A 144179-nucleotide genomic window follows, 5' to 3' on the forward strand; every position below is an offset into this window, starting at 1 on the left:
TTTAACTTCAAAAACGTTTTGTTTCTAACCAGTTTGTTTATGCTCTGTATCTGTTGTATTGGTACAGTTACCAATATGTTTCTTTTTCCTACTTATTCCTTAAAACAAATCTAACTTAAGCAGCTATCACATGTGCCTGGAGGGCTGAAACCAGGCCTGGCTCACGTGGTTTGCCTAGTGCCTGGGACAGAGCAGAGAGAAGAGCAAAGAGAAGAGAAAAGCATTCCATTAATACTGTCTAATATTTGTGGACTTACAGTAAATGTTAATTTAATATTTTCTAATGCATTTATTCTTTGCAACAAACTCTAGCCCTCGGCAGATCTTCCTGAGGTGGGTCAGAATTATTGTCCTAATATTTAACCAAGGAAACCAAGCAGGAAGAGCTGGGAAGACTTATGCAAAGCTACACAGTCTGGTGGTAAAAGACACTGGTAACTGGAGTTTCTGCCTTCTGTCCCAAAAAGCACAGTGACGGGGCAGTTCAGTGGCACGGAGCAAAGCCAAACCTGGAATCTAATCTAGGCTCTGCTGCTTGAATCTTTTATGAATGTAAACCTCTCCAAGCCTCAGTTCTATCATCTTTAAAATCATATAATGATACTTGAGAGGGATTGCTTAGGATTAAAGGAGGTAACAGAAGCATCTGGAAGGATTCTTGCTAAATAGTAGGCTCTCACCAAGTACTAGTTCTCTTTTCTTCCTGGGCCTTGTGAGAAATTCCAGAGACCAATTCCATTTTTGATCCAATTCCACATAGGAGAAAAGAGATCAAAAATGGAAGATGGTGCCATGTGAGAGCCCCTGGGAGCCTGTGAGCAGAGCAGAAGCCACGCTATGACCACTTAGAGGAAACCCGGAGCTGATTCTAGAACCAGAATCACGGCTCCTGGTCCTGGGCCTTGACACTGCTCATGATATACCGCTGGAGTCATTTTCTTTTCTCTCCACTGGATCCTTGATCAATGACAGATGTGGAGAAAGACAGTGGACACCAGCAGTAACCCAGAAGAACGATGCTTTCTAAACGGTAAAAAATCCACTGAAGATCGGTCCCCTCTGTGTGCGTCCCATGCCTCTCGGCTGCCCCATGCTCCTCGCGCTGTATAGACAGCGTCCCGAGCACAGCACACCGACTCACATGGTGGGCACGTCTAAGGCTCCACAACTTAATTTGACAGCAAGCCGCCAAAGGCACACTTATTGCATCATGCTATGCCTGCCACCAGAAGCCAGCGACTCACCACATCCTGCTTTCTTCAATGGAAGCATACTATTTCCTGCCTCTCCCTACTGGTGGCTAATAACAAAAGACAAGGAGGCTTCAGAGGTAACCCATTATATCAAAAGCATCTAAGCCTAAATTAGATGTTTGCAAGCCCTCTCTTCTCAGCTTATGCCCTGCTGCTCTTTTCTCTGGCAGAGCTAGTGAAGTCATAAACACAGAGGGATTTCCCAGGCTCTAAGTATGGATATTAGCAACACAAATGTTGCCTTTTGCACTGTCTTCAAGTTCCTGTGAATCAAGCTCACCTTCTCTGAAAAAAGAGTATTCAGCCAGTCACAGAAAAGACAGTGGAATACAAGCCACAGAACGAAAAGTCCTTTAGTAATGTGTCTTGGAGAACTCCAAGTCTAACTCAGAGTTTTGCTTATTTTGACCAGAGATGGGGGCTAGCAATTATCACTTCATCCATTGTACTCTGCATAGGTTCCAAAGAAAATAAAGCAAAAATTCAGTACAATGATTTTTTTTCTTCAATCTAGTCTTCTGTGAAAAATAAATAGCATGGTATCACAATAGGAATGAGTGTTTCTGGAGATTTTGATTATTTTGGATCCATGGTCTGAAATCTTTACATTCCACAGGAAGGCTCTCTTAGACTGTGAAATCTTTTAATTTGGTGTGACAGAATCATGTACAGGGAAACCTATTGAGGAACATTATCTGGCTTCTTGACTTACTTCAAATACGCAGATAATGCATTCCTTCTCCCCAGTTTTCCTCATTCCTTGGGTTGATCTCTTTTAACTGCCTCAAAATCCATCCAGCAGCTTACCAAATTCTCTCCAAAAAAACTAGACAAAAAACAAAACACGATTATCTTAGCTGAACAGCCTCAAATATCTAAAGGTGCTGGGTGCCCTAACAATCCCCTCCAGTGATGCTCACAAAGTAAGACTCGGATTCCTTCCCCTTAGCCACAAGCCTAGCCCTAGGGAAAAATGATACTTTTATATGGCTCCCCTCCTAAACCAACCCACGGTCATCACCGAAGTTCAAGCCCTCTTCATCTCTCACCTAATCTCTTGCTCTAGACTCTCATTTGGAAGATTCACATCTCATTTCTCCCTACTCTAATCTCACCTCCACCACTTTTTGGTTACCTTTTTAAACTCAGCTTTGATTGTGTCATTGGATTGCACAGAACCCTCCCTGGACCCACTCCCTACTGAACTATAGATTCCTCAATAGCCATCTGAGGTCCCACGTGATCTAACCCTAAAACATCTCCCTCTGCCTCCTAAGAGGTACCTCCAGCCAATGCAGACTTCCCACAGTTTCCTGACACAGTGTCAGTAAGTATGCTTTTGTGACTATTTATATGTTCAGAGTTCCAACTCAGATCATGCCAAACCAATAAAAGCTAGATATGACCTAAGAAATACTATTGGGTTGGCGAGAAAATTTGTTCAGGTTTTTTTGTACAATGCTATGAAAAATGAATGAACTTTTGGCCAATCCAATATATTCCATTAGGTTCTTCACTCTGGCCCATTCTTCGCTTTAAAATCATCCTGACAGTCCATTCTTCCTTTATGGTTGCTTGTTAATTCCTCTGCATTTGACAATTCTGCTTCCCAGTCTAATCTTTGAACTGCCATCTTGGATCAAATAGGTTATGAGTTAAATTTTGTCTCCCCCAAAAAAGATACACCTAAGTTCTACCTCTCAGAACCTTAGAATGCAATTTTATTTGGAAATAGGATCTTTACGGAGGCAATGAAGTTAAAGTGAGGTCATTGCGAGGGGCAGGGGATCTTAATCCAGTGTGGTTGATGTTCTTCTAGAAAGGTGAAATTTGGACAGAGACAGGATAGCTAGAGGGAGGATGATGTGAAGAAAGGCAGCAAGAGACAGCCATGTGAATGGAGTGATACATCTATAAGCCCCGGAACACTAAGCATTCCCAGAAAACACCAGAGACTAGAAAAGGCAAGGAAGCATTCTGCCTTGGAGCCATCAGAGAGAACCAGTCCCTGGCCACAACTTGAGTTCAGCCTTCCAGCCTCTCACTTGCTATGAGACAGTAAGTTTTCGTTGTTTTAAGCCACCCAATTTTGGGTGCTTTGTTAAAACGTCTACAGGAGACCAATGCAGAGGTTCCCTCTACTTTCCCCTTAGGGCTCCTGACTACTCACTGCCTCTTCTCCTTATATTGTCACTCTTTCCACACCAGAAACTGGCTACCCCCAGGCTTTATATTCCTCATGCTCATTTTACCGTAACTTTACAATGTATATTTAAAAACTACTCCAAAATTTTCCCCTATGTGGTTTAAAGAAACATTTAAGTTATCCTCAACATCCTAACTCAGACAATACTGGCCCGCCCCTGGTGGGAGCCTCTCCTCTACATCCCGAGTTACCTTTCGAGAGAAAGAGAGAGGGCAGCTCGTCTGCACCTGCACCCGGAGGGTGACTAATCCAGAGGATTCTCTGGAAAATTCCAAGTAATTCCAAGATCTCCAGGCAAAACAAACTCACAGTGAGCCCTGGTTTTGTCTAAACTTTCCACACTTAGTATCTTCTGCCTTTTCCAGGGTTGCCTCTTGTAACTAGTAATATCCCAGGATTACTCCCTGGTGGCTCAGAAGGGAAAGAATCTGCCTCCCATACAGGACACTCCGGTTCAATCCCTGGGTTGGGAAGATCCCCTGGGGAAGGGAATGGCAACCCACCCCAGTATTCTTGCCTGGAGAATTCCATGGACAGAGGAGCCTGGAGGGTTACAGTCCATGGTGTCGCAGAGTCAGACACAACTGAGCAACTAACACACATAAACCTAGTGGTCTATCTATTTAGCAGACATATGCACTAAGTGCCCACTATGAACAAAGCACTATGCTAGACAATAAGAGGGAAAAGATCAGAGGTTGATTAACAAGATGCAAGCAGTCTGTAAAGTTGCATTGGTGAAAGAAAGACACACACAAAATACCACAATGGTTGCAGAGAAACTGTTAGGGCAGAAGCAGTCCTTCTCCAGATCCAAAACAGGACCCCAGAGCAGAGTTGCTTTCAAGTCCCACACTGGAGGCATGTGTGGTAAACAGAATAATGTCCCCCTGAAAGAGGTCTACATCCTAATCCCCAAAACCTGTGAATGTGTTACCTTACACAGTAAAGTGGACTTGGAGGTTGTGATTAAGTTAAGGATATAGAGCTGGGAGGTGGAGAAGGCAATGGCACTCCACTCCAGTACTCTTACCTGGAAAATGTCATGGATGGAGAAGCCCGGTAGGCTGCAGTCCATGGGGTTGCTAAGAGTCGGACACAACTGAAGTAACTTAGCAGCAGCAGCAGCAGCAGCATAGAGCTGGGAAGATTATCCTGAATTATCTACATGGGCCCAAAGAAATCACAGGGGTATATATAAGGCAGAAGGAGGCAGAAGAGCTCAAGTCAGAAGAGGAAACTGTGATGATGGAAGAAAAGTCAGAGGAAAAGAGGTCAGAAAATGCCACCCTGGTGGCTTTGAACATGGAGGAAGAGGCCACAAGCCATGGGTTGCAGATGGCCTCTAGAAGTTGGAAAAAAGCAAGGAAACAGATTCTTCCTTAAAGCCTCCAAAGAAATGTAGTCCTGCTGACCCATTTTGGATTTCTGACCTCCAAAATTATAGAGTGATAAATCTGTGCTGCTTTAAGCCACTAAGTGTATGGCAGTTTATTACAGCAGCAATAGGAAACTGATGCACATGGTTTTCCAGGGGACAGGATGGTGGGCTGAATGACAGGTACATTTTTCAACCTGTCCAACTACAGATACATCTGGCCCTTGGACCTAAACACCAGAGCATCTCTAAGAGCTCTCCAACAGCCTCAGGTCATAAGGAATGGGACAGGGTGCCCCTGTGAACAGCTCATGACAGTCAGCGTTTGTTCTAATCCCTGCAGTGCCAATATCGGAACACAAGTCCTGGACTGAAGGATGCTGATAAGAGAAGTGAAGTGAAAGTCGCTTCGTCATGTCTGACTCTTTGCGACCCCATGGACTATCCATGGAATTCTCCAGGCCAGAATACTGGAGTGGGTAGCCTGTCCCTTCTCTAGGGGATCTTCCCAACCCAGGGATTGAACCCAGATCTCCTGCATTGCAGGCAGATTCTTTACCAGCTGAGCCACTAGGGAAGCCCAAGAATACTGGACTGGGTAGCCTAACCCTTCTTCAGCAGATCTTCCCAACCCAGGAATCAAACTGGGGTCTCCTCAATTGCAGGCAGATTCTTTACCAGTTGAGCTATCAGGGAAGCCCAATAATAGAAAGATGATAATAGATAATATAAAGAGCTATAATATATTGAGCATGCATCACATGGTGGGTATTCTGCTATGCCCACCATATATACTCTAATTTTCCCAACTACTCTACAGAGTGAGTAGTCATATTTCCATTTTTTAAAAAACTGGGTATTAAAGAGACAATATGAGTTGCCCTAAGTTGCACAGATTTGAGCCCTAGTTGATCTGACTCTAAAGTTGGTTCCTTTCTGCCTCTAACCTAATGTCTCAGAGGGGCCTAAAACGATAATCCTCTATGTTTGTGTCCTTCCAGTTCCTCGGGCTTCACTAGCTTGTGGTAACTCAGTTTCACCAGCTTCTGTTCCCACCTGAATGGCACAAGCCCTCCAGCCTCCTGTCAGTCTCCGTATCAGACCAGTTACGTCTGATAGAACCCAGGGCAAGTCTCCTGAGTGCTCACTAATAGCTCTCATATCTTCCTCCCAAAGCCCCAGCATGTTCACTTCTGGAAGGCCCTGGGAAGACAGCAACTCCAGTCTGATGCATTCGCTAGTGCCAATGACCTCTGACAAAGCTATGACAAATGTAGACAGTGTATGAAAAAGGAGAAACATCATTTTGCTGACAAAGGTCCATATAGTCAAAGCTCTTGCTTTTCCAGTAGTCATGTATGGATGTGACAGTTGGTCCATAAAGAAGGCTGAGCACCGAGGAACTGATGCTTTTGAACTGTGGTGTTGGAGAAGTCTCTTAAGAATCCCTTGGACTGCAAGGAGATCAAACCAGCCAATCTTAAAAGAAATCTACCCTGAATATTTATTGGTAGTACTGATGCAAAGGACTAGCCACCTGATGTGAAGAGCTTACTCACTAGAAAAGACCCTGATGCTAGAAAAGATTGAGGGCTGGAGAAGGGGCCAACAGAGGATGAGATAGTTAGATAGTATCACCAACTCAAGGGACATGAGTTTGAGCAAACTCCAGGAGATAGTGAAGGACAGGGAAGCCAACAAGCTACAGTCCATGGGGTCACAAAGAGTCGGACACAACTTAGCGACTGAACAACAACAAGGCCCTCTGACAGCATGATGCCTGAGGCAGGGCTGCCCTGTCTTCCTGGCAGCCCTCACCATGCTATAGCCACACTGAGTTCTCTGCAGGGGCTCAGAGAAGAGCTTTCTCTCTGCTCTGTGCTTCAAGCCCCAAGCCGACACCGAATGAGACTCTATGTCTCACAGAGTCCCTCCCAAAACAAGCCCATCATCTGCCTGTAGCCCTCCCTCTATTGAATTTGCTTTCGTTTGCTCATCACATTCCTTACAGAAACCCCCTTTCCATATCCATCAGCTGACCCAAATCCCTGCCAATGGGTTGTCAGAGCCACAGTGGCATAAGGAACACAGACATGTATGTCATCTACACCCTGAATCAGAGCAAACTGGAATAAACCCAAGCTGCGTATACAGTGTGTGCAACTTACATGCCTTTCACATCTACTGTCACACTTGGCCTTCACAGTAGTTCTCAGAGCAAGTAATATCCTTTTGTTATAGAAGAAAAATGTAAGACTTGAAAACTGAAGGGGCTTGTCCAGTGATGCTGATACATGGAGAAGCCAGGACTGAATCCAGGACTGTTATTCCTTAGTGCTGGTTCCGCTCCACCGCCCGCAGAAAAGGCAGGGGCCCTGGGACAGCAAGCGTTGTGGAAAGCCTTGAGATCCGACACCACCCTTGGGCTTGAGCAGACTGCTGGGGGCTTCAGAGCAGTAAGGACTCTTCGAGAGAAAGGCTGTAACTCAACCCTTTCCCCCTCCAAGAACAATAAGCGTGCCTGTCTCCCCAGGACAAGCAGGCATTCAAGGAGAGAGACAGATGCCCAGCCAAGCAAAACCTGCTGTGCATGTGGAAGGAATATGAGGAGTGGAACTTTTCCCACTTTACAGGAGACCAGCCTCAGGGGTCATCTATCTCCTCCAAAGTGTAAACTAGACAAGGCAGAAAGGGCCCAGAACCCAACTGAGCAAAGAAACTTAAGAAAAAAAGGAAAAGAAACAATCAAGATTGTGGGCTGGGTCTTTTATATGTTAAAAAAAATTTTTTTTTGGCTCTCCATTCAGGCTAAAGTCTTGTTTTCTATGTTCACTAAAATAGACCATGGAAAGATAATAAATATGTAAAGAATAAAATGCTTTATCTGGAGTCTGCAAGCTTCCTCTAAATTAAACTCAGTGTGGTGAAGTATAAAGAGCCCTTTGTACAAACTATTGCAGTTTAAGTTTCTCCAAGAAAATCATTTGCCAAGTCTGCCTGATACTGTTCTCTTGTAGCCACAGAGACAAGATGAGGTCCCAGAAGTGCCAGATGGAAGAGGGGAAGGAGGAGGCTTTCTCAGCCTCAGGTGGAAGCAAGAGGTGAGGGCAACCCAGGCTCTTGTCAGCTCCCCTCTGGAAAAACCAAGGGGTGTGCAAACACCACCTTCTCAAGCAGGGGCTGTGTGACTGAATTTGAACTTCAGCCCAAAATGCGCAGTTCCAGAGAAGAGCTGGCATTTTCTTCAGCGTGGCCTCCACCACGCCTATGGGATTATCACAGACCACCCATGCGCCCCCAGAACACCCCACTGTGATCCTCCCCTTGGGTCCGTGGGCTGAGGAAGTGGGTTCTAAATTGGACATTCCATGAGTGCTTTATTGACTGCTGTGTACCCAAGACTTAGAGGACCCATGGCAAGACTGTAGGTTCTCAATAAATAAATATTGAAAGTATGGATGACTACAGATCTCAGCAAATGCCACCTCAAGCCCCTGTGCTCCCTTCCCTCTGCTTCCCAATAATCCAAGAGGCAGTCAGAGCTAACGGAGGATCCCATACAGATAACAGTTGAGAGGATCTTTTCTGAAATTGAAACCTATGCATGCTCAGTCACTTCAGTCATGTCTGACTCTGCAACCCCAAGGACTGTATCCCGCCAGGCTCCTCTGTCCAAGGGATTCTCCGGGTAAGAATACCAGAGTGGGTTGCCATTTCCTCCTCCAGGGGATCTTCCCGACCCAGGGACCCAGCCCTTAGTCTACCTACATTGGCAGGTGGGTTCTTTACCACTAGTGCCCTGGGAAGCCCTAAATTGAAAGACAGTTGATTAAAATATATTGTGTTGGTTTCCTATCATTTATTGGAAATACTGACATACTTCACGTAGTAAGATAACCTCTAAGTCCATCCATGTTGCTACAAATGGCAACATTTCTTTCCTCTTAATGGCCGAGTAGTATTCTGCCATGTATGTACCACATCTTCTTTAGCCATTCATCTGTTGATGGACATTAGACGGCTTCCATGTCTTGGCTATCATACAGAATGCTGCTTTGAACATTAGGGTGCATGCATCTTTTGAATTAGAGTTTTCTCCGGATATATGCCCAGGAGTGGGACTGCAAGATCATATGGTAGCTCTACGTTTAGTTTCTTATGGAATTTCCATACTGTTCTCCCTAGTAGCTATACCAATTTACATTCCCACCAACAAGGTATGAGGGTTCCCTTTTCTCTCACACCCCCTCCAGCATTTGTTATTTGCAGATTTTTTGATGATGGCCATTCTGACTTGTGTGAGGTAATACTTCATTGTAGTTCTGATCTACATTTCTCTAACAATTAACAATGTTGAGCATCTTTTCATGTGCCTGCCAGCTGTCTGTCTTGTTGTTCAGTGGCTCAGTCATGTCCAACTCTTTGTAACCCCATGGACTGCAGCACACCAGGTTTCCCTGTCCAGTACCATCTCCTGGAGCTTGCTCAAACTCATGTGCATTGAATCAGTGATGCCATCCAACCATCTCATCCTCTGTCGTCCCCTTCTCCTACCACCTTCAATCTTTCCCAGCATCAGGGTTTTTTCCAGTGAGTCAGTTCTTCATATCAGGTGGCCAAAGTATTGGAGTTTCAGCTTCCAACATTAGGCCTTCCAATGAATATTCAGGACTAATTTCCTTGAAGATGGACTGGTTGGATCTCCTTGCAGTCCAAGGGACTCACAAGAGTCTTCTCCAACATCACAGTTCAAAAGCATCAATTTTTCAGTGCTCAGCCTTCTTTATGACCCAAATCTCACATCCATACATGACTACTGGAAAAATCATAGCTTTGACTAGACAGATCTTTGTTAGCAAAGTAATGTGTCTGCTTTTTAATATTCTATCTAGGTTAGTCATAGCTTTTCTTCCAAGAAGCAGTTCAGTTCAGTCACTCAGTCGTGTCCCACTCTTTGTGACCCTATGAACTGCAGGACACTAGGCTTCCCTGTCCATCACCAACTCCTGGAGCTTACTCAAACTCACGTCCCTAAAATCAGTGATGCTATCCAACCATCTCATCCTCTGTCGTCCCCTTCTCCTACCACCTTCAATCTTTCCCAGCATCAGGGTCTTTTCCAATGAGTCAGTTCTTCACATCAGGTGGCCAAAGTATTGGAGTTTCAGCTTCAGCATCAGTCCTTCCAGTGAATATTCAGGACTGATTTCCTTGAGGATGGACTGGTTGGATCTCCTTGCAGTTCAAGGGACTCTCAAGAATCTTCTCCAACACCACAGTTCAAAAGCATCAGTTCCTCAGTGCTCAGATTTCTTTATAGTCCAACTCTCACATCCGTATATGACTACTAGAAAAACCATAGCTTTGACTAGATGGACCTTTTTTGGCAATGTCTTTGCTTTTTAATATGCTGTCTAGGTTGATCATAGCTTTTCTTCCAAGGAGCAAGCATCTTTTAATTTCATGGCTGCAGTCACCATCCAGAGAAGGCAATGACAACCCAGTCCAGTACTCTTGCCTGGAAAATCCCATGGACGGAGGAGCCTGGTAGGCTTCAATCCATGGGGTCGCTAAGAGTCTGACATGAATGAGCAACTTCACTTTCATTTTTCACTTTCATGCATTGGAGAAGGAAATAGCACCCCACTCCAGTGTTCTTGCCTGGAGAATCCCAGGGATGGGGGAGCCTGGTGGGCTGCCGTCTATGGGGTTACACAGAGTCAGACATGACCGAAGCGACTTAGCAGCAGCAGCAGCAGCAGTCACCATCTGCAGTGATTTTGGAGCCTCCCAAAATAAAGTCTGTCACTGTTTCCATTGTTTCCCCATTTATTTGCCATGAAGTGATGGGACTGTATGCTATGATCTTAGTTTTCTGAATGTTGAGTTTTAAGCCAACTTTTCAATCTTCTTTTCCACTTTCATCAAGAGGCTCTTCAGTTCTTCACTTTCTGCCATAAGGGTGGTGTCATCTGCATATCTGAGGTTGTTGATATTTCTCCAAGCAATCTTGATTCCAGCTTGTGCTTCATCCAGTCTGGCATTTCACATGATGTACTCTGCATATAAGTTAAATAAGCAGGGTGATAATATGCAGCCTTGGCGTACTCCTTTCCCGATTTGGAAGTCTGTTGTCCCATGTACAGTTCTAACTGTACATTTACAACTGCATTTGTGGCATAAGGTGGCAGAGTAGAAGGATGTGCACTCATCTTCTCCTGTGAGAACTCCACAATTACAACCCACTGCTGAACACCCGTCTACTGGAGAATGTTGGATCCCGCCAAAAAAAGATACCCCACATCCAAGGGCAAAGGAGCAGTCAGTAGGAGGGGTGAAATCATGTTTAGAATCAAACCCCTTACCCACTAGAGATCCACAGAGGGCTCAGACAAACTTTGTGCACACTAGGACCCAGAGACCCCACAGACACTGAGCCAGAACTGTGTTTGAGTGTCTCCTGCGAAGGTATGGGTCAGCAGTGGCCTGCTGCAGGGACAGGGGCTCTGGGTGCAGCAGACCTGGGTATGGCATAAGCCCTCTTGGAGGAGGTCACCATTAACCCCACCATAGGGCCACCAGAACTTACACAGGACTGGGGAAACAGACTCTCGGAGGGCACAAACAGAACCTTGTGCAAAAGGACCCAGGAGAAAGGAGCAGTGACCCCACCAGAGACTGACCCAGACTTGCCCGTGAGTGTCCAGGAGTCTCTGGCAGAGGTGCGGGTCGACAGTAGCCTGCTGCAGAGTCAGGAGCACTTAGTGTGGCAGTGTGTGCACGGGACTTTGATTTGGGCTTTCATAGTTCATGAAACATTGATTCAAATGTCAGGTTATGAGTTCAGTTTGTTTCAATACTTGGTTGCTTTTTTATTTGGTTTGTTTGTTTGTTTTTGGTGCTTAAAATCTTGATGCCACATTAATGCCACTGTTTTGTCTTAGACCAAATGTGATTAAACCAAGCTGGCTGGCTTTCCTTTGTATTGCCTCTCATTCATTCTGACATTTGTGATACCTTTCCAACTGATCTGGCTGTTCTCTGGACACTCCTTCCACCTACCTAAGCTATCCCTGATGAATTTATGTTCAAAGGAAGAAAATCTAAGCTCTACTATCTCTCAAACTTATCTACTGACTATTCACATGCAGAGACCCTGCTGTGGTCATCATAGACATTTGGGTTGTCCCCAAACATGCCAGGTACATTTCCACACATGTCAGGTACATTTCAGCCTACGCTACTCACCCTGCCATGACTGCCCCCTCACTTTCTCTTTACTTGTTGAGATCATATATGTGGTGAAACTGGAAAAAGAACTTGAAGTCATATACCAGCTGTGTGGTCTTAGGAAGTTTAATCAATTGTGCCAAGCATCAGTTTCCTTGGCTGTAAAACTAGAATAGTCAAAATCATAATATTTTGCAGGATTGTTGCAGGGCTTAAACAAAGCCCTGCTGTAAATTCTGTGTACAGTGTCTGTCACTCAGTAGGATATACAAGTTCATCTCATTCTGCTCCTCTGATCCTTTGCTTCCTTATCCATAAAATGAGGACACTAACATCCTCCTTGTAGGATTTTGTAGTGATCAGATAGGACGTTGTTATCACGTTTTCTCCCCAACCTGACTCACAGCCAGATACCTTCCTGAGGTGCCTCTGTGGCCTCTCCTGCTGCCTGGGCCACTCCACAGGGATTCATTCAGCACAGACTGTCTTGAGACTTGGGACTGTAGTCGTGTCAGGCTTTGTTTTAGCTTTCTTGTGTATTCTTACCTTTCTCATCTGACCGCAAGCCCCCGAGCCAGGAATGATGTCCTCTAGCAGCTCAGGTTCCCTGGAGCTTCATACACAGTAGAGTCAATCATTATTGCCCACAGTTGCTGCTGCTGAGCTGGGCATGGTGAGGGTGGGAACACCAGGGACACCAGCTCTGGCTAAGTGTCCATCTAGCTCAGAGGCCCAGCAATCTGTTGGAGACTGCTTTTCCTTTTCACTCATGAAGTGGGAGCCATTTTGCCAGATACCGCCGAGAAATGAGATCAGCAGAAAGCAGCAAGGGAAGAATCTGTTCGTTGCTCTGCTCTTCCATCAGTACCTTCCAAACACGTGTGGTAAACCGTTTCTTCTTCGCTGGAGAAGGAAAGTGCAGGAGGAGATATGGGTCCTGACTCTGCAGAGCTGCTTCATGTTTGAAGGCAGTGCATGTCCTTGAGGGCTGCCGCTGCTTTGAAACTAAATGAGGGCTTTAACGACCCCTCAGAATGATAATTGCATAGTTCCCACAGAGCTCTCATTTCACTGGTCACACAGAATTGAGCTCTCCCCACTTACACTGTTTTCACATCTGCCTGGTACAACTTTTTGCTCACTCCCTACTCGGCAGGCCAAGCAGGATTTTTTTGTCCAAAAGCTGCAGCCTCTCTCTCAAACACCCTGGATTTAAATTTAACAACATTCTCCCCACATCCAATTTCTTCAGAACTGGCTCTTCTTTGACATTGAGGAGAACCAGTTGAGAGTCAGTTTGCTAAACTCTAATGTCTATGTCCATCTTTCCACACCACTCGCCTTCACCTCCTCCCTCAGAGTGGAATGAACAAGAAACTGATGATAGCTTTCAGACAATAAAAGATCCAAGAGCAAAAACATCCACGTGTATACACTGAAAGTCAATTAAGTTGTTCTCAGTGTTTCCTTTATCAAATAAGTAGGATTAGAGAAGTCCTACAAACTTGTGTGAACAGATTTTATCTACTAATGAGCTGGGACTAAGAAGCATATAGAGAAGTTTGCAGAAGACAAGAAACCTGAGGCCTGCTCTCATAAATAAAATTGGATGGGCAAACTTGGGCAAGTCTCAGTTGCTTCTCTCTCCTCATCTTCATCAGTTTACCTCATGCACTAAGTGCAAAGAGAAACATCTTCCTTACCTGAGAGAAGGAGGCTGGCCAGTTGCTCTAGGACAGAGGTAACACCCATGGCTGCCAACTCATGCCCGTAGGTGAACTCTGGTTGCAGAAAACTGGCAACGGATGTAGCAACTTCTGCAACACAGAACAGAAATGAATTTTCCTCACTGTGATGCTCCAGGATGCCAGGTTCCTCCAGCGTCTCCCCAATCCACTAGATCCCTATAAGCATCATCTCAAAGCACCAGCCCCTGAGCTGAACACATGGGAAAATGTACCAAACTGCAACCAGGAGGATGCGACAGGACCCAAGCAAACAGCCATCATTTTTAGAGTAACTGCTGTGCTAGAATAGCTCTCTTCTCATTCAAGGATGAGCAGGCAGAAAACAAAACCAAAAAACACGGGGACCGACTGTGAAAGAAAGAGGCAGAAGAAAGCAATGTGGGACAATGATTTACTATTTAGAAAAAGAATTTAGATAGCAATTGCTTTCTTTGTTAATAAAAACCGGATTTTAGGAAATAAAAAGATAAAAGGATTAGACATAAAAATAGGTTAAAAAGAAACCTGCAGAGCCAAGGAAAGGATGAAATAAAAATGTTGCAGTAGAATTTAAGTCTTTAAAACAGCAGCATTAAGAATGCTGAAAATTAAATCATATGTAGAAGATAAACACAAGAGTTTCACCTAGAAGCAGAGCATAATGACAAAGAGAAGAAAAATATTGAGAAGGGAAAGAATCTATATGGATAACAAAATATATGAGGGATTGGTGCTCTTTCAGATGAGACTAGAACAAGTAAATTAGAATATTATTTAAAGAGTGTCAAAGAAGAAAGTTTCCAGAATTGAATAAGGATTATCTTCACCAAAAGAGCATGGTGCTGGCACATGAGGCCAGGTCATAAAAATGCCACGTGTTTCTGCCTTGTTGATTGGGAAGCTCACTCTTGAAACCCAGCCACCACTCTGAGAGAAAGGCAAGCTGCCACATGGGGAAGCCACGTGTAGGTGTTTTGGCTGATTGCTCCAACTTAACACCCCAGCCTCAGGCAATGTCAAATGCCAGCCACATGAGTGAGCCTTCAGAGTGTTCCAGCCCCCAGCCAGCAGGTCACCCCCAGCTTTAAATGCCCCCGAGTGACGCTGTGAACGGGAAGACAAGCTGTCCCTGCCAAGCTGCAAGTTCATGAGCAAACTCAGTGATGATTGTTCTTGTGAACTGCTCTGTTTGGGGGGAGGGGGGGGATTATTACAAAACAATAGATAACTTACACCAATCAATAGCTTTCTAACTGAGAGGAGTTCAAACAGATATTAGGCATAGTGGCTCCCACACAGTAATATGTTCTGGCTGCCTCAGAACTGAGATGTGGACAGTGTGGGGAGCAGGGGTTTCATCTGGGCCTTCAGGTTCATGTCCTGCCCCCTCCCCACCCCATATCATGGAAGAGGCTGCGTTGCGCTGCTCTGGGCCCTCCGGGCCCTGGGGACAGTCTATCTCCAGAGCATCTCTGGTTATCTGAGAGACTTCCCAGCAACATCCTGGGGGTTGGAAAGATCTTTTAGACGAGTTTTCTATGCACATACACATACAACACTGCCAAGTTATTTATGTAACAAAGACAACCTTCACTATTTACAGCTCAACTTGGAGAGTTCTTTTCCAAGATCCAGAAGCCACTTAGATGGGATCAACAAAGCAAGGTGGGGGGTGGAGGTGGGGGTTGTCCTGAGATATTTTTAAACTGAGTTGAACTGTGGCAAACGGCAAGTGTCCCAAGATGCTGGGCAAAGACAAGGGCAATGCAGAGCACCCAGGGATCTGAATTTTCTTGGCAACTTGCCCCATTCCTTGTGGTTCCCCAAATCCTCCCTTGCTGCTTCCTGTGGGCAGTGACTCCACACCTGTTGTGGGCCATTTCAACCAACAGGACCTGGGGCAACTCCACCTCCGGTCCCACATGGGCTGACTCACCTCTAATGTGCTCCCCGCCAAGAGAGCCCGAGCACTTGTGTAAGGCACACGACACTGCCATGTGACTTAGAGTGTGGGGGTGGAGAAAAGGAAAGCGCTGAACCTTGTGGAAACAAAAACAAGGCGTTTACTGGGTAGAGGTCAAGTGTACTAAGTTTACTCCTGCCCGCTGAGCGGCCACACGTTGTCCCCTGAAAACAGAGGTGCCCCCTTTATGGCAGACAATGACCTTCAGTGGAACTTCAAACCGAGGTGGAAGAGAAACAAAAGTCACCCAGTGTGGCTCGACAAACAGAGCTGGGGCGGGTGGAAGAGACTTTCACCAGCCTCTCTGCCCTCAGGCCCCAGGATCGTGTTGGTTCTGCGTCCCTCCGGGCCAACCCTGGGGTCAGGCCTGCTCCCCGACCCTGTCCTTCTCCATGCCCTCCTCTGCCTGCTGACCAGGACAGTCTTTGCCCCTCCCCAGCTGACCTTAATAAGGACAAGTGCATGCGTGCTTGGTCACTCAGCTGTGTCCGACTCTTTGCAACCCCATAGACTGTAGCCCACCAGGCTCCTCTGTCCATGGGATTCTCCAGGCAAGAAACTGGAGTGGGTTGTCATTCCCTTCTCCATGGGATCTTCCTAACCCAAGGATTAAACCTGGGCCTCCCTCATTCTTTATAGATTCTTTACCAGCTGAGCCACCAAGGAACCCCCAGGGACAAATACAGAGGCCTGTTTTAATGTAAGGGTTTTATGGCAAATTCTAGGAGGAAATTGACAAATGGCCTCAATAAGAATCAACAAAGGGGAGTAGTAGATGTCTAGAAATCTTATGGCGCTTTAACATCTAGGAGGGAGGTGGACCTCGGGCAGGGCTGCATGGGAGAAGCTCGCGGAGTGCACTTCAGAGACTCACAGAGGAACAAGCACTGACCAGTAGATCATCCTCTAAGCTCCTGCTCTGCTCTGGGCTATCACCTCCTCTGAGCTTCATCATGGTCTTCACTGTCAGATGACAAATTATATATGTGTATGTGTGTGTGTATACATATATATAACAATATATATTATTACATTTTTAGGTAATATTTCCACAAGAAACCATTGTTCCCTTCATCCTTCCCCTTTTCCATGTCAGGTTGGCATACTCTGAAACCCCAAGGACTTTACATCCGGATGACCTATAATTCACGAGGCTGGAGGATTTTCCTGCTCTTTCTCGACTTTATTTCCTTTCCTCCTAATCCACTCTCTCTTTTCCCCCTTATCTGCCTCTGGTCTGGAGCATTGTCTCTTTCTTCCCCAAAATACCAGCAGAAGTCTTTGAGCCTCCATTCTCTGCTTAGCATTTAGTCTCCCGTGCCCTGGTGGTCTCCACCAGAATCCTGCCAGTCCCTCTTCCCATGTCCTGCAGAGCAAACCTCATGTCCTGAAGAGCAAACCTCATGTCCTGCAGAACAAACTTCGTGTCCCGCAGAGCAAACCTCATGTCCCACCAGCAGGGATTCCTGGGCCCTCCAGGTCTTCAGCGGTGCCATTACATGGAGTCTCCATTTGGACCCACGTGCTCTCAGGAAGGTCTCAGGATTATATAAGGAATGAATTACCTAAGAACACCCACAGCCTGCAACACCAATAGAAGTGTGGTAAAACATCCAAATGTAAGCTATGGTCCTAACAAAGGCTTTGCATCCAGTGAGTGAATCTGTCTGCCTACTAAAGAAAAAAAAAAAAAAGAATGATTTTAGCTAACACTTAATAGTTCTTTCTATATGCCAGGCACTTTAAATTCTAAGTTCTAAGCACTTTACATACATTAACTCATTTCATCCTGATACCTACTCTGTGAGGTTATTGTTATCCCCATGTCACAGAGAAAGAAATCAGGGCCCAGAGAGATCAAGCAACCTGCATGAACATCTCCTTGCTATAAGTAGCAGAAGCAGGATTAAGATTTGGGCAATCTGGCTCCTGAGTATGGATTTCTAGCCGTTATGCCATACTGCTGATAAGATCTGAAAGAGAAGGATTGGGGGGAAACCCAAGATCATCCTTCCAGTATAAAGCACAATAAACAGTCAAAAATAAGCAGTGGCACAGTATAGCCATATAATATGGGACTCCTCCACTTAAGTGTCTTTATCTGCAAAATAGGAAAAACTATAATAACTTTCAGGATAAATTTGAGAAATAAGAGGATATGAGTATAAAGGAAAGATGTTTTAGGAACTTCACTCATTGCTCAATAAGAAGGGCCAAAAATAACAGCTGCTTCAACAAGATAAAAATTTATTCATCTCACACATTAAAAAAAAAAAAAAAGAAGAAGAAGAAGAGGTAGCCAGGCCTAGGATGGTACTAAAGCTCACACTCAGTAGGAATCCAGACACCTATCTTTCTCTGTAATTCTTTGTACCACACTCAAGGTTGCATCATGGTCCAAGATGGCTGCTGCAAATCCAGTCATTATGTCTATTTTCTAGAGAAAGTAAGGAGTTAAAAGATTTTTATAAGCCTGCATTAGTTGATTCTTTCCCTTTTAAGGTACCTTCCCAGAGTTCCCACCCAACAACTTCTTACATTTCATTAGTTGGAACTTAGTTACGTGACCATATCAAGCAGCAAACAAAGCTGGGAAATATAGTCTCACTACTGAACCCGGTGCTATCTGAATTAAATCAGGGTTCTGCTACTAGACAACAAGGGGATATGAAAATTGGTTGGGCAATAAGCAGCCTCTGACCAGAGAAGGGCTGTAAATTTTATTGAGAATCAACTCCCTGCCAGACATTTCACATAAATTTTCTCATTTAATCCTCATAACAACCCAGAAAGATTTGAAAATTAACATTACATTTACATATAGGATCAGAGAGAATAAGCAACCCAGCTCCTCACAGGGGAAACATTTAAATCAGATCTAACTTCAAAACTTGAACTCTATAGACAACCATTCAGCCTTCAAAGTTTCCTCCAAGGAAAAATATTTTGCCAAAATTCAAACACCATGTGCATCTTTAAGATTTCTCTTATATTAATACTTAAAATCATTTCTCAATTTCTTCCCTGGAGAATGTGAAGGAATAACTTCAATTACTTTGTAAGATCTGCAGAAACAGAACTACAAACCATTTCACTGGTGACACTCATGAACACCCACACACATGTGTCACGCACTGATGTCTCTACACTTGCAGAGAATTTCCTAGCCTCTCTCTCTCTCCATAGGCAGAAAAGGTCATTTGTGCCGAAAGTAAACTGTTGATGTGATTAATACCTAGGCCTCAAACTCCAGACCCCGTTCCTGCAGCCACAGATTGTTTATACCAGAAAGAAGTGACGGACTTTATGTTTTCTATGCTTTTGATCCATTCTGACAGGAGGTGTGGCAGAGAACACAAAGGCACCGCATCAGAGCCCTATGCCTGCTGGGTCCACTCCAGCAGTCAGGGCGTGGGAAGAGTGAGGAGGTGTAAAGCAAGGGAGGGAGCAGCCAGAAAACAGGCTCTTAACACTTTGTGCTCAGCCTCAGTAGAAGCCTCTATGCCTGCCGCTTTCCTGTCTAAATGGAAAACAATCTCGATTTGTACCAACTCGGCATAAACTGTTGCTATTACGGTCTCTTCCTATGAAAGGTCCCTCAGGACAAGTAGACTCAGTCCTGAAGGTGGGGCCCTCTGTGCTGTGCAGGCACCCAGCACATCCAGACAAAAGGCTTTCCAAATGCCCTAGAACACTGCTCCCCCGCACCACAGCCATAGGTCCTTTGGAAGGACTCGGGTCTTTTCTTCCCCTTGAGAGACACCACCTATGATCTATTAGGATTCTTTCCTGAGAGCTGATTTTGAGAAGAGAGAATAAGGACAACACAAAGGTGGACAAAGACAGCCTGGTGCTTAAAGGTGAACTTCACCTTTCCAGTTTTTTCTTTGGGATTGATCTGAAAATTTTCCATACACTTAACACGGCTTTTCTGAAGGAAACAGAGTTTTGATGACTGAGGAAAGAGGTAAAAGACAAGGCTTGGGAGGGGGTGGTATTTTCAAAGCACAGAAAGCGTGAGGAAGGGGACTGGTGAAGGAGGCAAGAGAGACATGGGAGAAGAGGCATCTGATAGTCAGGGTATGAGGGCAGGGGAAGACATCCGGGAAACGAGAGAGAGGACAGAACGGAAACCTTGGACATGCTATCTTTCCACTGCACAGCATTCCCTAGAACAGACACTGAGCCATAACAGAGAAGAGATTCTCAAGGGCTGAAACTACCAGGGGTTACATGGACTCCTAGCAGTGATGCTGGAGAGCAAAACTTAACACAAGGAAATACAGGAAGAGGGTATTTCAGGCCAATAAGATAGGGAAAGAAGACTGGCTGGAATTTTTCCACCTACACTGAAGGCTTGTCCAAGGGGTTTGCATGCTCTCTATACCAGGCGGGAGCCATCCCTAACAAATGACATGAAGTCAGAGTGAAAGAGCCTCCAAATGGTGTTTTGGATGCATTTCAGTGCTTCTAGACCCTGGGTTCGATCCCTGGGTTGGGAAGATCCCCTAGAGAAGGGGAAAGCTACCCACTCTAGTATTCTGCCCTGGAGAATTCCATGGAGTGCATAGTCCATGGGGTTGCAAAGAGTTGGACACGACTGAGTGACTTTCACAGACCCAAGTATGTGGAGCCCTGGCCTGGACACCCACTGAGGCTATAACCAGTTTCCATGGGATAAGGAGGCTGCATGGCCAAGGGGAGCTCACATCCCTCTTCTAGACCACTCTCTGGGAGCTGAGGATCCTGAAATTTCTCGCCCAAACATCCCTAAGCCTGCTTACTGGGCCTGTGAGGGCCTATTCCCACATCTGTCCTACTGAGAATGGCCTGCAGAGCTGGTGAATGCCACATAAGCCACAGGGGCCGCTAACTGAAGGTGACAGTGGACAGAACTAGGTTTTGGTACACCAGGCTCCTTTAGTATTGGGTGGAGTTGCTGCTGGGAAGGGTAAAAGATGAGCGATATCTGGGAACCAGATTTTGAAAGGTCAGAATGTAAAGCTGGCCTTCCAGTTCATTATTAAGACGTATTTGTCAAGTTAGAAAGATAAATAAAATAACATATCTTATTTAACATCTTGTAGCTTGACTTCTAGCTTCCAAAATGTAGGCACAGGATATATAGATTTCTATCTGTACTCTTGTCCTGGGCCCTGAAAGTTTGAGGGTGGACCCACTGGATTTCACTTAAATCTATTTGCTCAAGCAGGAGGAAAACAATAAAACATAGGGAAGGCAGGCCGAGGTGGGGGTAGGAGTGTCTGTCCAGGCTGTCACCAACCACAACCTTTGCACCCTACAGCCAGAAACATCCACTCTGGTATTCAGAGTCTTCTTAAGGCTATTGGGCTAGAAGTTCCATTAAATTTTAACACTCAGCAACCAAAGAAATCTAGGGTCTGATTCACCTACAGGGAGATACAATAGGCAAGAGTTTTTCTAATCTTAAGCTACCATGAGAATTAAGGCAGAAAGAGTTCCAATATCCTGCTTCTGAAGTGTTCATTTTCCATTGAGAGAACTATTTTTAACAGAACCCTGAATAATAAGAAGAAAACTCTCTACAGACCTATAGCTATGGAAATTCTTACACTCAAGGACCCACATGGTCACATTTTTCTGTGATTAGTACAGGGTTTTTCAGATAAGTGTTTGCTTGCATTGTAGAAACAATTCCAAAATCAATAAGAAATGTTATACCTTATCGCTCCCCAGAAGGGAAAAACAATAAAGAATTTTGCAAACCATGTCTGGGAGGCTGAGCAAGACATACATTCAAGTCTAATACAGAACAACCACAATCCAGGGACAGCACATCAGACCTCACTATGGGAGCCAGTTCTTCCAATCAGGGAATCAATCCAGAGAAACCACAACATGGGAAGAGAAAACTAATAGATGATTCTGTTTTCCTTACCACCTGCATTCAACCCAAATAGGGGAAGACATCAGGAAGCAAAAAACCCCATTAAAAGTTATAAGAGTCTATGGCTTCCTTGAGAACAAACTGGATTCTGCTTGAGTTATAACTCTTTCATCTTTTAAAACTGGATGAAGAAGTACATAGAACAGTAAATGATGGAGAAGAGGCATCTCAGAGCACAGAGCATCAGTTGTGTTCAGTTGCTTAGCTGTGCCCAACTCTTTGCGACCCCATGGACCACAGAATGCCAGGCTTCCCTGTCCATCACCAACTCCCGGACTTTGCTCAAACCCATGTCCGTCGAATCAGTGATGCCATCCAACCATCTCATCCTCTGTCATCCCCTTCTCCTCCTGCCTTCAATCTTTCCCAGCATCAGGGTCTTTTCCAATGAGTCTGTTCTTCACATCAGGTGGCCAAAGTATTGGAGCTTCAGCTTCAGCATCAGTCCTTCCAATGAATATTCAGGACTGATTTCCTTTAGGATTGACTGGTTTGATCTCCTTGGAGTCCAAGGGACTCTTCAAGAGTCTTCTCCAACACCTCAGTTCAAAAGCATCAATTCTTCGGCACTCAGCTTTCTTTATGGTTCAACTCTCACATCTATACACGACTACTGGAAAAACCAAAGCTATGACTAGACGGACCTTTGTCAGCAAAGTAATGTCTCTACTTTTTAATATGTTGTCTAGGTTGTTCATAGCTTTTCTTCCAAGGAGCAAGTATCTTAATTGCCTGGCTACAGTAACCATCAGCAGTGATTATGGAGCCCAAGAAAATAAAGAATGTCACTGTTTCCATTGTTTTCCCATATACTTGCCATGAAGTGATGGGACCGGATGCCATGATCTTCATGTTTTGAATGCTGAGTTTTAAGACAGCGTTTTCACTCTCCTCTTTCACTTTCATCAAGAGGCTCTTTAGTTCCTGTTAGCTTTCTCCCTAAGGGTGTATCATCTGCATATCTGTGTTATTGATATTTCTCCCGGCAATCTTGATTCCAGTTTGTGCTTCACCCAGCCCAGCATTTCACATGATGCTCTCTGCATATAAGTTTAATAAGCAAAGTGACGATATACAGCCTTGACCTACTCCTTTCCCAATTTGGAACCATTCTGCTGTTCCATGTCTGGTTCTAACTGTTGCTTCCTGACCTGCATACAGATTTCTCAGGAGGCAGGTAAGGTAGACTGCTACTCCCATCTCTTTAAGAACTTTCCACAGTCTGTGATCCACACAAAGGCTTTGGCACAGTCAATAAAGCGGAAGTAGATGTTTTTCTGGAACTCTCCAGAAAACTGGAACTCTGGAACTCTGCTTTTTCTATGATCCAACAGATGTTGGCAATTTGATCTCTGGTTCCTCTGCCTTTTCTAAATCCAACTTGAACAACTGGAAGCTCATGGTTCGTGTACTGTTGAAGCCTGGCTTGGAGAATTTTGAGCATTACTTTACTAGCGTGTGAGATGAGTGCAATTGTGCAGTAATTTGGACATTCTTTGGCATTGCCTTTCTTTGGGATTGGAATGAAAACTGACCTTTTCCAGTCCTGTGGCCACTGTTGAGTTTTCCAAATTTGCTGACATTTTGAGTGCAGCACTTTCACAGCATCATCTTTTAGGATTTGAAACAGCTCCACTGGAATTCTATCACCTCCACTAGATTTGTTCATAGTAATGCTTCCTAAGGCCCACTTGACTTCACATTCCAGGACGTCTGGCTCTAGGTGAGTGATCATACCATCGTGGTTATCTGGGTCATGAAGATCTTTTTTGTATGGTTCTTCTGTGTGTTCTTGCCACCTCCTCTTAATATATTCTGCTTCTCTATACCATTTCTATCCTTTATTGTGCCCATCTTTTCATGAAAAGTCCATGGGGTCACAAAGAGTCAGACATGACTGAGCAATTTTCACTTTCACTTTTGGAGAGAAAAGTCGAGAGGGAAAGTCAAAGCTAATGCCAGGTGGACAAGTTGAAGTTAAGAACTGAGGAATTAGAATGTGCAGGTGAGCACTACTCTTTTGAGAAGTTAGGCACAAAAGGGATGATAGCCAAGAGATCAGCAACAGAGACATGTGAGTATGAGGCTAAGGAGAAGGGAAAACTGGTCACCTGAGGTGGCAGGTGGCCAGGGCCCATTCTTGTTTCAAGAAGACCAGAAATGAGCAGTCTACCCCACAGCCTCTGGGCACGCGCCAAACAAACCCCATGGTTGTCCAATCCTGCTCCCTGCTATCGGAGTAGATTAGACTTGAGTGTCTGGAATGCGCCTGGATTTTCTCAGAGAAATGAGCAATAGAAACACAAGACATTGTGATAAGCAACATATGCATATGAAACAAAAGTTGGCCAGAGCAGTTCCAAAGGTAAAGGTTGATCTTTATGGGAAGTGACTCAAATGTCCCCCTGGATCCATTGAAATGGGGCTTTAACAGACTTGAGCACAATAGGCTATCAACATGAGCTTGAGGCACAGGAAACCTAATTACAACCACAACACGGCCATTTGAGTTAGGTGACCCAAGACAGGCTCCACAAACTCTGAGCCTTCGTTTTCTAATCTGAGAAAAAGAATAGTATCTCCCTGACCTAATGAAACACTTTATAAACTACAGAGGTCTCTACAAATGTATATTTTGTAATTCTTTTACTGCATCATTGAGACCAATAAAATTATGTTCTTAATGGTCCCAGAAATTTGAAGCATAAGTTTTAAGCTTTGTGTATAATGATGAAGTTGCATCAGAGTGGCACTGAAGGTTACTGAAATATCCAGAGGAAATTATTTACATAGAGGTAACGTAGTGGTCTGCTTTTCTCTCTTTAGCCTGATGACAGTTTTAGATGAAACATTTTTATAAAGCACTTCTCTCAAAGTCTTACTTTCAGTGATATCAGTAGAGGAGAAAATAAAGAAACAAATCTGATTCTTCCTGCTGATCAGGGGATTTTAAAATTTTTGAACTTTTGCTTCAAACTGTTTGGCAAAAGAATTTTTCATTTCATATTTTATGTGGGTAGAGAACTGACTAGCAAGAGACTGATTCAATCAAGCTGCTGTATTTTATGAGTTCATTTGAATTTCCTGACTGAATTATAACTCCTTAATTCAATTTTTTTCCACTTGAATTTTGGTGTTATAAAATACATTTACATAGAAAATATCTGGTCTTTTTAAGGAGGCATTTGGTGGCCAAAAATAGAAAAATTAATTTTTTAAGTTCAAAGAATCAGCCATTTTTCTTTCTACAAACAAAAAAAAAAAAAAAATGAGGAAGCGAGAGGGAGAAATCAGGCAAGGTTCAGGTATGACTAAATACCTAGACATGAAGACTGAAATAATTGATTCAAAAAATTTAAACAGGAGAATTGTTGTTGTTCAGTCACTGTCGTGTCTGACTCTTTGCCACCCCATGGACTGCAGCACTCCAGGCTTCCCTGTCCTTTACCAGCTCCCAGAGTTTGCTCAAACTCATGTTCATCGAGTCACTGATGCCATCCAACCGTCTCATCCTCTGTTACCCCCTTCTCCTCCTGCCCTCAATCTTTCCCAGCATCAGGGTCTTTTCCAATGAATCAGCTCTTCACATCAGGTGGCCAAAGTATTGGAGCTTCAGCTATAAATAGGAAAAGAGTCAAAAATTTAAAAGAAATTATTTTCTTCAAATATAAGTCTCTTGTTTAAAATGGAACACCAGTGATATTCTGGATGCATTAAGGATCAAATATTAATATATATTCCAGCACTTTGTCAGTATCAAGAGCGTAGTAGGTTTTCAATGAATACATGTCAAATGAGAACATTTTTTAAGTGGACCTAAATTCCACCATAAGGAACTGAAGTTTTATATATACAGAAGAATTATTCCAAGTGGAACAACATAACTACCACATGGAATGAATTACTGAGATATATTATGGGGTCCAAGCACCTCACTGGGAAGTCAGATAAAAGGCTAGATCCTTAACTCTTTCTTGTGGCTTGCTTACAATTCTGTCTAAAGACAAAACATTTCTAGACAACTTACCAAATCCATTCCTTACTAGGATTCCATAAAATATCCAAAATCGAAGGTGAAATAGATTCAGGAAAGTAATTAGGCCAGAAAGATTTTTTTCCCCATAAATAATGCTTTGGTTTCACTGAGTTAGAATGCTTTGGACACACAGTAGACACAATGCTTTCAAAACGTAAAACTTAAGAACATGACCATGCTTCGTATAAAGCCCGACGTGCTTCACTGGGAAGACAAAGGACGGTAAGCCACCTATACTTGGTCTTCTTTAAGATGTCTCTGAGCTAGATCTCAGAAGCATTTATTGAGGGTCTACTGTGTGCTCTTTCCATCCGCAAAATAACCTGGCAGAATTCAGAAATAGAGGTAATTTACTCCAAAACATCTAGATATTAATTGGCAGAATCTGAATTGTAACCAAATATGCCTGATTCAAGGTGTGTTACTGTAGCTACTGTCACTGTAGCTATTTCTGTGTGACAAGAAAATCAGAGGATAGTTCACTCCATCACCTCCAGCTCCTTCCGCATGAAACAAGAAAACTGCTTCATGTGACTGCTTGGGTCCACGGTTCATGGAATCAGCCTGTCTGTGAGCTGCACTGCGATCTGAGTGACCAACGTAGCAAAGGTCTGTACGCTACGGGCACAGGGAACTGTGGAGACCTCCTCCCTCCAACAAAGTGTGGTTCCCTACAATAATACAGGCCAAAGAAGAGGCCTTGCCTCATGATCTGGTCATTTTTCTCCCCAGAGAGCTAGTCTACTTCTGGCCGCAAGGGGAGCTTGCGTCTCCACTGAGTCCATCCGTAGAATGACCTTGCATCTGTGTTTGCTGAGTCGGCTTGCATTTACTAGCTAATACTCCAACTTTGTCCATATGCCCAGGGGCCTTGGCAATAGGAGGTTTTTACAAGTCTAATAAATAATTATATGCAATATTAACTGCAGGCCATGCCTAGTACATCGGGTCCCATTAAAATAAAAAGTGCTGATTCTTTTCCCAGAGCGCCGCATCTTGTGCTGTAAAGTATTTCCTTATTAAGCAAAATAGGCAAATGGGTTTGGGTTTTTTTTAAGACCTTCTTCCCTAATTCAAATAAAGCATTTCTGTTGTAAAAACTCTTTGAAGATTTCATTACTACTTGTTGGTTATGAGTGCCTCTCCTGTTATAGATTTGAGCCAAGGCTAATGATGCTGAAATACCAAAGGAAAACCTTTTAAGTGGAGTATATCATCTTTCCAATTGCAATTAAAAACTCACATGTGACTATTTGCCTTTGAGAGTTTTCTGTCTGAGTTCACATGGTGAAACTCCACATTTTCCCCAAGATCACTTTTGTCTCTGAAGTAATTTTTTTTTATTTAAATGTGTTTACCATACTCCTTCTTTTGTCCATTTTCATAATGAGAGAAACTTATTTTTTAAATGTAAAAAACCAAATTATTGCTTTGCATGGTGCTTTCTGGTTGACAGGGCATTTTGTCAAACATTTTGTTGTTGTTCAGTCACTTACGTCGTCTCCAACTCTTTGTGACCTCATGGACTGTAGCACGCAAGACTCCTCTGTCCTCCACTAGCTCCTAGAGTTTGCTCAAATTCATGTCCATTGAGTCAGCAATGCTATCTAACCATCTCATCCTCTGCCACCCCCTTCTCCTTTTGCCTTCAATCTTTCCCAGCATTGGGGTCTATTCCAGTGAGTCAGCTCTGCACATCAGGTGGCCAAAGTATTGGAGCTTTAGCTTCAGCATCACTCCCTCCAATGAATATTCAGGGTTGATTTCCTTTAGGATTGACTGATTGATCTCCCAGCAGTCTAAGGGACTCTCAAGAGCCTTCTCCAACACAAAAGTATCACTTCTTCGGTGCTCAGCCTTCTTTATGGTCCAACTCCCACATCCATACATGACTACTGGAAAAGCAATAGCTTTGACTATACAGACCATTGACATCAAAGTGATGTCTCTGCTTTTTAATATGCTGTGTAGGTTTATCATAGCTTTCCTTCCAAGGAGCAAACGTCTTTTAATTTCATGGCTGCAGTCTCTGCCCAAAATGATTTTGTAGTCCAAGAAAATACAACCTGTTACTGCTTCTACTTTTTCCCCCCTATATTTGCCATGAAGTGATGGGACCAGATGCCTTGATCTTGATTTATTGAATGTTGAGTTTCAAGCCAGCTCTTTCACTCTCCTCCTTCACTTTCATCAAGATGTTCTTTAGTTCCTCTTCACTTTCGGCCATAAGGGTGATGTCATCTGCATATCTGAGGTTGTTGATATTTCTCCCAGCAATCCTGATTTCGGCTTGTGATTCATTCAGCCTAGCATTTCACAAGATGTACTCTGCATAGAAGTTAAATAAGCAGAGTGACAATATACAGCCTTGACATATCCCTTTCCCAATTTTGAACCAGTCCATTGTTCATCTCTAACTGTTGCTTCTTGACTTGTATACAAGTTTCTCAGGAGACAGGTAAGATGGACCGCTACTCTCATCTCTTCAAGAATTTTCCACAGTTGGTTGTGATCCGCAGTCAAAGGCTTTAGCATAGTCAATGAAGCAGAAGTACATGTTTTTCTGGAATTCCGTTACTTTCCCCATGATCCAATGAAGGTTGGCAATTTGCTCTCTGGTTCTTCTGCCTTTTCTAAATCCAGCTCGTACATCTGGAATTTCCTAATTCACATACTACTGAAGCCTAGCTTGAAGGATTTTGAGTATGACCTTACTATAATAGCACATGAAATGAGAGCAATTGTATGGTAGTTTGAACAGTTTTTGGCATTGCCCTTCTTTGGGATTGGAATGAAAACTGACCTTTTCCAGTCCTGTGGCCATTGCTGAATTTTCCAAGTTTGCTGACATATTGAGTGCAACACTTTAATAGCATTCATCTCTTAGGATTTGAAATAGCTCAGCTGAAATTGTATCACTTCCACTATCTTTGTTCACAGTTATGCTTCCTAAGGCCCACTTGACTTCACACTTTAGGATGCCTGGCTCTCGGTGAGTGATTGTCCAGGTCATTAAGATCTTCTCTGTATAGTTCTCCTATACAAGAACTTCTCGTATATTTTTGCCACCTCTTCTTCATCTCTTCTTTTTCTGTTAGATCCTTACCATTTCTGTCCTTTATTGTGCCCATCCTTGCATGAAATGTTCCCTTGATATCTCTAATTTTCTTGAACAATCTCTAGTCTTATTTTTCCTATTATTATCCTCTGTTTCTTTGCACTGTTCATGTAAGAAGCCTTTCTTGTCTTTCCTTGTTGTTTTCTGGAACTCTGCATTCAGTTGGGTATATCTTTCTCTTTTTCCCTTGCTTTTTGCTTCTTTTCTTTCCTCAGCTATTTATAAAGCCTCCTCAGACAACCACTTGGCCTTCTTGCCTCTCTTTTTCTTTGAGATTGCTCTGGCTACTGCTTCCCATACAATGGTACGGACTTGTATTCACAGTTCTTCAGGCACACCGTCCACGAGATCTAACCCTTTGAATCTATTTCTCACCTCCACTGTATAATCATAAGGGGTTTGATTTAGGTCATATTTGAATGGCCTAGTGGTTTGCCCTAGGCCTAAGAGGTTTTCCCTACTTTCTTCCATTTTAGCCTGAATTTTGCAACAAGGAGCTGATGATCTGAGCCCCAGTCAGCTCCAGGTCTTGTTTTTGCTGACTGTATAGAACTTCTTCATCTTTGGCTGCAAAGAACATAATAAATCTGATTTTGGTATTGACCCTCTGGTGATGTCCCTGTGTAGCATCATTCCTTGGGTTGTTGTAAAAGTGTATTTGTTATGACCAGCATGCTGTCTTGACAAAACTCTGTTAGCCTTTGCCCTGCTTCATTCTGCACTTCAATAATGACACACATTACATCATTTAATTTTGTTTTATCCTTTCAAAACCTCAATGAAGTAAATGTTACTCCTATGATTTTCCAGATAAGAAAACTGAGGTTCAAAAAATTGTAGTTCTATGCCCAAGGTCACAAACTACTGTAAAGAGTCCAGTCCAGTTATTGATAGAAACTACCAATTGCACCTTAATATCATCTCTTTCTTTATTCATTGAGTAGTAGAACCCTCTAATTCCAGCTGGGCATTATATTACACTATCATATTCTACCCTGAAATACAGATTTCCTTGTAGCTGCATGTATTAGTCACTCAGTCACGTCTGACTCTTTGCAACCCCATAGGCTGTAGCCTGCCAGGCTCCTCTGTCCTTGGAATTCTCCAGACAAGAATACTGGAGTGGGTAGCCATTCCTTTCTCTAGGGGATCTTCTCAACCCAGGGATTGAACCCCAGCCTCCTGTATTACAGGCATATTCCTGTAGCTGGGTATGACCGAACCATGATTTTTTTCCAATGGTATTTAAGGCATATGCAGCTTCCAGGAAGGACCTGTGAGAGGTACCATGTGGTATTTTGTACTTTTCTCTGTTCTACTAGCTACATTATGGAGATAATGGCAGGAACAGGAGCAGCTATCTTGGACCATGAGGTAACCCTGGGCATGGACATCCTGCATAGCAGAGTCGCAGACAGAAGAAACCTGGGGCCTACAGACTGTGTGGCATGAAGCAGCCATGCTATCTAGGACAGCCTACAACCCGACATTAACATGGGAAAGAAATAGCAGAGTTCGATGAAAGAGCAAACCTCTGCCTAGTTTAAGCTAGTGTTGCTTTGATTTTACTACTGCTTTAACTGAACCTAAATTTAACTGAGAACTAAGTCCTAACTGATAAGTAGTTTGACTCCTTCTCTACGATATGATGGACCCAAAGGACTAGAGAGAAATGACCTGATGAGAGCAGGTGGCTTCCTTACAAATAGCCAACTGAGGTAGAAAAACCAGGTGATTTCTGTGGGGCTTTTGACCACCTAATTTGCATTAAAACTCATTTTGCTATCTTGGTCCTCTGGGGTAGAGAAGCAACTATATTAACATCCTCCCTCTAAACTAAATTATCCAGCCTCTTGTCAGCCTTCTCTAAGGAGCAATCCAGTGGAAAGCAAGATCACGGAGCTGAAAGTTACATCCTCTGATGTGATGTTTTAAAAGCTGTACTGACCTCTCAAATATCAGAAGCCTAGATCTGATAGCAAATCATGCATTAAAGACCACATCTGAGACTGAAGAGCCAGACAGCATGGTCTTTCAACACGCTGGGGCAGCCCTGAGAGGGGCTCCCATTGTCTTCTATCCTGAGTGCGGGCTGGGGGTTTGCCAGCCACATCCCAGCAGGCACTGATGGAAACCACATGAGCAAGAACACATCACAAGCCTGCGTTGGACAATGCATCCGAAAAAGCCAAACTCTAAAGCACAGTCCATCTGGGACCAGGCTGGGCAGCCTCTATACCCAGGAGCTGGGAGAAATTTAACAAAGGGCTGAGAACTCCAGATGGGAAGCAAGGGAGGGAGCAGGCACTCTCCACACAAACCCTCTAAATCATGGGATGGAGCAGCCATACAACCAGCCACAGACTCTGCCCACAAAACCAAAGCTTCTGAGGGTGCCTGCTTGGATAGAGCCATAGCCCTGTTCACTACACAGGGTCCCTCATAGCCCAGAAGGTGAGCCAGGGGCTTGGAAGAGGATGAAGGACTTGTGGGCAGTCACATAGGTTGTTACCTGCTAATGCTAATGCTAATGCTTTTGAAGACTGGCCTAAGCTCACTCCTCACTCTCTGCATCCCACACAACTCAAATTTGAGGAAAAGGTGAGTGGGGTATACTTTCCTCTACATGGAACAAATGATCCCCTTCACCTAGCAGGTCTCTCTTCATCCAGTTCCTCTTGTCTGGGAGTTTAGTCATCACCTCTCTCAGGAAGCCTTTCTGATTCCTCAGGATGCACCAAATGCTTTCAAAGTACCTTGTGCCTACCACTGTCCTAAATTTTATCATGTTCGTTAAAGTCATATGATTGCTGCTCCAGTGTTTTCCCTATTAAAATTTAAGCTCTGTGAGGGCAGACTCACATATTCATCTCTGATGCCAACAGTCTTATATGTTTAAGTGTTTTGTTTATATTGTCTAATTTAATCTTCACAGGCACTTTATTGTGCCAATTCTGTAAATGAGGAAATGAAGCATAGAGAGGTTACAGAACTTGACAGGTAAGCTATACAAAGGCCAAAGATGGGATTTAAACCCAGGAAGTATTAAACTCCCAACAGCACTTAATCACTCTGCCTTCACCTGGCAGGTCTGCTGTTTCCATCAACATCAGATTAAGAGTTGCATCCTCATTTTTCAAAGGAGTGAAAGGAGAGTTGCTTTGTGATGTCATTTCCAGACCCAGAAAGCAAGGCTGCTGGTAGAGATGCTATATACGCCTCACTGAACCCCATACACCTCACTGACCGCCCCCCCCCCCCCCCACCATGGATGTTTGCACTCAAGTGACATTCAGATGCCAGTATCTGTATCTCTTGACTCCGGGGATCTTTTTTTCCCAGAAATCCTTACTGTCCACATGCAGCAGACCAGAGGGCCACAGAATTAAGACCTTCGACCAATGACTGTCCGGAACTGCTATACAAAGCTCCCAGTTCTCTGCCCCCCAAGATGGGATCATTCCAAGGCGTGTGTTTGCACCATTCCCCAGGATTCTCCACAGGATGAAGCTTCAGTTGTCCACTGTAGTAGCAGGCAGAGTAGTAAACCCTATGTTATCACCTGCTTTTCTCTGTATCGTTCCCTGCTTCCCTACTGGTATCCTCTGTACTTCCCAAACACACAATTTACATTATCATCTCCAAGCCTACCTCTGGGAGAGCCCAGCCACTGTCAGGCACAGCCCCAGAGTGCCCAATTCCCATTGCAGCTTGTCTGTGTGAACAGCGCCCTCTGGAATTCCGCCATGTGTATCCCCCCCAGCAACTGTGGGCGGTGACCAATCAGAGGAGGGTTCTCTCAGCTGACCACCCTATCTTAATTAGCTCTCCTCCACGAGGAGTAACAGACCCGTGTCATGTGCACAAAATATCAGTGTGAGGCCGGTGCCTGATGTGAACTTAGCAACAGGGGCGAGTGCACATGACAAGTCTCCCCGCCAACAACCTCTGAGTCCTCGGATCAGAAGACGACAGTCACGTAACGTCGGTGGCCAGTATGGGCGTCACTCAACAAATGCTCTGTAAACAAAGGAGAGGGAGAAAGCAAAACCCTGAACCCGCGAAGAAAGGCCACAGACGGTGTCATGGGGGAAAGTGCAGAATGCCTGCAGTGGGACTGTCCCGCCTAAAACAGAAATTCAACAGAAAGCAAATAATAGGTCAGAAACGGCCTGTACATCGAACTTAGATTTCTCCAAAAATTCTCTCTATTCTCCATGTTTCTGAACAGCAACTATCTCAATGAAAAATCTCGAAGTGTTTTCTAACACTAAGAGAGAGGAGTTCACTTCAAGATAGTAGAAACTATATACATAAAACCATAGTCCCTCTATAGTTTGTACCTTTGTTTTTAAAAATTTCACCATTATCACAGGTGGCTCAGCCGGTAAAGAGTCCGCCTGCAATGCAGGAGACTCAGGTTCAATCCCTGGGTTGGGAAGATCCCTTGGAGAAGGGAATGGCAACCCACTCCAGTATTCTTGCCTGGAAAATTCCATGGACAGAGGAAGCTGGTGGGCTATATAGTTCATGGAGTCACAAAGAGTCAGACTCGACTGAGCAACTAACGCTTTCAGTTTTCATTATCAAAATATTTATTCAAAGAGAAAATAATTTTCATGGTAGGTTTCCCTTTATATTCTTGTTAGCTTATCTAAAAATCAGGGAAGTGGGAACCCGCATCACAGGATTTTATGAGGAGTAACTAAAGAGAATGTAGCCTAGCTGCACAGACCTGGTGGGGAATGTGGAGAATGGTCTGACCATTGGAACTGCAAGTTTCAGCACTTTGGTCTCAGAAATGCACGTTTCCCTGTTTGTATCACATGACCCACGTAAGTTCAGGAATATTGGCTGGTCACAGAGACGCATGGGCCAGGAGAGCACCACGGAGCACGCTAAGCAGTGTTATAGCTTCATCTGAAAGAAGGCCTTTCTAGACCACAGACCATGGGCCATTCCCCAGTTGCCAGAAACCAGCTCAACCTAGGAAGGGAGACAGCTGTTCTATAGGTGCCTGTGTTGCATTTTATTTATATTAGTCTGACTTCAGTACACAATGCAACATTAATGTATATATTTTCATCATATTTTCAGGTTAGACATCCTAGAGCAAATTTCATCTGTTGAAGATGTCAAATTTGGTATCTGATATATTGATATAAAGCACATAGAAATTAGGATATCCCTTCTGTAAATTACAAACCTCTAAGGTCCATATCATTCAATCTTATCATAGGCTCGCATTCAAATGAAACCATTCCCATCAATATTCATTTATTATATACCTGTTGGGTGCCTACTACGTGCTAAGCCCCATTCTAAGTGACAGGAGTACAGCAGGAAATAAATAAAATTTCCTTCCCCTACAGAGTTTACGTTCTTGTGGGAGGGGACTGGATAAATAAATACTATCTATTACATATCAGAGGACAGTAAGTGCTATGGTAAAGCTGGAAAGGGAACAGAAGTGCTGGGTTACAGGTGAGATTCAATTTAAATAAGTCAGGAAAATTCTCACTGATAACGTGACAATCAAAAATAATTAAAAGTATAATTTATATCTTAGCCTCTGAAAGAATATCAAAGAAGGACCCAAATGAAAAAGACAACTGATTTCACTGATGTTCTGTTTCTTCATTTCTCTCTTCCTGCACGTGGGGGCACATACACACACACACACACACACACACACACACACTTTAGTATCTTCCAAGAATCCCTTTGAACTTCCATAATCTTTCTTTACCAACCCAGCCTGAGTGGGCTTAATTAAATTTAATTAATTGGCCTTAATTAAATTCAATAATTATTTATTGAGCATCTACCATGTGCTAGGAACTATGTTCAGTTCTGGGAAGACATGAACAACTGCTCAGAAGTGCAGGAGAGATGAATATAAAGTGTAGAATTATAAGGGTGGTACTGGAGTATACAAAAGGGGTTCCTAACCCAGATTGAGGGGCATGTCAGATAAGGCTTCCTGGAAGAGGTAACATCCAAGCTGAAGTGTTGAGTCAACTAGGTTAGTCCAGTAACAAAGTGGAGATCAAAGTCCCAGATAGAAGGCAAAGATGAGAAGGGTAATTTTTCTTACAGTGATAACGCCCATAACAACATTTATTTAACACAGCTGTGCTAGGCAAGTCAACTCAAAATCACCCCCACCCCCATCCCCCGCAAATGACTCTTTTTTTTTTTTTTTTTTTTTTGGTTTCACTGGGTCTTAGTTGCTGCATGCAAAATCTAGTTCCCTGACCAGGGATTGAACCCAGGCCCCCTGCATTGGGATTGAGGTGTTTTAGTCACTGAACCACCAGAAAAGTCCCCAATGACTCATTTTAACAGGAGTCCACTCCAGTATTTTTAACATTTTTAATACTCCTCCAGTGGAGGAGTCCACTCCAGTCCTCATTTTAATAGGAGTCCATTCCAATATTTTTAATATTTTTAATACTCCTCCAGTGGAGGAGTCCACTCCAGTCCTCATTTTAACAGAAGTCCACTCCAGTATTTTTAATATTTTTAATACTCCTCCAGTGGAGGAGTCCACTCCTGTTAAAATGTTTTCCTTTGGATCCTTGTTTAGTGCCTGTGGCTGCTGCTGCTGCTGCTGCAAGTCACTTCAGTTGACCCCATAGATGGCAGCCCACCAGGCTCCCCTGTCCCTGGGATACAGGGCTAATAGAACCATTCTTCTTTCCAAGTGAGAATATGACTTTCAGTTAACTTTCCATGACCTTCAACAACTTTCTCTGTTGCCTGGCTGACCTGCTTACAACAGGGCCAAATCTGTTGCCAGGACACACTGATGATGATAAAATGACTTCTAGTTGGTAAGTCGCATCTGGACTGGGTACACTTAGGAATGAACAGGTAATGAGAATTGTTACAAGAGGCACTGGCTTGGAAGGGAGGTTCAAGAAGGAGGGGATATATGTGTACATGTAGCTGATTCACTTCATTGTACAACAGGAGCTAACATGACATTGTAAAGCAATTATACTCCAATTGAAAAAAAAAAAGAAAAAGAGGTACTGGCTCCTGCAGGACAGTTCAGTTTGGTTCAGTCGCTCAGTCGTGTCCGACTCTGTGACTGCATGAATTGCAGCTCTCCAGGCCTCCCTGTCCATCACCAACTCCCGGAGTTCACTCAAACTCATGTGCATCAAGTCGGTGATGCCATCTAGCCATCTCATCCTCTGTCGTCCCCTTCTCCTCCTGCCCCCAATCCTTCCCAGCATCAGAGTCTTTTCCAATGAGTCAACTCTTCGCATGAGGTGGCCAAAGTACTGGAGTTTCAGTCTCAGCATCAGTCCTTTCAATGAACACCCAGGACTGATCTCCTTTAGGATGGACTGGTTGGATCTCCTTGCAGTCCAAGGGACTCTCAAGAGTCTTCTCCAACACCACAGTTCAAAAGCATCAGTTCTTCAGCGCTCAGCTTTCTTCACAGTCCAACTCTCACATCCATACACGACTACTGGAAAAACAATAGCCTTGACTAGACAGACCTTTGTTGGCAAAGTAATATCTCTGCTTTTTAATATGCTATCTAGGTTGGTCATAACTTTCCTTCCAAGAGTAAGCGTCTTTTAATTTCATGGCTGCAATCACCATCTGCAGTGATTTTGGAGCCCAAAAAAATAGTCTGACACTGTGGGACAAAAGGCTTCTAAATCAGGGTTGCTTACCAAGAGAGTGGTTCCTGAACAGCTCTGTGGACACCAGTAAAGACTACTGCAAAAACACCCCTCCACCGGCCCAGGAGCACCTGGCACTCTGAATAGATGAGAGTGGGGGGTGCCAAAGGTGGCCTGTGATCATCAAGTGAGTCTAAATATTTAGCTGAGCCTAAGAAGATGGTAGCCATGCACAAATTCTTCATCTAACTCTCAAAACACTATTTCTTATAATGGCTAGCATTTAGGAAGGATGAGAAAATAACCATATAGTTTTTTTCCTGTAATTATCCTTTCATCACAGCACCTACACTAAGAATCCCACTAGTCATTATTAATTAAGAATCATGTTTTACCTTGTACTAAGGCCCTTCCCCTCTCTGAAATCTACCCTCCCTCTGTTAGCCCCCCATCCCCACACAAGATATCATTCAGTCATGCTACTTTTCACATCATGTTTCCCTCTGGTGGTGGTTTAGTCCCTAAGCCATGACTGACTCTTGAGGCCCCATGGACTGTAGCCTGCCAGGCTCCTCCGTCCATGAGATTTTCCAGGCAAGAATACTGGCATGGGTTGCCATTTCCTTCTCCAAAGGACCTTCCAGACACAGGGATCGAAACCAGGTCTCCTGCAATGCAGACAGATTCTTTACCAACTTAGCTCTGAGGGAAGCCCATGTTTCCCTCTGGTCTATTTTAAATTCAACCAAAGTGGGCTTTCTCCTAGCTCGTTTTCCTACAATCATTTTCTCACCCTTTATTTATATATTATCCCTCTGCTCTCTCATCAAAATCTAGGCTCTCTACTGCATTCCTATCTATTTGGATCACCTGTCACTCATTTTTATTCTAATATATCTCAACACTTTCTGATGTCCTGGGAGCATGCTTTTCTGGATTGCCAAGCATATGCTGTGCTCTGGGAATCCTTCCTTGACCAAAATTCACTTCTTTAGTGAAGGTTTTCTCATTGCTCAAAACTTTCTTGCCTTCAGTCGCTCAGCCATGTTTGACTCTGTGATCCCATAGACTGCAGCACAACAGGATTCTCTGTCCTTCACCATCTCCTGGAGTTTGCTCAAACTCATGTCCACTGAGTTGGCGATGCCATCCAATCATCTCATCCTCTGTTGCCTCCTTCTCCTCCTGTCCTCAATCTTTCCCCTCATCGGGGTCTTTTCCAATGAGTTGGCTGTTTGCATCAGATGGCCAAAGTATTGGAGCTTCAGCATCAGTCCTTCCAATGAATTTTCACGATTGATTTCCTTTGGGATTGACTGGTTAGATCTCCTTGCTGTCCAAGGGACTTAACTTTCTGGTTGTGTCTATCTGAGCCCTCCTCCAAAATAGTGTAAATGTTAGGGAAAAAAAGCCTATAAATACACCAGTTACAAAGCTGTCAAATGTCTTGAAATATCTAGAGTGAGAGCTATACACATACTGAAAAATTCACTGAGAAATCTGGGCTAGAAGGAGAATTTTGATTCCCTAAGAAGAATGGGACTGGGCAACTGGGAACCAGTAGTTTTCTTGCTAAGAAAAAAAAATTCTGGTTTTTATTCCTTTTATTTTATTTTTAAATTATGAAAGTATGATAACATTTATAGGAGACTTGGAAAACACAGAACAAAGTTACATGTATAGAAAGTTACATGTAATCTAAGTTCCACTATAGATTACAATTGTTTTTTAAGTAGATAAATTAAGATTTTTAGTTGGTGTTTCAATATCAAACTCTCAAAAATTAATGGAATGAATAGACAGGAAAGTAGGATATTGTAGACCTGAAAAGCACTGTGAACCAATTCAACATAATTAAGACTTATACAGTTTTCACATAACCTCAGGATGCAACTTCTATTCAAGTTACCATAGACCATAAATCAGGAAACACTGGAATATATCCAGGGATGTAAAACAGGTGCAAAAATTTTATGGTCTAAAGGTATTGAAATCATACAGAGTCTGTTCTCTTACCACTATGGAATTATGTTAGAAATCAATATCAACAGATATTTGAAAATAACCCACATATTTTCAAGTTCAATGTGACATTTACCAAGAGAGATTTTTGACTTAGCCATTGACCTCAATAAAGTCAGAAGACTGAAAAACACACAGAGGGTGATTGCAGGGAAGAAAGTATTTAAATGATAAATGAATATTAAAATGAAAAATTAATATCCAAGATACTTTTAAAACCCCATGTATTTTGAAATTAAATGTTCACTTTTAAGTTATGGGTGTATCTAAGAAGCCATATAAGCCATAATAACAAGGAAAATGAGAAAATAAAAAATTGTTCTGCTTTTTAAATAAGATCAAAAAAATCCATAGGTAAAACTCTTTAGGTATGATGAGTAGATTAAAATTAAAAATGCGTATCAGATACTCTATAGAGTATTATATTTTTATAAATATGGTGGTGGTGGTTGGCAGTTTGGTCACTAAGTCATGTCTGACTCTTGTGAGACTCCTCTGTCTATGGGATTCTCCAGGCAAGAATGCTGGGATGGGTTGCCATTTCCTTCTCCAGTGGATCATCCAGACCCAGGGATCCAACCCAGGTCTCCTGCATGGCAGGCAGATTCTTTACCGACTGAGCTACAAGGGAAGCCCAAAATATAAATATATTTTATGTTTATTGATTTTCTGTATCATTTTATTCTTAAGGTTTAGGAGTTTTAGCTAATAAGTGTTTAAATTCTACATAAAATAGAAGGCTAGGCTTTATCCAATTCTTCCTCTCCCTGCTCTATAGATTCAGATTTGATAGTTTCATTGTGGGGTCAGGAAATCTTATTTTCTAATTAAATGCTATGGATAATTCCAGAGCAGGCAGACTTGAAGCCCCTCTTGGGGAAGTACTTCTTAGATGGGTATCAGCAGCAAAATGTTCTGAATTTAAAGGTGCTAGTTATTATAACACTTCCACAGAAAGTCTAATATGCTTGACCACCCTTCTAAAAGTCCAAAGATAGAGTCCTCATCCCCTAGAAAGGATAAGCACAAACAATATAAATTTTTGTCAAGGGATAAATGGAGCTTATTATCTCTTACTGGTAATTTTCTTTTTTCACGTATAGAATAAACTGATTTCTGCAGCTGTAAAAAAAAAAAAGTATATATGTATCAATAAAAGTCTAGAATCCCTTTTTATGTAGTATCCTAGTTTCACACGCCTTGAGAGTTGGGTCTTGGAAATTGTGACTCCTCACCACCCTTGCTGACACTAGAGATAATTATAACTACAGAAATTGAAAGGAAAAGTTTAACTACTAAAGCGCTGAGGTTGCCATGAGTTCCACAGCTTTGAAGCAGTATCTATTGTAGGACTTCTGGTTTGCTCTATTTGACATCATTTAGACAAAACTGAAAAAGTTGAAAGTGGAAGAGACAGGAAAACTAACAAAGAGCAGACGAGACTGCTCAAACAAATGAAACATGCTCTAGCTCCATGTTCTTCTGTCTATGGATTAACTTGAGAGATTCACTAGCACTTGTACTTTCGTCTTCTTGACTTGATTTAAAACACATTGTGCTAAGAATCTGTTTACTTGGCCAGAGACAAGATTTCATTAATCACCAAAGAACAATAAAATATTGCTGTTTAATGAGGTTCCAAATACACTATCATCACTGAACTTAGCAACCGCCTAGACTATGTAACCACTTAACATCAGAAAGACATCAAAGAAGCTCCTAAAAAGAATGAATCCTTCATAAGGTTAAAGTCCCACCTCAGCACTCAAGACCCTCGCTCTTTCCTCTCCAATCATTAGTTTTACTCCAGTTCCTCAAATGCTGCAAGATTTTTCCCATGTGCAGGTCTTTGAATATGGTGCTGTTTCTCCTGGAATGTTCACCTGCTTCTCACTGGAGCCAGTTTATCAGATCTCACATCAGTGTCACTTCCTTCAAGGGAGGCCCTCCTAAGCCCCTCTCTCAAGCTAGTTTAGGAGACCCCACAGCCTTCTGCAGCTCCCTTCAGGGCACTACTACATTAGTGATTCATCATTAATGTGTCCAGTCCCTGCTAGACCCTATGCTCCATGAAAGGAGGGACTATCTCCACTGCATCCACACCACATCCCTAAAACATAGTAAAATTCCTGGCACACTGTGATGTTCAACAATAAATAGATCAATCCGTGAAACAGATGGGCAATGAAGATATAATATGATTAATACCAAATTAACATATGTCAATCCTCCATGGGTTGACAGAGTCAAGAGTTAGCTAACACAAAAGCAGCCAAATCTTCATGGGTCCAAACACAAGGGAGCTCTTAATTCTTCGACACCAAAAACCAGTTGGAAAGTTATGCCACTAAAGAACTAAAAGACGACGATTTTTTAAAAAAAGACGAGAAATGATCAGCCATAACTCAATCTAAGGGGCGCCCAGGAAGCTATGAGTGAAACACTTGGATCTGTTCCTTAGTCACTTCCAAAATGCTGTGTAGGAGGCTTGGCATGCTAAAGCAGATATGATAGATTGAAAAGAAAATGGGCATGAGCCCAGAATTTAAAATAAAGGCAATTCAAATCTTTAGAAAAGTAGTTTTCAGATGGACAAGAAATATGAGTGTTCAAAAGTGACGCTGGAAATATGATAAAGTCTTACTCAGTTGAGTCGTCAACCGTATGCCTTCAATGTGATAAGCATTTTGCAAGCCAGTTAAGTCCTCCAAACCATCTTACACAATAGGGACAATTATATTCTTTCGCAAATGAGGTAAACTAGGTTTTAAATGGTGAGTAATTTTCTCGAGGTCATATAGTTAATTAATGTGAAACCCTTATTTCAAATCAAATTTTGGAGACCCAAGTTCTTTTTTTTTTTTTTTACTTTTCATTTTATATTGGAGTGTAGCCAGTTAACAATGCTGTGATAGTTTCAACAGCGAAGGGACTCAGTCATAGATATACATGTATCCATTCTCCCCTAAACTCCCGTCCCAACAAGACTGACATGTAACAGTGAGCAGGGTTCCCAGTGCTATACAGTAGGTCCTTGTTGGTTATCCATCTTAAATACAGCAGCGTGTACATGTCCATCCCAAACTCCCTAACTACCCCTTCCCCTCATCCTTCCCTCCCTGGTAATCATAAGTTCGTTTGGAACCCAAATTCTTAAACTTGCTATACTACAAACTACTCAAATCAAAAACTCTGCACTTCATTTCAGCTAAATGCACATCAATAGCTCCCCCTTCCAGTGACATTTCTGATGCCCCTACACTGCTCTCCTGAGCATTTCAGTGAAAATATAGAAGTTGTTTAAGTTGTTCTCCCCAGAAAATCCACAGAGAGCCCCATTAAGAAACCCAGGGGAAGGTTCCACTAAAGAGGGGAACCAGGACCAGTGTGCGCAACTTCCAATCAACAGCAGTATGGTAGCAAAGTCCCATTTATGCATCCGTTCTAATTCTGCATGCATGCCACTGTGCATGTGTTTGCTTCTGCATGGGTATCTAAGCCTGCCTGCTCAGGGGACTGTGTAGGTGCATTTACACCAAACTGTAGCAGTAGTGATTCATGGGAAGGGGCGCGGGATTAAAGCAGGGACGAAGGGGAAAGATTCATTTCTAGGTAGCACACTTCTACAATACTTTAGCGTTTTACAACAAGCCATGAGGTCAAAGAAGTCATTTGGCCCATTTTTTGCTTGAAAAGAGAGCTGTCTCACTGCAGCTCTGAAAGAGAGGAGGGGGTTGTTTTCACTCATTTTCTACCAAACCCCTGGGGAGTTGGCCTCTCTCCACTCCTCACCCCTACTCCATCATGAGAGCCAAGCTGGACCTGCTCTCAGTCACCACTTGGTGAGACTGTGCTGGAGGCAAAGGGGCAGTGGATTTGCCCCTGGAATCACTGGGGGCCAGGGAACCCGAGCGCTCATCTACCTCTCCCAGCCACAGTCTCAGGAAGACTGTCTGAAATTGTTCTCCTGTAACTGTTTTCTTCATCTTCCTCCACCATGGATTCATTCAACAAATATTTAGAGAGTACTGGCTCTGTGCGGGGTACCCAGCTAAGCCTGGGGATTGCAGTGCAGGTCCGACAGTCCCTGTGCTCAGGTAGAACAGGCCTTCCCCCTCTGCCCTTCTGCACAAGCACTTCTATGTGGCCAGGATCCAGGATCTATTTTCAACACGTTTTCCTCTACTTTCTACCACCACCCACGGCTGCTGGCTCCCTCTGCCTTTCCTGCACACCAACCCCCACTGAATAAAACTATAGAACAGCTCTGCCAGGGAACATGTAGGACATAACCTTACGAATCTTGTTCTTTAAATCACATCAGGATCAAGGATATCGTACTGAGAAACCTTACTGTTTGAAATCAAATCAGGAACCTCCAAGGCCAAAATAAACCCTTTTTAACCTAAGACAGATGGAATGCTGAGTGTGTTAAGGCAACATCGCTCTGGTCTAGGAGTCAGGCAGTATTCTTGTCGCCACTTCTGCTAATTAGAATCATCTGTGCTTTCCTAGCAACATATATAAGCTCTGCTCAACACTACTTGGGGAGCCTGCACTCCTCAAGTCAGGGCTCTCTTGCTTGGCAAGCATAATAAGTTGAGATTTGTTTCTCAGAATCGGAGGCTGTTAACATATCAGCAATGCTTTATCACAGCATTTCCATAGCTTACTGTTCTGCAAGCACAGGGGTTAGTCTTTCAGGGCTGGTGGGCCAATAACAGATAAGCAGATGTGCCACTAAGAGATTTTTCAGGTGCGGGATGGTGAACCCAGAAAAAGAAACGAAAAGAGATTGGTAAACAGTCTCAATGTAAACATGATACAATCTGTTTCCAGCAACTCCTACCAACTTCATTGTCAAACCATCTCCTGCTGGTCAGTAGGTTCCTGAAATGATACTCCAGGCTGATTTCCATCACATACAGTCATTAAAATGGATTTATGTCTGTGTTTTAAGATTCCATTCTGTTCACTTTAAAACTTCAGTCTTGTCTTTGAGACAAAACCATGAGAGTTTAGAATGGAGTTGAGGGGAGATACTGTGGGATGTGTTCCCATCCCTCAACTGGACACAAGATTAGGGCTCTAGGCTTTCTTTCCTACTCCTCTGGTCAAGAAAAACCTGGCATATGAAAAGTTGAAATCAAGATCTTTGCCTTTATCAGAAAAGAAAGTGCTTCTGAAGCATGCATGTGTTATGGAAGGCAGGGAGAAAGGGAAAGAGAGAAAGATGTCACATGCATTTCATTTTGCACATTATCAACTTTCATACGTGGTTTCAGGAAAAAAACTCATGATTAACATTTCTGGATAAACATAGGGTCACTGACAATCATTTATGATGGCCCTGCACCATTGACGGTACTTACTGAGTGAGGACCTGTTAGGCCTAGCCCTGAAACAGAAGATCAATTCAGGCATAAAGTCTGCTTGATTCAACAGTAAAAACATGTCCATGTATGCTGAGTGTTCAATTACTCACATCATTGTCTGTTTGTGGCATTCACAGTAAAAGCAAATGATGAGTCCAACCCCACATGTAATTTAAGATTACATTGATTGAGTAAGGCTGAAGGAACTAAAAATAACATGGCATGTGGAACTGGGGAACCTGCAAGCAGGCGACTCAGATTGTTCACTTATAAATAAAGAAACAACCATTAGAATTGCTATTAGTACCAATGAAAACAAAACTAACAAATTCGAAAGAGTGCATCCATGAAAAACATTGTTAAAAGAAAAACAGCTAAGAAAATGTGGCCTGCACTTAACAAGCAATCCAAAAGTCCTGCTCAAGAGACATTCAACAACAGAATCTGCTCTATTCCTAAGGCATTATTCAATTCTGAGCCAAAAGTACATTTTGAATGCTTCATTGACAACTGTGAAGAAAATGAATCCGGATTTGCAGAGAAATGAGTAAGGCAGCTAGAATATGAATAGATACAGAAACACACACACACCAGGATGTTGGAGAAGTAGTCTGGGGGACCAGCAACATAGCCAGCCCCAGATTTTTATCTTTTGAAGAACTATGGAGGAAGGAGAGCTATGAGGTGAAGTTCTCTGTTGAGGGGCTACATTTGACCCTGAGTCTTGGTTCCTCCCCAGCAAACTGGATCAGTAAAGAGTTGGCTAAAAATGTCAGGCCATGAACGCTTTCTTGCTTTAAGGCTCTTGTTGCCATAGGAACAGTCACCTTCTATTTTCTGAAAGGTGGTTAATAATTAGACTTCAGAGAAGCAAATTCTATCTCAACACTGAATCCAGCCCACTCCTTTTCTGACTGCCATCCTGGATGTTATTACTGAAAATTCAGAATATCTTGAGAAATAATATCCAGGGAAAGAGTCTAGGTCCAGATTCCCAGAGTCTATCCAGACCCCTCAGTATGGGTCTATGAGATATGACTACAAAATCATTATATTTGAGTGTGAGCCTGTGTTTCAGCAAAGAAACCAGAACTTGCATGAAGAAATCCATGCCATGTCCTGCTATAATATCATTGTTTGAAACGTTTCTAGAACTCCTCTTTTAATAGGACTTCCAGGGCTAATTTAAAAGCCCCACTGGGAAATCTGTACCCAAACATTTAGACCTATCTTGTGCAATAAACATATAATTTTATGTCAGTGGCAAAAGTCATTGTGACTCCAGAGCAAGAAAGAATGAATTATTCTTGTTTAAACAAATAGGAGAAATAACAAATCATCCTTAAAAATTATGTCTATCTCAAAGCGCCCAAAGTCAGAGCACAGTATGACCCCAAATTACTGCCTGGCCTCCATGCCCCCAGACTGTGGGTACTGAAGTGGGTTGCATAGTGGGGAAAAAAATTACATCTACATACACCCATCAAGACAGCTATTAGCAAAAGGAGAAAGAGGAGGAAAACGGGGAGAAGGAGGGAGAGGAGAGAAAGAAAAGAATTGGCAGGAATGTGGGGAAACTAGACCCTCACACACAGCTGCTGCTCCTGCTGTTGCTGCTAAGTCACTTCAGTCGTGTCCGACTCTGTGTGACCCCATAAACAGCAGCCCACCAGGCTCCTCTGTCCACGGAATTCTCTAGGCAAGAGTACTGGAGTGGGTTGCCATTTCCTTCTCCCATACACGGCTAGCGGGCATCTAAGATGGTGCAACTGCTATAGAAGACAGCATGGCGATTCCTCAGATAATTAAAAACACAACTACTGCATGGGCCAGCAATGCCACTTCTAGGGAGATGCTCAAAATATTGAAAGCAGGGACTGGAACAGACATTAGTACACCAAAGTTCATAGCAGAGTGACAATAACTAAAATATGGAAATTAACCTAAATGTCCATTGGCAGATGACTGGATAAATAAAATCTGATATATGCACACAATGGAATACTACTCAGCTTAAAAAGGATGCACGCTACAACACGGATGAACCCTGAAGACATTACACTAAATAAAATAAAGTCAGACACAAGGCAAATATTATATTATTCCAATTATATGAGGCCTCTGAAATACTCACACTGAGAGAGATGAAAGTAGAATGGTGGTTGCCAGAGATGGCGGGGTGGGGATGGGGTCAGAAAACAGCATTATTGTTTAATGAGTACAGAGCTTTAGACTGGGTTGAAAGAAAAGTTCTTGGGGTGGATAGTGATGATGGTTGTACAATAATGTGAATGCATGTAATACCAATTGATTGTGTACTTAAAATGGGTAAAATGGTAAAGTTTATGTTATGTATACTTATGACAATAAAAAATTACATCTATAAAAGCAGAATCAGGGGCACTGTCTTTCTGAAAACCTGCCTGTTCTCAGCTTGGTACACACAGAAATTCTTCAGGACCAACTCAAATTTTTGAAGTCAGTTTTCCTGTTACTCTTGACCAGATCCTGGTTTGAATTAAGAAAAGAGAAAAACAACTTCTCACTGATGAGACTCACTCCCAAGTAGAGTCTCAGATTTGTCAAATAAAAACACAGGATATTCAGTTCAATTTAAATTCAGATAAACATTTTTTAGTATAAGTATGTCCTAAATGTTGTCTGGGACATACTTACACTAAACATTTTTTTGTTGTCTACCTGAAGTTCCAGTTTTCCTAAGAATCTTTACTTTATCTGACCACCCTAGTCCTGAATGAAATAGCTTCTAGTCGATGATATCTTCTCTTGCCTTTACTTTAAATTCTGGTTCGATTTAAAGGACGCCACTGTCTGGGTCTGCCTCACTCAGGCATGAACCAGGCTGGTATCAAGTCTTCTAGTGCTGAAAGCAGAAAATGAAGGAGAGATCTGGTCACAGTCATTTTCCCCCATTATGCAATAGTCAATATATCTCCAAAATCCAAAACTTCAGCCCCTGTCCTCAGCCAGGGGGTTAAGTACTCTTTCACTCTACTATGAGCTTATCTTTCCGTGGGGTCTGGAGCTCAGAGGAGGCTGTTAGATTGCATCAGTCCCCCTAATCGGTCATGAGATTTGGAAATATCACGGTGAAAAGCTGTTTACCGGATCATTTGTAGCCCTTCTTATCTAAACACGTCTGTGATGATTTCCAGCAACAGGAAGGCTATTTTAAAACTATCACTGCCGAGTTTATCTGTAAATACAGCCTCTGGGTTATTAAACATGTAGTATAATTCTACAGTAAAATTCATGAAAAGGACACAATATAGTCCCCATTTTATACCTAAAGAGACAGAAAAAGCACTGACTTTCTCAGTCAATAGTCCACTCTGCACCCACTCTCTCCACTTGCCTTTCCATCTTCCTGATAAGTTTATTTTCTTAAAATATGGTGCTATGAGCAGGCATGTGTGTGTTTCCCAACTTGACCTCACTTGCTTGTCCTCTCTGACCTGATTATTCTTACTGTTACATCAGAAGAAGGAAATATTCAAAAGCATGGAGAATAAAACTAATAGGGAACTGGTCATCAGGGCTGTTTGCCTTTCACTGTGTCACGCATGGGTCTGCTATTAAGGGAGGTCAAGGCCAAAGGAATACGTACTACCCTCCCACGGAGCCTACTGTGTTCTTGGCTTCCTGGAACAGAAATGTGCACTAAATATAACAAGTACCTACAGGTTTTCCATTACATGAAAGGCACCACTAATTGATGTCAAGAAGCAAGATTACTAAAACATGGATTTTCCCTGCCCATGGGGCACATAGAAGCCCATACAACCTGAAAGTGAACAAATTATAAGTGGATCATTAAGGCATCTTAATTCAACTAGAAACTAACACAAAACAGTTTTCTTTTTCTTTAGTTCCTGCATTCAACCACACTTCACATTTCATACGTGTCATCTTTTTTTGTTCACTTGAAATGATTAAAAGTCCAACTCTGTGTAAAACTCCAATCCCACAGTGGATTCAAAACCTTCTCCATATCAGGGTTCAGGGAACTTGGTCAAGAAAAAGGTGAGATCAGACCCTTTGCCTCCCCTCTCCCTCAAGTCCCCTTGAAGGGGATGGGGGAAGTCATCTCATCCCTCCCCACCTCTCCCTTCTGAAGCCAGTCCCTTCAGAGTTCAGGGCTAGGAGATGCAGGGAGAAGAGTTCACCTAAGCCGACAGCCTGTTGGTGGAGACCAGTGCCCCATTCTGCTCTGCTTTAGTGTGGTTTCATCTACTGGTATGGTGCTTTTGATCAAAACAACGTGTGTGTGTGTGTGCATTTGTGTATGTGATGTATGTGTTATGTATATGTATGTGTGTATGTTTGCATATGTGTGTATGTGATGTGTGTGTATATGTGTGTGTTTGCAAATGTATATATGTTTGTGTGTGTGTGTGTGTGTGTGTGTATGTATGCATATGTGTGTTTCTCTCAGGCATTGTTCAGCTTCACCCTAGCCCCTCCTCACAACAGTCAGGTGGTTCCTCCTCTCAGCTAGCTGTGCAAGCATAATCTGACTCGAACCTCTGTGCTCCTTCCTGTGGAGTTACATGAATCACCGACATCCCTCTGGAAGCCTCTGCAGGGCTCAGAATGGTGAGAAGCATTCCTCACTCATTTTTCCCTTTCCCCCAGGAAATTATGCCCCAGTTCCTTCTCATCATGCCTGTCCAGACTCCTTTCATGGGGCTATCAGACTCAGAAGTCTCCAGATGAGAAGCAGCATCAGTCTCAGATTCAAGAACACCACTTCCCTCCTCCTGGGGACATAGGGCATGCTCTCCCTCTAGCCCGCTCAGCGCACTCTCCTCTGTGTCGATGGTGGCTGCAAGTTGCTCCTAAGCAAGCATCCACTCAGGGAGCCGGAGGCCGATCTTCCTTTCTTACAAACACACTGAGATTTGAGTGGTTTCCTTGGACCTAGGAGGGCAGTTGGAACAGCCCCAGCTCATCCACCATCACAAGGAGGGGAGAGAAAGGCTCTCTCACCATGAATGTTCTGCCATGCCTCTGTGACTCTGCCCTCCCCTCCTGGTGCTCTCCTTACACAGACTTAGCCATGGCATGAACGGAGGGGCATCAGGACTTTGCATCCAGCAATGGATTCTTGTTGTCCATCCTACGACATCAGGAAAATCGTCTCTCAACACCCCTGGAGCTCCTCCTAACCTCCTCACTGACACTCACCAGCTGGTATACTCAACTCTCCCTTTGCTGTATTTGCTTGAGTCCATTTATTTCATTCATTCGATCATTTTATACTGAGCATATACTGGAGGGGAGTCACTGTGAAATGGTGATGGACAAGGCAGATCTATGATGCAGTCCCTCCCCTTGTGGAATTTACAGTCAAAGAGGGCCAGCTAAACGAAAACAAACTCAGGGAAAGTAAATTAAATAATTACAAACTGCATGAAATCCAACAAGGGAAACAAACAAGAACCTGAGATAGCACTTTTGGGTTGGAGATGCAGAAGGCTAACTAGGCAAGATGGTGGGTGCTTTGTCACTCTCATTCTCTTCTGAGCATACAGTTGCATTTTCCAGAGGTTCCATAAAGGGTAACATGGCAACAGACTGAATGCAGAAGCAGTTATGAAAAGCCATTTGTCTTTTATTAAACCAGATACAAAAAAGATGTGCAAAATATGGAAAAGGATACCATTTTTCTCCTTAATTTTGCTTTGTAAAATAGAGTTGTTTTTCATATTTATTTTGCAGCAACATGCAATGAGTTCTTATTATTTTGTAAGTAATTAAAACTTTAATATTTTTCTCCATTTTCATTTCCAATATAGCTAAATATTAGATAAAACCCACATAAATGAAACTTCGGGGTTCTGTTGCTGCCGCTAAGTCGCTTCAGTCGTGTCTGACTCTGTGCGACCCCAGAGATGGCAGCCCACCAGGCTCCTCCGTCCCTGGGATTCTCCAGGCAAGAGTACTGGAGTGGGTTGCCATTTCCTTCTCCAATGCAGGAAAGTGAAAAGTGAAAGTGAAGTCGCTCAGTCATGTCTGACTGTTCGCAACCCCATGGATTGCAGCCTACCAGGCTCCTCCATCCATGGGATTTTCCAGGCAAGAGTACTGGAGTGGGTTGCCATTTCCTTCTCCATGGGGTTCTGTCTGTTATATACCCCCAAATCTGTATGCTGATGCCCTAACTCTTGATGTGATGGTATTGGAAGTGGTGCCTGTGGGAAGTAACTAAATTTAAATGGGATCATGAAGGTAGGGTCCCTATGATGGGATTAGTGTCCCTATAAGAAAAGGAAGAGGGTGCAGAACCCTCTTTCTCTCTGCCATGTGAGGACCCAGATGGAAGCAGTCTGTCTACAAGAACAGAAACTAAATGTGCTGGCATCTTGGTCTAGGACTTCACAGCCTCCAGAAATGTGAGAAACAGTTTTACAATAGTTTAAGTCGCCAAGTTGATGGAATTTTGTGATAGCAGCCCAAGATGACCAAGACGGCACCCTGAATAATTTTTAAGAGGAAAGGTGCCCTGACACAACAGGATTTGAGAAACACTGTTTTGATCCAATGGTCTTTTCTCAGAATGTATTCCATACACCTGGCTCTCATTCATGATGATTTTTCCCTTCTGAAACTTTCTCCTTTGGAATTCAGGATAATCTGGAGAAAGCCTTTCTTGACCATGTATTTTAAGTCTTTTTCTACTGATTTCTGTTCATCATGGCGCAGCTTCCCTGGTGACTCAGATGGTAAAGAACCTGCCTGAAATGCAGGAGACCCAGGTTTGACCCCTCGGTTGGGAAGATGCCCTGAGAAGGAAATGGCGCCCATTCCAGTATTCTTGCCTGAAGAATCCCATGGACAGAGGAGCCTGGTGGGCTACAGTCCACGGGGTCACAAAGAGTTAGACACGACTGAGTGACTAACATACACTGTTCATACACCTACTTCTTCAAAATGGAGTATTCTTTAGAGATTTAGCCTATGTCTTCCTCTCTTTTATCCTATTTCTGTTCCAAGATTTCAGCTCCTGTTGTTGTGCCTGCCCAATCTTCTTACCTTGCCCTGGACAAAGATTTTCCATATTCCCACTGGACATCTCTACCTGGATATTACATGGCCCCTCAAATTCAACATGCTTCTAAGCTAATACACAGTCTTCCTCTTAGGTTCTTGTTGCTGAACTTCTTAAATCAATCACATCAAATGCATCACTATATTCTGGTTCAAAATTGAGAAAGGAGTACCTCAAGGCTATATATTGTCACCCCACTTATTTAATTTATATGTAGCATACATCATGCAAAATGCCAGGCTGGATGATGCACAAGCTGGAATCAAGATTGCCGGGAGAAATATCAATAACCTCAGATATGCAGATGACACCATCCTTATGGCAGAAAGTGAAGAGGAACTAAAGAGCCTCTTGATGAAAGCGAAAGAGGAGAGTGAAAAAGCTGGCTTAAAACTCAACGTTCAGAAAACTAAGATCATGGCATCCAGTCCCATCACTTCATGGCAAATAAATGGGGAAACAATGGAAACAATGAGAGACTTTATTTTCTTCAGCTCCAAAATCACTGCAGATACTGACTGCAACCATGAAATTAAAAGATGCTTGCTCCTTGGAAGAAAAGCTATGACCAACCTAGATAGCATTTAAAAAACAGAGATGTTACATTACTGACAAAGGTCTGTCTAGTCAAAGCTATGGTTTTTCCAGCAGTCATATATGAATGTGAGAGTTGAACCATAAAGAAGGTTGAGCACCAAAGAATTGATGCCTTCGAACTGTGGTGTTGGAGAAAACCCTTGAGAGTCCCTTGGACTGCAAGGAGATCAAACCAGTCAATCCTAAAGGAGATCAACCCTGAATATTCACTGGAAGGACTGTTGGCTAAAGCTGAAGTTCCAACACTTTGGCCACCTGATATGCAGAGCTGACTCATTGGAAAAGACTCTGATACTAGGAAAGACTGAAGGCAGGAGGAGAAGGGGACAACAGAGGATGAGACGGTTGGATGGCAGCACCGACTCAATGGACATGAGTTTGAGCAAACTCCGGGAAATGGTGAAGGAGAGGAAAGCATGGCATGCTGCAATCCATGGGGTCGCAAAGAGTCAGACACTGAACAACTGAACAACTAAACAACAACAACAAATATTCCAAATAGTGGAAACTAAAACTCTCTTTCGTCACTCCGAGACACAAGCATTTACAGTATCCAGCCAGTTCCACTTTCCACAATGTCTCCTACATCTTCCCCTGCCAGTTCCCAATAACCTCATCTTGGTTTTCATCTGTCATCACAGCACCACAGTTGCCTGGCAACTGTTCGCCTGATCTCTAATCTCTCCCTTTTCTACCCATGCTTCAGGCCACCTCCAGACTTATCTAAAATTGCTAATCAAATCATATTACCCCTCTACACAAAAATCCATAATGTCTCCCCATTGCCTGGAAGAAAAAAATCCTTAAAATACTATTCAAGGCTCTGCCATCTAACTCAACTTTATTTCCCCAAACATCCTATACTTAGGCTACACAGAGCCTTGCAATTTCTCCAAAATCCACTCATTTATTATTAGCTCAAGACTTCTCCTCCTTCAAGACTGCCCTTCTCTTTTTAAAAAGGCACATTTGCTTGAAGCAAAATGTCTGAATTCAAGTGCACTTGCATTCAAGGGTGATATTGGTCAAGTTATATCTACCTCAATTTCTTCACTTATAAATAGGGACAATAATTAAATGTACCCCTTAGAGCTTTTGTGAGATTTAAGAGATGATATATTGAAAAGAATTTAGTTTCTGTCATTGCTATTGTTAATTTGTCTGTATTTATCAAAAACTACTCATTCTTCAAGGCCCTGATATATTGCACTTCCCCATGGAAACCTCCTCAATTGCTTAAGCCCAAACCATCATTAGCTCCTCCCTCTGCCTCTCATCAATTTGTTTGTCACTCAAGTTAGCAGATTTTCACTATTTTGCATGCTAATTAGTTCCTTGTATGGGCATCTTCCCAAAGCTTCCCTCTACTCCCCCACCCCCTAACATACACACTAGCACACAGGGTAACAAACTCCTATTAATTTAGGGCCATTTGGGGCTCCAGCTAAAAGTTTAAACTTAGTGCCTTATGATCATGTAAAACTTGTTTTTTCAGACCTAAGCATCCACTTCAGAGAAGGCAATGGCACCCTACTCCAGTACTCTTACCTGGAAAATCCCATGGATGGAGGAGCCTGGTAGGCTGCAGTCCATGAGGTCGCGAAGAGTCAGATATGACTGAGCGACTTCACTTTCACTTTTCACTTTCCTGCATTGGAGAAGGAAATGGCAACCCACTCCAGTGTTCTTGCCTGGAGAATCCCAGGGATGGGGGAGCCTGGTGGGCTGCTGTCTCTGGGGTCGCACAGAGACGACCCTAGTCGTCGGACACGACTGAAGCGACTTAGAAGCAGCAGCAGCAAGTACCCACTGCAGCGCTGTTTTCAATGAAACTTAAGGCCACAGAGAAGCTTTTCATTTTCTACTTTTCTTCTTATTGCTATGTAAGTGACTAGTTCTTCATTCCCCTGCTCTTCAAATTCACCCCTAATTACTTTAAATTCCTACTTAACTTTTTATAATGTTTTTAAATGTTTACTTTATAATTCCCTGGAAATCATGGCTTTCTCTTAAACTTTTCAATTAAAATCTGTAAGAAACATTTAATGATGACCTCCCCCCCAAAAAAAGTTTTGAGAAGCCCTGCAATAATATCAATAGATATAAGATGAACAACTACAAATTCTACATTTGAGCCTGTGAGAGCTCCCAAGTTCATAAGATGTATCTCGTGCAAGAAATATAAATTTTCCAAAGAAATTCATGGTCTAGTGGTAAAATGTCTTGGATGTTAAAAAGTGCACATTTTGTTCATTTTTCATTAGGGTGAAATGGCCTGCCAAACTAATAAAATTGGGCTGGACTTTGCTCAAAAGATATTTTCACATTCCAATAAGGGAATAGACTGAAGCTAATGAAAATTTTGCCCAAGCAAGGACTCTCTGGTTTCATATCCAGACCCTACACTTCATGCTCTCCGCTTTGCTCCAGTAAATCCTTGGGAAGGTGAACACAAACTGAACCTTGTCATTTGCCTGGATGCTTTTTCTCCTCTGCAAGCATTTTCAAATTCAAAATAAGCTCAATTTACAGGAAGTTGGAAATCATTCTGTTTGCTCCACACACTCAGGGGATGTGCATACAAATATTTACTGGACATGAAACAATGTAATGTCCTAACACAAACCATCTGACTTCAGGAATTTGGATCCATACAGCAATAATTAACCACAGATGAAAATTTTACACTCTCAGAATTCCACATTTTGAACTTGGTCTTGCCCTGCAGGGTAGGTGCTCACTAGGGCAGTGTGGGGTTTTGGAAAAGTGTATTTCACTGCTAAATTCTGTTTCTATAGCTCCATTGAAACACAGAAGAAAATATTATTCTCTGGAGTGAAGCATGGTTAAAAATAGAAAGCAAATTAATAGCCAATCTCTGGGATTTCCTGAACTGAACTTTGATCCTGTCCAAAAAGAGGGTTATTGCAAAATCATTCTTCTTAGATAAACAAAGGAATAGCTACATGAAATTCAAGAACAGACGTGCCATAGCAGTGGAAGTTATAAACGTCTTTGCGCTTCCCAGATAGAGTCTGAACTTCATCTTCTTATGGTGGTGTTTCTCAGATTCCACATTTTAAATCATCTAGGTTATCCACATTTACTAATGATTCACAGAACTATGGAACTATGGAATCCAAACATCTCATTTTATAGATAAAGAAACGTAGTAACTTGTCCAAGGTAAAAGTTCTAGTTACTTGAAATGTTGAGACAAGAACCTGAATCACCTTACCTTTCCATCCCAGTTTTCCTGTTATTTTAAAACCAGGAATGCCACGGCCCTCCTACCAGAATCATTGTACATACCTTATGATCATCAAAGTATGCAAAGTCTACAAATGACTCCTTGGAATCAGCAGCTTACATCATAAACAAAACATTACAATCATTTATATCCATGGTTGTCTTCTCTGTCCTGCATTCTCCCAACGAGTGTCAGGGGCTGACTGTCCCCTCTGAAGGTCACAGATTCCTCCAGAACCCTGCAGATAGATATTCCATAAGGAATTGTCTTGATCTGTCACGTTGCTTTGTGTAATGTTCCCCTGTGTGACCTCACATACTACTTGGAAATAAGAATGGAGTGAATTTTTTTTAAACAAAGAAATGAAGTGAGAGCTTAGAAAACCCCACACTATCCAATGGATAAAAATAGCAACAGGAAAAAGGAACAACTCACGCTCTAGGGCAGAATCTCCTGAGAGAACAATTGAAGAACACAATCCTGTTTTGGCAGAAGCGTCCCCAGCCGGAAATTCTTCCAACCCACCTCCAGGGCATCACTACCGCAGTCAGCTCATCCCAGTACAAAATCTTCATCTGTAACTTTGAGGAGCTGGGGTTTGTGTGGCAAAACAAAGAGGCCTTAAAATCGGTAACAACTCCTCTGATGCTAACCACCACCTCTCAAAAACGTTACCCAAGTTCTAGATCCTCGTCCCTCGTTGCCTATTAGACACCCGTTTCTAAGTCCCCCATGGGCACCTCAGACATTACTAACACCGCCGAATCCACCACTTTGCCCTCCAAAGTGCACCACCTTCCAATTCTCTCTTGTGGTCATATTCCAGTAATCATGTATGGATGTGAGAGTTGGACCACAAAGAAGGCTGAGTGCTGTTTACAATAGCCAGGACATGGAAGCAACCTAGATGTCCATCAGCAGACAAATGGATAAGAAAGCTGTGGTACATACACACAATGGAATACTTCTCAGCTATTAAAAAGAATGCATTTGAATCAGTTCTAATGAAGTGGATGAAACTGGAGCCTATTAAACAGAATGAAGTAAGTCAGAAAGAAAAACACCAATATAGTATATTAATGTATATATATGGAATTTAGAAAGATGGTAACAATGACCCTATATGCAAGACAGCAAAAGAGACACAGAGGTAAAGAACAGACTTTTGGACTCTGTGGGAGAAGGCGACGGTGGGATGATTTGAGAGAATAGCATTGAAACATGTATATTATCATATGTGAAATAGATCGCCAGTCCACGTTTGATGCATGAGACAGGGTGCTCAGGGCTGGTGCACTGAGATGACCCTGAGGGATGGGATGGGGAAGGACATGGGAGGGAGGGTCAGGGTGGGAAACACATGTACACCCATGGCTGATTCATGTGAATGTATGGCAAAAACCACCACAATATTGTAAAGTAATTTGCCTCCAATTAAAATAAATTTTTTAAGAAAAAGGAAAATAAAGAAGGCTGAGTGCTGAAGAATTGATGCTTTTGAACTGTGGTGTTGGAGAAGGCTCTTGAGAGTCCCTTGGACTGCAAGGAGATCAAACCAATCAATCCTAAAGGAAATCAGTCCTGAATATTCATTGGAAGGACTGCTGCTGAAGCTAAAGCTCCACTACTTTGGCCACCTGATGCAAAGAGCCGACCCATTAGCAAAGACCCTGATGCTGGGAAAGACTGAAGGCAGGAGGAGAGGACAACGGAGGACGAGATGGTTGGATAGCATCACCGATTCAATGGATACGAGTTTGAGCAAATTCCAGGAGATGGTTAAGGACAGGGAAGCCTGGTGGGCTACAGTCCATGGGGGTCGCAAAGAGTCAGACACGATTGAGTGACTGAACAACAAAAACAATGATCAATGAAATAATACAAGTATATTGTGTTTTTCATTTATAATTCAAAAGTATCCAACATAAATAAATCAGTTCTAGGGGGCTTTACCCCTGGTGGCTCAGTGGTAAATAAGGTGGCTCTCCTGCCTGCCAATGCAGGAGACACAGGTCTGATACCTGATCCGGGAAGATCCCAGATGCCACAGAGCAACTAGGCCTGTGCTCCACAACTACGGAGCCCGTGCTCTAGAGCTCAGGAACCTCAAGTACTGAGCCCACGGGCCACAGCTACTGAAGCCTGTGCACCCTCAGCCTGTGCTCCGCAACAAGACAGCACAGTGAGAAGCCTGAGCACGGCAGCAAAGAATAGCCCCAGCTCCCCGAAACTAGAGAAAAACCCACACCGCAAAAAAGACCCAGCACAGCCAAAAGATGCAAGAAATAAATACATAAATAAATAAATATATTATTTAAAAAAAAATAAGTTCTGGGGTGTTTCTGTAAGTTTCACAGGGTTTTTGTTTGGCTGTTTTCTGTTTGTTTTGTCTTAACCCACTCAAACATTCATTGGTTACTGACAAAATATTAACTTATCTGAAAAAATATAGTCCATTAAAAAGAAAAAAACTAAAAACTCCCCATTGGAATTTATTCCAATCTGTGATATATTCTAAATGTTTCATGTTAATAATTTCCATTAACAATTTTAATGCTGTAATATAATCACATCTAAACTTTAAAATTGGATATATATAGATTTTAAGAAAAATCAAGTAACATTTTAATTGTTTACTATTTTTCAAGTTATTTTATTAAAAAGAGGAGTGAGAAGGAAGGGAAGTAGGAAGGGAGGGAGGAGAGGAGAGAAAGAAAAGAATATACCTCAGAGGTGATATGTCTATAAGTGGTCACTTACGTATTAACTTGGCCTTCTCTGGTGGCTCAGTGGTAAAGAATCCAGCTGCCAATGCAGGAGACTGCAGCTTGAATCCCTGGGTTGGGACGATCCCCTGGAGAAGGAAGTGACAACCGACTCCAGTGTTCTTGCCTGGAAACTTCCATGGACAGAGGAGCCTGGAGGGCAACCGTCCTTGGGGTCACAAAGAATAGGACACGATTTAGAGAGCAAACAGCAACAGATATTAACTAGACAGGGACACATATATACGGCAAAGTGAAGTGAATAGTTAGCATCTATTTTCAGAAAAAAGTTAAAACACATTTTTATAAGTGAGGTGTAATTTTCTAGTTTATTAAAAAACACATAATTTCCTTCAGCTGAAAATATTCCTCCCAAGTGAAAACCAGTACAGCCCTTTTCAAGGTCACTTTGGCAGTACCTATAAAAAGGCCACATGCATTCACACAGCATTCCCCCTCTAGGAATCTGTTCTTCAGATCTGAGAACATTCACTGAAACGCTACATGGAAGAGAAAAATTGGCCATACCTAAATGTCCTTCAATAAGATTAAAGAAGACATTTACATATGTAACAAAATATTACCCAGCTATTACAGGTATTAGCTGGAAAGTTATTTATATTTATATATATATTAACAAGAGCAATTTAAAGAGTCACATGTACAGCATGCTGTGCTGCGCTTAGTCACTCAGTTATCTTTGACTCTTTGAGACCCCATGGGCTCTAGCCTGCCCGGCTCCTCTGTCCATGGGGATTCTCCGGGCAGGAATACTGTAGTGGGTTGCCATGCCCTCCTCCAGGGGATCTTCCTGACCCAGGGATCGAACGCAGGTCTCCAGCACTGCAGGCGGATTCTTTACCGTCTGAGTCACCAGGGAAGCCCCATGTACAGCATATTGAAATATAAAATATAGGAACACTGTAAAGCAACTGTGACAGCCTTGGAACTCTGGCGTCCGCCTGTCCCTCCTACAGCTCAGCCAGCAGGATTTCATCAGGTTCCTCCTCTCTCCTGCCACTTCCTCCAACCCACCTCATGAAAACCTCTCCAATCTCTTCCCACTGCTCCCTAGATACAGACCAGAATCCAACCTGATGTCCACACTCAGCTCCCCACTGACCATTTGGGAGGACTGTTTCTTCCTGCTGCTGGATGTCACCACCAGGCCTTTGTGCATGCTCTCTCTCTGCCTGCCTCCACCTCACACTCCAGCCCCCTACTCTACCCCTTTCCCTAGAAATGCAGTGTCCTATTCATCTGCATTAGACAGTTCCTCTCCCCTCCAGACCTACCTCCACCCTTGTCCATTCTGCTCTCTGCCGCAACAAGGTGAGCTGTCTGGACCTAGCTACCTTGCCCCCTGGCTTCCTCTCATGCCTGCATGCTAAGTTGCTTCAGTGTCCAACTCTTTGTGACCCATGGACTGTAGTCCACCAGGCTCCTCTGTCCATAGGATTCTCCAGGCAAGAATACTGGAGTGGGTTGCTGTGTCCTCCTCCTCCAGGGGAAGATCTTCCTGACCCAGGGGTCGAACCCGCATCTCTCACACCTCCTGCACTGGCAGTCGGGTTCTTTACCACTAGCACCACCTGGGAAGCGCTCAGACTCATCGAACAGGAGGCCCCAGCAGGACCAGGGGGGAGGGAGGTGAGCGAGGCTACATCATTTACCTCCTCAGCTCCTTCCGTGCAGGGTCACTTCAGAGTAAAGAGTTCTTTGGTCGGAGCTCACAGCTTCTGTCCTGAGGCTCTTTTCTTGTGGGTTCTGAATCTGCCTCCTCACCCTTTCAGCCCTAGGGAGGGGGTGGTCCAATGTTACCATCCCTGAGATGCTGCACCATCCCTTCTGACTTTTCTACACTCACCCACGCCTTTGTTAAGAGTGCTTGTGTTAAGTTCTCCTCACATTATTATTAGCATGCACCGAGAACTTGACTGATATATCATGCTTCATTTTGGCTTACACGTCATATCCTCAGAGATACAGAACCATAAACTAGATCACCATGTATAATATGGCACCCTACTAGTTTATAGTACTTGCCATGGTTTGTAATTATATTAATTTCTGTATTTAATTCCTTTTACTCTCTCTCTCTTGCTCTCATTCTCTGTCTCTCCACGCCCCCACTAGATTTTAAGACCCTTAAGGACAGAGACCATGTCTTCTTATTCTCACTTGGGACTCAGAAACTAGCTCAGTGCTCCCTGCATTTTAAAAAATAGTACTTGTTACAGACCCAGCTGGAGAAGGGAATGGCAAGCCACTGCAGTATTCTTGCCTGGAGAATCCCATGGACAGAGGATCCTGGCAAGCCATGGTCCATGGGGTCGCAGAGAGTCGGACACGGCTGAAGGACTAAGCATGCACAGACCCAGCATCAACTTTGTATCGCCCTATTGTTAGGTAGCTAGTTAAACAGGAATGGGTCCCACCCTCCCCTGGATGGTTCACCTTTTCCTCCCACACCTGGATACCGGTGGTCAGAGCCTGCCCAAAGATCCTCCCTCCCATGGTCAAGGTCCAAAGCTAAGTTTCCAGCCATATCAGGATCAAGCAAGATAAAACCACCAGCATAGGTTGGCCCAGACACAACAAGGCCTAAAAGTTGACTCAAGTTAACCTGGGGGTTCATCATGCCCTAATTATAATAAATTACGCTTTTTACACACCCTCTTCACTTGGGTGCTTATGAGTAAGCACCTGTGCGCTAGGAGAAAAGTTATATAACCTAAAGCTGTCAATCAACTTGTCAGACAAATGACCCAGGACACGGGGAGTGACCACCACTCTAAAACACCCAACACTACCCATTGCAGGGCTGCTGCTGCTTTCCACACGGCCCACTCTCAACCTTTCTTAGGAGTGTACTTTTGTTCTTCTTAATAAAACTTAATAAAGAAAATATGCCTCCCCACTGAATTCTTTCCTTCAAGAAAGAACGGAAGAAATCACTGTTTGCCAATGGCACTGTTATTGCTTATGTTCTTGTCGTGTCCTTTTCTCTCAGAAAAAAAAGCACTGATGGCACATCCCATCTTGTATCACACCCTGCATGCAGAGGGAATGAACAAATGTTCGTTGCACCAAAGGAGTACTGCGAGGAGCCATGTATTCATTTAAGAGGATGGCCTTTGACAATACTCACTTTGGCTCAGACTTTGGGAACACATCAGAGATCAAATACATACTAAGAATAGTCAACAAACCATCTGGGAGGGAAAAAATACACTACCCTTAGAGTTACATTTATTTTCCTTTATGATGTGAAATTCTTTTTATCTTTTGAAAATACACATGGACTTAATTAAGTTGAAAAGATTATATTTCCTTACTATGTAGTTTCATAATGTCTTCCCCCAAATTGATTTCCTTCAGTAGTTTTGAATGTCATTATGTTAAAACAAAATTTCTTTCCCTGAAACAAGTAAGGAAAATAGAAGTGAAATAACCCTGATATTTAATTATATTCTGAAAGAAATTATAGCAACTGATGTGGAAAGATGAACATACCAAAGGTAGGGCTTGCAATGAGTGACAGATGAAATTTTTCAAAGCCTATGAGGTTTTTTATTGTTCTGCTTACTAGTAAATCCCTTTAAAAAGTGTAGCAAAGCAGATCATTATAAAGGGAATTAGAATAAGGCAGGTCATTGCAAAGCACATCTTTGTAAAGCAGCTTGTATGTTCCCATTGGAACATTATAATTTAAGATTGAGCCCTCCACTGTAAAACTTGGTGCACACATGGTTTAAATAATATTAAGTCAATCCCAATGTACTAATGGGTACACAGATTATAGAAAAATTAAAATTTGTAGGATCATTAATTTGGTCCAAACTAATCATTTTGTTCTGGAGAAGGCGATGGCACCCCACTCCAGTACTCTTGTCTGTAAAATCCCATGGACGGAGGAGCCTGGGAGGCTGCAGTCCATGGGGTCGCGAAGAGTCGGACATGACTGAGCAACTTCACTTTCATTTTCCACTTTCATGTATTGGAGAAGGAAATGGCAACCCACTCCAGTGTTCTTGCCTGGAGAATTCCAGGGACGGGAGAGCCTGGTGGGCTGCCATCTATGGGGTTGCACAGAGTTGGACACGACTGAAGCAACTTAGCAGCAATCATTTTGCTCAGAAGTTATAAAGAGTAATGAAGCATCTATTAACAATCATTTTGCTATCTTTTTCTTTAGAATTTAGAAATAATGAGTTCTATGCATTATTTGTGCACTCTATGCATCTTTAAAAAAAATTTCCAGAGATGTTCCACAAATGCTCAATCTTGTTTGTGTGTTTGTAGGCAGAGAGATTAAAATGTTATCAGTTGACATTACAACTGGACTAATAGTAGGAATTCTCCTTTTGAAAATAACCATTGCCAGATCTAAATGTTTGTATTTATATTAAGGACTTTAGTTATTAGAGTAGACTCATGGAACTGGTATTCATCTTTATTATTTCTTTTTCTTCCACAACATGGTAGAATCTGAGGAGTAAAAGGCAAGAGAGAGATGTACAGCAAGTAGATTAAGTGCCCAGAAGATTGGAAATAGAATAAGAAGAAACATTTGGCGGGCAATTCATACCAAAAAAGAGGCAATCCAGCTTCTTCCACTTCATCTGACGTGGATCGCAGATCTAACAAATGGCAGAGATGAGGTACAGAAGCGAGTCCTCTGACACCTGGCCACACAGCCCTCTGCATCCTCAGTAAATGGCTGTCATTACCATCCCGTAAGCGTTTGGTAGCTTCTCCCTGACCCTTCCTAAAAATTGAGATGCAATGGAGGATATAGGTGTGTGTCATTCAAAAGAAAATATTATCATCATAGGTTTTTTAATGCCAAAATGTCTCCAAAAACCTGGCATTCCTACAAATTAACATCTAGGAATTATGCCCTTTTGTGTCATGAATTTTCCAGAAACTTCGCTGATTAGGGTCCAAAGATGGGACTTCAGAAACGTAAGTCATGTCCTCAAATATGCTTGCTAACTGAAGTCTTCTCCCACCCTCCCAAGACAGCCAAGATGATGAGACCCATCTTAGGGGTCTCAGCATGACCTTCACTCTAAAACCGAGTGTCACTCTTCCCCATCTCCAAACCCTTTTCAATTTCCTCCAAATTACTGAATCAAATGCCAGGTCATGACAATAAGCTTCCAAATGGGAAAATGGAGGCTTAAGCACTAGAAAAGGACAAAGGACATTAGCTGTCTTTAAAAAGAGCAAATTGACTAATGGCTTAATAAATAGGCTTCCTCTATTGAGCGAGGCAAAAATAAGTTGACTGACAATCCCAAGTTAAAAAGAGATTGTAATGGAACCATCTCCTGACCCTTAATTATAGCAGGTTAGGTCAGGAGACAGCTCTAATGAGCAAGAGACTGCAGGAATTAATGACTCTCAGTTGGCTGCTGGCTTAACCTTTTCGAGGTGTGCTCAAAACCATCCATATTATAACCCAGGAGTTTGTGTCCCTGGGCAAGACATACAATCTGTCTCTAATCCTCACCTGTAAAAGGAAGTGACCTTCAGCACACATACAAATAATTTGGGGAGTTTGTTTTTAAGTTACTGTGTCTTGTTCCAAGACATTTTGATTCAGTAGGCATGGTTCAGAAATCTTATTTTCTAGACATATAGTTCCCAAATTTCATTCCACAACATAATATATGAATGTAATTTCATTTTCAATTTTTAACATTCTACCTTTAATTCTTCCTTAATTTTTAAATGTTATGAAATGTGGAATACACTTTTTCTGTTGACAACCATAAGCTAGGATGCAGATTTAAGCAATGTACATAAAAAGAGAAAATATATTAAAATAACTTTTGACTCAGTAATTTTAATTTAAAGAATCTATTCTAAGAAAATAGTCCCAAGGGTAGATGAATTTTTGCACAAAGATGCTCATTAACACATTAATTTGATAGGGAAAAAACTCAAAATGACAGAATCACTGAGTAAATTATAGTATATCCATAAAATAAAATACCATAAAGTAGTTAAAATTATTAGTATAAATAAATTGCAATGGTGGATTCTTTATGATATATTTAGGTTCTAATATTATATGATGGACAGGGAGGCCTGGCATGCTGTGGTTCATGAGTCAGACACGAAAGAGCAACTGAACTGAACTGAATATTATATGAAATGATAGCATTATCCAAACATATATATGCACAGACATATATATATTATATACAATAAATATTATTATCTCTGTAAAGAAAAAAATTAGGGCTTCCTTGATGGCTCAGTGATTAAAAAAAAAAAAAATCTGCCTGCCAATGCAGGAGATATAGGTTCGATCCCTGATCAGGGAAGACCTCACATTCCTCAAGCAACTGAAGCCCATGCACCACAACTACTGAGCCGGTGCTCAGCAACAAGAGAAGCCACCACAATGAGAAGCCCGTGCACCGCAACTAGAGAAAGCCCACGGGCAACAATGAAGACCCAGCACAGCCAAAAATAAATAACTTTTTGAAAAAATCAATGCATAGAAAAGGTCAAGAGAGAAATACATTAACATACTACAACGGTTGATACTGGTTCTTGTACTAATGTATCCTTTTTTTAATTCACTGTGTTGGGTATGCAGGTTCTTCACTGCAACACACTGTCTTTTCTCTAGCTGTGGCGCCCAAGCTTCTAGCTGAAGTTCTCAGGCTTACTTGCCCCATGGCGTGTGGGATCTTAGTTCCCTGATCAGGTATGGAACAAGTGTCCCCTGCGTTGAGAGGTGGATTCTCAACCATTGTACACCAGAGAAGTCCCTGTACTAATGTATCTTTAATAAAGCCCATCAAGAGGGAAAAAATCCTACTTTTAAAAATCTTGAAACCAACTATTTGATCTCCCACATAAGAACTGAAAGTGGGTTCTGAAGGACAAAGTTCTCCCACTTCAACCATAGTACCCAATCCACACCTCCTCCCTGGTACCCTAGGTGCCATCCAGAACGTCACAGGCAAGTAAAGTTGCATGATACCCACAGTCAAGGTGATCTTTTCTTTTTTTTTTTTTTGCTACCCTTTGGCCTAAAACTTATAAAGCTACTATCCCAGAGGCAAGATGCAATCAGAGGGTCCATATACTTGTTTTGATAGGTTTTATTATTATTCAGGTATGGTAAGGCCAACAGATCAAGAGGTGACAGCCAATCAAAAGAAAGTTTATTACACTCACGGATCCCAAGAGAAGGCGCACACATCATGCTACAGGGACCTGCTGAGTCAATCACTAGGCCGAGGAAGAGTTGGGGAGAGTGGGCAACAGCCTTCATTATGGCTTCTGCAGGAAAGAGCAGGTGAGGCACGGTAAACAGGATTAGCTATTTTGAATAATTTCAGTGGGCTCTGGGGCACAGGGACTTTCCCTGGTTTTCTGGGACCTGGCCATGAGGTGATTAGGGCTCAGACTGTGAACCCAACAAGAGAAATGGTTAGAGTGTGGACTTAATCTCCTGTCTAAGAAAAGTTATGACCAACCTAGATAGCATGTTGAAAAGCAGAGACATTACTTTGCCAACAAAGGTCTGTCTAGTCGAGGCTATTGTTTTTCCAGTGGTGATGTATGGATGTGAGATTTGGACTGTGAAGAAAGCTGAGCGCCAAAGAATTGATGCTTTTGAACTATGGTGTTGAAGAAGACTCTTGAGAGTCCCTTGGACTGCAAGGAGATCCAACAAGTCCATTCTGAAGGAGATCAGTCCTGGGTGTTCTTTGGAAGGAATGATGCTAAAGCTGAAACTCCAGTACTTTGGCCACCTCATGCGAAGAGCTGACTCATTGGAAAAGACTCTGATGCTGGGAGGGATTGGGGTCAGGAGGAGAAGGGGACGACAGAGGATGAGATGGCTGGATGGCATCACCGACTCGATGGACATGAGTTTGAGTAAACTCCGGGAGTTGGTGACGGACAGGGAGGCCTGGCGTGCTGCGATTCATGGGGTCACAAAGAGTTGGACACGACTGAGCGACTGAACTGAACTGAACTGGAGAAGGAGAACTGACTGGCCTCTAGCCAGGGCCTCGAAACTGAGTCAAGACATTTAAAAGATTATATCACATGTTGCTGAAAGAAGTTGCTGAAATTCTCTAACATTATTGGTTAGGGGTGGGATGTAACCAGAGACTACAGCAATATTTAAAAGCCGCCCTTTCACCAAGTCTGCTCTCCTCCAAATGCCCTAAGCAACCTGTAGTAAGTCCCCTTTCTCCACTTTCTTCATTTGTCTCCAAAAAAGCCTAAGATAGAGAAAGAAGGCCCTTCTAAGTGGACAGATGGGGGACTCTACATAGACTCTAAGGTATTCTGACATCAACATTCTCTTTCTAAAGGACTGGACAACTCAAATATTATGGATAACAGGACACGCCTCACCCTGTTTAGTCCTCTTCCACCGGTTTATATCTTCCTTATTTCGCATCATCTTCATTGAGATGTCCATTTTTTTATATCAGGCCCCTTGTCATCATGTAATCACAGATATTTTATGATTCTTTTACATACTTGTCCATACACTGTCTTCGAATACCAAGTCCTCCATCAAAAGGTATTTTAAAAAGGCCTGATTTGTTCTCAATATGTAAATTTCTGGATTCCGATTTTTATTTGTTAATGAAAATAGCTTTATTATGCAGAACTTCCCCACCTCTCTCTCACCTGTCCTCTCTGGGTCTGTATCCCATTCCTTCCAGTACCTATGGGCCTATTTCCATCAACAGTAATAGAGACAAAAAGACATACAGCAAGCCAGTAGGCATAAGAAAAAGATGTTCAACACTGCTAACTGTTAGAGAAAAGTGCAAATCAAAACTTCAATGCGGTATCACCTCACACCAGTCAGAATGGCCATCGCCAAAAAATCTACAAAGAATAAATGCTAGAGAGGATGTGGAGAAAAGGGAACCCTCCTACACTGTTGGTGGGAATGTAAATTGGCATATCCAGTACGGAAAACGGTATAGAGGTTCCGCAAAAAGTTAAAAACAGAGTTGCCACGTGATGCAGTAATTTCACTCCTGGGCATATATCTTGACAAAATTATAATTCAAAAAGATACACGCACTCCTGTGTTCATAGCAATACTGCTCACGATAGCCAAGACATGGACACAACCTAAATGTCCATCCACAGATGAACAGGTAAAGATGTGGTAAGTACCTATGGAGTATCACTCAGATTATTATTCTAAGTGAAGTAAACAAATACCATATGATATTACTTACATATGGAATCTAAAATATGACACAAATGCGTTTAGCTATGAAACAGATCCACAGACACAGAGAACAGACCTGTGGTTACTAAGCAGGAGGGAGACTTGGGGAGGGATGGACTGGGAGTTCAGGATCAGCAGATGCAAAGCATTATACACAGAGTGGGTAAGCAACAAGGTCCTACTATATAGCATGAGGAACTATATTCAATATCCTGTGCTAAATCATAATGAAAAAGAATATGTAAAGGAATGTACGTGCATATATAACTGAATAACTTTGCTATACAGTAGAAATTAACACAACCTTGTAAGTCAACTATACTTTAATAAGAAAAAATTTTCCAAAACAAGTACCTTGGAGAGTTGGACTTCCCTGGTGGCTCAGTGGTAAAGACTCCACCTTCCAATGCAGGAGACATGAGTTCAACCCCTATGTCAGGAAGATCCACTGAAGAAGGAAATGGCAACCCACTCCAGTATTCTTGTCTGGGAAATCCCATGGACAGAGGAATCTGGTGGGCTCTGGCCTATGGGGTCACCAAAGAGTCAGACACAACTAATGACTAAAAAACAGCAACTTTGGAGAGTTACTATATGGCACCAAGGTTGTACACTGGTGACCCACCAACCAGGGACCCTAATAGTTGCTCAATGACACAGCATTTTTAAAAGTTGAACTTCACTGCCAACTTCTAAAATTAGAGGAATCATATAAAAATCAGTATTTTCTTCAGATCCTCTAGAAAACTTAGAAGTTCTGGCAACACTGGGCTAGAGGTTAGTAATCCCTGCTCCTCTTAAATGAGGCATGTGTTTCTCTTATTTACATAAACTGCCTGATCATTCAAGGCATCTGGGTCCAATCCGTGAATAACAGTATCGATGCTAATGTTGTGTAGGTTTACACATACATAGAATAATATGTAACGATGCTAATTCTGTAGGTGGTATATAAGACTGGCAGGCAGCCCTTCTTCCATGTCACCATGTTCCACATCTTTCATATTCTGTCACTAAATACGGGAAGTCCTACCACACTCTGCCAAAGTATCTCCCCTGACATTCATGACCAGCCCTAGGAACTAAGCGTTCTCTGCTCTGGGTCACCTCTGGCTTCCCAGGCTCACTACCCCTATCAACAGCTGACCACATTTAATATGAAACCAACAGAAGGGTGAAAGGAGGCTGAGAGGATGAGAATTTTTATCTCCTTTATAACCACATCTTCTCCTCTGTTTCCTCTGATTCTTCTACCCTCTCCCACTTTTCCAATAAGAGAGTCACTTCCAGGCTCCCTTTCTAAGGGAGCCCTTACTTGTCACCAATCTAAAGCCCCACTCAGCACAACGTACTTACACATACTTAGCGTCGCATCTGTCACCAAGGCACTGTAGCCAGAGAGCAGCACCTCGAGATTTTGGTGAGTTACAGGAGACCGCCATCTGGCTGAACCACCTTCTTCTCTTCCCTAATACTGTCACCTGTTCCCTGCACTGGGACAGTTTCTCATTTTTCAGAGTTTAGGGGGAAAAAATAGCCAATAGTGAAATCAAGCCAAAGTGTTTGGCTACAAGATCAGAAAAACAGAGTAACAGTGGATTACATTTACTCAGGTAGGGAGACACTTTCCTTCAGTTCAGTTCAGTCGCTCAGTTGTGTCCAACTCTTTGAGACCCCATGAATTGCAGCACGCCAGGCCTCCCTGTCCATCACCAACTCCCGGAGTTCATTCAGACTCATGTCCATCGAGTCAGTGATGCCATCCAGCCATCTCATGCTCTGTCATCCCCTTCTCCTCCTGCCCGCAATCCTTCCCAGCATCAGAGTCTTTTCCAATGAGTCAGCTCTTCGCATGAGGTGGCCAAAGTACTGGAGTTTCAGCTTTAGCATCATTCCTTCCAAAGAACACCCAGGACTGATCTCCTTTAGAATATGTAATAATAAAAAAAGTCTAGAGGTAAGAAAACCATGGAAAGTTCTTTTTGTCTTTATACTCGAACTTCTTTAGTGTGCTTTTTTGTTAACCTCATGATTGCAATATGGCTACTAAACCTCCAGGCATCACATCCATGTTCCATGTAGGAAGAGAAAAAAAGATTGAAAGATCTCATCTCCTGAAGCTTTTTCTTCTCCACACCCACCCTACCAAAGAAGGCCATTCACTGCAGACTTCCACTTAACATCTAGTTCATCAAAACTTGGTTATATGGAAATACTTAGACCAAACTTACTAACCAAAAGGAACAAAATTCCCTTAACTGGTATCAATGTTTTATCGTAAATGCTGACAAACGGACTATGTTCCCCAAGATCAACCTGCTATTCCACCTGCTCCCTGAATAAATCGGTTGCTGTTAATAGGAAAGAAAGGGGTTGAAAAGGGAAATGGCTCCTTTTTGGTCAGCAATAGACAGTGTCCACCCCATACTCTAATGAAGACTGTGGACTGTGAGGAGCCCATGTAGTTATGCCTGAGTGACAACCCAAATGTATGCGTTTGGATGCCATTTGCACAGTGGCAGAGCACGGGGGTAAAGCACTGAGGTCTTTGTCTTGGTGTCCTAGCCTTCTCCCCACTCCCTGCCGCATACACACACAAACATATGCACGGACATTTATATGTGCTCATGAATAGTAGAGAGGAGACCAAGAAGCATGCGGTCATCCTCTGGAGCCAGAGGTCAATGGGAGAAGGGGGCCAATCCCTCACTCTCCAGGTGACCTGTATGCAACACTTCCTGGGAGGGCCCCCAACTGCTCTGCCCTCTGTTGAGCAAGACCACATCCCTCTCTGAGTCTAGGAGCTCCTCTCAATCTTCAGCCAAGGACTCGTGCTTCCTGACCCACACCCACTTCTCTTAGCCAGAAGAGTGTGCTGCTTTGCACAGCAGTGTGTTGAACAAAGTAAAGCTGGCTCCTGGCTTTGCAGGGGAACCCATTTTACTAATCACAATATATTTTCATATAAAAGTTTACATTTAAACCATCAGAAATTTGTAATCACACAACTAATGGAAACCGCTGATTTCTTTTCTAAAGTTTTCAAGATTACAAAGATCATCCACAGCTAACAGACACAAAAGGAGTCCCTGAGTCCACGGGCAGTGTTTGAGTTTCCTGAGCACTCCAACTGTCCACACAGTCCTTTGAAGGTCACACCCTGTCCTAGGGTGAAGCTTGCAATGCTGCGCTCCCAGAAATCTTAGGAAACCCTGAGACCTTAACAGAGCAGCACACTAGCTCCTTAAAATGAAAACAGTGAACATCAACAGCTTGTCACATTAGCTGTGTCCCTGCATGTCATGCAGGTTGGAAGTGAGTCATCACTCAGCAATTATTTGGTACAAAAGTTAAACATAAAGACTCCACCAAATAAACAGTTTTTATAAAAAGGCTGCAGGCGACAACAGTCCCTTATCTGGCATCAACTCCCGGAAATAATACAATATGACTCATTAGCATAGAACAGCTCATATTCCAGACAGAGTGCAATAGCTCCCGGGGAACCCGTTCTTATCTCTCGGCCAAGAGGCCACGCTGGGTGATGACGCAGCATCCTCTGCTGTGTTGTCTTGACCTGATCAGCTTTTGCCTTTGGTTCAAAAACTGAGCTGGATTGTTTCTGCTCTGCAAAGGTAATGGTCCTGTCCCACCCCCACTGCTTTTGTGAAAGCCTCATCCAACCCTTCCTCCCACAGCAGCCTCCCTTCCAGGAGGTCAAAGCACGGGTCTGCCTTGTTTCCTGCCCACCATTACGCGCTATCTTCATACCGAATGTCCTACGTGTTATCTCTCCTGATAACTGAGACTCTTGCATTCCAAATTCTAATATAACAGGATTCACCACCAGGAGAATTTCTTTTCTGGTTCATGTGAATTATGCAAAATGGAAATTACTTTGCTGGTGGAAATTAGCAAAGGTGGGGGAGAGATATAAGAAATGATAAAGAAAAGTGAAGCAGATGGGAGGAAAGGAATGGGGGTTCTATATGGACAATAACAGTTAACATTAATTTAGTGCTTGGTATGTGTATTGCATACTAAGCAACTTGTGTGTATTTAAACATCACACCACCCATGTGCTTCTCAATAAACTACAGATGAGGATACGGAGAGTTAAGAAGTATTACAAGATCACCAATCTCTTCTTCTAGACCCGGGGCAGACTATGCCTTTGAAGTAGATTGAATTATTGGCCCACTTCTTTTCCTCCCGCTCTGTCCACACCCTTTGAACTTATCCCCCTAGCGGTGGGGTTGGGCTTAGCCGTATGACTGGCTTTGGCTATCATGAGCAGATGTAATGTAGCTGTTTGGTCTTGTCCTCCTGTAGTGAGTTGAATCGTGTCCCTCTCCCCCCAATTCATGTCCATCTAGAAACTCAGAGTGTGACCTTATATGGAAATAGGGTCTTTGTAGATATAATTAAGGACTGAGATGGAATCATAGTAAAATATGGTAGACTTGAAATCCCAGGAGAATATCCTTATAAGAAACAAGAAAGACACAGAGAGGAAGGCCATAGAAAATAAAGGCACAGGTTGGTGTTACGTTGCTCCAAGCCAAGGAACACCTGGAGCCATCAGAAGCTGGAAGAGGCAAGGAAGGATTCTTTCCTAGAGTCTTCAGAGGGAACCTAGCCCTGCAGACACCTTGATTTTGCACTTCCAGTCGCCAGAACTATGAGTAAATACATTTCAGTTATTTTACACCACCCGATTTGTGGTATTTTTGCTAAGACAGCCCTAAAAAATGAATACACCTCCTATGTTTTTGCCATCACCATGAGATGAGGTTCCTCCAGATGGCAGCTGCTCTTTGAGCCTGGACCCCCAGCATGAACATGTAGCGAGTGTACCTGAGCCCAAGCCACCCAGACAATCCCAGCCCAGGTCAGCCAGGCTACAGCCAACCTGCAAACCCATGAGTGCTACAAGAAGCACAGGCTATTTTAACAAGTCGAAGAGTTCGGAGTGACGTGGGAAGAAGCACTGTTATGCCTACGCTAACAGAAAAGGTTTCTCAGGCTCCTGTGAGGCCATGTGACTAAATCCTAGACAATGAAATGTGAGCCACAGTGAAACAGACAACTCTACTTTCCTGGCCCTGAAAACCTCCGCATAGAACCCTCCATGCTCCTCTCCACAGCAGCTTCAGAAACCACCTCCTGAAGAGGGAACAGCTGGGTGCCAGCATCACCTCGCTTCTCAGGAGCGCGTGACTTTTTTACCTTCTAGAATAAGCTTCTACTGGACCTGGTCTGTGCTTTGAAAGTTTATCAGTTATAGCAACTAGCACAACTTTAACAAACAAAGAGAAGATGAGCAACTCATCGAAGGTTATATAAGTGAGCAAATGAGAAAACCAGGATTTGAACCTACTCTGACTCCAGTGTCCAGACTATTGCCAATTAAAACTGACTGCCTCCTATATGAACTGTAAAACCTTGGGAAAGGTGAAGGAAGATGCCTTCAAACCTGGTTTTTGTGACATTGAACAACAGAAAGGTTATTGGGACCTGGGTGTAAGAGTTGATAGAGGTAGACTGGAGAGGCAGTGATGGGAAACCAGAGGCATCGGAGGGCACAGGAATGAGCGATTCCCAAGTGATGCGATAACTGTCCTACACGGCCCTCACTTTGTGCTCAAAGGGCTTGCTAGATACCTCAGATGATCCTCTCTACTACCCTGTGAATGGGCAATGAGGAAACTGCAGTGAGGAAACTGAGGCACACAGGAACTGAATGACTTGCACAAGAGTGCACAGCTAGTCACTGACAGAGCCAGAGAACAAGCCTGGGCAGTCTGGCTCCAGAGTGGTTGTGCTGTGGGGATTCTTCAGAGTGAAAAAATCATCACATTCTGGGCAACGACCAAGGATCTGGACGGGCAGACAATTTCTTAGCATTCTTATTATCCACAACATAGTTAAAAGTCACAAGTGTCTTGTGTGTGTGTGTGTTGCACAGTCTCATCTGACTCTTCATGACCCTGTGAACTCTAGCCCACCAGGCTCCTCTGTCCGTGGAATTTCCCAGGCAAGAATATTGGACTGGGTTGTCATTTCCTTCCCCAGGAGATCTTTCCAACCCAAGGATCAAACCCAGGTCTCCTGCACTGCAGGCAGAGTCTTTATCGTCTGAGCCACCAGGGAAGTGCCGCAAGTGTCTTGATGAAACTGCAAAGAAAATTAGTCTGACAAGTTTTACAAACAGGGAACAGAAAGAGAAATTAATAATACAGCATCCATCATCTTACATATTCATTTAACATGGAACATGCCATTGATCTTATCTTTATTTAGTATCACGTCATTATTATTCTGCTTTAAGGCATAAAATCATATGCATAAAGGTTTTGCAAAGGCCTTGTTGGGCTGTAACCAGGGGAAATCGAGTGGCCTGCTTGTTTGGAGCTCTGAAGGTCGGCTGACAGCATCTGCAATCTAATCTCTGCTATTTAAAGCTAAATTACCTCAGCCAGCAACTTAGCCTCTAGAAAATACCGTTTCCTCTTCAGTAACATACAGACAGTGAAAACCCTGTCATAATGTGTTGTTGTGAAAATTAACCAAGAAAACACACTTGGCAGCCTGTCTGACATATAAAAAGGGCTCGATAAATATTTGCTATTCTTTTAAAGATGATTATTGAAATGTATTACCTAATTAGTAGACTCTGCAAGTTTCCTAAATCTAAAACTGCTTCCTTCTGCACTTTCAACATTCATCAACTCCCCTGGGGATTACATTAATTGCTTCCTAGAAGGACCTCCCCACCTCCTGTCTGTCTCTTCTAACCCATTTTTGTGAACTGCTGCCAGTCAATCTTCCCAGTGCATAGATCCTCTCTCACACCACTCACCCACTGAACAACCTTCAGTGGCTCTCTATTGACTCCAAAGCTGCCCCCCACCTCTACTCCCCGCTACATGTTACTTTACACTTTGTGAGACTGGATATCTCACTCTTTCTTAAACATGCCTCGTGATTCCCTGCTTCCATCTCTTCTAACCCAGTCCATCTTTCAGGTCCCAGCTCAAATACGCTTTCTTCCTGACTTTTACTTTCCCCATTCCACAGCCCACTCAACTAATTATATGATCTTCCCTCCCTCATTTCCAAGACACTTCCTTTGTGCCTCTTTCATGTCATGTATCATAATATGCCTTCTATCATAAGTATTTTGGCATTTGACTAATGCAGTCACACAATGTAAGCTTTTTGAAAGCAGAAAGTATCTTCCTCGACTTTTTAATATATACATGATGTTTCATGTGCAGTAATTACAAATAAACATTCACTGACTATTTAAGTTTAATATGCATATGCTTTATCTCCCTTAACAAATCTGTTGATGGTGGGGACCATACCTAACTGACTATCTCCTTCATAGCATTAACCCATGTCCTGCACAGAACAAGCACTTGATAAATATTTGTGAAATGACTAATTGAGTAGATTGAACCTATGGGTGAAGGAATAGATAGACGGATGAAAAGATAAATGGGTGGGTGGATAGAGTGGATTTCTTAGTTGTTCAGTCACTCAGTCATGTCCAACTCTTTGTGACCCCATGGACTGTAGCACAACAGGCTTCCCTGTCCTTCACCATCTCCTGGAGCTTGCTCAACCTCATGTCCAGCAAGTCAGTGATGCCATCCAAATATCTTGTCCTCTGTCATCCCCTTCTCCTGCCTTCAGTCTTTCCCAGCATTAGGGTCTTTTCCAGTAAGTTGGCTTTTCGCATGAGGTGGCCAAAGTATTGGAGCTTCAGCTTCAGCATCAGCCCTTCCAATGAATATTCAGAGTGGATTTATATATTTCTCTGAAGTTCTTTGACTAATAGTTTTTCTAGTCACTGTCGCAGTTGCAATACTCAGTGATAGTGCTTCCCTGGTGGCTCAGACGGTAAAGCATCTGCCTACAGTGTGGGAGACCTGGGTTCGAACCCTGGGTTGAGAAGATCCTCTGGAGAGGGAAATGGCAACCCACTCCAGTACTCTTGCCTGGAAAATCCCATGGAAGGAGGAGCCTGGTAGGCTACAATCTATGGGGTCGCAAAGAGTCGGACACAACTAAGCGACTTCACCTCACCTCACTGGTAGTAGCCACTGATGAAAATTAGGATATAGTAGGAATTCCTAATTCACTTTTGACAAGCCTGGAACACATATAAACCAACTCTCCTTCCTGAAAGGCTGACAAGCTATCTAGAGGGGAATGTCCTCCTTTCGAAACCTCATTTCATCCCACAGGAACCCAGGGTGTTTATTACTGCCTTGTTCTTGTTATGGAAGAGATCTAATAGAACAAGTGAAAACTAATTCACAGTAACATGTAGGTGTCCCCTCAAGGGGAATTAATCTTTAAAACAGAATCACTGAGAAAGGACAGTGGAAATCCAGAGAAGTGACTCCCTAATCTGGCATGTTTAGTTCTGTTTCTCTCTGTCTCATCTGGACCACAGAGTGCAAAGCACCTGAACCCACACATGTATTTTAGACATGCTAAGTCCGCAGAGGCAGCCTTTGAAAGGACTGTTCCTATAAGGATGAGACAGACCATGGCCTGGCCTAGGATATGTTGTCACAGTGCTAGCCCAGCAAGAACCTGGACCTTGGAGACTCTGCTTGCTGAGTGAGGCAAATCTTTGCACTGTATACCCAAATAAGATATTTCTGGATGCTAAAGTTAGTTGATTCTATTCTCTTCCAAGCTGGCAGACTTCCTACTCTTCAAAATTGGCCAAGACCAAAGTGTGGGCCAACTCCCTGAAATACAAAGGAAGCAATGAGACCAGTATCCATTCAGATCCTATATCATGTGCATCCTTCAAACTGCTGATAAGCCACTGCAGGAAAAAAAGTCAAGCAAAAGCAACCTTGAGCCAAATCTCAGCCCTCCTTCTCACCTATCGTTCAACACAGACAAGTCTCTATGGTCTAGCCTGACACAGCAATTATTATTGGGATCTGCTAAGCAAAAGCTTGATATTAGGTTTTAATTAAGAATTTTCATTAGGACATATATGAAGATCATAGGAAAGTAGGGGTCCATTTTAAAACACTATACAGAAAAGTCTTTGTTTGTCCCAAGGTTAACTGGTCATCCTATTTTCCCATATCTTCTGGGGTAATTGGCATGGCAATTTAGAATTATAGCATATGCCATAACTCTAACATGCCCACAGAAAAATCCAAAGACATTAAATACTTAGTGGAATTTTACTATTAATGTACTTGTGTTCATGTTTTGGAAAATTGCCACTCTATATGTGTACATTCAGGCAGTTCAGTTCGGTCGCTCAGTCGTGTCCGACTCTTTGCGACCCCATGAATTGCAGCACACAAGGCCTCCCTGTCCATCACCAACTCCCGGAGTTCACTCAAACTCATGTCCATTGAGTCAGTGATGCCATCCAGCCATCTCATCCTCTGTCGTCCCCTTCTCCTCCTGCCCCCAATCCCTCCCAGCATCAGAGTCTTTTCCAATGAGTCAACTCTTCGCATGAGGTGGCCAAAGTATTGGAGTTTCAGCTTTAGCATCAGTCCTTCCAACGAACACCCAGGACTGATCTTCTTTAGGATGGACTGGTTGGATCTCCTTGCACACCAAGGGACTCTCAAGAGTCTTCTCCAACACCACAGTTCAAAAGCATCAATTCTTCGGCACTCAGCTTTCTTCACAGTCCAACTCTCACATCCATACATGACTACTGGAAAAATCATAGCCTTGACTAGACGGTCCTTTGTTGGCAAAGTAATGTCTCTGCTTTTGAATATGCTATCTAGTTTGGTCATAACTTTCCTTCCAAGGAGTGTCTTTTAATTTCATGGCTGCAATCACCATCTGCAGTGATTTTGGAGCCCCAAAAAAGAAAGTCTGACACTGTTTCCCCATCTATTTCCCACGAAGTGATGGGACCAGATGCCATGATCTTAGTTTTCTGAATGTTGAGCTTTAAGCCAACTTGTTCACTCTCCTCTTTCACTTTCATCAAGAGGCTTTTTAGTTCCTCTTCACTTTCTGTCATAAGGGTGGTGTCAGCTGCACATCTGAGGTGGCTGATATTTCTCCCGGCAATTTTGATTCCAGCTTATGCTTCTTCCAGCCCAGCGTTTCTCATGATGTACTCTGCGTATAAGTTAAATAAGCAGGGTGACATGCCCGAGGTCAGGGCAGCGGCCGAGAGGAGCTACCACACACCTGAGGTCAAGGGAGGCGGCCGAGAGGAGTAACCCCATGTCCAAGGAGCAGTGGCTGTGCAGGCACAGGAGGGCCAAGAGGAGCTACTCCATGTTCAAGGTCAGAAGGGGTGGCTGTGAGGAGATACCCCTCTCCTCCAAGGTAGGGAGCAGTGGCTGCGTTTTGCTGGAGCAGCTGTGAAGAGAAACCCCATGTCCAAGGTAAGAGAAACCCAAGTAAGACAAGCAGGTGTTGCGAGAGGGTATCAGAGGGCAGACACACTGAAACCAGAATCACAGAAAACTAGCCAATCTAATCACACGGACCACAGCCTTGTCTAATTCAATGAAACTAAGCCATGCCCTGTGGGGCCACCCAAGACGGGCGGGCATGGTGGAGAGGTCTGACACAATGTGGTCCACTGGAGAAGGGCATGGCAAACCACTTCAGTATTCTTGCCTTGAGAACCCCATCAACAGTATGTGTACACCCTATGCTATAACTAACAATTCCCTGTGAAAGTGAAAAGTTGAGGTCACTCAGTCATGTCCGATTCTTTGCAACCCCATGGACTATATAGCCCATGGAATTCTCCAGGCCAGAATACTGGAGTGGGTAGCCTTTCCCTTCTCCATGGGATCTTACCAACCCAGGGATCAAACCCAGGTCTCCTGCATTGCAGATTCTTTACCAGCTGAGCCACAAGGGAAGCCCAAGAATATTGGAGTGGGTAGCCTATCCCTTTTCCAGTGAATCTTCCCAACCCAGGAATTGAGCTGGGGTCTCCTGAATTGCAGGCAGATTTTTTACCAGCTGAGCTACCAGGGAATCCCAGCCAAAGTATTTATTAACCAGGAAGTTAAGTAATATTTATAAAGTAATATTTCTATTAATGAAATTGCTTTTACAAATGGCATCTTAAATCCTCAAAACAACCATGCAAGTTGGGGATTATTATTTTTATTATTATTAAACCATTATTATTTTACAGGTTAGGAAACTATGCTAGCCAACTTCCCTGAACTCACAGTAGCTAGTAAATGATGGTTTCTAGGACTCAAATTCAGGTCTTGTAACTCAGTATTCTATATTCTTCTCAATGCACAGTGCTTCTTCAACAAAATCTTCCAGAATTTTCCCATTTTTTACTAGACTGGTAGCCCTGGGGAGTCCTGCAGTTAAGATCTCTGGCAGTGACTATTACACTCAGGAGCCCCTAAACATCCCAAAATATGTTGATCAGTTCACTCTGCCTAACTCTGAGGGCCCAGTAAAGGCAATAAGAGTTCTCTAAACAAGTGAGTTTCTCAGAATCTAGACCATACATGCTCATTCATATGACCTCAATCACTTTCTAGGGATAAGAAACATTTTGGAATATACATAAACACATCACACACATTTGTATATCTATGTGTGTAAGAGTGTGTGTGTGTGTGTGTGTGTGTGCGCGCGCGCATGCACACGTGTGCACATGCGCCTATTCACCTCTCTCAAATACTACCAAACCTCTCAGGGGCTAATTGGGGCTAATTTGTGAGAGATATCAAACTATAATTTAGGGATCTCTGATGCTCATGAACCCCTGAACCCCACAATTACTTTCAATGACTAAACTGGAGGTGCTGACAGCCTTAAAATCTCTTGTTCCATCAACATCTCACTAAAACATGGTGGAAACTGCACCTGCAGCTTGGATTCCTTAATCTGTGTCACTGCTTTTTTGAAAAGCAGTAATAAATGCCAATGGCATGAAGGGCAGTGATTATAGGTTTCCTTCTTCTTGTAGAAAGATATCGCCAACTACTGGCTGGAAACCAGCAGTGTGTCATTAGCTGGGATTGTTAAGCCATGGCCCTGCTGATCACTGTGAACTGAGGTGTTGGTGAGGGGACTAGAAGCTGAGCCTGTGTTCTTCAAAAGCTGAGCTTTTTGTTATTCAAAATCCATTCAATCCAACGGTGTAAATTCACACAATAATACAGAAACAAAACTCATAAATTGCATCTAGGAACTCTTTTGCATATGAGTCTACGAAATTGACCTGTTGACTGAATTCCTAAGGAAGTTGATGGGGGTGGAAATGATTAGGGGTAGGTATTCTAGACCTGAGCTCTCCAGCCATTTAAGAAAACAAACAGTGGGATTGCTGGGTCATAAGGTAGTTCTATTTGCAATTTTTTAAGGAATCTCCACACTGTTCTCCAAAGTGGCTGTACTAGTTTGCATTCCCACCAACAGTGTAGGAGGGTTCCCTTTTCTCCACGGTGTACATGCGTTCCCAAACATGAACCCCCCTCCCACCTCCCTCCCCATAACATCTCTCTGGGTCATCACGGTGCACCAGCCCCAAGCATGCTGTATCCTGCATCGGACATAGACTGGCGATTCGATTCTTACATGATAGTATACATGTTACAATGCCATTCTCCCAAATCATCCCACCCTCTCCCTCTCCCTCTGAGTCCAAAAGTCCGTTATATACATCTGTGTCTTTTTTGCTGTCTTGCATACAGGGTCGTCATTGCCATCTTTCTAAATTCCATATATTAAAAAATAAATAAATAAATAAAAAATTCCATATATATGTGTTAGTATACTGTATTGGTGTTTTTCTTTCTGGCTTACTTCATTCTGTATAATAGGCTCCAGTTTCATCCATCTCATCAGAACTGATTCAAATGTATTCTTTTTAATGGCTGAGTAATACTCCATTGTGTATATGTACCACAGCTTTCTTATCCATTCATCTGCTGATGGACATCTAGGTTGTTTCCATGTCCTGGCTATTATAAACAGTGCTGCGATGAACACTGGGGTACATGTGTCTCTTTCAATTCTGGTTTCCTCGGTGTGTATGCCCAGCAGTGGGATTGCTGGGTCCGAATACAGTATTGTAAAGTAAAATAAAGTAGAAAGAAAGAAAGAAAGAAAACAAACACACATATTCCCATATATTCCCATTGCAAGAGGTATATGGAAAATCTCTGTACCTTCTCAAGACCTTTGTGAATGTCAAACTGCTCTAAAAGTAACTGAAAGTTGCTCAGTCATGTCTGACTCTTTGCAACCCCATGGACTATAGCCTGCTAGGCTCCTCTGTCCATGCAGATTCTCTAGGCAAGAATACTGGAGTGGATAGTGTTCCCTTCTCCAGGGGATCTTCCCAATCCAGGGAACAAACCCACATCCCCTGCATTGGCAGGTGGATTCTTCACCACTGAGCCACCAGGGCAGCCCCTTAAAACACAGTTGCATAAGCCTGGTGGCTATCATATGGAACAGTGCAGTTCTAGAACTGCATCACACTGCAGCCCTGGATAAGGATAGGACCGCCTGGAAATACAGTTGGGTCAGCCAGGGTTTCCCATCTCAGAGACACAATTCAAACTACTGTAGACAAGTAAGGGAAAGAGCAGGGATACTGCTCAGCCTCAAAGATTGCTATCAGAAATCAATGTCCCCATTTCTGCTTCCACATGCCAGCTTTGTCCACAAGCTTAAACTACACCTTCTAGAAGCTTCTGGGCTTCAACAGCATGCCTAGTTCAAAGAAAGTTCCTCTCCATCAGTTTAATGTGAAAGATCCCAGAGAAGTACTCTGATCGGGCCAGGCCGGCTGCCATGTCTACCATGTGGCTTGGAGGTCAGTGTGCTATGTTTGGAATCCTCTACTGCGCTATGAATCTGAGATTCTGGGGCAGATTCCAGAACCTTCTGACTGAAGGGAAGACAAGGCTCATTTTCTAAAAGAAGCAGTGATACAGGCATGCCAGGCCAAGCACATTGTGTTTCCTGTTATAAAAACCAGGGAGGAGGGTCTCCCTACTGGACCGACTCCCACTGGAGCAGCCTCTTCCAGAGACCCATCAGCAAGTGCCAGCAGTTATGAAAAACCCACTGATCCTGACAGCTAGGGAAAGATGGGACTTAAGCCCAGGTACTGAAGCTCAGAATTCAGTTTTCCTTTGACTACAAGAGTGATTTTCAATGGAAATGGTACCATACCTTAAAGAGGGTTTTAAACTTAACTGGGGAAGTTTTGATCATCACAGTGATTAGGGGGTATATTGGCTTTTAACAAGGAGGACCTAGAGATATTTGATAAGCAGATATGTTTCTTTACTCCTTATGTACACTGTCAATTATGGGGAGAGCCAACAATACCCAGTTGAATGCTATTTCTGTTAAAACCAAGCGTATTCACTATCTGTACGTGCAAGCGTCTGTCTCCTTCATAAACGCTTCTAGTGCAGCTGGGCCTGAGCATGTGCAGGTGTGCATCGTTTTCTCTTAAACCGATTTCCTTTTATTTTCTATATTACAATTAGAGCATCCTATTTTTTAAATTATGCATATTGAGCTTATATAACCTACAATTTTTATTTTGAAATAATAAAACAGAAATTTAAAGATGTATTTTAAAAGCAGGCATTGTTGGGGTTGAGAATCTCTGAACTACATTAAGCTTGAAGGGAGAGACATGGAGAGGTGAAGGAATCAGAACATGTGAGAGAACAAGCAATGATGAATACAGACAGAGCTTGAATGTGGAAAAAAAGAGAAAGTCAAGAGAAGAAAGCTGCAAGGCAAGGATGAGAAAGGAGGTCATCTTCATGGCCCTGACATCCCTCCCTCCTCCTGTGAGTTCTCTCTCTTTCCCACACTCAGGTCCTTTTTCTCCTTCTTCACGGTCCCCAAACCCCCAGCCTGAGGATGGTGTGAGATGCCCAATGACAGCATATCACTGGCAGAAATCAACTACAAGTGACTATTATGAAGATTCTAAACCAAAACTTCACATGACTCTGCCCCTGAGCTGTGAGATGACAACCAGAGAGAAAAATGGAAGTCACTGGCCAGATGCAGAAACTGAGAGGAAACCCCTACTAGAATATTACAAAACAATTTTTAAAGTTAATTATGGAGACCAAATAGAAATATCAATATATGTCAAGCACATCATAAGTTAAAACGCAGACTATTCTATTTTACATGCCCTATCTGTACCATGACAATGTTTTCAAAAATGGTAAACCTCTATGCGAGACAGCAAAAGAGACACAGATGTATAGAACAGTGTTTTGGACTCTGTGGGAGAGGGAGAGGGTGGGATGATTGGGAGAATGGCGTTGAAACATGTATAATATCATATAAGAAACAAATTGCCAGTCTAGGTTCAATGCAGGATATAGGATGCTTGGGGCTGGTGCACTGGAATGACCCAGAGAAATGGTATGGGGAGGGAGGTGGGAGGGGGGTTCAGGATTGGGAACACGTGTACACCTGTGGCAGATTCATGTTGATGTATGGCAAAACCAATACAGTATTGTAAAGTAAATTTAAAAAAAAAACAAAAATGCATAATGGACAGAAACTTGACAAGGCAGGAGTAAAACACTTTCAAAATACGAAAACAATTGCTATGAAAGTACAGAATTTATTTACCACTTTTTCTTGAAAATTTTTGTTATAATTACATATTTTGCCAAAAAATAAAAATATACCTGTTCATTTCACTCTTCTTCTATTTTCCAATTCAAAGCATCCTTTCTTCCCGTCAGTTTATTACTGGACTTGCCTAAACTTCCAAATCAAATGGGTCCTAATTTCCCTTCAAAATATGTATGAGCTTTACTAGGAGATTCTCAATTGGCACCAGCTGCACCAATGTTTCAAATTAAAAAATGTTTTCCATAAATTTTTCTCAAAATGTTAACATCAGTCAAACCCCTCTGCCTCATGTTGAAATAAACCGGTTAATTTTAATAACAGGCTACAGCAACTTTTGAACATAATAAAAGCCTACAGAAAACATACACCACACATATGTATCTTACAGGAGGGTAAATCAAAGTTGAGTTTAATTTTAATATGTGGATAATGGTGGAGTTTTTTAATACTACATATAGGAATCATAGGAAAGTTTGCTCAGGCTTGTGCAGGAGACCTGGCAATGTGTGACTCAGATTACCTGCATCCCCTTAATCCTCAAAGAAATAAATATATTGTTCTACTTGATAAATAAAGTAGGGAAAACCATTAGACCATTCAGGTATGACCTAAATCAAATCCCTATTGATTATAAAGTAGAAGTGACAAATAAATTCAAGGAATTAGATCTGATAGAGTGCCTGAAGAATTACGGATGGAGGTTCATGACATTGTACAGGAGGCTGTGATCAAGATCATCCCCAAGAAAAAGAAATGCAAAAAGGCAAAATGGTTGTCTGAGGAGGCCTTACAAATAGCTGAGAAAAGAAGAGAAGCTAAAGGCAAAGGAGAAAAGGAAAGATATACCCATTTGATTGCAGAATTCCAAAAAATAGCAAGGAGAGAAAAGAAAGCCTTTCTCAGTGATCAATGCAAAGAAATAGAGGAAAACAATAGAATGGGAAAGACTAGAGATCTCTTCAAGAAAATTAGAGATACCAAGGGAACATTTCATGCAAAGATGGGCTCAATAAAGGACAGAAATTGTATGGACCTAACAGAAGCAGAAGATATTAACAAGTGGTGGCAAGAATACACAGAACTATACAAAAAAGACCTTCGTGACCCAGATAACCACAATGGTGTGATCACTCACCTAGAGCCAGACATCCTGGAATGTGAAGTCAAGTGGGCCTTAGGAAATATCACTATGAACAAAGCTAGTCAATGTGATGGAATTCCAGTTAAGCTATTTCAAATCCTAAAAGATGATGCCGTGACGGCACTCATATGCCAGAAAAATTCAGCAGTGGCCACAGGACTGGAAAAGGTCAGTTTTCATTCCAATCCCAAAGAAGGGCAACACCAAAGAATGTTTAATTACTGCACAATTGCACTCATCTCACATGCTAGTAAAGTAATGCTCAAAATTCTCCAAGCCAGGCTTCAACAGTACGTGAACCATGAACTTCCAGATGTTCAAACTGAATTTAAAAAAGGCAGAGGAACCAGAGATCAAATTGCCAACATCCACTGGATCATCAAAAAAGCACAAGAGTTCCAGAAAAACATCTACTTCTGCTTTATTGACTACACCAAAGCCTTTAACTGTGTGGATCACAACAAACTGTAGAAAATTCTGAAAGAGATGTGAATACCAGACCACCTGACCTGCCTCTTGAGAAACCTATATGCAGGTCAGGAAGCAACAGTTAGAACTGGACATGGCACAACAGACTGGTTCCAAATAGGAAAAGGAATACATCAAGGCTGTATATTGTCACCCTGCTTATTTAACTTATATGCAGAGTACATCATGAGAAACGCTGGGCTGGAAGAAGCACAAGCTGGACTCAAGACTGCCGGAAGAAACATCAATAACCTCAGATATGCAGATAACACCACCCTTATGGCAGAAAGTGAAGAGGAACTAAAAAGCCTCTTGATGAAAGTGAAAGAGGAGAGAGAAAAAGCTGGCTTAAAACTCAACATTCAAAAAACTAAGATCATGGCATCCGGTCACATCACTTCATGGCAAATAGATGGGGAAACAGGGAAACAGTGAGAGACTTTATACTGGGGGGCTCCAAAATCACTGCAGATGGTGACTGCAACCATGAAATTAAAAGAAGCTTGCTCCTTGGAAGCAAAGCTATGACCAACCTAGACAGCATATTAAAAAGCAGAGACATTACTTTGCTGACAGAGGTCCGTCTAGTCAAAGCTATGGTTTTCCCAATAGTCATGTATGGATGTGAGAGCTGGACTATAAAGATAGCTGAGTGCCGAAGAACTGATGCTTTTGAACTGTGGTGCTGGAGAAGATTCTTGAGAGTCCCTTGGACTGCAAGATCAAACCAGTCAATCTTCAAGGAAATCAATCCTGAATATTCATTGGAAGGACTGTTGCTGAAGCTGAAACTCCAATACTTTGCCCACCTGATGTGAAGAACTGACTCATTGGAAAAGACCCTGATGCTGAGTAAGATTGAAGGCAGAAGGAGAAGGGGACAACAGAGGATAAGATGGCTGGATGGCATCACCGATTCGGTGGACATGAGTTAGAGCAAGTTCCAGGAGTTGGTGATGGATAGGGAAGCCTGGTGCGTAGCAGTCCACCAGGTCACAAAGAGTCAGACATGACTGAGCAACTGAACTGACTTGATAAATCATAGAAAATTGGATTCTGTAACTTTATTCTCCTTGACTTCTTCATGTCCCTCAAAACCTTAACCATTCTTCCTTCTTAAAATACTTCGTTTTCACAAAACAGTACTGTCCCAGTCTGCATCAGGTCACTTCTTGTAAGCAGGGACAAGCAGGTCACCCTGCAGGACAAGGAAGCAATGAGATGCACTGCTTCTCAAATTGGTATCCTGCCCAGTAAAATATCCAGCAGATGAGGCAGAACCTCAGTCTGGTCATCTTAACCATCAGAGGGATGGTGGTTGGGCAAGGTCAGACACTTACCTCACAAAAGAAACTATACTTCCAAGAAGTCAGAGCTTGTTCCCTGATCAGTAATTGTGGGGATTTTGCAAACTTGCTAAAGGTGGTGAAATTGAGTGTATTCATCAATTAGATCCATTACATCTATAACCTGCCTTCACTTTCAAGTTGTTTTTTACAAAAACTTTAACATCTTCCAAACTTCATGCTGCATAAATAAAAAGATGTTTGCCTCAGTATTTTTCTGAGGACTTCCCTGGTCGCTCAGACGGTTAAGCGTCTGTCTACAATGTGGGAGACCCGGGTTCGATCCCTGGGTCGGGAAGATCCCCTGGAGAAGGAAATGGCAATCCACTCCAGTACTATTGCCTGGAAAATCCCATGGACAGAGGAGCCTGGTAGGCTATAGCCCATGGGGTCTCAAAGAGTCGGACACAACTGAGTGACTTTACTTTCAGTATTTTTCAGAAATTTGGAGTCAATGCTGTCTACCTCAAGCTTATGCTGGTTAGGATTGGTTCAGCAACCCTCCAACTGGGCTTGCACAAATGTCCCCTTGGTGACCTCTTGATGTCACCGGGCCAACACCTCCACCCTCAGGTGATGATGCCACCATTTCTGCACATGTGTCCCAGGAAGAAGCACGTAGCTTAGTTGCACCTGTGCAGAATGATGATTCTCTTTCCTTCTTCTTTTCTTCAATTAGCTTTCCCCAACCCCCCACATGGGGACTTCCCAGGTGGCTCAATGATAGAGAATCCACTTGCCAATGCAGGAGCCTCAGATTCAATCCCTGGGTGGGGAAGATCCCCTGGAGTAGGAAATGGCAACCCACTCCAGTATTCTTGCCTAGAAAATCCCATGGACAGAGGAGGGTGGCGGGCTGCAGTCCATGGAGTCACAGAGTTAAACAGGATAGAACACACACACACACATACACACACCTCCCCATAACTCTGCTTTATCTCATAAACATCCCAGGGTCCTTGCCTTCCAGGAGGCAGATTTGAGATTGCTTGGTAGGTAAGCTAACCCAGTTGAATAAAAGTTATACCTGCCTCTCTGTAGTTACACCCCAGGGGGACCAACCATCCCCTCCACCCCTGTAACTCCTCTCACATCTTTCAACCTGAAATTCACCTGTTCACACGTCTCCTCATGCCAAGTCCCATTTTCCTCAAAGTCCCAACTCAACATCTTTCTCCACTAAGTTTTTTCTGACTGCCTCAGCCTGAGACACATTTTCCTCCTTTGAACTTCCTGCCTGATTTCTTTATTTTGCACTTAGACTATGCTAGTTTTGTCTACTTATTTCTGCAGGTAAAGCAAAGCTCTCATAAGCACCTCTAGGACAGATATTTGCCTGAAAATCCCATGGACGGAGGAACATGGTAGGAACATGGTAGGCTACAGTCCATGGGATCACAAGTGCTGGGCATGACTTAGTGACTAAACAGCAGCTAGGACAGAAACTGCCTCCTTATTCTCTGTAATCCCCATCGTTCAAAACAGTGGCCAACCAAAATCATAAAGATAATGGTAATCCCTGCTGTCACTTCTCAACCGTCCATTCCATACCATGATTATCTGAGTGAGAAGACTCAGAACCAAGCATGTGTTCTCATCCATTCCTCTGCTTTCCTTTGAGTCACTGGGTCAAACCTGCTAAAATTTGGCTTCTTAATCTTTAAACAAGACATACATACATCACAGGCATGGCACATGGCTTGGTGAGTAAGTGGCCATGAATGCTTTGAGCTCCCCAGATGACAGAGGCCAGTTATCACTGTTATTCTTTAGTGGATGTTGTCTCGCTCCCGGCATGTTTTGTGAGAAAACAGACAGTTTTGATTCTTCATGTAACTCACTGACCCTTCTGGAGTTCACAGGAGACTCCATGCCCTCAAATAGGGTGTAAACTCATTCCTAGATTGGACTGGTTCCCCCTCCTCTTCTTCCTGCTTGAGGCCAGTCTCAGGAATGAGCAGAGAAAACTAGCCACAAAAGGGAGAATGGGCCTATGTGAAAGGACTGTGATGTTACATGCTAGAAAATTCATACAATGGCAATTACTAATTCAAAAGACCATTTTAACTTTAATTCATGACCTTGATTCAATCCGTGGACCAGGAAGATTCCCTGGAGGAGGACATGGAAATCCACTCCTGTATTCTTGCCTGGAGAATCCCATGGACAGAGGAACCTGGCAGGCTACCATCCATAGGGTCGCAAAGAGTTGGATACAACTGAAGCAACTTAGCACACATGCACAGAGCATGATGACCACTGAAGGTACGAGATACAAACCCTAAAAACACTCCAAGTGTTGCAGTGTCTGAAGGCCTCTGCACATTAGAACAGACCAGAACTTCTCAATTAAATTAAGAAAGGTATGGACTTCCCTGGTGGTCCAGTGGTTAAGAATCAACCTTCCAATACAGGGGACATGGGTTCAATTCCTGGTCAGGAAATTAGACCCCACGTGCCACAGGGCAACTAAGTCCATGTACCGCAACAACCCAGCCTGTGCACCAAAAGGAAAGATCCCATGTGCTACAACTAAGACCCAACACAGCCAAATAAATAAATAACAAGAAAGGTAAAACCTGAAACTGTAATTGTCCCCCTGAAAATTTTCTTGGATAAATTTGTTAACTACCCCAAACTTCACTTCTCTGTTCTTAAAAAAAAAAGGAAGAGTCCAAGCTCTTGTGAACATGATGGCCAAAAATGGTTTTAAAATGCCTTCTTTCATCAAGAATTTTAAGAAATTTTCCTCCAATTTACAGTTATAGCTTTTGCGTTGATGATAATGAACCAGAGATGAGGATGATTTTCCCCAGATTTATTTAATGGGTTTTCAATTAAACTAACATAAATTTTAAAACTTTCAGACTTTTGAAAAATTTAGACAGATGTTTTCACTTGAGGGATGGGTTTTGAGCTCTACTTTGTTTTCATTGTTCTGTTTTTAGTCATTCCTTAAGGGCAACATATATTTTCAAAGTGTCATGTCCAAAGTTGTATTTTGGCTCTCCATTCAGGGTGATGCAAGGCCAGTATTTCCCATGATGCTCTCTGGTTTGAGAGTTTAAGAGAATTAACAGTCATAGACACAAATTAATGTTAACAAATGCTAATAAATTATCTGAAAATGAGAATTACTTGACTGAATATTTACTGTATTTAGTAAATATAATATTAACATCTTAAGGGATATTTATTTTAGTCCAATCATGCAGCAAAATTTATTGACTAGCTCTGTGTTCTGGCCCTATGGTTGGATACAGGACCCCACAGGCTAGTGAGAAAGACAAGTAAGTTAGTTTTGTACTATAACTGACATAAACTGTAAATGCTAAAAAAAACACTAAATCCTCTGCTGATGCTGCTAAGTCGCTTCAGTCGTGTCCGACTCTGTGTGACCCCATAGACCGCAGCCCACCAGGCTCCCCCGTCCGTGGGATTCTCCAGGCAAGAACGCTGGAGTGGGTTGCCATTTCCTTCTCCAATGCATGAAAGTGAAAAGTGAAAGTGAAGTCTCTCAGTCGAGTCTGACCCTCAGCGACCCCATGGACTGCAGCCCTCCAGGCTCCTCCGTCCATGGGATTTTCCAGGCAAGAGTACTGGAGTGGAGTGCCATCACCTTCTCTGTAAGTCCTCTAGAAACATTTTAAACTCCAAAGAAGATTTGAGAAGAGGAATGGAGGAGAGAGAAAGGTCAGGGAAGACTCCCATAGTTCAGTGACTCCTCAGTTGAGCTTTCAAAGCAAGTACTTGCAATATCATAGTAACAATGATAGCACAACTATCAGCACAGCATTGCTCCTGGAATTTTTGCATTCACCTTCTCATTTGTCTGGATAGGATCTCTGCATTACAGAAGAAGAATCTAAGTCTTAAAAAGGGCAAGATTACATAAACAAGTATGTGACTGTTCCAAACAATCTCAGTGAACTAACCAAAGAAACAAAAGTTGAGGTACATTCAAATTTTCCCTAACCCATCCACCAAGACCAATTGAATTGAGGTCTTATTACTACACACTTCTGAAAAGGGAAAAAAGTCAAGGAGAAAGCCAAGAAACGTATTCATTGCCTCATCATCACCACCCCTTCCCATGTTGTCTCATCTCCCACTCCCCACCAGGACCTCAGAACAGAAGATTTTTCAGTCTGAACACTTTTCCAGGGCAGATGTCTGAGGGTGGTCCTGTTTTCCTTATTCAGAATGAAACATTCAAATCCAGTATATATCCAATATCTTAACCTAAACTTTTTCAGAATGATGTTCACCCTACCTTTTCCAACCTGGAGGAGGAAATGGAAACCACTCCAATATTTTTGCCTGGAGGATCCCATGGACAGAGAAGCCTGGCAGGCTACAGTCCATAGGGTTGCAAAGAGTTGGATATGACTGAAGCAACTTAGCACTTAGCACCACCTTTTACAAAGGCAAAATAATAACAACAATATTCTTCAGGAATCCCCCTGCAGTGGTGAAGGTAGGATTTGACTCCAGCTCTATTTTTCTAGAGTCTTATATAAAAGTCCATTATAAATGATTGTTTTTATGGTATCCCAGCCACTTTTTACTTTCCATATGCATTAGCCCAATACCTTAATTCTTTTCTTACAAATTCTATTTCCCAAGACACAGTCAATTTGTGTGTCTACTGCTGCTCCTTCACCAAACCCACAATCCTTGATATGAACATCCCAGAACTATTTACAAGCAAATACAAACTGCCCAACACTATATTGAAAGGTGGGAAGGCAAATTATATAAGAATAAATGTTGTTATGTAAAACTTTTCCAAAGCAAAATTAAATTACATTTTGTTCATAGATAACACAGATGTAGAAACATATATATTTTTGAATCAACAGAATGGTCAACACACATTTCAAGATAGTGGTTTCATGGGGGAAGGGAAGGTACATGGCATGGAAAGGAAATGAGATTAGGGAGAGATATACATGGGAAGGGTTAATATCCATCAGTAATGTTCTAGTTTTTAAGCTGAGTGGTGAGTACTTGAGTGTTATTTTGCTAGTCTTTACATTACCAACATTAGCTTACGTATGGGAAAAATTCATAATTTTTAAAGCAAGTGTTTATGTCAAGAAAAAGATCAATTTTCAACCTTTACATCAAAGGATGTTTATACATTAAAGCTTACATGTCACTTGTAACCATTGAACAAACAAAATAAAACAAAAATCAAGGGTATCATCTGGCCTGTCTGTTGATGATAACCTCTAAAATATCTTTTTCTCTAATATGGACCAGGTAAAAAATCTCCCCAAGAAAAGCCACCGTGATGTTAAGAGGACAGGATCCAGGGAAGGCTCAGAGGTCTACTTGGTTATCCATTATCACAAAATAGCTGCTTTGAGAGCTGCTGAAACCAATACTAATTACTACAGGAACCCTGGCTGGTTATTTGCCCCAATTCTCAGGCATTAAAAAGGCAATATGAAATTTTAGAGGCTACCATCAGCAGACATGCCAAATGATACCCTTGATTTTTGTTTTATTTTGTTTACTAGACTCACTCAGCCATCTGCAGGAGACTGGACTGGGAACACAGCCATTATTTTATTCAGTTTTTTGTTCTCTGGCTTTAATAAATTAATGAGGTGTTAACCAAATTCACACATGATGGACTACAGCAAATTCACAAAGCCTGAGGATCTGTATCTACCCTACCAATCATTGTAATCCCTCCAGGAGCATCTTTTCTCCCCTTCCTAGAATGTATGATGTACCAAGCTACATTAAATCCATCACACACACAAACACTAAAAGAAAAATTCTCTATGTGTTGAAGACTAAGAGTGCTTCTTTAGGGATACTGATAATTTTATCACTTTCCCATAATGACCATATTAGCTTTACCACAGTTTCTAAGGGAGAATGATATAAAAAATTTGAGGGTGGGTAATAAGAGAAAAATCAAGAGTTCTGGATAGGATCTTACATAAGAGGAAAGATGGATTTGTTTTAACTACTCCACCCAGATCAAGAAAGCAGTAAATTTCCTAATCACCCATGCAGACCAAAAAAAGAAAGAAAAAAAAATTATAGATTCTTTCTTGGTTAAAGCCATGTAATCTAGTCCTAGTGGAAAGAGAAGCCCTCAGATCAGGCCAGTCAATTTCTAATTGGTTCTAATGAATTCTTCAACTCCCTTAAAGACTGTTTCTCTTCTTGCCCCCCAGCTATCTCAAGGGACAGACTTTCTTCTTCACATTTGGAAATAACTTTCCTACCTAGTGTTCCTTCAGTAATACAATAAAATAATAAAATTATTACCCTAATAATTTTTTCTTGCTGTTTGTATTTAACACATACCTACTAAAATCAAGACATGATGTTTTTTGAGTTCTAAGATGTGTGCTTTAGAGATCAGTTTTCATTCTTCAGATAGAAGAATTATCTATCAAAATCATCGATAAGATCAATAACCCATTTTTAAACACTATGAATTTCAAAATGATATGATGGGGATGAGAAAAAACTGTCTCAAAATTAACTTTTCATCCATATCACAACTGCTTTTAATAAAGTCATGATCACAAAATAGATGTCTACTAATGAATCAACCACAAGGCATGTGTTAACACATGTTCATAGAAGTCCTGTATATATGACACAACAAACAAGCAGAAAATCCATAGGTGTCTTTCTGAGTCTCATGGTACCCAGAAGGAGGAAAATCCATTTCCTATTTTATACAAAATATCATAACCTGAGGGCAAAAACATTGAACCTCAGAAGAGCGGACTTAAGTTTGAGTCCCTTGGATATGTACACACTGAAATATTTTAAATGGACAACCAACAAGGGCCTACTGTGTAGTACATGGAGCCCTACTCAATGTTATGTGGCAACCTGGGTGGAAGGGAAGTTTGGGAGAGAATGAACACATGTATGGGCTTCCCTTGTGCTGCAGATGGTCAAGAATCTGCCTTCCATGCAGGAGATGCAGGTTTAATTCCTGGGTCAGGAGGATCCCCTGAAGGAGGAAATGGTAACCCACTCCAGTATTCTTGCCTGGAGAAGTCCGTTAACAGAGGAGCCTGGCGGGCTGCAGTCCAAGAGGTCACAAACGGTCAGACATGACCTAGCGACTAACACTTTCCCTTTTGATACATGTGTATGTATGGCTGAATCCCTTTGTTGTTCACCTGAAACTATCGAAGCATTGTTAATTGGCTAAACTCCAATACAAAATAAAAGGTTTTTTTCAAGTTTGAATCCTTGGTTCTGATACTGTAAAACTTGAGGCAACCTACTTTCCTGCTGTGAGTCCATTTCCTCATGTGAAAAATGGAGAAAATAATCCTATATCACAGCGTTTTTGAAGATTAAATGAGATGATACAGGTAGGGTCCTGGTTAAAAGTAGATGTTTAATGGCTATACCCCAATACAAAATAAAAGGTTCAAAAGGAAAAAGTAGATTTTTAAAAGTGGTGTTTATCATCTCTGGGGTTTGTTTTGCTTACCCTCCCAACTTTCTAATCTCCCAGCTTTCTAACCTCCAAGCTCATTTCCAAATTGTCATTCCCCAAACTTCTCTGTAGTGGTCAGGACTCTCGTAATCACAGAATACAAATATTCAACACAAACCAGCTTAAGCAAAAAGAGACTATATATATAGGGGCTGAGAAACTGAATATATAAATGGACAATGGTCAGACCATGTATCAAAAGAGAACTGTGATCCACAGTCTCTGTAGTAACCAACCCAGGAAGTCAAACCACAGCCTCTGCGGCAATCAGCTCAGGACAAACTTGGTCAATAAGTTCCAACTTCCCTAATTTCTTGAATGTGCTTTCAACTTAGGACCAACCAGAGAAAATCAGATATCTCCCCTAACCAACCAAATAGGATGCCCTGCTTCTCATTAACCTGCTCCCAGTTTCTCTAAGCCAGCAATCTCTACAGTAGGGCACACATGAAGCCTTTCCAGTTTCCACTGTAAAGCCTTCCCACTCCTCTGCCCACCCTGACTCTCTACCAAATACAAACACTGATGGCTCACTTCTTTGCCATAAGCAAGCTCTGAATACATAGCCTTTGCTTGTCTTCATTTGGGTGATCTTTGTTTATCTTACACCTTGAAAACTGTGGGAGCATGGCTGGATCCAGCAGTTCAAGTGATGTGCCCCTAACTCTTTCCACCCCCATTGCCTACTTTACCCTTCCTCTGGGTGTCAGCACTCTTCCCCTCCTAGGGTGAGGATTCTTCCATACATGTAGGCAAAGGACCAGGCTTATATGGTACAACGTAGGAACCAGAGCAGAAAAAGATCTTTATTTCCTCAGTTTCTCTTATTGGTAATATCATCAACCACCGTTGTCACTGAGGCCAGCCGACCTCCTCCAGTCTGAATCCTGGCCTCAGCAGGGTAGCAGCGATGCCACACAAAGCTCCAGCTACTGGTGAGCCTGTTCCTTCTCCAGCCCCAACACCACTCATCTGTCCCCTACAAACTGCCCCAGAGAAGGTTCTGGTCAAGGTCACCAATGACCTCAGTTTTCCAAATCCAGTGGTCCATCTATTTACACTCCTCACATTATCCAAATTGACTGCCCACTTTAACCTAGGAAATTACCACAACTAATCCCACAGCTAATTATCTTGCTTCTTACTTAAGAAACTAAAAGCAATCAATATAAAACTGCCTCATTTTCCTATAAGTAACTACCAACCTGGCTTCATCTGTACCATGTACTCAGCCTTATCTCAGTGACAGAAAATGAACTGTCCCCAATTCTATCCAAAAACCAAACCCACCACTTGACAATCAGGCCCTCCCCTCTCACTTTCTCAAATTCTTTGCTATTAGAGTTAGTCCCTCCCTGTTCTACATCTTCAATTTTCCCTTTTCTATAGGATCATTCCCTCCAGTGTATATGCATGCTGTAATATTTCTTATTTTTAAGTCAAAACAAATCAAAAATCTTCCTTTAATCCACATCCCTCCTCTAATTACTGCTCCATTTCTCTCTTCCTCCAAATGATTACTTATGCTTCCTCTTCTTCAACCCTTTCCTCTTCCAACCCACTCTAATGCAGCTTTTAGTCACCACCTCATCAGCAAAACTATTCTTGTCAAAGTTGATGACCTTCACCTTGCCACATTCAACATCAGTGCAGTCCTAGTTTACACAGCCTCCAGCATCATGTACACAGTTAGTCGCTCCCTCCTTCTTCACTTTCTTCATCTTTATTCCACAAAATACATCATCTCAAGATGTCTCCCTAGCACAGAACCTTTGCCTCATCTCCCTCGTCTTGTAGTGCTGGAGGGTGCCCCAGGACTCCTTGCCTGTCCCTCTCTCCAGCTAATGGAGACTCACTCCCTAGGCGAGGGATAGGGGTCACATGCAAAATCCCATGACCCATAGGGGAAGAGTTTCCAAATGAAGAGAGTGTTATTGCCAGAAGGAGGTGGGAAAGCCTGCCAGATAAGCCAAGGCAATAATTCCCACAGCCCCCTACTAACTCAGCCCTCAACCACCCTTGTCACCCAGCAGAGGACTTTACCTCCAGCTACACGGAGAAAACCAAGGTGTTAATTTTCCCTATCCTGCACTGATTGTTATCTCTTTTCCTCCAGTTCAAAGCTACCTCTCCATTTGTTCCCTTGGTCCTGTTCTTTCACTGAGATCTTTCCATTAGACTCTACCCAGCAAGTCCTCACCATCCTAAAACTGTTCTAGCTCCGGACTGTATTTCTCCTCCTCTTCTTAGTCAAGCTGCTTAGCGGTACAACTCACTATCCACACTTCCTTCCCATTGTCCCCTCAATGCCACAGCCACCTTGCTCCCGTCCCCACTGCCCTTCTCTGTTAACTGCCCTCCTCTGACGCACACCATTTTGGCATCTCTATGTGCTCTTCTCAGTAAACAGCATGTAAAGTGATCTGAAACAAATAGAATAACTGAATTCTCAAATCAATAGGTCAATGCTGCCTAAAAGATAGGCCTGGAAAAGAATAGCAGAGAAATATAGTCCAAATTTTCTCATATTTTAGCTTAGAAATATATATACATAAACATTTAATGTTGATCAATTTTATGCTAAATATCCCTGGTAGAAATAATCAACTAAAAATAACTGACAAAGTAAAAAATATTCATAGAAAACTTCTAACAGAATTTTTTTGTTTAAAAAAAAAAAACCTGAAGAATTGCTGCTTTGTTGAAAACTAAAAATTGTCCTGTGAAAAATAATCAAAAGCATGTGAAACTAGCCACAACTAAAATTTTGCATGGTAAAAATTTTTAGAATTAAATTTGACAGACAAGTCAACAATCCTTGACTAAATTTGGGTCTTTAATATTTTAAACAGGCAAATTGGGCTTGATTGACATAATGACTACAGAATAAAACAATGCAACAACTGCAAACTGGTAAACTGTCTCTGTAAATTTCCCATGAAAAAGAATTTCTCCAAAGGAAAATCATTTTGATGAAATACCAATGAAAATGGAAAATAATGGATTATTTTAACAATTCTGAATATAAAATTGATTAAGGCATTGAATTGGCTTTATAGAATTAGCTCCATAAACTATGCTATCAGGAAATTTTACCAAAGTGGGGATATTATTTACAATGTTACCTTCACAAAGAATGAACATCCACAGAATCAAGTTAGCAGTGTACTTTCAATTCAGGAAGAGTTTCTTCACCTACCACACTGTTTAACCATTTGCATACTTTATTTATTTATTGGCAATTACTACTTTGGACTGAAATTACAAACAGAATGTAATTTAGTTTACATTACATTGGGCAAAGTAGTCTTATACATCTTTGCATCCACAGCAACTAATATAAAGCCTAGCGTTTGTAAATGCTCAAAGGTTGCCTAACAAAAATGAATTCAGTAAGTCAATATCTGAGGAGAGGATTTTTCAGATTTACTGTACATGAGCCTTAAGGATGTTAGAGTATCCCTGAGATTCTCTTGGTTTCCCATTTGCTTGCCACCTCATGGTTGATAAGTGTCTGCTGTAGTTGCAGACATCACATTCAAGTTCAAGGCAAGAATAAAGGGGCCACCTTGAGTGGTTTCTTTTATAGCAAAAGCTTTCCAAGAAGTTGTCCCATAGACTTTCAAGGATGCCCTACTGGCTAGAACTGTGTTTAGGGCCATCCCTAAATGGAAGAGCAAATGCTATCTTCTCTTGCCCCCTGGTGAAAAGTGTAAAAAAGACTGAGAGTGACTGTGGTTCAGCCAAACAACATCAGCCACATTGTGACCCTCAGCAAATCCTCATCTATCCTGTCCCCCAAAGAAGAAGACGAAAAAGAAGAATAGCAATACCTTTACATAGCACTAACCATGTGCCAAGGATTATTCTAAATGCTTCACACCTATTAATTTATTTAATCCTTACAGTAACTCTTTGGGATTCTATTATCACTGTTTTATAGATGAAGAAACTGAGGCATAGATAGGGTCAGCAGGTTATCCAAAGTCACTCAAAAAGTAACAGCATCAAACACAGAATTTGACTTCAGAATCCATGCTCTTAATCCAAACACTCCGTGGATTCAAAAATAAATTCATGGTGAGTCCCTAAATAAGTAGTCACTGTCCGAGGCAGCTGTTAGCAATCTTTACTGCACTGTAACAATGTCACCTAGTAAACAGACCTTCAAATACCTACCTTTATCTTTCAACCTCTCTTTGAAATGCAGCCCCAGCACGGGGTAACTTTTTTAATATGCATTAAAATTCAAAATTTGTCCTGCTGCCTGATTTATTTTGGGTCTGTTATATCTTTCATCATACACATTGGCATATGAACCCCATCCACATTGCAGGCTTGACAGGAAAGTCTTGCAAATGAGGTCCCAAGACAACAGTAGCCATGTCCTTATTACAGGCCTGTCTTCCAAAATGGGGGACATATTCAAATTCTCACTGAGCCCCTGAGGCCTCCTAATGACTAAGCCTATTTCTTCTAACTAGGATATGTTCCAGAAGTTCAAACATCCCAAGATAAATTTTCCTTGGAGCTGCACATATGGCAATGAAAAGAAAACAAGGCCAAATGATAAAAATAAGATTTACCTCCTTCAGAGAACCTAAAAAGTTTTTTCTTCCCTAATCACAGCCAAGTGATATTATATCTGAATTATTTCTTTGTCATGGGAATTTTAATATGAAGAACCAGGAATTAATGCCATTACTTTCAATTGTTAAAGAGTTGCTATGTATTTTCAAATTAAAAATAACTTTTCTCTTATAACAGAAGCCATATATATATGTATATATACATATATATATATATATATATGTTCATTGGAGAAAATTAAACCAAACAAGTAAGAGAGAAAAGAATTTTAAAACCCACAATCAGATCATTCATAGAAAACCATCATTAATATCCTGGTATATGATATATGATAGTCCCACATCTATATGGGAATATATTATATATACATATATATATTTCCAACAACACAGCTCTACACATGGACATCACCAAATGGTCAATACTGAAATCAGATTGATTATATGCTTTGCAGACAAAGATGGAGATGTTCTATAGAGTAAGCAAAACACAAGACTGTGGCTCAGATCATCAGTTCATTATTGCTAAATTCAGGCTTAAACTGAAGAAAATAGAGAAAATCACTAGGTCATTCATGTATGACTAAATCAAATGCTTTATGATTATTCAGCAGAGGTGATGAATAGATTCAAGGGATTAGATCTGGTAGACAGAATGCCTGAATAACTATGGACAAAGGTTCATAAAACTGTGCAGGAGGCAGTGACCAAACCATCCCAAAGGAAAAGAAATGCAAGAAGGCAAAATGGTTGTCTGAGGAGGCTTTACAAATAGCTGAGGAAAGAAGAGAAGTGAAAAGCAAGGGATAAAGGGAAAGGTATATACCTAAGTGAATGCAGAATTCCAGAGAATAGCAAAGAGAGATAAGAAGACCTTCTTAAATGAACAATGCAAAGAAGTAGAGGAAAACAGTTGAATGGAAAAGACTCTAGATCTCTTCAAGAAAACTGGAGAGATCAAGGGAACATTTTATGCAAGAATGGGCACAACCAAGGACAGAAACAGTATGGGCCTGACAGAAGCGGAAGAGATTAAGAAGTGGCAAGAATACACAGAAGAACGATACAAAAAGGTCTTGATGACCTGGATAACCATGATGGTGTGCTCACATACCTAGAGCCAGACATCCTGGAGTATGAAGTCAAGTGGGCCTTAGGAAGCCTTACTACAAACAGAGCTAATGGAGGTGATGGAATTTCAGCTGAGCTATTTCCAGTCCTAGAAGATGATGCTGTCAAAGTACTGCACTCAATATGCCAGCAAATTTAGAAAACTCAGCAGTGGCCACAGGACTAGAAAAGGTCTTTGCTTCCTGATCCCAAAGAAGAGCAATGCCAAAGAATGTTCATACTACTGGATAATTGCACTCATTTCACATACTAAAAAGGTTATGTTCAAAACCCTTCAAGCTAGGCTTTAGCAATATGTGAACTAAGAACTTTCAGATGAACAAGGTCGATTTAGAAAAGGTAGAGGAACCAGAGATCAAATCACCAACATTAGTTGGATCATAGAGAAAGCAAGGGAATTCCAGAAAAACATCTACTTCATTGACTACACTAAAGCCTCTGACTGTGTGGATCACAACAAACTGTGGAAAGTTCTTAGAGATGAGAATACCAGACCACCTTACCTTTCACTTGAGAAACCTGTATGTGGGTCAAGAAGCAACAGTTAAAACCTTATATGCAATAACGAACTGATCCCAAATTGGGAAAGGAGTACATCAAGGCTATATATTGTCACCCTGTTTATTTAACTTATATGCAAAGTACATTATGCAAAATGCCGGGCTGAATGAATCCCAAATTGGAATTAAGATTGCCTGGAGAAATATCAACAACCTCAGATATGCAGATGATACCACTTCCATGGCAGAAAGTTAAGAGGGCCTAAAGGTCCGTCTAGTCAAGGCTATGGTTTTTCCTGTGGTCATGTATGGATGTGAGAGTTGGACTGTGAAGAAGGCTGAGCGCCAAAGAATTGATGCTTTTGAACTGTGGTGTTGGAGAAGTCTCTTGAGAGTCCCTTGGACTGCAAGGAGATCCAACCAGTCCATTCTGAAGGAGATCAGCCCTGGGATTTCTTTAGAAGGAATGATGCTAAAGCTGAAACTCCAGTACTTTGGCCACCTCATGCAAAGAGTTGACTCATTGGAAAAGACTCTGATGCTGGGAGGGATTGGGGGCAGGAGGAGAAGGGGACGACAGAGGATGAGATGGCTGGATGGCATCACGGACTCGATGGACGTGAGTCTGAGTGAACTCCGGGAGATGGTGATGGACAGGGAGGCCTGGTGTGCTGCGATTCATGGAGTTGCAAAGAGTCAGACACAACTGAGCGACTGAACTGAACTGAACTGAAAGAGCCTCTTGATGAGGGTGAAAGAGGAGAGTGAAAAAGTTGGCTTAAAACTCAACATTCAAAACATTAAGATCTTGGCATCGAGTCCCATCACATCATGGCAAATAGAAGAGGAAAAAATGAAAGCAGTGACAGATTTTATCTTCTTGGGTTCCAAAATCACTGCTAATGGTGACTGCAGCCATGAAATTAAAAGATGCTTGCTCCTTAGAAGGAAAGGGATTACAAACATAGACAGTATATTAAAAAGCAAAAACTACATTGCCAAGGACTAAAGAATTGATGCTTTTGAACTGTGGTGCTGAAGAAGACTCCTGAGAGTCCCTTGGACTTCAAGGAGATCAAACCAATCAATCCTAAAGGAAATCAATGGTGAATATTCACGGGAAGGATTGACACTGAAACTGAAGCTCCAATAGTTTGGCCACCTGATGGGAAGAGCCAACTCATTACGAAAGACCCTGATGCTGGGAAAGTTTGAAGGCAAAAGGAGAAGAGGGCAGCAGAGGATGAGATGTTTACATGGCATCACCAATTCTATGGACATAAATCTGAGCAAGCTCTGGGAGACTGCGAAGGACAGGGAAGCCTGGCATGCTGCAGTTCCTGGGGTTACAAAGAGTCAGACAAGGCTTAGTGACTGAACAACAATAACAACATATACATATATATAATAAATCCCAGGTGGTTTCCTATTAGGTTCCATATTAACAACTACTATAATTAGATAGAGTTAGTTCTCAGCTTCCAGGCAGTGTCATTGAATACTCGGCCTGGAGGAGTATAGATGGGATTGAACTGGCAGCAGACTTTTAGCAGGAAGCTGATAAGAGCAAAAGGAGATAAAGGTACTGAATTGCAGGCAAGGATCCTTAATCATAGGCCAGACCCAACAGAGGTAAGGCCAATTCCATTTGTGCCCCAAGAACCAGTGACACTTGACATAGTGGTAGTATCAGGTACATGGATCATTTCAGGAATTCCACCTGATAAGCAGATGGGTAACAGAATGGGACCACGCCCTGAGACATGGTAGCATTAAGGCTACCAACACCAATAGGCTGTTGTCAACCTTTGGAGACACAAAGCAGGGGAACCTCCCCAGCAAGACCAGGAACAGAGTAGGGTGAGAGTAGCTTGGAGATCCAGACAAGGGTAAGGGGGCATCAGGACAAAGAATGACTTTCAGGTTTCTGGTTTTATGCAGCTGGATAGATTCTGGCGCCTTTTACTGAGAAAGGGAACTTAGAAGAGGACAGCCCGAGAAGGGAAGCGGCAAACTTACCTTTGCACATGTGAGCATGGGTGCCCTCTGGAAGAGCCAGACAAAAGTGCTGAGAAGGCAGTTAAATAATAGGTGGATCTGTGTGTTCATGAACAGCTCTCTGGCCAAGGGAGATAACGTCCAAGAGGCAAGAATTGCCCTGCCCTGGGACTGGGCTGAGTGGTCCCCACTTACACTGAGGCTCAAGTCCAAGGATATGCCTCTGTATCCAGGGATGTTAGTAATGATAGTGGTAAATGTCATGAATCCATATTTAGTGTTAATATTATGACAGCTAGAATTTATCAAGTATCTGTTATATGTTAGGCATATGGATTATCTCATTTAGTCCAGACACAATCCTCTAAGGTGTGAACCATCAACATTATTCTCTCCATTTTAGAAAGGAACCTGAGTCCGAGAATTTAAGCAGTACAAAGTCACAGATGGTAAGCACAGAAGCAGGACCCAACCCAAGCGTGTCAGACCTCCAGAGCTGAGCTTGTACACACTGACAGAAACCTGCTAGGAATAAACTCACAGGAGGGACTGGTAGTCTGGGCTTGGGGCACAGTTCAGCCCAGCACAGGGGGACTTGCACCATCTGAGTGAGGAAGGCAGCTGAGAGAAGCCAGAGCTGGGAACTTAGCAACAGTGACAGCCTTGGCAGGGGGGGACATTTGGGCAGATTAGTTAGGCCTTTCGTTGCTGCCAGTATTATCTTGACACAAATTCCTCCATTTTAGCACACTTGGGATAATGTGGAGATATATAGGCAGAGCCTAATGATTAAGCTAAAAATGAGTGTCTCCCTAAATCAGTGGTTATTAAATTTTATATGCTTAAGACTCCATAGGGAGGTTGTTAAAATTCTGATGCTACAATCCCACCTCTAGAGACTCTGATTCAGTAATTCTGAGGTCAGTGTTTTTACAAGCACCAGGTGATCTGGTCTGGATGGTATTCAGATCATACCTTGAGAACCTCCTGGAAAAGCTTTCTCTTCTTGGCCTTTTATCAAAAGCAGTTCCAGTGTCCCTACTAATTCTCATGAAGTCTTATCTATCTATGAAGAGGAAGGAAGTTTGCAATGACATGCAGCAACACTTACAGGAGGTGGGAGCGACATCTCAGAATCTTTCACACTGCCTATATCCCTGCTTACAGTAAAATACCGCAAGGACCCTCTTCTCTTCTGCAAGGACCCTCTTCCCTATAGAGCAAAAAGATCTTCGGCACCCACTGACAGGTTTCAAATGCTCAGAAATGATCAATAGTATTGGGGGAAATTGTTTCATTGACTCAAGAGAGAGAAATCTCAATTGATGATTTCAGTTTTTCAATGGAATAGCCAGTTCTCTGACCCTAGAGACGAAGTGCCCAGAAACCAGACTTCTGAATGTCAATTCAATGAGAGGCCCTCTTCCTAGAGGGTGGCAATGAGACAATTTGGGATGGATGACAGGTACACAGTCCTTCCATAGCTCTCAGGTGAACACATGACTGCATGGTGTGCTGACTCCCAGGTTTCTCTTTTGCTATTTGTCTGTGGGTTTTCCCCAGATGACATATATCGATTCTTTTTTTTTTTTTTTTTTTGGCATATCATCACATAAGGTTGAAAACACAGGTAACTTTTTTTCATCTTTGTAACATGAATACCTATCTTCGTAGGTTCAAATACCAATTATGTCTACCAGTCTGCCCCCCACAAAAGTGAAAGGTACAAACAGATGAAATATACGAGGGCATTCAAAACTGTAAAGAAATAAGATGAAAGCACTGGCGTTAATTCTCCCAGTGAAGCAGCCAGTGGCAGTGCTCACTCACTTGACTAACCAGAACACAGGGGCTTACACATAGTGCTGCTCAAAGGTTCTCAAACCATTGGATTGCAAAAGGAGTCACCGCCCAGAAACTTCTATAGCAGTTTAACAATGACATGCCACCCAGGTGCACAATTAGCAGACTCATCTCCTTGAACAAGCTATGGATCAGTCCGGGTATGGAGCTCACCTAGTGAATTTCAGGTGGGGCGAGATGAACATCAGCACAGGTACGTGAAGGATCGGAAAAAACCAACTTGGTCCTGTGTCTCAGAGGGTTTGATACCAGGAGACATGACACCTAGCGACACCGGGAAATAGTGAGGCTTCATCAGGAGACCTAACTCTAGTTTCGGAATGTAAGGGCCCAAATTTCCATAATAGCAGGTGGCTTTCTCCAGTTGCTATTTCTCAAGTCCCACTTAAATGATTTTATGTTCCAGAAACAGTGTTGAATACTTACAACAAAGCTTGTACAACCTTGGTTTGAAGACTATGGGTGAAGACAGGAAATGGCCTTATGAACCAGAAAGCAAATTCCTGAACCTCAAGCACAATCTTAGGCAGGAGAAGGAACCGACCCAGGACAGAAAGCAAAAGCAGACCAAGATTAAGTGACAACTTTCACACCAGAAGTAAGCCAGAAGTGAAAAGGGCAAGCTATCCAAACATGCCTGCATCCTTGATGGAGTCATTCCCAGGAGCTATTCAATTTGTGAGAATTCTTTTCTTCACACTCACAAAAGCGTTCAGAATGTGAGGCTTGGGGTCTGACTTTGAATCCCAGCTCCAGCATTTACTCTCTGTGTGCCCTTGTGCAAATGATTTAACCCTGCTGAGACTCTGTTTTCTCAGCTATGAAAATGGACGATAATAATAATAATACCTTTATCACAGTACTGTTATGATTACAAGAAATTTACATTAAAAATTATTAGAAGAGTAATTCACATTTAGTGAATCTTTTAATACTACTGACTATTATTACAACCATTTAAGAAAAAAATTTCATTTTAAAGAAGGAAGAACTTCTTTAAAATGACTGTCTCGATTACTTTCAAGACCTGTAGTACAAAGCAATTGTCTTTTATATTTGAAAAGCTAAAATGTATCATTTAGACTCTCAAAAGGCAACCTACATAGATCATCTATATTTCTCATAAAACCACAAGTGAGATCAATTACTAACTTCTCCAAGCTCACTTCTCTATGATGTTTCTTACTGCCTATTTTCTCAGTCCCTGGAGGAAGGGAGAAGATATATGTTTATACTTACAAATTCATAGACTATTACCAAAGGAGCATGTGGGAAAGAGGGAATGGTGAGTGTATCCAGTAAGGATCAATACATTGCTGAGGAGAGAGGGAGGAAGAATTATTTTCCACTCTATATCTTTTTTAATATTTTCTAATTTAAAACCATAGGCACATATAATAATTTAAAATTCATTTAATTAAAAAAAAAATGCTCAGGACGATTTAGTGTAATGTGAAACTACAAGACAAGGATCCAAGAGATCCGGATTCTATCGCTTATGTACTATGAGATCATGGCGAGACACTTTATATCTTCTTGGATTTCACAGTTGTAAAATAAAGAAAATAATGCCTCCCAAACCACCTCATTGGGTTTACATGAGGGTCAAGTAAGATTACAGAGGCAAAGCTGCTTTCCAGAGGACAAAGCATTACACAAATGTAAGATATCCTTATTGTTATTGGAATCCATCCTCCTCAGTTGTTTTGGCTCCTAAGACACAGAAGATGGAAAAGTTTGGCTTAGAGAATCAGGAATCATCCATTAGCAGAGTAAACGGTGCAGGTCAAACCTCTCTCTACTTTATAACATGCTTCACTTCCCACTCCTCGATCCCCTCACCAAGCACAACAATATCCCAGAGATGTGACAGGAAGAGCTAAGAGCAGGTAGCCAGCAAACAAGAGTCCATTGTGGAGTGACCATCCATAGGGATCTCACCCAGTAGTTTTACTTTTTGGACCTCAGACCTCTGGAGTTTGACAGCATCTATTCACTGGGGATGCCTCAACATCTTGGCATTAATGACAACACTTTGACCTAAACATCACCTCCCCGTGTCTTACATCGATAGATGAGATGAATTCCAAATGGAGAAACATGCCATTGCCAATCAGAAGAAAGGTGAAAGACCCAGCGCTAACTATCTGACCTCTCCAACCACCAAAGGAGGTTTTACAAACAAGAGGAATTCCTCATCACAGACGGCCCTGTCATTAGATAGGACAACCCATGATGTCAGAGAGAAAAACACCAACTAGGGAGCAATTTTTGAACAATCTAAGGACTTCACACTTCTAGCGCTGGAGCTGAATGCTGTGGGCAGCCTCCCTCAGCTCCACTAAACAGCTCTCTTAAGTCTCACAAAAGTTCTTATTACATGAAGACATTTCTAAACCATCATCTGAGAGGTTCTCCTTTCTAAAAATTCACATATAACAGCACTGTAAGAAGCTATTTCACTTTTACAAGCTTTGCCTTGTCAGAGTAAACCAATACTTAGTAAGCATTTATTGTGTATCAGACTCTTTCAGACATGTAATCTTGTTTGTCCATTGAAACCTACCCCAAAAAAGCCTCAACTAATCCTGTTTTATAGTTAAGAAAACTGAGGTTCTGAGAGTCCTATCAGAATCTGTTCATAAATGTCCAGCTAAGTTCTGAATCCAGGTCCCCAAATACTAGATCCAGAGTTCCTTCTCCTTATTCTGATGCCCCCAAATTAAACTGACCACAGAGTACTCTCCAACACTGAAACATTGTAAATGAAATGTTTAGCTATACTATAGAAAGAGCTAAATTTAAAGCAAAATTCAGACTGTAAATCAGATCGTTCAAGTTAAGGCATAAGTTTAAAATATATAAAGGCCAGAGGCAGTGTGGGCAATGGTTAAACTTCACCTAAATTCTGTTACATCAGTGCTAGAGGAGATTATGTCCCCTCTTTGGACCACTGTACACTGTTGTGCAGGTTGCACACTGCATAATGGTAAGCTTGGATTTGCCCCCTAGAGATGTCAGTATATATCCTCAGCAACTGTCCACAGCAGTTTACTTTCTCTTGGATATCACTTGCAATTGTGACTACAAAACATTAAAATGTAATCCTCTTTGGAAAGATGAACTCCCCAAATTCGAAATCCAGGAAGTTTAATTATTATTTAAAGGCCCAAAGTGAAAAAGGAACCCCCCCCCCAAAAAATAGATTTTAACACTAATTTTAAGCCTGGAGATTATCTACAATTTTTTATTCAGAGAAGAGTTGGAGGAGCCAAAGAACACGAGATGTGGAAATGATCACATCACTTTTTTATTCAGATGAACACAAAAACAAACACACCACTTTCCAAATAAACCATCCTCCTTGTCCCAGTCCTAGAGCTCCAAACCCCCTGAAATCAAGCTGTTTTACTTATTCAAACCATGGGATATGCAAAAGATGTCAGGGAGTTATATCATTATTGTCACATCTTTGCATTTATCTCCTGAAATTCAGGGCCAAGGAACTGAACCAGAGCAATCCCAATTTCTCACTTTCTATTGTTGTAGAGGATACTATCTCCCATGAAGATTACAGGAAGTATCTAGACTGGAACCATCAGGGTTCTGTGGGCAAGCAGATGGCACACTTAAAATAAGATACTGTAAGGAACATTTACTTACAAAGCTACAGGTATAAGAGGAATCACAGGGACAATACAGTAACATGAGGCTTATTAGTAGCCAAGGTGTTAGGCCTAAAGAGGAGAAAAAGAAGTTAATAGAGCCTAGAAGGAGAGAGTGTATACAGGCCATATCTTGAGAAGAGCTGTGACTCATGGGTGGATGGATACAGCAATCCAAGCAACCTAACAGCAGGGAACCTGGGAACAAATGCTGGTTCTCATTCATCCCTTTCCTCTGATCTGGTGGGACTCCATACTGAACAGACACAACTGGAAGCCAGAAGACAGAGATACCCTTTGTGTGAACCATGTAGTTGGTGTTCAGTCAATAAGTTGTGTCTGGCTCTTTGAGACCCCATGGACTGTAGCACACCAGGCTCTTCTGTCCTCCACTATCTCCCAGAGTTTGCTCAGAATCATGTCTATTCAGTCTGTGATGCTATCTAACTGTCTCAACCTGTGTTGCCCCCTTCTCCTCCTGCCCTCAATCTTTCCCAGCATCAGGGTTTTTTTCAATGAGTTAACTCTTCACATCAGGTGGCCAAAGTCCTAGAACTTCACCTTCGGCTTCATCATCAGTCCTCCCAATGAATATTCATGGTTGATTTCCTTCAGGATTGACTGATGTGATCTCCTTGCTGTCCAAGGGACTCTCAAGAGTCTCCTCCAGCACCACTATTCAAAAGCATCAATTCTTTGGTTCTCAGCCTTCTTTATGATCCAACTCTCATATCCATACATGACTACTGAAAAAAAACAGCATTGACTATAAGAACCTTTGTTGGCAAAGTGATGTCTCTGCTTTTTAATATTTAGTGGGATCCATATGGATTAGCTTCTCAGAGCAGAGCCAGGTCAGGGTTAGGGGAGGGAGAAAATGGGGGAGAGAGATAAGGGGAGGTGCAGGTGACTATAGAAGGAAGTCTGGAGGGGGCATAGGCCCACCCTCCCCCGCCCCACTGCAGGCGTGGGCCCCGCTGGGGTCCCCATTGTTTGAAGGGGCGGGGCGACACCCCCGGGAGCGACCTGAGGGCCAGACTGCGGGGCGGAAAGGGCAGCGCCCCCACCCAGTGTTCGTGAGGCTGCCCATGGAAGGCTGACACCCCACAAGAGCCGCCCAGTCCTCTAGGCCCAGGGTGCGGACAGCTTTGGGGGCGGGAGACTGGGAGCAAAGGAAAGAGGGTTTTCCTTGCCAGGGAATCGTGTAGAGTACACTGCCAGTTTCTTGTCTTCTCTTCACCTTGGCTTCCTCTATATCCAGGTGAAGGAACTGGAGAAGCGTGCCTCAGGCCAGGCTTTTGAGCTGATTCTCAGCCCTCGATCAAAAGAATCTGTCCCAGGATTTCCCCTTTCCCCTCCTAAGAAGAAGGATCTTTCCCTGGAGGAAATTCAGAAGAAATTAGAAGCTGTAGAAGAAAGACGCAAGTCCCAAGAAGCTGAGGTCTTGAAGCAGCCTGCTGAGAAACCGGAGCGTGAGAAAGAAATGCTTCAGAAAGCGATAGAGAACAACTTCAGTAAAATGGCGGAAGAGAAGCTGACCCACAAGATGGAGGCCACAAAGAGAACCGAGAGGCGCAGAGGGCCGCCAAGCTGGAGCGTTCGCAAGAGAAGGACAAGCACATTGAAGAAGTACGGAAGCACAAAGAATCCAAAGATCCTGCTGATGAGATTGAAGCCGACTAATTTGTTCTGAGAACTGACTTTCTCCCCCTCCCCTTCCTAAATATCCAAAGACTGTACTGGCCTCTGTATGCAGGTCAGGAAGCAACAGTTAGAAATGGACATGGAACAACAGACTGGTTCCAAATAGGAAAAGGAGTACGTCAAGGCTGTATATTGTCACCCTGCTTATTTAACTTATATGCAGAGTACATCATGAGAAATGCTGGACTGGAAGAAACACAAGTTGGAATCAAGATTGCTGGGAGAAATATCAATAACCTCAGATATGCAGATGACACCACCCTTATGGCAGAAAGTGAAGAGGAACTAAAAAGCCTCTTGATGAAAGTGAAAGAGGAGAGTGAAAAAGTTGACTTAAAGCTCAACATTCAGAAAACGAAGATCATGGCATCTGGTCCCATCACATCATGGGAAATAGATGGGGAAACAGTGGAAACAGTGTCAGACTCTATTTTTCTGGGCTCCAAAATCACTGCTAATGGTGATTGCAGCCATGAAATTAAAAGATGCTTACTCCTTGGAAGAAAAGTTATGACCAACCTAGATAGTATATTCAAAAGCAGAGATATTACTTTACCAACAAACGTCCATCTAGTCAAGGCTATGGTTTTTCCAGTGGTCATGTATGGATGTGAGAGTTGGACTGTGAAGAAAGCTGAGCATTGGAAGAACTGATGCTTTTGAACTGTGGTGTTGGAGAAGACTCTTGAGAGTCCCTTGAACTGCAAGGAGATCCAACCAGTCCATCCTAAAGGAGATCAGTCCTGGGTGTTCATTGGAAGGACTGATGCTAAAGCTGAAACTCCAGTACTTTGGCCACTTCATGCGAAGAGTTGACTCATTGGAAAAGACTCTAATGCTGGGAGGGATTGGGGGCAGGAGGAGAAGGGGACAACAGAGGATGAGACGGCTGGATGGCATCACCAACTCGATGGACATGAGTTTGGGTAAACTCTGGGGGTTGGTGATGGACAGGGAGGCCTAGCATGCTGCGATTCATGGGGTCGCAAAGAGTCAGACACGACTGAGCGACTGAACTGAACTGAATAGCATCTGCATCCATTTCTGACTCTGTGTTTCACCTTCATGCACATGGCCCATTAACAGACTTCTGGATTTTACTCAATCTGTTTTTTCGATTTTGAGGACAGAGATCTAAAGTCATCTTCACAAATACAATCCACACTTAAGCCATTCATCCTTTAGCACATAGCCCCTGGGAAAATCATGTTTGAAAAGGGTATTACCTTTAAATAATAAAGATCATGTTTATTTTTATTTGTGGGAAAAAATATGTTTAAGTCCTCTCAACTCTCCTTGAAGAAAGTGCTATAAATTACTCCCTCCAGCTTGCCCAGTAGGGCCATGAGACACTGTGATCTTGGCCATTGGGAGTTTGATGGAAAATAGTGACATTGCTTGGGTCACATGTTCCTGTTTCATTAAACTTTCATTTGACTGCACCCTGATTTCTTCCTGGAATCACATTTTAAGTCCTCTCCTCAGTTATTCCACCAAAACTTGGAGGTAAAATGTTCAATTACCTCAGCCAAGGAGCACTGTCTGCCCAGGCAGCGATCCCCTCTCCATTCCACTCCAGGCCACTCAGAGAGCCCTTGGATCCCTCTAGAGCAGGGGTCCGCAATCTCTGGGATCTGATACCTGATGGTCTGAGGTGGAGCTGATGAAATAATAATAAAGTACACAATAAATGTAATGCACTTGAATCTTCCTGAAACCAACCCTCCCCTTCCCAGGCTGTGGAAAATTTGTCTTCCATGAAACTGGTTCCTGGTGCCAAAAAGGTTGGGAACCACTGCTCTGGAGACACCTCATCAAGCCTCAAAATCAAAACCTTTATAGTATGTGGGCCCATGGGAGGGGGAAAGTTGAGGAACACGTCCTCCACCGGCCTGGGGATGAATGCTATCCCTTTATTTGTTTCTCTGTAAACTTGACAGAGAGGTAGGATTAAGGTCAATAAATGAACTGTCAATCTGGAAACAGCACTCTAGGAAATACCGTGTTTCACTGAATTTGAGATGTCTAAGAATTTGTAGGCCACATCACTATTTTATGAATCACTGAGAAAGAAAAAGTACCACCAATCAGTGACACCAACTCCCTGCTTCTTTGAAATTGACTTATTCTAAGGGCTTTGAGAACTCCTCCTGCCCCAAGGGGCATCTCTTGCTCTGTTCAGGCAATTCTTTTGCACACATTTCAGTAACACATGTAACACAGCTCCAGCTACTTAAGGACTCTTTCTTTCTTACATCCCATAAAACCCTTGAAAACTATGAAATTGCAGCCATTCTGCCAAGATGAATATTTGCTTCACCAACATCCAAATTATGCCTCATTGCTCCGTTTTGTGCCTTTGTGTACACAATTACTTGTTTCCAGAGCTGAATCATTATGCAAACTTTCTGAAAATATTTTAAACAGCACTAAGTAGTACCAACAATGAGCATAACTCAATTAAAATGAGGATTCTGTGACCACCAATGACCAAGTTCATACCTCCCCAGGAAACAGGAACCACTGCCTCGCTGGTGGCAAAATAAAACCCACCACTTGTAAATCATCTTAATTTTGGAGATGCTGAAACACATGTGGGAAGGGGGGTGGGGCACATATTAGAATCATTGAAATATGATATATGTTTCAATATAACTATGTTTTACTTGCTAGTACTCTATAGTAAGGGTACATTTTGAAACATTTGACCTTAGAAGGTATGTGGGTTGGGTTCCAGCAGAAAATAGATGGCACACGTAAGAAGGGGTGATTAAGAGAATTTCATGAAGATATTATTTTATCAAGGTATAAGTAGGGTTAAAGAAAAACAGCAAGCATCTCTGGCTAGCAAAACCAGAAGACTGCTATGACCTTTGGGCCTCAGAATGTAATAGAAAAGGGTTTATGTGAACCCAGAGAAACCCTCAGTGTAGAAGGGAGTCATTCCAACAAGAGCCAAGGCCTTTGGTAGAGGAAGGCAGCTTATTCCAGGCAACCAGACAGGCAGGAGATAGAAAGCATAAATATCCTGACCCTCTGTCTGTCTGTCCTCCAGTCTCCCGCCTTTGCCCACGCCACATCCGGGGTGGAGGTCACCCACAGAGCCAGCCCGCCAGGGCAGAGGGCAGGGTAGACTTTGGAGTGGGGGTGAAAGAGAATCCCAACACTGAGGGTTCACCAGAAAGCCAAAAAGCTTTAAAGTGAGGGATTTTGTGGTTGCCTTATAACACTTTTATGACCAAGGTAGACATTTCATAGCTCCTAGAAGAAAATGCGGAGAAGGCAATGGCACCCCACTCCAGTACTCTTGCCTGGAAAATCCCATGGACGGAGGAGCCTGGTAGGTTGTAGTCCATGGGGTCGCGAACAGTCGGACACGACTGAGCGACTTCACTTTCACTTTTCATTTTCATACATTGGAGAAGGAAATGGCAACCCATTCCCGTATTCTTGCCTGCAGAATCCCAGGGACGGGGGAGCCTGGTGGGCTGCCGTCTATGGGGTAGCACAGAGTCGGACACAACTGAAGCGACTTAGCAGCAGCAGCAGAAGAAAATGACTATGAACAGAAAGGACCTGGGATTTTGAACTTGATTGCCCATTCGTCTGAGTGTCAGATCACATCCAAATTTGTGTTCTGAAAAAAAAAAAATCTTATCTCTAACTCTAGCTGCTTCATCTGTATAAGATTGAGATAGGTAAATGGTAGCTAGACCGATATAGACAAACACAGGCTAACCTCGCCTTGTTCCCACAGGCAGCGCCGAGTGACTTGGATGAAAATAACTACAGCTAGAATGAGATGAGTTTAGTGGCTCAAAAAGCCAGATTTTTTTAAAATTGAAGTATAGATGGTTTACAATGTTGTGTTAGCTTCTGGTGTAAAGCAAAGTGGTGGTTTTTTTTTTTTTTTTCCCCAGATTCTTTTCCATTTTAGGTTATTTCCATTATAGGTAATTATAAGATACTGAATATAATTTCCTGTGCTATTCAGCAGGTCCTTGTTGTCTATCTATTTTTTTAACTTTTTTATTTTGTATTGGAGTGTAGCTGGTTATCAACATTGTGATAGTTTCAGATGAACAGCAAAGAGACTCAGCCATACATGTACATGTATCCATTTTCTCCCAAACTCCCCTCCCATCCAGGCTGCCACATAACACTGAGCAGAGTTCCCTGTGTATACAGTAGGTCCTTGTTGGTTATCTATTATAAATATAGCAGTGTGTACACGTTGATCCCAAACTCCTTAACTATCCCTTCCCGCAGTCCTTTCCCCTTGGCAACCATTCTCTAAGGTCTATAAGTCCCCTTCTCTAAGTCTGTAAGTCTGTTTTGCAAAATAAGTTCATTTGTATCATTTCTTTTTAGATTTATCTACTTTCACATAGTAGTATGTATCTGTTAATCTCAAATTCCTAATTTATCCCTCCCCCTCTTTAACCTTTGATAACCATAAATTTGTTATCCATGTCTGTGAGTTTCCTTCTGTTTTGTCCATAAGTTCAATTGTATTGGGTTTCCCTGGTGGCTCAGACAGTAAAGAATCTGCCTACAATGTGGGAGACCTGGGTTCAATCCCTGGGTTGGGAAGATCCCCTGGAGAATGGAATGGCAACCCACTCCAGTATTCTTGCCAGGAGAATCTCCATGGAGAAGCCTGGCAGGCTACAGTCCATGGGTTGCAAGAATCAGAGACAATTTAGTGACAACACCTCCACCAGACTGTCTTCTCCACTAGAATCAAAGTACCTCTGTTCAGCACTCTATCCTCAGCACCCGAAACTCTACTGGGCAATAAAAAAACAGTGGAATTTGTCCAAGGACTTGGGGTCACTGAATGGACAGAACTTGCTCCCAAATAGTCTGTCTAGAGTCCTCCCCATTCCCCCACCTCCCCCCCAACTCCCAGCACACAGGACTGCCTCTAAGATGGTCCTCCCCACTCTGTGGATGGGGAATAGAGCAGCATTTATTTACACTTGTATCCCCAGTGTCCCCACCCAGCTTGGCTGAACTGAAAGAAAAGGTGCATGCCACTGAGCCAAAAAAAGGATAATTCTGCACCTTATCTCCAGTCCCAGCCATTCTAAGCTGTGTAGAAACTTAGTTCTGCTTCCCCACGAAGCAGGAGAAGCCACTGCTGTTGGCATTCAGAAGACAGGGACAAAGGCAGCATCATTACCCGGAGGTGTCAGGCTCTGGACTTGTACCAGCTTTCCCTCCCTCCCCACATTATTCATCTTTAAGCTGAATCACAAAAAGAAACAGGATGTACAAAGCCACAAACAGCATCATCTCTTCCTCCTGGGAAATATAGCACCACTCCTTTTGTATAATCTCCTGAAGCTTTTATACATTTCCTTCCTCTGGTGCTGTTTTCTGCTTCTCCTGGCCTTTCTAACTCCTCCTTGATTTTCTTTCTGCCAGAGAATTTATTCACCGTGAGCACGTGCACACATGTCTTTTAAAGCACAACGCTGGCTGCATTCCCAGCAAGGGAGGAAGCAGCTTTGTGGCCCAACTAATTCAACAAGCTTCAATTATTCATGGAATATTTATTAGGTGGGAAGAAAGCAATGGTTCCACCACTTGTTATTAGCCCACAAATCTATCAGAGGCGTGAATTAATGTCCTGTCGCTAAAGAAGTCTCCGGATCCTCAAACACAGGAGTGGCTAATGACCAAAGATTGGAAACTGTTTTACAGAGGGGTCACGACACACATCACTTATACCACGTGGTACAAACAGAAAATGGGGTTGGGAGCTGAGGAAGATGCAAGCAGAGAAGTAGGAAAGGGCACACAGTCCCCTGAGCTCTCCTTATCCCAAAAACCTCAACCAGGCAACCCCAGGGTCAGTTGTTCTATATGCTTTTATGAGACACTCAGGTACAGCCATTGGAGGAGACACAGGAGAGGCTCAGGAAAATAACATGCATTATACTCACAGGCCCTAGAGACAGGAGGCATGCCACATCATGCAGGACCACGTAGGAATTCACCAACATGGTCTGGAGACAGAGGCAGAAGGAAGACTTAGGCCATGGGGGCTACTGGGGTGTCCTTGGGAAAGGCAAGGTAAGGCAGGGGGAAGCAGCTCAGGATGGGCTGGTTTGAAAACCTTCTGTAGGCTTTGAACTATCAGGGTGGTCCCTTTTGCCTGGTACCTAGCCCTGGGATAATTAAGATAGAGGAATATTGCCTCCAAGAATGTTTGGGCCAGACAGGAGGTGTGGCTCTGGAAATCAAAGGCATGTACCCAAGCTGAGCCTTTGCTATCTCTAAAAATCAGCAGTCTCTCCCCCACCAGAAAGGTTTTCTAAGATGTCAAAAATCATAATACACAGGAAATGTTTAAATATATTCACTGCACCAGCCTTCTAGTAGAACAGAACCCAGCACCATCAAGCTCCATATATCTGCAGGGACAGAGGGCAGGGAATATCTATGCAGGCATCATCAGGATGCTCTCGTGTCAAGGAAGTGGACCCTTTAGAAATGGAAGTTGTGGAGCTCAGGGGCCAGAATCAGTCTGTTTTCTCAATCCAGGTAACCCAGACCGGTTGAGTCAGGTCTCTGCTAAGCTCCTAAAAGGTGAAGAAAAAAAAAAAAGAGAGAGAGACTCAGGACCATGGGACTTTCCTCTCCTTGGAAGCTAAATGAGTTCATTTCCCAGTGAACAGAGCCTGGAGATACTGAGTCCACTTGAGAAGCAATCAATGAGGGCTGAGTCCTTCATGAGCTCTTCAGTCTCAGGGGGGCACAGCAGCCAGTTTGGGATTCATGGTCAGTGGGACTTGACAAGATGACATAAGCTTCATCAAGCACACAGATACAATGGTGGTTGCCAGGGGCAGGGGGTGGGGGTGGGGGGCCAAAGAGTGGGAGGGAGTCAAAAGGTACAAACTTCCAGTAATAAATAAATCATGGGGGTGTGATATACAGCATGGTGACTATCATTAATAATGGGGTATTGCACATTTGAAAGTTGCTAAGAGAGTGAATCTTAAAAGTTCTCATAACAAGAAAACATAATTTACAACTATGTATGGTGAGAGATATTATGGTGATCATTTCACAATATATACAAGTATCAAATCAATATGTTGCACACCTGAAACTAATATAATGCTATGTTAGTTAATATCTCAATTTAAAAATAAATAAATAAAATGTAGGTTGCATTATTTTTCAGGTACGGTAAAACCAACAGATGAGGAGATGACTGCCATTGGAAAGATAGTTTGGTATACTCAGAGTCCAAAAGGATGGCATGTCTGGTGGGGCCACTCAGGGAAGAATCGGGGTCAGTTAGGAGGTAGATGGAAGGAAATGTAGACAAGAGCTTTTATTGTGGTTTCTACAGGAATGAGAGGCAGGGTAAGCAGGCTTCAGGCTGGCTAGTTTGAAAGATTTCAGTAGGCTTTCAGTGGAGCATAGTGGCTGCCCTTACTTGTCTGGTACCTGATGCTGAGGTGACTAGGATAGGCAGATAGTGGCCTGGGATATAAAAGCTCCATAAAGAGGTGACTGTGGTGGGCGCTGGGCTGGATGGTTTCCATATGAAAGGCACCCTAGCCCACCTGTCAATTACTATCTCTAGGAACAGGCCAACCCTGAAAAACGCAGGCCCTCCAGTGTCAGCAAGACCTTAGACATCAAACATCAAAAATACAGAAAATTAGTTTTAGGTGTACAGCAAAATGATTCCGTTATACATATGTATGGATCAACTACACTTCAATATAAAATAAAAAGTTTTTTCAAATAAGTAAATAAAGTACAGAAAATTAAAAGATGTGCTTGATATAATATGTCCCCAGGCCGACGACAGAAACCTGGGGAAGACTTCTCCATGTGAATGAAGGTCTGAATCCAAGGATAGGGCTGTGATCTAGGACTCCCCAAAAGGGTGATGGGGAAATCTACCTAGAACTTGAACTAGGCCTTTATAAGTAGAGTTGATCAGGAAATGAAAGTGGTAAAGAGATGCTGGGATAAGGAGGAGGCAATGGAGGGAAGGGAAGAACAATTACCAAGTAATGAAAATGGTGTGAAAGTAAAGAGGTGAAAAGACCCTCTGGTCACCTGTGATTACAAAGTTCAGTTCAGTTCAGTCACTCAGTCATGTCCGACTCTTTGAGACCCCATGAACTGCAGCACGCCAGGCCTCCCTGTCCATCACCAACTCCCGGAGTTCACCCAAACTCAACAAAAGCCATTCCTTTTCTCTGACTCCCGTTTAAATTAAATATTGAATATATGCAAAAGAATATTAAAACATCCTGTCTGGGGCCAAATGGAGACAGCCCACTACCTCACAGGTGGTAGTGAGGATTACATGAAGGAATACTTAGACAATGGCTAGCACAGCGCTTGCACAGAGGAGGTGCCAGGGAACATCAGCTTCTTGCCACCCGCTCCTTCCTCCCTCCTTTTTTTCTCCCTCAATCTTTCCCCGACATCTGCCTTTACCCAGCCCAACCTCTGGGCAGTCTGCCAGCCCCATTCTCAGAGATGCAGAATCCCCTCTGTCGGGAACTGCATGTTTGTGTTTCCCCCCAAACTCATGTTGAAGCCTAACTCCCAGGGTGATGGCATTTGGGTGGGGCTTCTGGGAAGTATTTAGGTTTAAATGAGGTAATGAGGGAGGCATGTCCTCTTGTAAGACAAGGACAAGACTTGACCTCCCTCTCTCTCAAGCACGTGAGGACACGGCCATAAACAGGCGGCAGCAGGTGGCTGTCTGCAAGCCTGGAAGAGAGGTCTCCCCAGAACCCAACCAGGCAGGCACCCTATCTCAGAAATCTAACCTTCACTGTGAGAAATAAAAGTCTGTTGTTTAAGCCACCAGCCTATGGTATTTTGTTATGGCAACCCTCACTGATAAAGACATCCTAAACCTCCTGCAAGAATAAAACCCTTAGTTCCAAAACAGGAAAGGAAGATGAATGTGCCTTTGATGAAATACTTCTGGACCATAAAGATTAGTAAAATGTCTTTCCTTTAATGAATTAAACTAGACAATTTAAAACCAGAAATCCCAGAATGTCAAGATCTCATAGGCTAATGATCTGAGAGGTTAAGACCCACACCGGTACAGACTGCTGGGGAACCGGATGCCAATATTTCTCAAAATGTAGCTCCTAAATCCCCTGGAGGAGGGCATTACCCACTCCAGGATTCTTGCCTGGAGAATCCCCATGGACAGAGAAGCCTGGCAGGCTACAGTCCGCAGGGTCGCAGAGATGGGCACAATTGAGCAACTAAGAACACACACACAGACAACCTTTATCAGAAATTACCCAGAGTGTCTGTTATGAAAATCAGATGTCTTGTGTCAAAAAAATAAAATAAAATACATAGAAATAAACCTAACCAAAGAGGTAAAAGACTTATACATTGAGAGCTATAAAATATTGATAAAGGAAACTGAACATGATTCAAAGAAATGGAAAGATATCCATGTTCTTGGATTAGAAGAATTAATACTGTGAAAATGACCATACTACTCAAAGCAATATACAGATTTAATGTAAGCCCTATCAAATTACCCATGACATTTCTCACAGATCTAGAGCAAGTAATTCTAAAATGTATATGAAACCACAAAAGATCTAGACTTGCCGAAGTAATTCTGAGGAAAAAGGACAGAGCTGGTATTATGTATTATATAATAGCATTTGCATGTGGGATCTAAAAAGGCAATACAAATCAACTTATTTACAAAACAGAAAACAGACCCACTGATGTAGAAAACTAACTCACGCTTAGCAAGAGGAAAAGGCAGGTAGCCACATAATTAGAAGTATAGGATTAAGAGATACACTGCTGCATGCTTGCCTGGCAAGGGAGATACCATGATCAAGAGACACACTGCTCTATACAAAATAGATAAACAACAAAGATTTACTGTATAGCATGGGGAACTATATTCAATATTTTATAATAAACTTTCATGGAGAAGAATCTGAAAAAGCAGATAGATAATCAGAATCACTTTGCTATACACCTGAAATTATACACAATATTTTAAATCAACTATACTTCAACTTAAAAAAAATCAGATATCTGCAACCTATTACATAGAATGCAGTAGTTGGGATGCTAGAAGTCTATATTTTGCAAGCTCCCCAAGGCTGTCTCGTGAACAGTATGGCACACACTCTGACCACCACCAGCCCAACTCTACAGACGGGGACGTTGAAAATCTTTTCTAAACTCTTGCACTAAGAATGTGGTCTGCACTCCAACAGCATCACATCACTTGAGAGACTCTTAGAAATGCAGAATCTCAGGCCCTAGCCAGACCAAGTACCTCAGAGTGCATCTGTCCATTTGAGTTTGGAAACCATGCTCTGCTCCAGTGAATTCAGACTGACCCAGGTCCTGTGAATGCCTTCAGGATCTGCCTAGGAGTTCCTACTGTCAAGATTTCAAAATCAAATTAAGCTACTCAGACAGGAACCAAGGGGAGTGTAGAATAGACAGAGAGGAAAATAATGTTTTCATGAACTGAGTGACCCACATATCCATTTTACACCTTTTGCAGAGACTACAACGTGCCCCCTACTAACCATTCTTCTCTGCTTTCTTTAATAGGACCCCTGGTGTTTAGCTGGTATTTGACTGCCCAACACAGAAACCATATTACTCAGCCACCCTAAGCTGAAAGTGTGTTCATGGAAGTTCTGGCCAGGGAGATGTCAGTGAAAGTATCCTTTGCCAGTCCTGGGAAGTGTCCTTATAGGAATAGGGCATGCCCTTCTTCATCTTTTCTTGGCCCCTGGCTAGTATGTAGACATGATGGCTGAAGCTCAAGCAGCCATCTGGGACCATGACGTAGAAGCTACATGATTAGAATGTGGTCCCTAGCAATATCATGAACTAGATAGCTACCTCTTGACTTCTTAACTTACTATTTTGTTTCTGCCATTTTAATTGGGGTTTTCTTTTACTCTTGGGTGAACCAATTTTTATATATGTCCCCTTTACACTATAGCCTGGTTCAGGTGACATTAGCTGAATGACCCCTCTGTTCTCAGAAAGGCAGAGTATCTTGACTATAAGAAAAAAATCCCATTATTCAGGGGGATTTAGTACCATTCTGGGCTTGACTGTATCTCCCAGCCAGTAGCAAATGGAGGGGGAAAGGGGAAGTCAGGAGCAGAGAATTAAGGACCTACACCTTTCTTCTACAAGAGCTATGCTTAACCTTTCTGTTGCCATAGATACCTCCAGAAAGAACGTTAACCCTCTTGGAGCTCTTGCCAATATTTCTTTCTGCTTGTAGCTGGCAACTCTAACCTATATTTCTCTTACTGCAATTTAGACAAGTCCCTCTTCACCTTTAGAGGAAAAAGAAGTACAGAGACTGCCTGCTACAAACAACTTTTCAATATAAAATCCTCTCTTCATCCATTAGATAAACTCATATTTGAGGGCATATTATGTGCAAATTACTGTGGTAGGCATGGGACAGAATAAAGTCTTCCTGAAAGCTGTTTTTGATTAGTGTATTTGTCTCTAAAAGCCAACTCCTCACTCCAGGCAACAGGCCAATTAATTATCTCAAAGCCAAGTTTGAGCCTTGCCCTTGAAAATGTTATGCAATCAGAGGGGGGAAAATGCCCTTTTTTTCCTGATACATAATTACCTTCCTTATGCTTCCTCTCAAATTCGTAAATGACTTTTCATGACACTCATATAAATTACCCTTCTTTCAATGACACAGGAGACGTTCTCCAAAGGGATCTAATCGCCCTCTCACACTCTCTTGCTCTCTCTCATACACACAGACACACACACACACACACCCTAAGAATACATGAAGAGCTGAGTGCAGTTTCTGGCATGTTCAAAGTGTTCAATAACCTTTCCCCAAATCTGATTTCCTCGGTTTTATGCTTTATGTTCTATATTTTATCTCTTGCAACATACTATGTAATAAATACTTATATTATTATATATCACAACTATTTTATTCTTCTGTTTCTAATATTACTGCAAATTACCAGTTACACACACTTGTCTTCAGGAGATTCATCCAGAAAAAGCACTCTCATTCAGGGTACAAAGAAATCATATATAATGTTTACCTGTCATTGAAATGTGTTTCTGTGGTCACATCTGAATGTGGAAATGTCTTCTAAAACTGTTACAAGAAATCTCTTTGACTAAGTCGAGTCACGAAGCCATGAAGATCTGCACCAGAAGCAACTGGAAGGCTGGCTGGCTTCCCCAGGACTGTGGTTTGGGTTGAAAGGAAGAAATCAGACAAACACCCTGTTAATGGGGTGTGAAACGAAGATGTTTATGCTAACCAGGAGGCAACCTCCTTTCCGGACACAAGCAAATGGGACTCCCTTCTTCACAGCTCCCTTCACTGTCTGACAGCTAATGAATTATTTTAATTCGAAAGGGCTTTTCCAGAGCAAATGATGAAGCTGCTATAGAGCATTCACATGGTGATAGGAAAAAGCATTAACTAAATTAGAGCATCCTGCATTCAGGAAATAAGGAGGCCAAAATCGCCCCACCTGCGCCCCCAAGGGTGTAACCCTTTTTTGGAGTGGCTGAGCTGGAGTAGGCCAACTTTTGTACCTTAAACTTGACCCACTCACCCTATGTAACAGTCTGAGCAGAAGGGCACATAAGCCAGTAGTGTAAGAAGCCTTAAGGTAACATCTCAGTACAGGTCCCTCTATCTAAAAAGAGGCAACCAGGGTTAACGTCTAGATCCTGGGCTTTGTGTAAACAATTTATACACACTTAATGGCATGTTTACTGAGAAGGAAATTTTCTTACTCACTTCTTTTTTACAATTCTGAAGTTATATGCATAAAAAGAAACAGAGCTTTTTCCATTCATCTGGTTTATGCACTATTTTTTCTTATCCCTTTCTCTCAACATCCTGTTGGGCTTACTCTGCTAAGAAAGCCTCTTACATATTCGGGGTTTGTGAGGGGAGCAGGACACGGGGAAGGGAGGATGTAGGAAAGCTCTTGATGAATTTGAACAGGAAATGTCTTTAACAAATGAAGTCTCTCTTCCCTTGCCTAATTCTGAAATGCCTCTGGCTCGAAAATCCCCCATATGCTTGTTATTTATGTATACCACGCAAATTCTAAACAAAGAGTTCCATTCTTGGTCCCCCTCCACACACCCTTGAGCAGCAAGAAAATTTTCCACCAGAGAGATATAGGGAGATCCGGAGCAGAACAAAACCAATGGTCACTGCACAAAACCTTCTGGGCAAAAGCCAAATCGAAGGTTGTGTATGAACCACGTGGGGCTGATTAACCCTGCGTGATGAATTCGCTTTCTTCCAGCAAGTCCAAGCCTGGATCATTTTGTAAGGCTGCTGGAGCAAAGTACCGCAGACTGCGTGGCTTACACAACTGCAATTTCTTGCCTCATAGTTCCAGAGGCTAGAAGTCCGAGCTGGAGGTCTTAGCAGGTTTGGTTCCTCCTAAGGCTGGGAAATTTGTTCTCTGCCTCTCCCCCAGTTCCCGGTGGTTCGCTACAATCTTTGGTATCTCTTGGCTTGTGGAAGCATCATCCTGATGCCTACTTTCCTGTTCACATGATGAACACTTTCTGTGTCTATGTCCATCTCCCACACTTCCCCTTTAGGTAAGGGCATCAAGTCGTATTGAATCAGGACCCCCCCACTAATGACCTCACCTAAGTACTTAATGAAAGTGATGAAAGTGAAAGAGGAGAGTGAAAAAGTTGGCTTAAAGCTCAACATTCAGAAAACGAAGATCATGGCATCTGGTCCCATCACTTCATGGGAAATAGATGGGGAAACAGTGGAAACAGTGTCAGACTTTATTTTGGGGGGCTCCAAAATCACTGCAGGTGGTGACTGCAGCCATGAAATTAAAAGATGCTTACTCCTTGGAAGAAAAGTTATGACCAACCTAGATAGTATATTCAAAAGCAGAGACATTACTTTGCTGACTGAGGTCCGTCTAGTCAAGGCTATGGTTTTTCCAGTAGTCATGTACGGATGTGAGAGTTGGACTGTGAAGAAGGCTGAGCGCCGAAGAATTGATGCTTTTGAACTGTGGTGTTGGAGAAGACTCTTGAGAATCCCTTGGACTGCAAGGACATCCAACCAGTCCATTCTGAAGGAGATCAGTCCTGGGATTTCTTTAGAAGGAATGATGCTAAAGCTGAAACTCCAGTACTTTGGCCACCTCATGCAAAGAGTTGACTCATTGGAAAAGACTCTGATGCTGGGAGGGATTGGGGGCAGGAGGAGAAGGGGACGACAGAGGATGAAATGGCTGGGTGGCATCACTGACTCGATGGACGTGAGTCTGAGTGAACTCCAGGAGTTGGTGATGGACAGGGAGGCCTGGCGTGCTGCAATTCATGGGGTCGCAAAGAGTTGGACATGACTGTGCGACTGAACTGAACTGAAAGTACTTAACATCTGCAAAGACCTTATTTCCAAGTAAGGTCACATTCACAGGCACTGGGGGTTAGGACTCCCAACACTCAGTCCTTAGTGGTGCCCAGTGTAAAGCACCTAACCGCAGAGCTGAAAACTCTGCCCAGAGAGCAGCCAGTGGGATGATCAGGTGTTAGCCTTCTCAAAACACCATGGCCCCTTCTAGGCTATGGAGAGCAGGTTTCTGAGCTGCAGGGATCCTCTGGGAAAAGCTAACTGCTGAAATGTGCTCTTCAAGAACAATTCAAGATGAGCGGCTCTCCCCATGCCCTGTGGTTCTCAGAGCACCAGTCTCTCTCTCCAAGCAGGTGGGCATAAATGAGGCTGAATCTGAGAGACCCATGGGTCTGCTGGGCTTCCCCTACTCAGAACCAGCTTTTCCCATTGTTTCTCCTCTGGACTTGCACGGCAGTAGAGAAGGCAGAAGTGGGGACTAATCCTCAACTTTGGGGCTCACTGCATTCCACTCTGATTCATTTCCCTCGAATCAGTTCTCCCTGCTTCCTTCTCCCCTACTCTCTTCAACCCGGAATACCAAGAATGTTGACCACAAGAAATTCAGAGGAAAGTGCTAAAGTGAGAAAGTAAAAAGGTTGCAGTCAGAAACGTGTTTGATGTCTCTGAGTCCCATCCCATTTGGGATTCCACAGCCTCGGAGCCCCATCCATGCTGGCCGGTACCTAGGCACTGGGGACCAGTGGATGTTTTCCTTCCGTGTTTTGACTGAACTTCCTCGGGACTCAGAGGAGCAGGCAAGCTATTTGTGGAGAATTGTTTTCCAAGTCATTTATTTGTTTCCTTCTAAACATCTGTGCCTCCCTCTGTTACCCAGTGCAAGTAGAGAAAGGAGGTGCAGGCAGCCAGGGGCAGGAAATGCACGGCCATGCCCAGGCCGGATGAGCCCTGGCCAAAGTGGCCCCTGACCTGCCTTCACACCTAAGGAGAAGCCACTAAGACAGGATAGAAGCTCTGGGCACCAGCACGCTGGGCAACCAGCGGACTTTGCTGCTAGGAAATCAGGGCACAACTTACTGTGTCATTTGGGACTCCCAAATGCCAGTTTCTTCAGAGAGAATGCCACCCACTGCCCCCTCCTGGGGGATGTAAGCCCAGGATGGAAGACTCCAGAGGCCCAGAGGAGGAAGAAGAAGCCCACGCCATCCAGTTGTGATAGGAGAAGTGGGAGTTAAAATTCTCCACAGGGGCCGCAAATGTCCCCTGTCGTGATTCTCCTTCTCACCTGGATATAGGTCAGTTGTCAGGTCTCTCCCACCAGAGCAGACCCTGGAGACAGCCCTGCCCTGTGGCTTGGGCCAGCTCCTGATCCTGCCTCACCTGTGGATCTTAACCACCGTTGACCCGGGTCCTGTCACCTCCTGGCTGAAGTGCTGTAAACACCTCCAAGTCAGAATGTACTGCAGGCTTTGTCCTCTGTCCTCCCAGCTCCCTGCTCCAGCAAATCTTTTGTTTCACCCCGTTTGCAGTGAGGCCAACTTTATGATCCACCAGTGGATGGAAAGGCAGACAATCAGTCTCACCTGATGAAAACATCTGACACTTCTTCTAGGACACCTGGTAGCTACAGCATGGGCAAGGAAGGCCTGAGAGCATAGAACCCTGAGCAGTCAATTAAAATCAAACCTGGGGAAGTTGGGGGCTGTTTGGTCAATACATGTTGACTTTATTTTATATGCTCTCTGAAATAAGTTAGCATCAGGCTCCAAAAATCTGTTAAATTACAGCCTAATCCATGAATTTAGAGCTTCCAGTTTGTCGAACTGCAACTGTGCAGGACCCTGTGGGGGTTCCTGAGGATAAACCTCCATGTCTCTCGCCTCTTGCTTGTAGAAAATCTTTAGCTTCTGGGGCCTTCCCTGAGTTCCAAAGAGCAAGTATCAACACAATCAAAGAGGTGAGAAAATTCAGAAACAAAAGAAAACCATCAGGCAATACAAAATCATGATAGTTTAGCCCTGAAAAAGTCAAGGAACTTTAGTTCCTCCGTAAGGGCTATAAATAACATCCTCAGCCACAGCCTTTAGTTTTTTTGCAGAGACTAAAACCCCTGTTAGGTGTGAGAAGTTAACTACATTGCTGACCAGAAGTACATGGTCCCAGACCAGCTGAAACCAGAAGGTTGATGATGTTGACTCCCAATCACCTCACACCCATCCACTAGAAGAGTGCCCATGCGCTCATGAGGCACCCTGAGGCCTCACCCTGTGTTTAGAAACCTCTCCAAGAAGCAACCAAGGAGTTCAGGTCTTTTGAGCAGTACACTCCTTGCTTGGCCTTGCAGTCAACACTGCACCTTCCTTCACTACAAACTGGTGTCAACAGATTGGCTTTACTGCACACAGGCTGGTGGACCCAAGTTTGGTTTGGTAGCAGGATGTCATTTATTTAGCAAACATGATATTCACCACTCATCTGGAGCTGTCTTATGTGCTTTACAAATATTAAGCCGTTTAAATCAGCGTAACTATATGAGGTCACTGAAAGTGATTTCATCCTTACGGAAGAGGAAAAGGGCTTTCAGCTGGTAAGTAACAGAGCCAGGGCTCACACCTGTGCAATCTCATATATAGAGTGCAGACTCCTGAGCACTGCATGGAGGGACCAACTATAGCTTTAATATGTCTGATGGAGCAAAAGACGGGAGGGCATAACTGAAATGGTATAGCTAAAATGGGGGCCTGGGGATGTGGACTCATTTATGTTTCCCTGGGAGGTGTTTACTGCGCTTAAACACATTTCTCTAGCTTGGGCTTCCCAGGTGGCACTAGTGGTAAAGAGCCTGCCTGCCAGTGCAGGAGACTTGAGAGAGAGATGCAGGTTCAATCCCTGGGTCGGGAAGATCCCCTGGAGGAGGGCACAGCACTCCAGAATTCTTTCCAAAAGAATCCTATAGACAGAGGAGCCCTAGCTCAACCAGGCTGTCCAGAGACTGTACAAAACTGGTCCATTTGAGCACTGCAGTATGGCTGCAACTATCAGAGTGATGCCCCAGCCCCTAAGTAGGATAGTCCAGGACCCTGAAGGGTGCTGGTCTCCACTGTACCTCCTCCCACTGCTGACAGCTTTCCCCTGCTCTTCTCTGGATGAGAATTTTAATGTGCAGAGAGAAAAATATAGTACAATTCCTATTAAATGGTATCTTCTCCACCTAAAAGAAGAAAAAGAACTTTCAGATCATTCATTTTCAACTCAGTCACCGACTTGCTGATTCCCAGCTGTAACAGGGCCCTCCAGAGGCCGTCTCCAGTCCCACATTTAGACTTGCTTCTTTCGCTTGCAAGTTGACTCTTTGTTCTCAGGGAGGGAGTCCATCATGCGTAAGTTCATCGTTCTCATCGTTCGCTTGGAGAAAGGCCCTCCAAAGTGTTCCCCAGCAAATCCAGATCATAGCGTCTGTCACATGTGCCCACACATTTGTTGCTTCTTGACAATGGAAAAAGCCAGCAATTCCTGCTGACTAAATTAAACTTAATGGCCCAGTTTATTTCAGCAGGTTCCTGGTAAACAGCACTGCAGCTGAAAAGGCTTATCCTGTTTACATTAGCATGAAATAGCCTCTGTTGGGGCTTCCAAAGCAGGGCCGACACTGAGCTCCCTGAAAGTCAGCTGTTTGAAGGCTTTGTGTTTAGACAAATGGTGTTTAGGTAAGAAAGCTGCTGTTGATGTGATCTTTTGTACCCACTTGAGGCATCTGACGTAGATGGACGCTGTTCTGTTTCATTACATGCCAGGCCTTCTCCAAGAGGAGGGCCATCCGGGTTTGTAACGATTGGAAGCTCTCTGTTGACTGAAACTTCATACACGGTTTGGTCTTCTTTAGCTTCTGCTTCTGGGTCAGGGTTTCCCATCATGGGCACTGTTAACATTTGGACCAAATCATCATCTGTTGTGCATCATAGAAGTCTGGCAGCAACCCTGGCCTCCACCTGCCATATGCCAATGGCACACCTCCCCTGAAGCGTGATGTCCAAAAATGCCTACAGATAATGCCAAATCCCTGGAGGAGGGCAGAATCACACCCCACCTGAGCTGAGAATACCACTGGAAGCTGAAAAGAGTTTTTTCTCATAAAGGCCAGAAGGAAAGAGACCATTTGGAGACAACTCAGTAATTCTCGGAGCATCCTCAGCCTGATCTCACTCTTCATGCATCATCCATATCCACAGGGAATTCTAACTGATCCTGCTACTGGAACTTGGAAACACAACTACTTAAAAGACTTTAAGAAAAGTGAGCAGAAAATGGGAGGGGAGTCTGGGGGAGAATGGATACATGTGTATGTATGGCAGAGCCACTTTTCTGTGCATCGGAGACTATCACAACATTGTTAATTGGCTATGAAAGTGGACACACTCAGTCATGTCCGACTCTTCTGCAGCCCCGTGGACTGTAGCCCACCAGCCTCTCTGTCTATGGAATTCTCCAGGCAAGAACACTGGAGTGGGTAGCCATTCCCTTCTCCCAACCCTGGGATCGAACCTGGATCTCCTGCATTGTAGGCAGATTCTTTAATCGACTATTGTCCAACATGAAATAAAAAGTATTTTTAAAAAATGTTACCATAAAAATAGGAGTCCTCCAAATGAGTATTCCATGCACTTTATGTATCCAGCCAGTGTGGTCTGCTCTCTAGAATCTTTAAAAACAGCTGTCCCATCCAGCAGAACAAAGGAAGAAAATTCTGATCCATGTTACACGGATGACCCTTGAGAACATGATGCTAAATGAAGAAAGCCAGACACAAGAGAACAAATACTGTATGCTTCCCACTCGTATGATGTATCTAGGGTAGTCAAATTCAGAGCCAGAAAACAAAATGGGAATTACCAAGACAAGAGAAATGGGGAGTTGTTTGATGAATACAGAATTCCAATTTCACAAAATGGAAAGAGATCTGAAGATTGGTTGCACAATGATGTGAAGGCACTTAACCCTACTGAACCATCCATTTAGAAATAGTTAAGATGGAAAATCTTCTGTAGTTTTTACAACAATAAATAAATAACAATAACATGTGTGTGTGTTAGTCACTCAGTCATGTCCAACCCCATGTGACCCCATGGACTATAGCCAGCCAGGCTTCTCTGTCCATAGAATTCTCTAGTAAAGAATACTGGAGTGGGTGGCCATTTCCTTCTCCAGGGGATCTTCCCAACCCAGGGAATGAAGCCAGGTCTCCTGCACTGCAGGCAGATTCTTTACCATTTAAGCCACCAGGGAAGCCCCAGTTTTACAACAATAAATATAATAATAATGTAAAATAGCAATACACCAGGGGAAATACCTGTCCTAACTATCCTTATCTTCTAATAAGGCCAGAACAGATGTACCAGTATCCTGTAATACTCAGGTGCCTCATCCTTCACACACTTGGAAGCCCCAATCTGATCCTGAACAATCACCCACCTGAAGTCAGCCAACATCCTAACATAAAATTGACGAGAACTGCTCTTCATCAACTATAACTTGCTTCTCCAATAAATCTTTTTATGGTACTTTAAAACGAGTACATTTAAAACCATGTCCTTTCCCTTTCTGGGCCAAATTTCTGTAGGCACCTCTAATGAAACTTGGAACAACTGAACGCCTGGGAGTTAAGGAATGGGAATTGATGCTCTTCCAAACTGCTAATCAGGCTCCAATGAAGCCGCAGTTGAAGAAGTGTGGAGCTACGAGGAGAAATCCTCTGCAAGGCTGATTCCAGCACAGAACAGAGCAGCAGAGGCACCTTGGGTGAGAGGGAAGGGACCAGAAAGAATGGGAGAGAGGCCACTGACTGAATGCCATGAGAGTCTGGTCCTTCCCCCAAAGTCCCCAACGGGCAGGAAAGGTCTCCCAAACTTGCACACTCATGTGACCAGTGGCCATCTTCAGCTTCCTGTTCTCAGATAAGCAGAAACAAACATGGAAAACAACACAAGATTCAGATGCTCTTTTGTGGTAGTCAAAACAATCGCTCAGATCTTACACTGACTTCCTGGTGTGGGAACATTCCACAGGAGCAGAGAATGCTATGCTTGCTTCCTGTTTACAGGGCCCAGAATATGTCAAACCTGCCTTCCTCACCAACTTGGGTTCTTTAGCCAGTACCACTTTTATGAGGGTTATTTTACTGTTAAATCACATTCAGTATTCCCTTCTAACAGGCAAATAGTTTCTGAACTATCTTCCAAATAAATATGTATAGATAAATAGGTAGATAATATAGAGATAAAGGCAATATTTTTCTTTTAAATATATAAAATTCAGTTCAGTTCAGTCGCTCAGTCGTGTCCGACTCTTTGCGACCCCATGAATTGCAGCACACAAGGCCTCCCTGTTCATCACCAACTCCCGGAGTTCACACAAACCCACATCCATCGAGTCTGTGATGCCATCCAGCCATCTCATCCTCTGCCGTCCCCTTCTCCTCCTGCCCCCAATCCCTCCCAGCATCAGAGTCTTTTCCAATGAGTCAGCTCTTGGCATGAGGTGGCCAAAGTATTGGAGTTTCAGCTTTAGCATCATTCCTTCCAAAGAACACCCAGAGCTGATCTCCTTTAGAATGGACTGGTTGGATGTCCTTGCAGTCCAAGGGACTCTCAAGAGTCTTCTCCAACACCACAGTTCAAAAGCATCAATTCTTCGGCGCTCAGCTTTCTTCACAGTCCAACTCTCACATCCATACATGACCACTGGAAAAACAATAGCCTTGACTAGACGGACCTTTGTTGGCAAAGTAATGTTTCTGCTTTTCAATATGCTATCTAAGTTGGTCATAACTTTTCTTCCAAGGAGTAAGCATCTTTTAATTTAATGGCTGCAATCACCATCTACAGTGATTTTGCAGCCCAAAAAAAATAAAGTCTGACACTGTTTCCACTGTTTCCCCACCTATATCCCATGAAGTGATGGGACCAGATGCCATGATCTTCGTTTTCTGAATGTTGAGCCAACTTGTTCACTCTCCTCTTTCACTTTCATCAAGAGGCTTTTTAGTTCCTCTTCTCTTTCTGCCATAAGGATGGTGTCATCTGAGTATCTGAGGTTATTGATATTTCTCCCGGCAATCTTGATTCCAGCTTGTGCTTCTTCCAGCCCAACGTTTCTCATGATGTACTCTGCATATAAGTTAAATAAGCAGGGTGACAATATATAGCCTTGACGTACTCCTTTTAAACACATATAGCTTTATCTTAGTTCTCTGAGTCTAAAATGAATATTTTTCACATTTTAATGCTTCTGAAATCAATGTATACTTAGTATTGATGTGTGGCACCTCATTTTCTTCCTAAAAAGCTATGATTAAATCAATGGTGTGACCCCAGGAGTCAAAGCAATGAAATACTGTATCCTGTCACCATGAGAGAGATCACATGACCTGACTCACAGACAACTAGGATGCCAGGCACAAGGCTTGCATGAATATTGTGAGCCCACAGGGCACATCTTGGTGATCAAGGGCAGGGCAATTTATACCTCCAAGGCAGGTTGTCCTACCAACAGTTGTCTGCTACATGATGGCTCATCTGGAGTATGGATTTGATCTTAAAATGTCAACAGATAATTTTTATTTTATTAAATACTAACATGTATACCTAATATACTCATTTCCCATGGTGCTATTTCTAAAAGAAAGATATTTTGCATAAAATATAGACGCTGATGACTCTCAAAGTGTCTAAATCAAACATGCAAAAGTTTGAAATTCTCCAAAGTAAAAATGAAAATGTTCTGTCTTTGATTTATAAGAAACTGAGAAATAGCTTGTCTAAGACGGGCTTGATAAAGGACAGAAATGGTATGGACCTAACAGAAGCAGAAGATATTAAGAAGAGGTGGCAAGAATACACAGAAGAACTGTACAAAAAAGATCTTCATGACCCAGATAATCATGATGATGTGATCACTCATCTAGAGCCAGACATCTTGGAATGTGAAGTCAAGTGGGCCTTAGAAAGCATCACTATGAACAAAGCTAGTGGAGGTGATGGAATTCCAGTAGAGCTGTTTCAAATCCTGAAAGATGATGCTGTGAAAGTGCTGCACTCAATATGCCAGCAAATTTGGAAAACTCAGCAGTGGCCACAGGACTGGAAAAGGTCGGTTTTCACTCCAATTCCAAAGAAAGGAAATGCCAAAGAATGCTCAAACTACTGCACAGTTGCACTCATCTCACACGCTAGTAAAGTAATGCTCAAAATTCTCCAAGCCAGGCTTCAGCAATACGTGAACCGTGAACTCCCTGATGTTCAAGCTGGTTTTAGAAAAGGCAGAGGAACCAGAGATCAAATTGCCAACATCTGCTGGATCATGGAAAAAGCAAGAGAGTTCCAGAAAAACATCTATTTCTGCTTTATTGACTATGCCAAAGCCTTTGACTGTGTGGATCACAATAAACTGTGGAAAATTCTGAAAGAGATGGGAGTACCAGACCACCTAACCTGCCTCTTGAGAAATCTGTATGCAGGTCAGGAAGCAACAGTTAGAACTGGACATGGAACAACAGACTGGTTCCAAATAGGAAAAGGAGTACATCAAGGCTGTATATTGTCACCCTGCTTATTTAACTTATATGCAGAGTACATATGAGAAACGCTGGACTGGAAGAAGCACAAGCTGGAATCAAGATTGCCAGGAGAAATATCAATAACCTCAGATATGCAGATGACACCACCCTTATGGCAGAAAGTGAAGAGGAGCTAAAAAGCCTCTTGATGAAAGTGAAAGAGGAAAGCGAAAAAGTTGGCTTAAAGCTCAACATTCAGAAAACAAAGATCATGGCATCTGGTCCCATCACTTCATGGGAAATAGATGGGGAAACAGTGTCAGACTTTATTTTTGGGGGCTGCAAAATCACTGCAGATGGTGACTGCAGCCATTAAATTAAAAGACGCTTACTCCTTGGAAGAAAAGTTATGACCAACCTAGATAGTATATTCAAAAGCAGAGACATTACTTTGCCGACTAAGGTCCGTCTAGTCAAGGCTATTGTTTTTCCTGTGGTCATGTATGGATGTGAGAGTTGGACTGTGAAGAAGGTTGAGCACCGAAGAATTGATGCTTTTGAACTGTGGTGTTGGAGAAGACTCTTGAGAGTCCCTTGGACTGCAAGGACATCCAACCAGTCCATTCTGAAGGAGATCAACCCTGGGATTTCTTTGGAAGGAATGATGCTAAAGCTGAAACTCCAGTACTTTGGTCACCTCACGCGAAGAGTTGACTCATTGGAAAAGACTCTGATGCTGGGAGGGATTGGGGGCAGGAGGAGAAGGGGACGGCAGAGGATGAGATGGCTGGATGGCATCATGGACTCAATGGAAGTGAGTCTGAGTGAACTCCAGGAGTTGGTGATGGACAGGGAGGCCTGGCGTGCTGCGATTCATGGGGTCACAAAGAGTCAGACGCAATTGAGCGACTGAACTGAACTGAAGACAAAAATAAGTCATGAATTTTAAAGTAATCTAGTTCATATTGACCTGAATATTATAAAACATTCAGATGAAGTTTGTCTTCCTTTTGCTATAACATTCCTAATGCAAATGGAATTTCCAAATTAGACTAATTTTGAAATATGTAAGAATGGATTCTACACTGCATTTGATATGAGAATCTGACTCAAGAATATCATAAAATTTAGCAGACATGGAAAAATGGTCATAAACCTGACTCTCATAAAGACTTAAAATTCTAATGCATTTATAGAGATAGAAAAAACAAGCCTAAAATTTGTGTGGAACCACAAAAGATCCAAATACTCAAAGCAATCTTGGGAAGGAAAAGTAAAGCAAGAAGCATCATACCTTCTGGTTTCAAACTATATTACAAAGATATAATAATCAAAACAGTATGGTATTGGCATAAAAACAGACACACAGATCAATGAAACAGGATAAAGAGCCCAGAAATAAACCTATGTACATATGGTCAATAAATATACAAGAAAGAAGCCAAGTATATACAATGGAGAAAAGGCAATATCTTCAACAAATGGTGCTGAGAAAACTGTACAGCCACATGCTAAAGTATAAAACTGGACCACTGTCTTATACCACATACAAAAATTAACGCAAACTAGATTAAAGACTTATATTGTATATCTGAAACCACCAAACTTCAAGAAGAGAGCATAGGCATAAGCTCCTTGACATGAATGTTGGCAATGGTTTTTGGATTGACAACAAAAGCAAAAATAAACAAGTGTACTACATCAAACTAGAAACCTTCTGCACAGTGAAATAAATCAACAAAAGAACCGGCAACCTATTTAATGGGAGAAAATACTTGCAAATTATACATTTAATAAATATACAAAGAACTCATAGAATTCAATAGCAAAAAAATGCTATTGAGTTAAAATTTTTTAAATGGACAAGATATGAATAGACATTTTTCCAAAAATACATACAGATGGTCAACAAGTACATGAAAACATGCTCAATAATTATCGGGGAAATGCAAATCAAAACCATGAAATATCACTTCATACCTATTAGACTGGCTGTCATTAAAAAGATAAAGAATTGACAAGTGTTGGCAAGAAAATAAAACCCTTGTGCACTGTCAGTGGTAATGTAAATTAATGCAGCCACTATGGCCAACAGTATTCAGTTTTCTCAAAAAACTAAAAATATAACTACCATGTGTGTATGCTCAGTCATGTCCAACTATTTGTGACCCCATGGGCTGTGGCCCATCCTCTGCCAATGGGATTGTTCAGGCAGAATACTGGAGTGGGTTGCCATTTCATCCTCCAGGGACCTTTCCAACTCAGGGATCAAACCCATGTCTCCCAAGTCTCCTGCATTAGCAGGCAGATTCTTTACTAATGAGCCACCTGGGAAACCCATTCTATCCAGCAATTCCACTTCTGAGCAGTTATCTGAAAACACTAACTCAAAAAGATCTATTCACCACCCCCCCAAGTTCATAACAGCATTATTGGCAGTAGCCAAGACATGGAAACAACCTCAATGTCCATCGATGGAGAAATGGATAAAGAAGATATTGTGTCTGTGTGTGTGTGTGTATACAATGGAAGATTATTCAGTCATAAAAAAGAATGAAACCTTGACACTGTGACCATATGAACGGACCTGGAAGGCATTACACTAAGTGAAATGTCAGAAAAAGACAAATACCATATAGTCTCTTTTATATGTAAGATTAAGAAAATGGAGTTCATGTAAAGAGGGAACAGATTGGTGGTTGCCTGAGGTGAGAAGTGTGGGCGAGTAAAATGGGTGAAGGAAGTCAAAAGGTACAAATTGCCCATTATAAAGTGAATAAGTCACAAGGACGTAACGTACAGCATGGTGACTACAGTTGATAATGCTATGTTACACATTTGAAAGTAAGAGATACTTGAATGTTCATATAACATGAAAAAAAATTTGTAAATATGTATGGTGATGGATGTTAACTGGACTTTTGTGGGGATTATTTTGCAATATATACAAATATTGAATCATTACATTGTACATCTGAAAGTGTATAATATTATGTCACTTATACTTCAAAAAATATTTCACAACTTCTCTCAGTAAAAAACTTAAAATAGAATTTTTCTTAATTTAAATATAGATTTTTATTCTTAACAAAAAATTCATTTATATAATTTTTTCCTGTTATAAGAAAATTTTTAAATAAAATTTGGTTATTTCTTGAATCAATTTATTCATATTGATTCAATATTTGCTCTCTATTATAATTCCCATACAAGTTTTATTTAATAAGCTCTTTTGGTGCTTTTTCAATTCACTATAACTTGAAAAGTATCCTTTAGCCAAATGAGATCAGAAACCCTGCCTTCATATGAACTATACAGTCTTTTGTTGACAGAATACTCAGATGACACCATCCTTATGGCAGAAAGCAAAGAAGAACTAAAGAGCCTCTTGATGAAACTGAAAGAGGAGAGTGAAAAAGCTGGCTTAAAATTTAACATTCAAAAAACAAGGATTATGGTATCTGGTCCCATCACTTCACGGCAAATAGATGGGGAAGCAACAGAAACAGCAGGAGACTTTATTTTGGGGGCTCCAAAATCACTGCAGATGGTGACTGCAGCCATGAAATTAGAAGACGCTTACTCCTTGGAAGAAAAGCTATGACCAACCTAGACAGCATATTAAAAAGCAGAGACATTACTTTGCTGACAGAGGTCCGTCTAGTCAAAGCTATAGTTTTTCCAATAGTCATGTATGGATGTGAGAGTTGGACTATAAAGAAAGCTGAGCACTGAAGAATTGATGCTTTTGAACTGTGGTGTTGGAGAAGACTCTTGAGCGTCCCTTGGGCTGCAAGGAGATCAAACCAGTCAATCCTCAAGGAAATCAGTCCTGAATATTCATTGGAAGGACTGATGTTGAAAGTGAAAATCCAGTACTTTGATCACCTGATATGAAGAACTGACTCCTTGGAAAAGACCCTGATACTGGGCAAGATTGAAGGCAGGAGAAAGGGATGACAGAGGATGTGATGGTTGGATGGACATGGGTTTGAGCAAGCTCCAGGAGTTGGTGATGGACAGGGAAGCCTGGCGTACTTCAGTCCATGGAGTTGCAAAGAGTCAGACACGACTGAGCGACTGAACTGGAACTGGTTGATAGACTAGGCAGCCTCTGTATTTACAGTTATTTGCTAACATCAAGCATAGCAAAGGGTCATCCTAGTAGCAAGATGTTTGGGAATACCATGTCTCTTTGAGGATTTTCCCATTACAAACAACTAGTCACTATATGACACCAGAAATCAAGAATCCTAAAAATGGAAGGTAAGTTGAAACCCTTAAAAAACTTTTTTTAATGGAGAAAGAAGATCATGCTGTTTATCAATATTTCATGACAGGTCAGGGGTCAACAATAAGATATGAAGGGTCCCGATGATGTCGGGTGGTCAGTTGGAGAGTATGCTTGAGAAGGGTTTGGAAATGTACTATAATTTGGAAAGGAGATTCCCCCGAGTGAACTTTGGTCAAATTTGAATCCTTTGAGCTGGCCCTACTCTCAGAAGGCCAATAGCTATTGTGAACCCCACAGGTCACCCTGTGGGATTTGGAGCTCTACAAATCACCCCCTTCAGTATTTTTAGAGAGGGGTATATGTGTGCTTTGTGTGCCCGATGCTCACGTGTGAGGGAAGTAATCGTAGTGCAGTAGTGGAGAAGGCAATGGCACCCCACTCCAGCACTCCTGTCTGGAGAATCCCATGCGCGAAAGAGCCTGGTAGGCTGCAGTCCACGGGGTCATGAAGAGTCGGACATGACTGAGCGACTTCACTTTCACTTTTCACTTTCATGCATTGGAGGAGGAAATGGCAACCCACTCCAGTGTTCTTGCCTGGAGAATCCCAGGGACGGGGGAGCCTGGTAGGGGTCTGTGGGGTCACACAGAGTCAGACACGACTGAAGCTACTTAGCAGCAGCAGCAGCAACTTACAACTTGTGACATCCACTTTATTTATTTTTTTGTCACCCTGCTTATTTATTTATTTTTTATTTAAATTTTTATTTTTACTTCATTTTACAATACTGTATTGGTTTTGCTATATATTGACATGAACCCACCATGGGTGTACATGAGTTCCCAAACATGAACCCCCCTCCCACCTCCCACCCCATATCATCTCTCTGGGTCATCCCAGTGCACCAACCCCAAGCATCCTGTATCCTGCATAGAACATAGATTGGCAATTCGTCTCTTACATGATAGTATACATGTTTCAATGCCATTCTCCCACATCATCCCACCCTCTCCCTCTCCCTCAGAGTCCAAAAGTCCACTCTACACATCTGTGTCTCCTTTGCTGTCTCGCATACAGGGTCATCATTGCCATCTTTCTAAATTCCATATATATGTGTTAGTATACTGTATTGGTGTTTTTCTTTCTGGCTTACTTCACTCTGTATAATCGGCTCCAGTTTCATCCAACTCATTAGAACTGATTCAAATGTGTTCTTTTTAATGGCTGAGTAATACTCCATTGTGTATATGTACCACAGCTTTCTTATCCATTCATCTGCTGATGGACATCTAGGTTGTTTCCATGTCCTGGCTATTATAAACAGTGCTGCAATGAACATTGGGATACAAGTGTCTCTTTCAATTCTGGTTTCCTCGGTGTGTATGCCCAGCAGTGGGATTGCTGGGTCATAAGGCAGTTCTATTTGCAATTTTTTAAGGAATCTCCCTAAAAGGAAGGGAAGCCAAATGGGAAAATGAAACTCCAAGAGTCTAAGAAAAAAGCTTAACAAACGGTGATGCATGAATCCCAGAAGTTCCACAGAGGCCAGGGGTGAGGGGGTCAGAGGACAGGAGGAGGGGCAGCATTCCCGGGAGGAGGCCACACCTACCTCCCCCAGAGCAACTCCACACGCACATACAGGACTCCACCTAAAAGTTCATTTTGAAAGAAGAATTCAGCTTCTAGAAATTGAAAACCACTAGACTCTCTGGAGAAGGAAATGGCAACCCACTCTAGTATTCTTGCCTGGAGAATCCCATGGACAGAAGAGCCTGGAGGGCTATAGTCCAAAGGGTCGCAAAGACTGAAGCAACTTAGCACACATGCAGACTAACTCTAGAGTCCTCTCCTGCTTAAACAATCTGCAGTCCCGTTAAGGGTGGTTCATCATTCATTGGTTTATTTAGCTGGCTAATATCCCTAAACTGGGGACCCAGATATAAACCAGGCACACAGCACTAAGAAATAAAAATGAGTAAGACAGCTTCTGTTATCAAGAAACTCATGACCTAATGAGACTCAACAACATGTAAGCCAAAAAACATTTTCTGTCTAGCATTCTAATAAAGGATTTAAAAATTGAAATGGGAGCAAAAGGAAATCTTTCCCTGGGAGGAGGGAGAGGAGGAGATTCAGAAAAGATTTGCAAGTGGGGCCTGACTGTTATAAAGAAGAAGGAACGCTACCTAGCTCAAGTAGAAATGGGATTTAGCAAAACCTGTAGCTAGAAAGAGTTGAAGAGTAGCTTACAAGATGCAGATCAGAACTGCAGAAAGCGGAGATTAAGGGGTTCAGAAACACAGCTTTCAGGGCTCACTCACTGAAAGCAGACCCTCTGGACTCCAGAGAAAAATATGCAATTGCCCCCCTGTTACTCACAGGGGAATGATTCCAGGACTACCTTGGATACCAACACGCTCAGATGCTCCAGTTCCTGACAGTCAGCCCTCCCTCCATATCTGTGGATGCAGAACCCTGGTTGCAAAGGACCTACTGCACATGGGTGCCCAAGTCCCACATTAGTGGCCAGAAGGGAGAAAGCACCACCCTGCTCCACTCAGTGCTTCTCTATCAATTCAAGGAAGGGCCCGTTTTGCCTCTAAGTTCTGTGCCAGGGAATGCAGCATGACTGGCCACCTCAGGGTCCTGTGTACCCTGCCATCCCCCCACCCATCATCAAAGGAGGTAAAACCAAGACAAAGAGGGATGGCAAAGCCTCTGAGTACAACAGTCAGAACTGCAGGAGGCTTAAAACAATCCAGGCAGAGGAACTCACCTGTGTGAAGAATGACTGTCCCGCCCTCCCGTCAGCCTTCTTTCTGTCACACTGGGTTATACCACCCAGATCACCTAGAGCAATTTCTGTGAGTGATACTTCCAAAGGAGGGAACTGGAGGACCAGACATCATTAGCCATTCATGTTCTAAGACTACCATAACAAAGCACCGCAAGCTGGATGGCTTTAAAGAATGGAAATTTGTCCTCTCACAGTTCTGGAGACCAGAAGTTCAAGATCAAGGTGTTAGCAGTGCCATGCCCCCTCTGAAACCTCTAGAGAATCTTAGCTTCTGGAGGTTTGCCAGCAGTCTTTGGCATGCCTCGGCCTGGAGATGCATCGCTCCAACACACCATCTTCCCAGAGCGTCCTGCCTGGGTGTCTGTGTCTTCACAAGGACATCAGTCATATTGGACTGAGCCCAGTCCTCTCCAATGTGACATCATCTTAACTAATTTCATCTGCAAGGATGCTATTACTCACACTCGAGTTACTGGGGGGTCAAGACTTCAATATATCCTTTGTGGGGGGACACAATTCAAATCATAACAGCCATCTGCCTAACCAGACACCGGACATAAGGGCAAAAACTCTGAAAGGAAAATCTTAAGCCTTTCCTACTTTGGGTGCACCTGAAAAACATCAGTTGCCACAAGGTCAAAGACAGTAGATGAGGCACAATCTAACCAGAGAAACAGAGTCCACACTCCCTTCAGGAGTGAAAGAGCTCAGTCCAGTTCAGTCGCTCAGTCATGTCTGACTCTTTGCGACCCCATGGACTGCAGCACGCCAGGCCTGCCTGTACATCACCAACTCCCAGAGTTTACTCAAACTCATGTCCCCTTCTCCTCCCACTTTCAATCTTTCCCAGCTCCATGGTTTTTTCAAATGAATCAGTTCTTTGCATCAGGTGGCCAAAGTATTGGAGTTTCAGCTTCAGCATCAGTCCTTCCAATGAATATTCAAGACCGATTTCCTTTAGGATGGACTGGTTGGATCTCCTTGCAGTCCAAGGGACTCTCAAGAGTCTTCTCCAACACCACAGTTCAAAAGCATCAATTCTTCAGCGCTCAGCTTTCTTTATAGTCCAATTCTCATATCCATAGATGACTACTGAAAAAACCATAGCTTTGACTAGATGGACCTTTGTTGGCAAAGTAATGTCTGTGCTTTTTAATATGCTGTCTAGGTTGGTCATAACTTTCCTTCCAAGGAATAAGCGTCTTTTAATTTCCTGGCTGCAGTCACCATCTGCAGTGATTTTGGAGCCCAAAAAAATATAGTCTCTCACTGTTTCCATTGCTTCCCCATCTATTTTGCCATGAAGTGATCGGACTGGATGCCATGATCTTCGTTTTCTGAATGTTGAGTTTTAAACCAACTTTTTCATGCTACTCTTTCACTTTCATCAAGAGGCTCTTTAGTTCTTCTTTGCTTTCTACCAGAAAGGTGGTGTCATCTGCAGATCTGAGGTTATTGATATTTCTTCTGTCAATCTTGATTCCAGCTTGTGCTTCATGCAGCCCAGCATTTCTTATGATGTACTCTGCATATAAGTTAAATAAGTAGGGTAACAATATACAGCCTTGACATACTCCTTTCCTGATCTGGAACCAGTGTGTTGTTCCATGTTCAGTTCTAACTGTTCCTTCTTGACCTGCATACAGATTTCTCTGTAGGCAGGTAAGGTGGTCTGGTATTCCCATCTCTTGAAGAATTTTCCACAGTTTGTTGTGATCCACACAGTCAAAAGCTTTGGCATAGTCAATAAAGCAGAAATAGATATTTTTCTGGAACTCTCTTGCTTTTTCGATGATCCAACCAATGTTAGCAGCTTGATTTCTGGTTCCTCTGCCTTTTCTAAATCCAGCTTGAACAACTGGAAGTTCTCTGTTTATGTACTGTTGAAGCTTGGCTTGGAGAATTTTGAGCATTACTTTGCAAGCATGTGAGATGAGTGCAATTGTGCGATAGCTTGAGCTTTCTTTGACATTGACTTTCATTGAGATCGGAATGAAAACTGACCTTTCCCAGTGCTGTGGCCACTGCTGAGTTTTCCAAATTTGCTGGTATATTGAGTGCAGCACTGTCACAGCATCATCTTTTAAGATTTGAAATAGCTCAACTGGAATTCCATCACATCAACTAGCTTTGTTCATAGTGATGCTTCCTAAGGCCCACTTGACTTTGCATTTCAGGATGTCTGGGTCTAGATGAGTGATCATACCATCCTGATTATCTGGGCCGTGAAGATCTTTTTTGTATAGTTCTTTTGCATATTCTTGCCACCTCTTCTTGATATTTTCTGCTTCTGTTAGGTCCATACCACTTCTATCCTTTATTGAGCCCATCTTTGCATGAAATGTTCCTTTGGTATCTCTAATTTTCTTGAAGACATCTCTAGTCTTTCCCATTCTATTGTTTTCCTCTATTTCTTTGCATTGATCACAGAGGAAGGCTTAAAAGTGTTAAAAAATACGTAATGCAAAAAGCTTATATTAACATGAAGTTCCAAGCTGGAATTCATGGTCTGTGCCTGCAGAGCCTACAGTTTTGACTGCCCCATAAACATCAGAATTCTGCAATTTTCCTCATTATACAAGACCATACGGTACTTTATGGAAACATAAAATTGGTAACTCAGTCCTTAAACCATATGTTTTAATAAGCAGCAGCTCATCAGGCATCGTGTTTGCATGTCTGCTATTTTGGGGCTATTTCAACATCTCCCAGGGACTGTAAATGTCCTTATTTGCAGCAAACTGCACCCAAAGTAGTAGCAAAGTATAAGCCACAGCTATGCAATTGTGCTACTATGAGAATGTGCTCTTTGCAGGTAAGAAGGTGAGCCCAGGCAAGGTGATTAGGAAAAAACCTAGCAATGAAGGTAGCCCTCGGGAGAGAACAGGTGAGGGAATGTAGCCTCTGAGTAGACATCACTTACCTCTGATCCAAAGAACTTAGCTTTGTCTAAATATTGAGCTCACTGTCATGAGATCAGTTGTTGATTAGCTTGGGACTGCCCTTGTTGCAACCTTGGCTCAAAGGTCAGCTTTACTTCCTTTTTAACAAAGAGAGAGAAGCATGAGAAGACTGAGGAAAGCAGGGGAAAGCAAGTTGCTTCTCCTTGTTTGTAAGAGCTTGAAGTCAATCAACCTTTTATTTTTCTGAAATGAGGAATAGTGAACTACCAAGTGACTTCTGCTGCCCTGACAAATGATAAATGCTTATTAAGCAAAGAAGGTCTAGTCACCCAAAGTAGCATAATTTGGACACTTTCACCCTGTGCGCTTGCAGGGGTCTTATCACCCTAAATTCCACCTTAATTAGCATTTGAGGAAACAAGCTGCACCTTTTCCTGCTTTAAAATGCAAAAGTTCAGACAACTCAAGCATAGTCTCCCTGAAGTAACTTTTTGGAATTCCCCTCTGAACTTTCACCCCTCAACCCACTGGCTGCTCCATTGGACTAAATAGCCCCTTCTCCTTGTTTCCATAGCTCCTGGTAACATAGTGATTCCACTGGGATTTTAGAGTGTCCCCTTTCACTGCCACGATTTGGATGAAGAAGCACACAGTCAACTTATTCATTCTTATCCCCTGCCTGCCCTGCCACAGTGCCCCACATCTCCCATTAGAATGAAAGACAGAGACTGTGTTGTATTTTCTTGTTTACTGCCAGTGGCTGGAGGTACCTGGCACTTTAAGAACCTCCAACACACAAAACCAATAACAACAGCAACACCTGAATTTATTCCATTGTGAGAATTACGTATACAGGTTCCATGTGGGTCATAGCACTAAGCTAGTTGGGGAGAGAAACTAAGGAGCAGAAGTCATAGTCTCCACCTTCAAGAGATGTACAATCGAGTTCAAGAATGAAGTCAACTGGGGATCCTCAATGTGTAATCCCCAAACCAACAGCATCAGATGGAAACTCTGAGAAATGCAGATTCTCAAGCTACAGCCCAGACCTACGGAACCAAAGTCTTTGGGGGAGGTGGGTCAGGGTTGCCTCATAACAAACTCTCCCTGTTAGTGCTTCTGACAGTTCAGGAGGATAGCTGGGCAAAAAGAAGAATCTAGACTCTGCCAAGAGGTGGCTCTACTGAACCACCCAGTGCCTGGGGTTAGTTTCCTGTAAACTGAACTCTAGGAATAAGTGCAAGCTGCAGATAAACCTGCTTTCATTTGTAGCTGGACTGCAAGTCATTTGGGTGCCCACAGGGTCTCAGATCCTAAAATTAAATCCACAGGATCCTGGTATGCACCACAGGCATCCAGCAGAGGCAAAAGAAAATTCTCTCTGGAGACAGATAACATTCTAGGCCTCAAATTATGTTTACAAATAATGTTTTCAAATACAATGTCCAGCGCACAATCAAGTATAACCAGGTCTCAAGAATGCAAGACACTATGAACAACAGCCAGCACAAACAACAATATAAATGAACACAGTGTGTCCAGACGATGAAATTACCAGACACGGATGCTAAAACTACCGTGATTCATGTGCTCAAAGAGAGAAAAACAAAACCAAACAGTTTCAGCTAGGAAGTGGAAAAAGAGTAACACTGACACTGCACATTTAAAAAGGACACAGGGTGAAATTCAGGAGCATAAAAATACAATGACAAAAATTAAACGCAATATAGTGGTTTACCAGCAGATTAGAGAAACCTGAATAAAGAATGCATGGACTGGAAGATATGTCAGAAAAAGCAGAATAGTATAATGATGATAACACTATAAACAAATAGAAACAGTAAAATGAATGAAATACAGAAGGCATGGAGAAGAGACAAAAAAAAAAAAAATCACAGTGAGAAGATCAAGAGTGTGTTTAACTAGAGACCAGAAGGGGCCAGAAGAAGGCATGCTGCTGTGACATCCTAATCAGGTGAAGTGAATCTCTCTCACGGACGCCTGGAACTGACCCTACAGTCAACCACTAAGTGACAGATGCTGGGTCTGGGAAGGGGGTGGGGTAGGGTATAGAGGAACCACTCACATTTATCCATTTCCAATAAAAACTTTTTCAACCAATATAATTTAAATGTTTAAATTATTTAAATACTGGCTTTAAATAACAAATTCAACACCAGTGGTTGATTATCACATTATCCAAAAAGAAAACACTCCAGTTTGGAAGAAAGGTTCTGAAGCGGTTGGTTGGAAGCGGGTTAGCCGCTGAATGAGTGCATCGAAGGCAGTGTCTGAGGGAAAAGATAGAGGAGGAGCCATCAGCACAGTCTGACACCAAGACTCAAGCTGGTGTCAGACTGGCTGAGTCCAAGAGGGCCTTTGCGCAGAAGCTGAAGGAACTGCTTTCAGGAAGGACACAGCAGACTGCTCTGTATATACGGGTGACAGGGAGCTCGGAGTTGGAGGTGGGCAGTCCCCAGTTCATCAAGGAACAGGGCTTGGCATTGCCTCAGGCAGGACTTCAAGGAGTGAGGCCTTCAGTTGGCAACTTGGGAACAGCAAACAGAGAGCTGTTTGCATAGCCTTCCAGGGGCAGCCTGCAGCAGGGGCAGTGGCCATGGGGAAACACGCGCCCTCCTGCATTTGCGGGGAACACACAGCCCTGGGAAGTGTGAATAAGTACCCTTATAACTTGAGAGCAGGTGAGGCGAGCAATGCCCCAGTGAGGTGCTGAGGGATCACCGTGGAGAAAGGAGATCCCCTAGAATTCGCTGTTGTGATTTATTTACTCTGGTGCATTTACTTTGTTTGGTGTACAGAGAGCCAGAGATCAACTGTTCATCTGACCAACTTTCCTCCCAAGGACTGAATAGGACATTTTATTACAGAAATACTGCACAGCCTTTATTTTGCACTCACGTCAAAACACTTCCC

At 42.7% G+C, this 144179-nt stretch overlaps 1 pseudogene; it reads left to right on the forward strand.

Annotated features, from left to right (window-relative positions):
* The first annotated feature begins 25891 nt into the window (after positions 1-25891).
* LOC128065913 (stathmin-like) lies at positions 25892-108320 on the forward strand (annotated as a pseudogene).
* The last annotated feature ends 35859 nt before the right edge of the window (positions 108321-144179 follow it).

The sequence above is a fragment of the Budorcas taxicolor genome, chromosome 20 (genome assembly GCF_023091745.1).
Source record: "Budorcas taxicolor isolate Tak-1 chromosome 20, Takin1.1, whole genome shotgun sequence".
Classification (NCBI taxonomy): Eukaryota; Metazoa; Chordata; class Mammalia; order Artiodactyla; family Bovidae; genus Budorcas; species Budorcas taxicolor.